Genomic DNA, 113,398 nt, shown 5'->3' with positions numbered 1-113,398 from the left:
GACAAATTGGTTTGACCCACAGGTTGGGGCCTTGGACCCACATCCTACCTTCTATTAGTCGATTTAGACTCTCGCGCGAGCCACGAGACGAGCGGCGCGAGCCGAGCCACGAGACGAGAGTGTAAGCGGTGGGCTCGCAGCTCGTCTCGTGGCTCGCAAGCTCGTCGAGCTAATATAATTTAAACACTAACGGCACGGCATAAGGTTTATAACCGAATGACAAGCCGAACGCGAGTGTAAACGGTGGACTCAGGTCTCGTGGCGCGGCTCGCGCGCGGCTCGTCTCGTGGCTCGCGCGAGAGTCTAAATTGGCTATAAGTTCTAGAGCCATTTTTAACTATTTCTTAACTAAAAGCATGTTCGAAACTACTCACAAGAAACATGCTTGAGTTTATTTTTAAAGTGTATAACGCCTTATCAATTACACCGCTTCGTACTACGCAGACAACATTTTATAAATTTGGAACTTCAAAAATAAATAATAGACTTATTAGCTCAACAGAGAAATAAATAAAAATGATTTAAATTTAATAATAATCATTGATTATTAGACTCGCTCTACCAATTACAAAACCTCGAAAAGTTTATAGAATAAGAATGATTTTTTTTGTTTATTTAGTCGTTTAAGGTATAACGAAACATAAAATGGATGGATTGGGGAAATGGAAGAAAGAAGATTGCCATTCTTTTACTAACCAAATTCTTACAAATTGTACCAAATAAACAGCTAAATACGTTTTAAAATATTATTATTTAGTTAAATAACTGGTTAGTACTTTCAAAGTTTTTGTCGACATTTTATTATAACCAATTTTCAAGTATTGATACGTTCTTTGATTGCGTCATGTAAACGTATAGTTATATGTTATAGCTTCGATTATCTCGAAATTCATTGCGATTCGTGATTTAGAAGCTTTGTTCAACCAAATATTGGTAAAAATCGGTAAGAAAATCAATGTTTATTAACCTATTCGTTTGACAAGGATAACCTAAGCGTTTTACGTCTATAACTGTTGACACTATTTTTGCTCAGCTTTTCTGTTTGATTATGCCATGTTTCGCTAGCGAAGTGACTTTTCCTTTATAAGAATTTTCCATCTTTAGTTTGTCGTCCACTAGATAGATCGTAGTCAGGGAAAATAATATGTTTTTAAATAAGGTTATGTTGATGTTTTGGTTTAGGAATTATATAGGGTGTATAGAATATTGTTGACAAGATCCCTCCCTTGTTGGCCCGCTCCCGTACTTGTTGGTTACTGTGCCTGTTGTAGTTAATTTATGGGTCTAATTGTACTCATTATTTTATTTGTTTATTTTAGTTATGGATGGTACATAACAGAAAACCAAAATGGATGGTGAAGCTGAAGATTTCAATCTCCACTGGGAGGAGGATGAGGTGGAGTCAAAGGTACATAATCGTCTTTTATGTATTACATTAATTAAACTTTTCTGATTCTTTCTACATACATTCACAACAAACGAATGCTGATATATTTCTATTTACATTAAAAATGTATATTATACTTTTAGCACATCCCTGGTGTAGTGGCTTCTGAGGTCATCTGTGGCTTAGATAATGTGCAAGCTGGTTCTTACTCCAATATGGTAAATATAATTTTAATTTAACCCGTGGAGCGCCCTAACAAGACACGTGTGCTAGTAACTAGTATAGGAGTTCCATACTACGGTAATTCTGGGGCGCTCCAGGGGTTAATATTGTTACCTACATGAACATTTACAATGTAATTTAAGTCTTTTTTTAGGAAATTAATGAATCTTACATAATGAGATATTAATATTCATGTAGATAAGTTCAACATAGACAGTTGCAAAAAAGTCCTTTCGCATGTAATATTAAATTTTAATAATCACAGTTTAAGTTGAGAATGTAGTGTAGAACAAATTATTTTCTTTGATTGGAGACTGTATTAAATTAACTAAAACTCCCTAAAATCAATGATTTTTATATAAAAATATTTTCCTTGCTTGAACACTGTAGATATGACTTACGAATCTCTTAACATAATTAGACTAAATTATGTTATAAAAATACAATTCATTTACAACATATACATCAGCTGCAGAGATAGTTGACCCACACTGCAAACAAATTTTTATGCAGGGGGGTCAGTTATCTCTGGAGCTGACTGTACGTAGAATAAACCATACAATAAATTGCCAAATCAAAAATGCATGTAAGTAAAACTAAAATAAAAATGCACAGCACATTTTGTCACTGGATTATTATTATTAAACATCACATTTGCATTTATATTTCACATTTGCAGAGCTCAGAAGTAATAATACAAGACACAGATCAGATAGCAGCAGAGAATCTGATGTTCTTGTCACAGGATGTAGTCAGTTACACGGATGCTGCAGAGTTGGCCGTGGACCCCAGTGTGGAGTGTGTTACGGAGGAGGTGATCACGGATGACTGGACTGAGGGGCAGGACAGGTCAGTTGCTTGTTTTTATTGTTAGAGATATACTAATTATAACAACAAATCTTAAAATAATGTTAAGAAAAAAATGTGACTCAGGCATTAACCCAATAAAGTATAACATTCTGTTTATATTAATGTTATATTATGGGATAACCATGTCTCTTGTTTTTAATGTTAAGTGGAATATAGTGGGCATTATGTGTACATAACAGTGGCACTCATTTGGTGGCTATGAAATGTGCCCCATTTAATATAATTTTATTGACCAATTGTACTCTATTGCAAGTTTTTTCATTTTAGTATATGCACATATTGTCAGCAAAATTAAAATAATCAAAAATCAACCTTGTTTTTTTTTTTTTTTTTTTTTTTATTTATTTATTGGTTCACCAACAATAGTTTACACTATATAAAGTACAACAACAAACGTTTTGAGTAATTATGCTAAGCGTAACAATTACTTATAGGTAAACACCACTTGCATTGACTAAGGTACTAAAATTACATATACTTAACATACCGTTTACAATAATAATGTAGGCATTAAACTAATAAAGGGGGCAAACATTATTACATTGAGTGGATATCACTAACTTATACTATTATTTTTGCTAAGCAGGCCCGAACAGATTTTTTAAAGTGATACGCAGAGTCAAAGTGTATATCCATTATATGGCTACAGCTATTTACTACCTTGCATAATCTAGGGACAGGTGAGTTGCTGCCGTGGACCGTCCTACGGAGCGGGGGGCACAGGGGTGTTATCGGGTTTCGAGGTATTCTCTTTGGAGCACGGAAGTGCAGAAGGCCAAGGAGTTGCGGACAGTCTATGTCATTATTCAATAATTTATACAAGAACATTGCATCCGCGATGCCTCTGCGTAGCGATAACGACTCAAATTTGAACAGTTTTAATCTTTGGGCATACGAAACGGCTGTTTTGGCTTTGCCCTCTGCAAAAGTCAGGTGCCGCAGGAACCGCTTTTGAACCCGCTCCAGTCTTAAAGAGTGAGTAGCGTAGTGTGGACGCCACACTACACTACAATATTCTAATATACTCCTCACAAGGCTGTTGAAAAGCAAAATCTTTGTATTACTGCGTCGAAACATCTTAACATTCCTTATAACAAACCCTAACATTTTGTAAGATTTCTTAGATATGTGTTCCACTTGAGGGATGAAAGTAAGTTTTTTATCAAAGACTACTCCTAAATCGCGTATTGTGTCAACTTCCTGAAGGGTATTGCCGCAAATACTATATTCTGACCGAATGATATTTTGTTTCCTCGTAAATTTGACATGAACACATTTTCCAGCATTTAAGATCATTTGCTTATTATTACACCAGTGGACTAGCCTGCCCAAGTCACTTCGTAGCAAATCAACATCGTCAGCTGAGTTTATAGTGCGTGCAAACTTTAGGTCGTCAGCATACATAAAAATTTTCGAGTGTCTAAAACAGTCGGGTATATCATTGATAAAGATATTGAACAGGATTGGCCCCAAATGAGACCCCTGCGGCACCCCTGATGTAATACTATGCGAAGGAGACTTAAAGCCGTTTACGACTACAAAGAACGATCTATTTTCTAAATAGGATTTAAACCAAGGCAGCAACGAATGGAAACCATATGCCGATAACTTTGTTAGCAGAATTTTGTGGCAGACTTTGTCGAAGGCCTTACTAAAATCTGTGTATATTACGTCTGTCTGCTTGCCGGAGTCCATCGCATCAGACAGAAACTCTGTAAATGATATTAAATTAGAAGTAGTAGACCTACCGCTGACAAATCCATGTTGGAAATCGCTTATGTACATTCTGAAATGATTTTGAACATGTGGGCAGACAAGGGACTCAAAAATCTTCGCAAACGAACTAAGTATGGAGATAGGTCTATAGTTCGTTTTATTACTAGTATGGTTCATTATGGCTTTCAATCTAAGGTACTAATTACTGAATTTAGGTTGTCACCTAACAATATGTAAAAAATAAATATTATACTTTATGATGGTAAAGTACAATGCAAACATATTTTATTTAGCTATCTCTAGCCATAAAGTTTAAATGAAAATAGACAAACATAAACCTAGATGGAGATGAATACAGGCTGCATGCATTTACACAATAAATGCAATGTTCCTGCAGGACCTACCAAGACAAATTATAATTACCTACTGTATCTATTGCAAATTGTAATTAATATTTGATTGTTAGTTTGTATAATTTCAGAGTGGAGGTTCCATTGGAGCATTTTACAAACCCGGTGTTGGACATAAAAGAGGAAAATGACATTGATGTCCCGCTTCCAACAGATCAGGTAAGTGCTTAGAACAATTTGTAATATTTGTATTAACATTTTCTGTATGTTTTTAATTTATTCAACAGTTTTGCTAACAGTTTGTTTACATCCATTCCATTTTAATGTCAAATTTAATACATGGTTATGTCTCTGACATCATTTAATGATTCGGTCAAGTTATGTTCTAATCTAATGTATGAGGAAGACAAACAAATTATAGCCAGCCTTTTATGAATGTAGTATGATACCTTTGAGTATGGTGCTTTACGCACTAGCGTCCCAACCCCTACCACTGCCGCAACCCCCCCTTTTAGTATGAAATATATCCTGGTTGACAGTTTTTTTTTTCGGGGAAAGTATATAATATATGTAAAAAGTGTCAATGAAAGAAATAATTCTTATTAAATTTTTGACAAAAAAGGTTATAATCTATCTCACATAATAAAATAACAGCGTTGCATGATAATACATTTTAATACATAGATTGGTAAATGCTAAGTAAATTTTTTGGATTTTTTTTCCTATTGCTCTTGTGGAAACTATTGTTCAATGTCATGTAAGCTGACAAGAAATAAAGTTATAAAGGCACCTGCATTAGCGACTAACATGTACCAAATGGATTATGTTAAACATTATGGGTAAGACAAGTTTCTTATAATTTCAACACATAATTTTTTATGCATATATTAGATATTACACAGACACACCAATTTGCAACGTTATGCAGGAATATAAATATACTTATATATACAAGAAAATTATGTCTTTAATTAAAAAAAAAAAAAATTCATACTCTGTCCTTTCTGCACACCTAGCTTGCACTATTATGTTGCGCGCCAAGCGGTTTGCGACCAAATGAATTTAACCTTTTGGACGCCAATGACCGATATATCCGCAGCGTAGGTTCAACACCAAAGGCCGATTAATCGGTCACAGACCACAGAGCAACATCGACCTACGTGCATATACATAAAGTTCAACTTCAGTTTTGACACTTCAATGATGTGGCGTCTGAGTGACAGCTTTTGGGTTTGACACGGCGTGGAAAAGGTTAACGCACACTTGCGAACTGAGGTTCGCAATACTGAGGTATTCTGTGCCTTTGAGGATATAAAAGCACTTTTAAGACAACCAGTCAGACCGAGTCGGTAGTGAGTGTAGTGACCCTGCCTAAGAAGCTGATGGTCCTGGGTTCGAATCCCAGTAATGGCATTTATTTGTGTGATGAGTTCAGATATATTTATATATGTTCCTGACTTGTGGGTGTGTTCTAGATATTTAAGTATTTGTATACCTATTATATATGTCGTTCTCAGAGTCGTCGCTCTCACAACATAATCCTTCTTGAGCTTACTGTGGGGGCTTAGTCAATTTGTGAAAGAATGTCCTATAAATATTTATCTTTCCAGGACCAGTACACAGCAATGCGACCATGGCCGTGTGACTTCTGCTCGCGGCGGTTCCGCAAGAAGGCCGCCCTGATGAACCACATGGTGGCCCACCAGAACGACCGCCCCCACGCCTGCAACCTGTGCGGCGTGCGGTACGTGCGCAAGTGCGACCTGATGAACCACCTCAAGGTGCACGCCATGGTGCCCGACAACGCGGACCCGGTCGACTACGGTTAGTGTTATACGTGTACCATCCACAGTTAACTGACAGTGAACCACATGGTGGCCCACCAGAACGACCGGCCCCACGCCTGCAACCTGTGCGGCGTGCGGTACGTGCGCAAGTGCGACCTGATGAACCACCTCAAGGTGCACGCCATGGTGCCCGACAACGCGGACCCGGTCGACTACGGTTAGTGTTATACGTGTACCATCCACAGTTAACTGACAGTGAACCACATGGTGGCCCACCAGAACGACCGGCCCCACGCCTGCAACCTGTGCGGCGTGCGGTACGTGCGCAAGTGCGACCTGATGAACCACCTCAAGGTGCACGCCATGGTGCCCGACAACGCGGACCCGGTCGACTACGGTTAGTACTTTTATAAGCTTCTACTAGCGTCAATTCTGCTAGATAGGGAATCTCTGATACCACCGTTACCTTGCCATTTAAATATAGAAGGTTCAACTTACATTAAGGAACTGAACGTGCTTAGCGTGCGTAAATGCGATCTGGGTCCGTCTAAATGGCGCTGTTTGATAGTTTATAAACCTTATTGTGAGATGACATAAAAAAATGACATAAGGTTCACCACTGGTCAATTAAGAGTGTAGCCGTGATACCATGCCCTGATGGTTTCAGAAGACCATGCTACTATATTTATGTACTTACTTACTTGGCTGGCGCGATGACCCAAATGAGTCTTGGCCTCCAACACAAGAGCGCGCCCCTTTGCTCGGTCCAGAGCGGTATCACTCCAGCTTTCGCCGACCCCGAGCTCACGGAGATCTGCCTCCACTCTGTCCGCTCAACGATATTTAGGATGACCAACAGGACGGCGTTTGTGTACAACTATTGTATTATATACAACTGACTTGTTGGTTCTCTCAGCAATAGAATTTAGGCAAACTCGTTTAATCACCACCACCATACCATTACCATTAACTCCTTTGCTTTGTCTTTTGATATATATTTTTTACCTGCGTTTATTGCACATTTTTGTTACAGAGGACGTGTTAGATAACAGTCAAGCGATAAAACCAAAGAAAAAGCGAGGGAGGCGAAAAAAGATTCCCGAGCCAGAGCCTGAAGAAGTAAGTCAATTAAATGACAATGATACATATTGTTTATTAGTTGAGCAAAATTGCATTTTGCTCACTGAGTGAGACAAAATGAGCAAAATGCGATTTTGCTCACTGTTTTTAAGTAGCAAAGTACACTTGTTCGAGCTGCTGAGGTGAAAACTTAATTGTTGGTATATCTTAAGAAAACATGAGTGAATAGGTAAGTGATGAAGAAGTAATACATTTTTCGGGTTCTCTAATATGTTCTCACTGCTGAGGTGAAAAGTTATGTGAACTACACGAGATCAAAGTTATTTACATCACGTGCGCTTTTGAGTCCCTTACTACGCTCAAGATTCTAAATTAGATTCACTCGCTACGCTCGTGAATCTAGTATAGAATCTTTCGCTTGCACGGGACTCAAAATAAGCACTCGAAGAAATATCAAACTTTGATCTCTTGTTGTACAAATAACTATTGTACAAAAAAAAAAAATGTATTCCTTCTTCATCACTTAAGCTTTGGATTCCTCCGAAAACGGTGCCGTCATATTACGGCCGCTATATAGCGTTGACTGACGTCACTAGAACGTTGTCTATGTAAACAAGATGGCGCGGTTTCCTAGACGGCGTTACGTTACGTTGGTTGTCAACGTAACGTAAGATGACGGCCGTCATGACCTTGTCGATAGTTTCGTGAACGTTTTATTAGATAGCGGTGACGCCATTTTGGAATAAATGACACGAGATTTGAATAAATGATTCCGTACTACGATTATTTTCCTCTTCTAATGATATTTCATCCTCCAAGTAAATTATAGATGATCAAGCAAATCTTGTCAGTAGGAAAAGGCGCGAAATTCAAATTTTCTATGGGACGTTATCCCATCGCGCCTACATTTTTCAAATTTGCCGCTTTGACCTTGGTGGATGACGGTGTGTTATGACGCCGTGGTACTTTCCACATGTCGCCACCGTAAAGACGGCCGTCTTTTGCTGCCGCTATATGACGGCCGTCATATGACGGCACCGTTTTCGGAGGAATCCAAAGCTTTACCTATTCACTCATGTTTTCTTAAGATATACCAACAATTAAGTTTTCACCTCAGCAGCTCGAACAACGGTACTTTGCTACTTAAAAACAGTGAGCAACATCGCATTTTGCTCACTGAGTGAGCAAAATCGCATTTTGCTCATTTTGTCTCACTCAGTGAGCAAAATGCGATTTTGCTCACTGCTTTTAAGTAGCAAAGTACCCTTGTTCGAGCTGCTGAGGTGAAAAAACTATTTACTCAATGTATCTCGTTTTGTAGAACGGAGACGTATGGGAGAACATGACGTCAGCGCGCACCATGCAGTGGTCGCGCCGCGGGCGCTCGCCGGCGCGACCGCCGCCGCCGCTGCCCGCGCCCTCGCCGCCCTCCGAGCCCGAGCCCTGCCCGCCGCCGGCCGACCCCAGCCGACCCTTCGTCTGCAGGCATTGCGGGGTCGGCTTCGCGAGGGAGAAGGCGCTACAGTCACACGCGAGGGTGAGTCCACAAAATAGATACAGTACAGAAGTCAATCACATGTATGTAATTTTAATAACAAAACTTCCGTGAGACAAAGACATAGTAAATATATTAAAAACGGGTCACTCACGTATTTTAAGTCGAAAAACGCTCGACATGTTTCACTTCGTACCGAGAAGTGTCATCAGGAGCTTGCGTTTACGGTGACGGACCGGCGTAGACTGCGGGCCGCAGCTCTCCGCGCCCGATGACTCGGCGCAGGCGCCGGTGGCGGCAGGGGAGGCGAGAAACTACCCTCATTTATGGCATTATTGTCAAACGATGGGTTGCACACAACACTCACTACGTCACTCGCTACGAAGTGAAACATGTCGAGCGTTTTTCGACTTAAAATACGTGAGTGACCCGTTTTTAGTATGTACTTCACTTTTCATACCTACGCTCGGCGGTCGCTCTAGGGTTGTCAACTATGATTTATGCACAAAAAACTATCGTGGTAGTGGCACTCGTATCTGGTAGTGGCCGGGGCGGGGTGCTTACCTACCTACCTAACTGTTCTGTTTAACGTTATAACGAACCATTGAAATACAAGCAGATACCTACTTACCTCTCTGAAACCACTGGTAGCTTAAAAAACGACAATTCACCGTTTAATGTTGAATTTAAACAACCGTCCACTGAATAGTCATAATAACTTTTTTTTGTTTCTCCATAATTGCACAAAAAAGTTTACAGACGCGTGTCTCAAGCGGTTGACACTCGCGCTCGCACTGGTCCCAACCGGTCCGAGATATCGTGTCTGTGAGCAGTGTCTATGTGTGCGTTGCTCGAGCGCACTTTGTATGTAGATTGATTTCTGTACTGTATCTGTTTTGTGGTGAGTCGTTGCAGCGAGATTTCCATCGCCGCCTCCTATATTCCCTACAGGCTTTGAACCAGGGATGTTACAGAGCTCCGTTTCCGTTAAGTCGGAACTTCCGTTTGGTATTACACATCCGTTTCTGTTCCGGTTCCGTTACTTTTGAAACGGAAGTTATATCGGATGTCAATGCTTAGCGCGGCAGCGGGACATGAGCGGTGTACATCAAAAACAAACAGGTTTATACCAGTCATTCGCTCATAGCCCCGCTTGCCACGTGCTGCAGTAATTAGATGTTCTGGTATATCCGTGTTTTTGAATTTAAAGTACCTATTCGTATATTTTGTGTTGTGTAATGTATACCTACTGATAGTACTGACTCAGGCTCCGGTTCTGGTTCCGGTTCCGATTCCGTTTCTGGTTCCGATAAACTAAATTTAAAACATCTGGTTCCGCTTTCGGTTCGGATAAAACCACATCCGTTACATCCCTGCTTTGAACTATATTGCTAAGCTGATAATGTCCATTTTGTTTTGGCAGATACACGGGGGAGATTCGCCGATAGAGTGCGGCACGTGCGGCGAGCTGTGCTGGTCGCGCGAGGCGCTGGCCACGCACTCGCGCCAGCGGCACCCGCACCAGCCGCCGCAGCAGCCGACCAGGGAGCCCTATGACTCCAACTCGGGTCAGTGCTGCGATGGAGACGCCCGGTTTATGCCGTCGGATTGTCAATGGTTTTTCGTGTACTTTAAGATCTAAAACACTTCGTTGAAAGTTAACAGCAGTGTAACTAGAGTCCACCCGACCGAGACACCAAATTCACTGTCGATTTAAAGACCGGATGGTTGGTGAATGGCATACATATCTTGTACCTTTTACACGAGCAATTCTTGTATATTTATATATTTTGGGGATCTCGGAAACGGCTGTAGCGATTTCGATAACATTTTTCTATATGGGGTTTTCGGTGGCGAAAAATCGATCTAGTTATGTCTTATCTCTGAAATCTATTATCTTTTCCGAGTAGAGGTCTTCGGTCTCCCAGATATTATGTTTTTAACAGCTAAAAAGATTTTGAATCATACATCATATTTCAATAGTAATAATTCAAAAAACTTGTAATACTTACTGAGTCACCCGGGCATATAATTAAACTATGGGTACATCGCAGGTGACGACGACATGGAATACCAGCTGTCGCCGCTAGCCGACAGCGGGAGCGAGCGAGCCGTGTACGACACGCAGCGAGGCCCCGAACTGTTCTGTCAGGATTGCGGCGTCGCCTTCCAGCGGGCCGACCTGCTGCGTCGGCATCAGACCGCTGCACACAGGTAAGATGAAACAAGGAGTATATCCCGGGGAAGGAGTAAATACCAGCTGTCGCCGCTAGCCGACAGAGGGAGCGAGCGAGCCGTGTACGACACGCAGCGAGGCCCCGAACTGTTCTGTCAGGATTGCGGCGTCGCCTTCCAGCGGGCCGACCTGCTGCGTCGGCATCAGACCGCTGCACACAGGTAAGATGAAACAAGGAGTATATCCCGGGGAAGGAGTAAATACCAGCTGTCGCCGCTAGCCGACAGAGGGAGCGAGCGAGCCGTGTACGACACGCAGCGAGGCCCCGAACTGTTCTGTCAGGATTGCGGCGTCGCCTTCCAGCGGGCCGACCTGCTGCGTCGGCATCAGACCGCTGCACACAGGTAAGATGAAACAAGGAGTATATCCCGGGGAAGGAGTAAATACCAGCTGTCGCCGCTAGCCGACAGAGGGAGCGAGCGAGCCGTGTACGACACGCAGCGAGGCCCCGAACTGTTCTGTCAGGATTGCGGCGTCGCCTTCCAGCGGGCCGACCTGCTGCGTCGGCATCAGACCGCTGCACACAGGTAAGATGAAACAAGGAGTATATCCCGGGGAAGGAGTAAATACCAGCTGTTGCCGCTAGCCGACAGAGGGAGCGAGCGAGCCGTGTACGACACGCAGCGAGGCCCCGAACTGTTCTGTCAGGATTGCGGCGTCGCCTTCCAGCGGGCCGACCTGCTGCGTCGGCATCAGACCGCTGCACACAGGTAAGATGAAACAAGGAGTATATCCCGGGGAAGATATCATGGAATGGAGTACCAGCTGTCGCCGCTAGCCGACAGAGGGAGCGAGCGAGCCGTGTACGACACGCAGCGAGGCCCCGAACTGTTCTGTCAGGATTGCGGCGTCGCCTTCCAGCGGGCCGACCTGCTGCGTCGGCATCAGACCGCTGCACACAGGTAAGATGAAACAAGGAGTATATCCCGGGGAAGGAGTAAATACCAGCTGTTGCCGCTAGCCGACAGAGGGAGCGAGCGAGCCGTGTACGACACGCAGCGAGGCCCCGAACTGTTCTGTCAGGATTGCGGCGTCGCCTTCCAGCGGGCCGACCTGCTGCGTCGGCATCAGACCGCTGCACACAGGTAAGATGAAACAAGGAGTATATCCCGGGGAAGATATCATGGAATGGAGTACCAGCTGTCGCCGCTAGCCGACAGAGGGAGCGAGCGAGCCGTGTACGACACGCAGCGAGGCCCCGAACTGTTCTGTCAGGATTGCGGCGTCGCCTTCCAGCGGGCCGACCTGCTGCGTCGGCATCAGACCGCTGCACACAGGTAAGATGAAACAAGGAGTATATCCCGGGGAAGATATCATGGAATGGAGTACCAGCTGTCGCCGCTAGCCGACAGAGGGAGCGAGCGAGCCGTGTACGACACGCAGCGAGGCCCCGAACTGTTCTGTCAGGATTGCGGCGTCGCCTTCCAGCGGGCCGACCTGCTGCGTCGGCATCAGACCGCTGCACACAGGTAAGATGAAACAAGGAGTATATACCGGGGAAGATATCATGGAATGGAGTACCAGCTGTCGCCGCTAGCCGACAGAGGGAGCGAGCGAGCCGTGTACGACACGCAGCGAGGCCCCGAACTGTTCTGTCAGGATTGCGGCGTCGCCTTCCAGCGGGCCAACCTGCTGCGTCGGCATCAGACCGCTGCACACAGGTAAGATGAAACAAGGAGTATATCCCGGGGAAGATATCATGGAATGGAGTACCAGCTGTCGCCGCTAGCCGACAGAGGGAGCGAGCGAGCCGTGTACGACACGCAGCGAGGCCCCGAACTGTTCTGTCAGGATTGCGGCGTCGCCTTCCAGCGGGCCGACCTGCTGCGTCGGCATCAGACCGCTGCACACAGGTAAGATGAAACAAGGAGTATATCCCGGGGAAGATATCATGGAATGGAGTACCAGCTGTCGCCGCTAGCCGACAGAGGGAGCGAGCGAGCCGTGTACGACACGCAGCGAGGCCCCGAACTGTTCTGTCAGGATTGCGGCGTCGCCTTCCAGCGGGCCGACCTGCTGCGTCGGCATCAGACCGCTGCACACAGGTAAGATGAAACAAGGAGTATATCCCGGGGAAGATATCATGGAATGGAGTACCAGCTGTCGCCGCTAGCCGACAGAGGGAGCGAGCGAGCCGTGTACGACACGCAGCGAGGCCCCGAACTGTTCTGTCAGGATTGCGGCGTCGCCTTCCAGCGGGCCGACCTGCTGCGTCGGCATCAGACCGCTGCACACAGGTAAGATGAAACAAGGAGTATATCCCGGGGAAGATATCATGGAATGGAGTACCAGCTGTCGCCGCTAGCCGACAGAGGGAGCGAGCGAGCCGTGTACGACACGCAGCGAGGCCCCGAACTGTTCTGTCAGGATTGCGGCGTCGCCTTCCAGCGGGCCGACCTGCTGCGTCGGCATCAGACCGCTGCACACAGGTAAGATGAAACAAGGAGTATATCCCGGGGAAGGAGTAAATACCAGCTGTCGCCGCTAGCCGACAGAGGGAGCGAGCGAGCCGTGTACGACACGCAGCGAGGCCCCGAACTGTTCTGTCAGGTTTGCGGCGTCGCCTTCCAGCGGGCCGACCTGCTGCGTCGGCATCAGACCGCTGCACACAGGTAAGATGAAACAAGGAGTATATCCCGGGGAAGGAGTAAATACCAGCTGTCGCCGCTAGCCGACAGAGGGAGCGAGCGAGCCGTGTACGACACGCAGCGAGGCCCCGAACTGTTCTGTCAGGATTGCGGCGTCGCCTTCCAGCGGGCCGACCTGCTGCGTCGGCATCAGACCGCTGCACACAGGTAGGATGAAACAAGGAGTATATCCCGGGGAAGGAGTAAATACCAGCTGTCGCCGCTAGCCGACAGAGGGAGCGAGCGAGCCGTGTACGACACCAAGACCTGGTAACGAGACGTACTTTCGTAAAACTTCAGTATGATAAAGCGGGATTAACATTACGAAACTAGTGGCGTGAAATTAATTTCGTGACATTAGTTTTACCTACAGTTTCACGTGTAATTTAATAGTTTCGTAATGCATGCAATAATTTCACGAAAGCAAATCAATTTCGTGTCCTGCGTGATTTTTTGGTGAAACTAGTGTCATGCAACTAATTTGGTAGTGTAAATGCGACGTGAAAAACTAGTGTCGGGAAAGTGCCTGCAATGTGCGGACGTGTAGCTTCGATGCTGATGTGGCCATGGTCACTGCGTGCGATACTGTGAATTTCCCGACACTAATAATTTCACGACATTACTTTCGCATATATCGAAACTACTTTCGTGAAACTGATTTCAACATCCATGAGACTAATTTCATAATGTAAATCCCGCTTAAAGTAGCAACAATGATACGGTGTCTTGTCCCCTTGTGGCATCTTGCACAACAGAAAGAACCAATATTTTTAGTCCTTGCTTTTTTGATGCAGATGCCAAGATTAATTGCGATTCTACCTATATTTATTTTCACGCTATTGCTTTTTTTAATTAGTCTCCGGTTTTTGACATTGACAATTCTAAATAACGCACGACGTTATTGTCGACAGTCACAAACGGCACGACAGCTCGTCGTCGACTTGGGCGGAGCACTCGTGCGACGTGTGCGGCGAGACGTGCGCGGACGCGCTGCAGCTGCTCGCGCACGCGGAGCGCCACGCCGACCGGCCCGCGCCCAACAGGTACTGCACCTTAAGGGCTTATTTACACTTTACACGGTGCGAGAACTCGCATGCGAGTTTCATTACATTGCGTTATTTGATCAGTCGGTTGAATTGGACGTAACACCAGTCCGCAATGTAACTAAAATCGCATGCGAGTTCGCGCGCCGTCTATTTCAACCCTTACATACAAGATACAGCTATCGTAGCTGGCGCAAGTCTTCAGCAGGGATGTTGCGAATATCCGCATCCGCAACCGCGGAACTTCCGCATTATTTTCAACATCCGCATCCGCATAAAATCGATGCGGATTTAATGCGGATGCGGATGTGGAACAGTTCGGTACAGGAACGTCTTAGCATCGGCGTAAGTGCTAGACTGCTAGGTAATTTAGTCATTAGCCAAAAAAACCTATTAGAAATTAGCAGTCAAGTGTGAGTGGGACTTAATGTACGGAACCCTTGGAACGCGAGTCCGACTCGCACTTGGCCGGTTTTTTGAAATAAAAATGACTAAAATGTAATATTTGACGTTTTTTATGTCCCTATCTTGACATCCGCATCCGCGGATGTGAGCCTTTAAAAATGTCAAAAAATCGGCATCCGCAACATCCCTGGTCTTAAGCCTCGACCACGGAACGCACGCTAGGAGGAGCGTACACGCTTGCCGACCGTGTGACGTCAGCGTCGAGCGTGCACGTGCGTTGCGTTTCGTGACCCTCTGGTCAGGCCACTACGAGTCGGGCTAAACATCCGCATACACAGTGTCGGGCACCTATGGGCACCTATCCTGTCAGTACTACACTCGTCATTAACACCTCTGTCATTTTCTCGCCCATTGCATCCGACCCAAAGCCGAACCAATTAAAACGACTCATTAGTTAAGGATACAAAATTATCCAGCTAATTATCAGATATTTTTTGATAATTATGTTCTTAATCTTACCGTGGGGCTTAGTCAATTTATGTAAAAATGTCCTTTAATATTTCTTTATTAATTATTTTATTATGTTATATTTCAGATTCAAGAAGATGTCACGGGGAAGAAATAACACGTCTTCAAGTGGTTCGCGGCAATTCCCCTGCAGAGAGTGCGGTACGATATGCTTTTTACGATAGTCTTAATAGTGCTCCCTAACCAAGCTAATTTAAGAAAAGGCTCATGCATGTGCGCTTTATAAGTACCTAAGAATAAGAACTCTTTGACCGCCCCGCAGTTGACGAATGCCGTAAACGAATACAGTTGAAAATGAACCTTCAATATGTTCCATTAAAGTTTACTTTTGCGCGTTACATTACATAAATTGTCATGGCGGTCAGAAACTCAAATTCTGTTTGGGAAATTGATGAATCAAAATAGATCGTCTATACAATCTAAATATGTATTTACGTTTTCACGTGCATCTAACAGGCAAAGTATTCGGGTCGCGCAGCTCCCAACAAATCCACATCCGAATACACACGGGCGAGCGGCCCTACGCCTGCCGGTTCTGCTGGAAGGCCTTCGCGGACGGCGGCACGCTGAGGAAACACGAGCGTATACACACGGGTAAGGATTCTGTACCTTATGTAGACGGGGTAAGGTCCACATCCCATCGACGAGCCACCATACGCCACGCCGGCCGGCGGTATGTAAAGAAATCACGGCAATTGGACAAAGCGTTCTGTACTTTATGTGTAGGGGATAAGGTTCTATTGGACCATCTCTTCATTTATACCTACGATCGTTTTTTCTATAGAGTAGGTGTTATAAATACTGTGCCTACTGACACAGGGCGGACACGCCATACATCAATCAAAACCGGCCAAGTGCGAGTCGGACTCGCGCACGGAGGGTTCCGCACCATCAACAAAAAATAGAGCAAAACAAGGAAAAACGGTCACCCATCCAAGTACTGACCCCGCCCGATGTTGCTTAACTTCGGTCAAAAATCACGTTTGTTGTATGGGAGCCCCACTTAAATCTTTATTTTATTCTGTTTTTAGTATTTGTTGTTATAGCGGCAACAGAAATACATCATCTGTGAAAATTTCAACTATCTAGCTATCACGGTTCGTGAGATACAGCCTGGTGACAGACGGACGGACGGACGGACAGCGGAGTCTTAGTAATAGGGTCCCGTTTTTACCCTTTGGGTACGGAACCCTAAAAATGATTTGTGTTTATATGTGTGCGCGGCACGTCTGTACACGCGTCATTGAGTTTCTGACGGAATCCTGACATGTTCTCAGTAGAGCGACTTACGCACACATTCATATCGCGGCCTGTCGCGGGCGAGGTAATCCGAATCGGGGCGGGGCGGTGCGGGTCCGTTCTGTATGATAATACTATTACTTATTCTGTGCTACTGATTCTATCCTTAGCTTGTGGATATCGGCTGCACGTTGAGGTAAAACATATGCAGCTGATGAGCTATCCCATTATGTACCTTATTTGAAACGTAATTGGGTTCAATTTTGCAGGTGAGAAGCCGTACGCGTGCGCGGTGTGCCCCCGCGCGTTCAACCAGCGCGTGGTGCTGCGCGAGCACGTGCGCTCGCACCACTCCGCGCCCGACCGCCGCGCGAACGGTACGTTACTACGTATCACTTCCTTTTCCGGCTTAGGGCCAGTTGCACCGCACTTGACCGACTGATTAACGTCAGCCGGCGCGCCCCGGTGCTTTACTATTAAACTTTTCATACAATAAAATTTAGCGAACTCTTTAACGATGACTAAACCCGACTATTTATCTATATTATACCTAGGATTCATTTAATGTTACTGTAGTAGATATGTACATTCTAATACAGATTCGTGCTTCGAATTTGCCAGCTAATGGCGTTGTACTTCTCCGTGCATTATGAGATTTATGAGATAACTCTCTGGTTGTCAAAAATTGCCGTGTGATCGATTGCGGCTACGCCAGCGATGGTTCTTAGACAGGTTTTAACTAGAAATGCCCCAATTTTCTTTTGGATTTTTTTTTCGGGTGGTAGCAAATCCATTTTTGCTCATTTATGACGAATTATAATACAATACGGGCAGTTTTGAAGTTATTCAAGGGATTCAGGGTCTACGGTCCACCAGCAATGTTTCAATCACTAATCTAGTATGTTTGTTTAGGGGGCCCTTCGTTTTGCTGTGTGGTTTGCGGTCGGACGCTACACTCCAGTGCCGAGCTGGTGCAGCACCTTATTCAACACTGCGACGCCAACACCGCGCTCAAGAGACAGCCACAGGTAATATTGATTGTTGCAAAAAAATATCAGTTTTATTTCAATGATATTATATAACCATAGATAGGTTATACTCATACTTGAGGAGCACAAAAAATACTTCCATATTTATTTCTGTGCCTACGAAGAAATCTGTTATTTTTGATTAGTTTTCTCATTACATCCATCTTTGTCACACTCGTTGTTAAACATAAGGTCGTCTCTTTCTCTTTCGGTGTGCGGGAGCTCGTTAGCACGTGCACATTTCTCGCTTGTCCAGCCGCGTCTAAAGGAAACTTGTCCAATTTCTCACAAGTTAAGCGCTTCAATTTTGGAACGCCTATAACCTATCTTGAGTTATAAATCATTGTTTTATTTAAAATTTTGTGCACGAAAATCGAATAAAACATATCAGTCTCAAGAATTTTCTACTGATGTGCTAAAGGACAAACCAATCATAATCATCCTTCCCAACAGACCGGTCCCCGAAAATACAAGCGGCGGCGGAAAATCAAGTCGGAGCTGTCACCGCGACACTCCTGGGAGCGCGGCTCCCCCTCCCCCCCGCGCTCGGCCTCCCCCTCCCCCTCCCGCGCCGCGTCCCCCGCGCCCGCGCCGCCGCCGCGCCGCCGCCGCCGCGCGCCCGCCGCGCGACCCAAGATGATACACACCGAGGTGCGCCGCGCCAAACCCAAGCAGGTATACTATCTTTAAAAAACCGGCCAAGTGCGAGTCGGACTCGCGCACGGAGGGTTCCGCACCATCAACAAAAAATAGAGCAAAACAAGCAAAAAAACGGTCACCCATCCAAGTACTGACCCCGCCCGACGTCGCTTAACTTCGGTCAAAAATCACGTTTGTTGTATGGGAGCCCCACTTAGATCTTTATTTTATTCTGTTTTTAGTATTTGTTGTTATAGCGGCAACAGAAATACATCATCTGTGAAAATTTCAACTGTCTAGCTATCACGGTTCGTGAGATACAGCCTGGTGACAGACGGACGGACGGACGGACGGACAGCGGAGTAGTAGTGGGACTAGTGGGGCTAGGTTGATCTGTGTAAGATGTCCCCCAATATTTATTTATTTATTACTAAGACTCCGCTGTCCGTCCGTCCGTCTGTCACCAGGCTGTATCTCACGAACCGTGATAGCTAGACAGTTGAAATTTTCACAGAAGCTTGTACTATGGCACAGTACACTAAGAACAGTAGTGAATCTAAGGCCGCTCGGCAAGTTATTTACCTACTCTTGCGTTGGCGCTTAGGGTTGTCACTTTTATTTTTAGTTAAATATTATTTGCGTATTATGAGTAGCACTAGGTTTCTATTTATATAATATAATGAAATGTTCTATCAATTCATAAATGAGGTATAAATTAAGGCCGGTAAGAGCAGGCAAATGCGAGCGTACTTGAATGCGCGCGATCACAGTCGCGGTACGGCCCACACTGCCGCCACCGTATTCCCCCGTATATTATGCTAATGTGTGCGTGGCAGCGCGTGCGTACACGGCGCCCGGCGCGCACCCACACATTCAAGCCGGCAGCGGCACATTTCTATGAAGATTCACTACTGTTCTTGTACTGTGACTATGGGTACTAGGCGCCGATATACATACTTATATAGATAAATACATCGACGATCTAATATTTAAAGTAAAGTAACAAAACGTTTATTTAACGTAAATAGTACAAACTTAATACTTAAGTACCTTATACAATAAAATAACTAAAACTAAACCTAATAAAAATAAAAATAAAACCCTAAAACCTACCTTCTAACCCTAGGCCCCTCGGCAAGGTGCCCATCACGCAGGCAGCATTCCCGCGCTGTATAGCGATGGCAATCCTTTGCGCGAGAAAGCTGCCTGCGCGAGAGTCCCCTGTTGCCTCCCTTAACCGCTTACCAAGCTCCTTAAGGAGCCCACGCGCTCCTCTACCCCACGGTCCGAGTGTCTCGACGCCAAAAGCTACGAACTCGTAGTTGGCGCCGAGACAGCTGTATTTATGGGCCTTAGCTCGCTCTCGGGCGTCCGCCGCTGCTCCGGCATTTCTGCTGGTTGCTTGAATGTAGGACGCTGCCAACGTGTCGGCGCAGGTAGCGTCCCACACCAGCGCGCGGCCCATTCTCCATGGGATTAACGACATCCCGTCCGGGCGCTTGCCATCGTCCCGCGCGATCCGGGGCTCCAGAGCTGCGAGGACGCCGGCACTGACAAGAGCCCTTCTAAGGATATCGTTGAGGGCAGCGTGGCGAGACAGGCGGCCGGAGCCCGAGGAGCAGGAAAGGCCGTGGTGGCCAAGCCTGTCCACTTGGGCCCCACAAGAAGCACAAGTGTGGTCTGTGCATATCTCGATTCCGAGCCGGAGACCAACGGCAATGCGTAAGGTACCAGGGTCAATTAAAGTACCCGCGTTGGGCGAGGGATAGGCGTGAAGCCAGTGACCTGATTCCGGTTTCTGATAAATACATACTTATATACATAGAAAACATCCATGACTCCGGAACAAATATTAGTCTTTATCACACAAATAAATGCCCTTACCGGGATTCGAACCCAGGACCATCGGCTTAGCAGGCAGGGTCACTACCCACTAGGCCAGACCGGTCGTCACTCCCTCCCTCCCTCGGTCTCGGTTTTTACCCTTTGGGTACGGAACCCTAAAAAAATAGTAACTAGAATCCAACACGACGTCTGTATGCTCACTTGCTCAATAAACCAAATTTTTCACCAATACAGGTTCGAGGACGGCGACCACCGCGGCACCCGGCCGACGACCTGCGCGCCATCGCCCCGCCCTCCCCCTCCCCGGCCCCGCCCACACCCTCCCCGCCCCTCAAACGATCCCCGCCCACCTCCCCTCAGGCGGGCGGCCCGTTCAAGTGCGAAATGTGCGCCGAAGAATTCCCCCGCCGCGATGCGTTACTCCTGCACGTGCCGGTGCATATATGACGCAGTCGACCGAAGCGGCAGAGGCCGCGACTATCGCGCGAGAAAAGTGCCTGAACACGAGTGAGCGAGCCGACAGCTGTGAGTCCCTGAAATGTGTAAATTTTAGTTTAGCATACATCTGTGATGGCTGCGCGATGGAGAAGTAAAGTTATCTTTCAGATATCAATAGATTCAAATAGCCTCGTCTTTGTTGGCTGATTAAACTGTGGTCAGTTTCCGTAACGACCTTATGAGTCGTGTGATTCTGTAAGATAAGAAGATTCAAACTTGATTCGACGAAAATCCGGATGTGACTATGACTAGTTTGTTAAAGGGTCTTAAAATTGGACCATGTGTTCACCGAGTTAGATTTGCCATTACTTGGTAATCCTCTTTCCATCCTTTAACACAAGTAGTCGAAGACTGATATACCTTCGCAATAATTTAGCGGTTTATCATAGATATGTGTTTGTGATTAAATTGCCATCTGGACGCGCGCGACAATGATAGTCTGATGTCACTTAACGTGAAATAGCCTTAGAACCTCTTGGCAATCCAGTCGTGACTATTCTAGTAAAAAACAGGTGTATTTCATGTGAAAAAGGACCCTTTGTGTAGAAAGCATATTGACGTAAGCGCCTGTCGCACAAGACTTCCTTTTTTCTGAGATAGACCCAAATAGCCATCTATGTATAATTTATATACCTAAAGTAATATTAGACCCTATTAAATCTATGTTTCAGCCGCGATCGGTTACAGTAATTAAGGGTTATATAAAAATAGTTGAATATTAGTTATATATATGATGCACGAATATTCTGAATAAGTAGTTGAAAACGTGATGTGAACGTATATTTTCTATCTCTCTTGCATTTTCAAGTTTGCCTAAATTACTGTCAGTCTTATGGAAAAATAGTAATTACATTATAATATAAGTCACTGTCAATTCATAAAATAATATGTAAATAAATAGCTGAAATAAAGTAAAGTGCTTTATTTCCAAAATGAATGTAATAGTGACAGAAATGTGGCCGTCTTATACAAATTGTAAGGTATTTGATTAAAGCTGGGCTTACTGTTAACATATCTATTTAAGCAACTTAATACAGAAAAGATTCATATTGGACCACATTAGAATATTGTTAATCCTGGTGTCATGTTTATTATTATTATTTGTTCAGGGATAATATAAAGCCGGTGCATTGTTACGCGGTTTTTTTTACATCTAAAGCTTTGGATTCCTCCGAAAACGGTGGCGTCATATGACGGCCGTCATATAGCGGCCGCAAAAGACGGCCGTCTTTACGGTGGCGACATGTGGAAAGTACCACGGCGTCATAACACACCGTTATCCACCAAGGTCAAAGCGGCAAATTTGAAAAATGTAGGCGCGATGGGATAACGTCCCATAGAAAATTTGAATTTCGCGCCTTTTCCTACTGACAAGATTTGCTTGATCATCTATACTTTACTTGGAGGATGAAATATCATCAGAAGAGGAAAATAATCGTAGTACGGAATCATTTATTCAAATCTCGTGTCATTTATTCAAAATGGCGTCACCGCTATCTAATAAAACGTTCACGAAACTATCGACACCGTCATGACGGCCGTCATCTTACGTTACGTTGACAATCAACGTAACGTAACGCCGTCTAGGAAACCGCGCCATCTTGTTTACATAGGCAACGTTCTAGTGACGTCAGTCAACGCTATATAGCGGCCGTAATATGACGGCACCGTTTTCGGAGGAATCCAAAGCTTAAGAGGTATTAAGGCCCTTGGTCAGCCAAACCTGTACTCTACGGTTAAAAACGGAGGATTTTGTTTTATCTCTTGTGGTAATAAAAAATCATGTCGTACTGTACAGTAAAACGCTACTACGGCCTACTAATAAAATGTCCAAACATTAACTATGATAAACAAATGTGTGGAAACTGCACCCTAACGGGAAACTACCGTATAATTGAATAAGTTTTTGGCAAAAATTTCATTTTTGGTACAAGCTTTTATCGCTGACTGTACTTTTCTTACGACATACAACTAATACTCATCGAGACAATTCTAAAAACCCCTAACACAAATTGCAAGTTAAATAAAAGCTTGTAACAATAAAAGGCTAATTGGTGGCTACATCGCTTATCATTATCACAATTTCTTTACCAGCGGTAAATGGTATTGGTTGGATAGGAAACGAGTTAATGTTAAAGACTGCCAAATTCCATGTAAAATCGTGTGTTTGAGGGGCACTAACAGTCTTAATCATTGACGTATATCTCAGGACGGGCGGGCACTAAAAATGAGTTCAGCGGTGTCACTCACGAATTCGAGCCAAACGTGCAGTCTAACGCAACTAGTTGCGACCAATCGCGCGCGTGATGCGAACTCATCAACCAATTGCGTTGTAGCGATGTCACACCGCTGTACTGGCCCCATTTTTATTGCCCGTAAGGCGAGCCCTGAGATATACGTCAATGGTGTTAATAATTTAGTTGTACATATATGATTGGATGTAAGTGCCTACTATCGCCTTGTGGTATTGGGATTGAGTTGTCCCAATGTTCGAGACTCCCGGGAGCTGTTTTATAAATGCCTATAATACAATCGAAAGTCATTTTCTAACAAAAAATACTTCTTATAGTACGGGTATTTATGAATCCCATACTGTCTTTATGATATTAGATTGTATGAGTGTTTGTGAATCTGTTGATCGTTGTAGTGCGTGATTCTAGCCTTTTCTACCTATCTAATTGTAAGGTATGAAATATGAATCAATACAATACACAGTTGTTTCCCATTATTGGCGTTAGTTGGTAGAATGTGACATGACTCAGCCAAAATACGATTAATAAGTCTTATTAGAACTCTCCTTTACACCCCTTAAACGTGTTGTGCCCAACCAAAAGGATCGTTTGTAAATGCAGATGCCATTGAAGTATTTGTTGACACCTGTCAATGTTCCTTTCGCTTGGGAATGACACAAATAGGAAATGTATATAATAAACTGTCAATTGTTGTAAATATTAAATATTTTTAGTTCAGAAACAGTGAGGAGAGCTCGAGGCTAAACTTTAGAACTAATAGTTCTGGGACATTTACTTATCGTGACATTGAATGATTATGTTTGTCTGTTTGTAACACTGTTGCCTATATTACTAAGACTCCATATTATGTTGTCGTATTGATTGTATTGTTGTATTTTATTAATGGACTGATTTATAGATTAGACGAAACTGTACAGAAGTGTATAGTTAGTTTGCAATATTCTACTTTGTTTAGTACAAAATGGTGTATGTTTTGGGGTTCTTTAACAGTTTATATTTGATTTTTTTGTGATATAGCCAATAATAGCCATAAATAACTGGTGGTTTATGTATGTGCCATAAGAGGTTGGCGTCAGACACCTAAAATATTATAACATTATCAAGAATCAATAAGTAATGGTGCAATACATTCCCCAAAAAATGTTTAGCAACCAATGTGTTAGCAATGTTTTAATTTTTTAATTCACAAAATAAGTTTATTCATATTTTCTTCAAAATTTTATGAACCTGTTTCAATCATGTTTTTAATGGTAAATATTTTAATATTACAAATGATATTTAATAAATAAAACCGTTGCAATTTTTCTTAGCTTTTTAAAATGTTTTTTATATAAGTTTCACCCATTTATTTCAACATTTATAGTAATTTAATGTTATTATGCATACATCACTGAGCGTCATGAACTCATGATCATGAGCATAACCAAATGTAACTATTGACTTAATGTTGTATACCTAAGCAAAATAAAACAGTCCACACTATTTGTTTCTCTATATTTTCAGAATTTTCTTCCTCTTGTTTAGAGTTCCGTAGTTATCGCTAGGAGAATAGACCAGCCAGGGTGACGGTGCGTAAATATATTCGCCCACTCCGTTAAAAGGTTCCCGTAGTCAAAGAGGACTTTAGAGGACCCCTTAAAGTCTCGCTATGTCCGTCTGTCCGCGCGTGTCTCACTTGTCCTAGTGATCATTGGTTCTATTGGATCTTTACGCAGTTATATTACAGATGCAAATCCGGTGTAAAATACGTGTGAGCGAATATAGAGAGCCCTATAAGATATCTCTTTATTCTCTTTCTCACTCTTGTGGGTGCAGCGCACCATGGTCCGGTGTGGTGCGGTAGTCTGTTACGGCTTTTAATCTCATTTGTCATTATTTCATTTGATTTCTGAACGAACGCTTAATATCATTTAGCGTTCAGTTATTTTGGATTTGGTCTAAAGAGCCTTTTGTGTTTGAAATTTTTACACCTGAAAAGTTAAAATTGTAATTGAAACTGTGTTCTTACATCAAACTGAACTACTATTTAGAAAACGAATAAAAACCATTCAATAAAATCTGCTGCAGTTGGTAGGTATTACTTTTTATCCTAAAGGTAACAAAACGCAATGATGATTTGTCAAGAAATTGTCAAATTCTCTAGTTGTTGCCTAAAAAATATTGTTGTTGGATCACAATCACATAGTATCTAAAGGTTTAATTCTCTACACAGAGAATGCTACATAGTTAATTATTGATCAGGAAGTCATTCAACTCCATACCAGTATCAGTGACGTTCTTCGGCACTCAACGGAAGAGTACACTCGTAATCTAATTCGACTTTGTATTGAAGAAAACAATCCAGCAAGACGGCGGGCCGTAGCAGTATGAGACGCGCTAGAGACGGGTACGCGTACCAGCCTATTCCCAAGGTGGCTACAGAAGATGCAGTCGCTCACGAGAACGATCAAATGGCAGAGGAGCTCAGCGGAAAGATCAGCACTCTCAAGCATATGTCGATAGAAATAGGCAACGAAGTCCGATATCAAGACAAGATCTTACGTGGACTTGATGACGATGTCGACAGAAGCTCTGGTTTTCTTGGGAAAACCATGGGCCGAGTATTGAGACTGGGCAAAGGCAATCATAATTACTACGTATTTTATTTGTTTTTATTCGCGATTTTTGTCTTCTTTCTACTTTATATTGTTTTGAAATTTAGGTGATCTGGTGAAACAATTACATGACTGAATTCCAAATTGTACCTTGTTCTTGTTCATATGTATTTATTTATTAAGTAACAAAAACAGTTGTAATAAAATATTATGTAAATAAATAGTTTTCAAAACACAGTCTTAGTATTTATGTTTTTAACCAATATAAATTGAAGTAGAATACATTCTCTAAATAAACTACTAAATGTTGGAACATTTTTCTCAACCATTCTATCTAGCTTTGTTCAGTTCTGTTTTGTGGTCTGTAAGCTAGTAAACCTGAAGGTGACAACCAGTACTGTATTGAAGGGATGCCATGTAGGGACGGGAGTTGGAGACAAGTGAAAACAACAAAGTCATTGATGAACCCGCTTTATTTGGAGGTTAGCCTCATATACTATTTAGAGAATACACCCCATAGCCATACACACATATAAACATTAGTACTTATGTGCTATACTTACACCTCTACATGGTTGACATTAAAAGTTTATTATGATTAGAAAAGAAACCTATAACAAAACAAACCCTAGCAGTAAATCACAGTAAACATGGTGATGTTGATTTAACCACAGATTTCCAACCTTTTGTATGTAAATTTAATATCAATATTGTTTTATGGTAAAAAAACATTTTTTTTTTCTTATGGTAAAAACTGAGAAAGTCTTGTCTTTTTCTCAAGGGCTCAGTAATAATGGACAAAAACAGAATCATTTAAAGGTATGAAGTGACAGGTTTAGTATGAAAATGAAAAAACTTTGTAATATAGTTTACTTTTTAAGTCTTAAAAATATAAATCATTCAAAGTATTGCAGTATTCATCCCCAACAGAGTCCTTTGTCACTGATATTAGCAATCTGCATTTCTGCTTTAGAAACATTTCACAACTGCGAATAGTGTCTTTGAGAAATGCAACTATACCACAAGCATTTTGAATCTTATCAGTCCCACAATAAAGGCTTAAATCATCCAGGATTATGGTAGCAGGTACATTTTGCCAATTAGGCAAAGATGAAATGCTCTCAATCAAAGATTCTAAGCTTTTTGCATATAAAAAACTGATCATTTTCATATAGTGCCGATCTACAGAGCCCAAATCTTGAGACAATTCTGGTAGCTCCTCCAATTCTTCCTTCATAATGTAAAGCACTCTTCCTGATCTTGAAAACAATATTGCTTCTTCAAAAAGTTTTTTACGGTTGGTCATACGGTCTTCAGTAAGGAATAGGCAGTCAATTTTACCATTCATATTTAGTGTTATTATTCTCAGTACATATTTATTATTGAAATGCATTTGGTGTTATTAAAAGTCCTGATTCCTTGGAACTCAAATAATACAGCGTGTTATAGAAAGGCAAAATACTAATAACATTTAATTCATTACAACTTAGTTCAGTTCCAACTTTTTCAAAACAAAGATGTCATTGACATTATTTCACGTGTTAATGACAGTGACATCATCCGGGTACGTTCAGATATAAGAAGATTATGTTCCCAAAATGATTTTTCTTTTAAAGGCCAATTCAGACGGGTCAATTTTTCTTGGTTGCATTTTAAAGTCACTACACACTGCACCAAGTCACGGTGCAGTAGTGTGTTACGGCATATACTTACTTTACTCTTTGGTTACGGCTTTTATAAAAGGCTGGACTTGAGCGATTACAAGCCTTCTATATAAAGGCCCCAGTACACAATGGGCCATCGCCGGCCACTCCAAGGAACGCATAGGGAGCAGGTGATATTGCTATCTCATTCTACCGCATGGCTGCGTCCCTTGGAGTGGCCGGCGATGTAGTGATGGGTAGGACATCAATTTAAAATGAGTTTGTATGAGTACCTCATTTTCTAAAATGAGGTGTTACAATGTCTTACTTCAGATGAGGTGAGGTACTAGCATATTTTCAGCGTCAACTATTCCATTAATTCCAACAGCGACAATTTTTTTAAGATGTATGAAAGCTTGCAGCGCTTACGCTTGTTGTCTTTCGTGTTTAATTGTTAACGAATTTTCGGTGGTGACGCGAAGCGATATTGAAGTACGTCGCGTGTCGGTCTCACTCCCTATTTGGGTATTTCTAATTCATTTTTTCATTTTGAAAGGATTTTTGAGGGGTTCATGTCACAGAGAGGCGGTTAGTGGATCTTTTGTCGTTGCAATAAGGTTTGTAGTTCGGCAGTTGACAGTGTGGATCATTACTCGTTTCTCCATTTGAGACATTTGAGTTTTGAGTGTCGGCGAGCAGGCGAGCACCTAGCGCCTCGCGCGATCCAGGGACTCTGTTGGGAGTTGTGAGGAGTGTATGAGTTTTGAGGGTCGCGAGACTCGCGAGTGAATTTGAACGGATAAGAGTTTTTTGAAATTTGAAGTGTGTGAATGATTTGTGTGGCAAGAGGTGTTTGTGATGCGTGCGAGTAAATGAGTAAAATGAATAGAGGAGTGAAGTAAGACATTTTTGCGGTACGAAGTACTGCGACAAATTAACAAAATGAGTGGTACAAATGAGGTGCCTCACGAGTGAGCGACTCAACACTACGGCGATGGCCCATTGTGTACTGGGGCCTTAACGCGATGCTTCGGGTTATTCCCACTAGTTACCACCAAGTTGTTATCAGTGGTAACTACTGGGAATTTTTTTCCCACTGGTAACTGGGAAAAATGATTCCCAGTAGTTACCACCAACTCGGTTTGGTGGTAACTACTGGGAATTTTTATTCCCAATAGTTACCACCTAAATTTTGTTAGAGTTAAATACTAATAAAAACAGTATAAAATAGTATAGTATAAATATAGAGTGATTTTGAATTACCGAATAAAATCACTTGAAAAATAATCTATATGGATTATTAAATTCATCCTTTCATATATTATAGTTTTTGTACTAGTACCGGTTAAACTGATTCCATATTTTTTCGTCACTTTTAAGGCAGTTTACTAAAACACTATTCGACTTAATAATGATTTATTCAATCACTCTATATTTATTTTTTTATACTGTTTTATTAGTATTTAACTCTAACAAAATTTAGGTGGTAACTACTGGGAATATTTTTTCCCAGTAGTTACCAGTGGTAAAAGGTGGGAAAAAAATTCCCAGTAGTTACCACTGGTAAGAACTTGGTGGTAACTAGTGGGAATAACCCGATGCTTCTTCTACTCTTCCTAGTGCCGTCCCATTTTTGCCGCGGCTTCATTGGGGCGTCTGGAGTCCGCTCGTTAACCTAATCTCAATAACTAGTGCCACAAGCACTATATAACTTTTACGAAAGCCATTACGCTCAGATCGAGCGTTAAATCCAGAGGGGAAACTTTGGATAAGTTGTTTTCTCACAATGTATTCCATCATAATTATATTTCGTGGGTAAAAAAGTCAAAGGTACGAGCCCTCTAACTGTAGCATTATTGTAATGACTAATTAAAACACGTTTGTGGCAAATAATGTTTATTTAAAATAGTTACAGATATATAAAAACCAAAAATACTTTACATACTATAATATACATCTAATATGATCAAATATTATTGACCCATTTAGAAACTTTAAACTAAAAAAAATATGGGGAGCCTAATCTTCAAATTAACTAATATAATTTTGGCTCAGATCAGAAATGTCATTTTATACAATGCATGAAGAGAGATGTGGAGTACTACAAATTAAGGCGCTAAATTATTTAAAGAACTAGCAGTCAATATTAACTTTGAATCTATACTTTCTATAATTAATGCTTCTTGCCCAATATTTGGTATTCATAAAAGAAACTACATTAGTCTGAAATCGTAAAATACTTCACCAGGTGCTCATTTCATAAATATTAATTCAGTGTGTAGCCATAGCATCCGTACATATGCTATTCGTTGATACTTTCTATTATACTTTATATCCAATTCATTTAGACGAACGCTTTCATATAGGTAAGTAGATGTTACTATAATAAAGGCAGCTTTAAATTTACAAAACCAATTAAGCCGTAACAGACTACCGCACCGCGAACTTGGTGCGGTCAAAATATCTTTCTCGCTCTAACTTATAGCTGCGTCCTTAACGCACGAACGGCGACCGCCTTACACACTATCGATACGTGCGCCGCACCGCACGCACCAAGGTCACGGTGCGGTAGTCTGTTACGGCTTTTAGGTAGGTGTTCGACCGGCGTTGATCAGAGTTTTTTCCCCGCGGGCGAGTTTGATTGGCCAGGCAGATTGGACAGCTAGCGACCAACGGCTAATATATGCATTGCGTGACAAACAGCCTGCCGCCAATCGTACAACGGGCTTAGAAAAACAGTTAAAAAAGCAAATTTCAATGTTAAAAGTAAATTTATTAATATGTTTTATTACTGCTCTCTTATGACGTAGTAGTGTTTTTAATTGCTGTATTTCGCCGTGTTGATAATTTAATTTTACCTACTAAGCATATATACGGATTTATTACATTGCTGCAGATTATCTTTATGTAAGTCTATTGGCAAAAAGAAAGATATTTTATTAAATAAAATAAGGCATAATTAATTCACTGCCTTAAATAAATTTCGTGGTCAAATAAATTATACCTAAACATTAACTAAATGAGCTTACACATCCAACCATGTACCACCTGTACAAATAACCGATCATACTCTATTTACATATTTCTCTTCAGTTCACTTAAGATCGCATCTTTATACAACTAAGAATGCGCTACTGAGTTTTGTCTTACATCAGCTACGGACAAATAAAAGTAGTGAATATTTTAGTTTAGTCAGCAGCAGAAGTTGCTAAGCGGGCGAGGTGTTCAAAATCAACTTGACGCGCTCTTATTCTCTTAACAATAAAGTCGCGTCAAGATCATTTTGAACACCTCGCCCGCTTAGCAACTATTGCTGCCGACTGTGCCTTGCAATGTTATGATTAATGTAAGCGCGGATTAAACCGTAATGAGTTGCTTTTAGGTACTGTTTATTTGAAAATTCATACTTCGTTTTTTTTAGCATTATAAAAGGGTTAACAAAAAAGAAAAAACGCGGGTGGCCTAGCGGTAAGAGCGTGCGACTTGCAATAATCTGGAGGTCGCGGGTTCGAACCCCGGCTCGTACCAATGAGTTTTTCGGAACTTATGTACGAAATATCATTTGATATTTACCAGTCGCTTTTCGGTGAAGGAAAACATCGTGAGGAAACCGGACTAATCCCAATACGGGCCTAGTTTACCCTCTGGGTTGGAAGGTCAGATGGCAGTCGCTTTCGTAAAAACTAGTGCCCACGCCAATTACTGGGATTAGTTGCCAAGCGGACCCCAGGCTCCTATGAGCCGTGGCAAAATGCCGGGACAACGCGAGGAAGATGAGATGAGAAAAGGGTTAACAATCTTGGCATGTTATTTTAATTGAAAATACTTTTGAAAAATAAGTCAGAGCAAATATGTAACAATTATAATATGTGCCGTTATCTATGAAAAGGGACCTTAATGGCGATGGCGCTTCCGCCATTATTAACGATACTCCGGTACAGATACAACGACGCGCGACACAGTATGGCGTAAGCGCCATCGACAATAAGGTCCCTTGTCATAGACAAAGCCACGTATAGTATTTACATACTTTCGGTTTCACTCGGGTTTTTCAATAAACAGAACCGTCAAGATTGATAACCCTTTTTCTAATGCTAAAAAAAAGGAAGTATAATATAGGAAATAAGATTTCAACACGTCGAAATACATAATGCTAAAAACATGTAACATTGAGTTTTGGGCATTGTGTTTCGTTGGATTGAAATTACCACATTCCAGTATTCATAAACCCACATAACATACTGTGTTTTGATGAGGTGGCAAGCACAGCATGGCGCCAATGCGAATCTTGCCATATTCTTTAAGGTAGAACTTGCCTTTAATATATTTACTAGGTTAGCACATTCTTTTGACAAGTTTATATCGATGTTTGACAAGTAACCTTTATATCGCCATCATTATGAGAACAAAACACGTCACCCAGAAGTTTCCAAGTAAAGCTCAGCTTCACTTTCTAATGGAAAAGTTTTTAGTTGGTCGTTTGAAAACGCCGATAGAACCTTAAACACAGGGCGGACACGCCATACATCAAAAATGATTTGCGTTTATATGTGTGCGCGGCACGTCTGTACACGCGTCATTGAGTTTCTGACGGAATCCTGACATGCTCTCAGTAGAGCGACTTACGCACACATTCATGTCGCGGCCTGTCGCGGGCGAGGTAATCCGAGTCGGGGCGGGGCGATGCGTGTCCGTTCTGTATGATAATACTATTACTTATTCTGTGCCTTAAGTGTGAATGATGCGTTGTATGTCACAGTCTGAGGCCGCTGGAGGCCGATGGGGCTCACTCCTGCGCTTTGCCGGCCTCCGTGATGGACTCGTACTGTTCCTTGTCCAGCTCCGTCATCGTGAAGCTTCCGTCCGGCAGTAGCAGGACTACGCGCCGCGTGCCGCCTGACAATCAAGAAAATAAACATTGATTAAGTTGTCTAAGTATAATTATTAATGTGTGTGAATGGATGACAAATAATTTAATAGTAAGTTTGAGAACCAAATTTTGTATGTACACATTTTTTACAAATAAAAAAACAAAACTTAATAAACAGTGAAGCACTTTCAACAACTTCAATATGATCAAATGAAGGCATTAGGGGTCGTCATTTTCTGGTCTAAGGCCCTATCCGATGAACGTCCAAGTAAGGTTTTCAAGTTTCTGGCAAAGCCTAAACACTTTTTGTATCTGAATACGAGGCATTAAATCTGATTTCAAACCGCTTGCCCAACATCAGCGCAGATGATGGGAACCTTAGCCATAGAGAAATATAGTAAAACAAGAGTGCTCACTCCATACATCAGTTCAGACTATTAATTTCAGTGTCTACATCTAGTATCGAGTAGCGGAACTATCAGTACTGCTACTTGACAATAGATGTAGCACCGACTGGAAAGTCTTATCTCAACAGCATAAGACTTTCCGGTCGGTGCTACATCTATTGTCAAGTAGCAGTACTGATAGTTCCGCTACTCGATACTAGATGCTAATAGTCTTTTTGGTACTAAAGCTGATGTATGGAGTGAACACTATGTATATTTTTCTCTATGCCTTAGCCAAGGTATCCAACCCACCTGGCGAGGGCAGGTCCGCCTGCACTAGCTGCGCGATGACCTGCGTGGCGTCCTCGCCAGGTTCGCCCTCGACCTGCACGGCCACCTGCTGCAGCGCCGGCGCCTCGCCGCCCGGCATCAGTTCTTGTTGATGGTGCGGAACCCTCCGTGCGAGTCCGACTCGCACTTGGCCGGTTTTTTCATTAATCGAAGGTGTTTCAAGGCCACGCCGCCGCCGCCGACCAATTTTGACCGGCGCGCCGCCGACCAATTTTGACCGGCGCGCCGCCGCCGGCTATATGCCTATCGGCGCTCATATCTAATCTGAATACGGGTCATTAAATCTGATTTTCACAACGTTTGCCCAACATAAGCAACGCAGATGATGGGGGCCTTAGCCAAGGTATCCAACCCACCTGGCGAGGGCAGGTCGGCCTGCACTAGCTGCGCGATGACCTGCGTGGCGTCCTCGCCAGGTTCGCCCTCGACCTGCACGGCCACCTGCTGCAGCGCCGGCGCCTCGCCGCCCGGCATCAGTTCTTGTTGATGGTGCGGAACCCTCCGTGCGCGAGTCCGACTCGCACTTGGCCGGTTTCTTCATTAATCGAAGGTGTTTCAAGGCCACGCCGCCGCCGCCGACCAATTTTGACCGGCGCGCCGCCGCCGGCTATATGCCTATCGGCGCTCATATCTAATCTGAATACGGGTCATTAAATCTGATTTTCACAACGTTTGCCCAACATAAGCAACGCAGATGATGGGAGCCTTAGCTAAGGTATCCAACGCACCTGGCGAGGGTAGGTCGGCCTGCACTAGCTGCGCGATGACCTGCGTGGCGTCCTCGCCAGGCTCGCCCTCGACCTGCACGGCCACCTGCTGCAGCGCCGGCGCCTCGCCGCCCGGCATCAGCTGCGCCAGCTGCGAGGGGTCGATCGCCAGCACGTCCTGCGAGATTACATAACAAGTTTAGATAGATAGATATAGCTTTTCCGTACTACGACTATTTTCCTCTTCTGATGATATTTCATCCTCCAAGTAAATTATAGATGATCAAGCAAATCTTGTCAGTAAAAAAGGCGCGAAATTCAAATTTTCTATGGGACGATATCCCTTCGCGCCTACATTTTTCAAATTTGCCGCCTTTTTCTACTGTCAAGATCTGGTTGACCAAGTATAGATAAACACTTTATTCATTTCCACAACATACATGGTAATTACAAAGTTATTAAATATTGGCATGCAGCTTAAATTAAAAGAAAAACTTATATAATTACACGGTATGACCAAAAAAACAAAACATAGAAGGACATAAAGCTTTGGTTTCCTCCGATAGCGGTGCCGTCATATAGCGGCCGTCTCCATACAAATACTACGACATCCATATTTAGCCGTATTATTTAGTATGGAGACGGCCGCTATATGACGGCACCGCTATCCTAGGAAAACCGATCTTAACCATGTGTCGTGGCAGAGAATTGGCGCTGGCTCAGCATGATGATGCGGCAAGCCACATCGCTGATATTCCGCTGAGTTTCAATATCAATCAAGTCATAGTAGTAGTAAAACACTTTATTGTAGAAAAATCTGAACAAAACAGGAAGAATAACATTCGTCATTAGTACAAAGGCGAATTTATCCCTTTAAGGGATCTCTTCCAGTTAACCTTTGAGCAATTGAGGGAGAATTGGAGACGGTAGACATCCGTACTGTAACAACGGCGCAAAAAAAAAAGAAAAATAATAATAATAAAAAAACTAAAAGTTTCTACTTTCTAAAAGTTTTCATAGTGACATAGGACCGGTTGCACCGACCACAAATGATGGCCGGATCAACGTCACTCAGCAGTTAACTATGCGACTTCTTCTTCTTCAATAAAAATTAGAGAATTGCTCTCGGCGGCCACCACTAATGTCTGCCCAGCTTGTTCTCCCGCCACCTGTGTCAGGTATAATGTGACTGACCTGTCCGTCCTCCCGCGTGACGTACATGACGCCGTCGCCGTCGGCGCCGCCCTCGACCCCCTCCACGGCGCCCTCCATGCCCTCGGCGGCCACCAGTAGTGTCTGCCCAGCTTGTTCTCCCGCCACCTGTGTCAGGTATAATGTGACTGACCTGTCCGTCCTCCCGCGTGACGTACATGACGCCGTCGCCGTCGGCGCCGCCCTCGACCCCCTCCACGGCGCCCTCCATGCCCTCGGCGGCCACCAGTAGTGTCTGCCCAGCTTGTTCTCCCGCCACCTGTGTCAGGTATAATGTGACTGACCTGTCCGTCCTCCCGCGTGACGTACATGACGCCGTCGCCGTCGGCGCCGCCCTCGACCCCCTCCACGGCGCCCTCCATGCCCTCGGCGGCCACCAGTAGTGTCTGCCCAGCTTGTTCTCCCGCCACCTGTGTCAGGTATAATGTGACTGACCTGTCCGTCCTCCCGCGTGACGTACATGACGCCGTCGCCGTCGGCGCCGCCCTCGACCCCCTCCACGGCGCCCTCCATGCCCTCGGCGGCCACCAGTAGTGTCTGCCCAGCTTGTTCTCCCGCCACCTGTGTCAGGTATAATGTGACTGACCTGTCCGTCCTCCCGCGTGACGTACATGACGCCGTCGCCGTCGGCGCCGCCCTCGACCCCCTCCACGGCGCCCTCCATGCCCTCGGCGGCCACCAGTAGTGTCTGCCCAGCTTGTTCTCCCGCCACCTGTGTCAGGTATAATGTGACTGACCTGTCCGTCCTCCCGCGTGACGTACATGACGCCGTCGCCGTCGGCGCCGCCCTCGACCCCCTCCACGGCGCCCTCCATGCCCTCGGCGGCCACCAGTAGCGTCTGTCCAGCTTCGTTCTCGCCCGCCACCTGTCAAAATCAAGCTAATGTAATCCAAGTCTTCTAAAGCCCCGTCTCCATATCGCGCGGCAAGCTATCGAACATTGGCTCGCGAGGCAGCCAATGTTCGCTAGCTTGCCGCGCGATATGGAGACGGGGCTTAACACGTAGTATACTCGGTGTACTACCAGCTTTAAATTACTAATCAATAATAAATTTGAATAGGCACTCATACCCATATGATTACAAACAAGACCATCCGATTCCATTTGGATTATTCCGTGGTTGCTTCACTAAAGAAAGGCTGGACTTCTGGTAGGGTCTGGTCTGGTAATGACCAACCAAGCTCTTCATTCATTAATTTTCCAGCTCTGCTCACACTCACAGACACCATTGTGGCATGTAAGTCTATTACACTTAAAAAGTTCAGTTAAGATCAAACTGCCTTGGACTCTTCACTTGATTGACGCTTAAGCCACAAAACGCACGCTCGAAGCTGACGCTTGAGGCTCTACCGCGAAAAACTAAATTCGAAATTTCTTTATCTGTCCATTTATCGAACGAAAACCACAAGAGCGATAGAGCGATATAGCTCTGTTTCGTGGTTCAGAGCAGGGATGTAACGGATGTGGTTTTATCGGAACCGAAAGCGGAACCAGATGTTTTAAATTTAGTTTATCGGAACCAGAAACGGAATCGGAACCGAAAACGGAACCGGAACCAGAACCGGAGCCCGAGTCAGTACTATCAGTAGGTATACATTACACAACACAACACATACGAATAGGTACTTTAAATTCGAAAACACGGATAAACCAGAACATCTAATTACTGCAGCACGTGGCAAGCGGGGCTATGAGCGAATGACTGGTATAAACCTGTTTGTTTTTAATGTACACCGCTCATGTCCCGCTGCCGCGCTAAGCATTGACATCCGATATAACTTCCGTTTCAAAAGTAACGGAACCGGAACAGAAACGGATGTGTAATATCAAACGGAAGTTCCGACTTAACGGAAACGGAGCTCTGTAACATCCCTGGTTCAGAGTGTGGGACTGACCTGGTAGAGCACGCCGTCTTCGCCGCGGATCATGATGGGCGGGTGGCCGGCTTGCAGCAGACCCACCTCCTCCTCGCCGTCTCCGCCGTCCTCTAGTAGAAAACCGCAAGAGCGCTAGAGAGGCAGATAACGATGTTGGTGGGTCAGAGTGTGGGACTGACCTGGTAGAGCACGCCGTCTTCGCCGCGGATCATGATGGGCGGGTGGCCGGCTTGCAGCAGCCCCACCTCCTCCTCGCCGTCTCCGCCGTCCTCTAATAGAAAACCGCAAGAGCGACAGAGAGGCAGATAACGATGTTGGTGGGTCAGAGTGTGGGACTGACCTGGTAGAGCACGCCGTCTTCGCCGCGGATCATGATGGGCGGGTGGCCGGCTTGCAGCAGACCCACCTCCTCCTCGCCGTCTCCGCCGTCCTCTAACAGTTGCTTCACCGCATGCGCTTCCATTTTCACCTCCGTCTGTTTGATACATCATTTAGGCGGATTAGATAGATAATATTTATTTCTCATTGAAAATGTACATGTCATTTTTCATAAAATAGCAGAAATTCACAAAAAGATCGTCAATTGTATACAGAAAATAAAATAAAAATATAGTAATAATGGTTGCAACACAAAAATATAAATAGTCTTAAAATATAACAATGTTTAAATCAGTAATGTCAATCAGAGAATAAAATAAAAAGCAAATTAAAATGTCATAAAAACTTAACTAAAATCTATTGTATATAATACTAGGGCTTCCCTAGGTAATGTACAATGTCAAGTTCCATATAATAATGTCAGAAAAATCAATACAAAAAAGGTAAAATAATATAAACAAATTTTCAATTAAATGTCAAGTACAGTATTAATATTTGTATTGATCACTGTACTCTTTAATAGAGTCGTACAACAACAGTTTATTTAGTCGGTGATCAAACATGTCGTCCGAGGTCCCAATGGTTATTAGATTTTCATTATACCCACAAAAAAACAGCTTTATTTTCTCAGATAATTAATTTAAAGTTTATTAGGTAATTGTCAAAACCTGTTACATATTACTTTGAGATAAAGTATTTGTCAGAAAACGTGCAACACTTACGCCGTCGTCGTCTGTCAATACTGGCAAAGATTGCTGCGTTCCATCGCCTTGCACTAACATGCCGGTCGTGCCTCCTGGGGACATCTCCACCTGTATGACACACACATATGCATCAGTTAAACCACAATTCGATGAATTGGCGTTATGTATCATTCAATAAAAATACGGAACCCTAAAAAATCTGTACAAGACAAACAAAAAAAGTTTCCATAACTTTCGTGAAAGTTTTCATCATTTGGGACGGAACGCTAAAAGTTAGAAAACAATCTAATAAGTATAACACGTGTTGTCACGATCCTCGGTATTGAGGGACCGACTGAAGAAGAATAATCGGCAAACATAGCATCGACTTAGCATAGAGTAAACGTGTAACATGTAGTAGACACTTAATTTACCTAGTCATAACTTGTGGCAACCCAAAGGATCGGCGAAATATTTCCTCGATTGTTTTGTTCCAAGGGTTGGGGGGCCAAAGAAGTTTGAAATAACTACATGCTAGCCCTCGCGAAGGTGTCGTCGTCAAAATCGCTAGGAGTTATAAAATAGTATACCTTCATGAGCATCTGCTGGGGTATGGTCTGCGGCGTGGGCGTGGGCGGCGTGGGCGGCGGGCTGGGCGTGGGCGGCGGCGTGGGCTCGCCCTCGGCGCGCGCCAGGCGGCGGCCGCTGAGCGGGCACAGCGTCAGGTCGCGCTCCGGCGACGGCGGCGGCAGCGGGCCCGGGTCCCGAGGGAACGGGTCCGTGATGCCGTCCGACGTGTCCGACGACGCGTCCGACTGTCACAACAATAGAGTCCATTTTAGTCGCCGATTTATTTGACTGAAGCGTTAGCGAAAGCCTTCGTTTCAGCTTTCGTATGTCCGGATGTTCTACAGGTCGCAATTCTCAACCGATTCTCGTGGATTTTTGTGAGCATCAGGTTCAATGATTGAATACATTTTTTTTGTAAATTCCGTTTTTGGAAAATTTTCAAAATGGCTGAGCCATGGGGGTTTGCGAGGTCTACTGCTCACAGAGCGCCTAATTTATATTCAATCCGATCCCGTTTTGTCATTCCTACACCTTTGCCCTTAGGGGTGATATACGTAATAACAAATACACGTTCTGTGTCAAAGAACAAAGCAGCCCTAAGTGTGCCAAGTCATGAAGTAACTGGAAATCGGTGCAACCAGCGGGACATACGACGTGGCGTCCAAAATGCAACATGTGTATAGAATAGAGAGTGCTGCCGGTATTGGTTTTCTATACATACAAATACAGTACCGGAACCGGGAATTCCCAGTTCTCGCCATACAAACTCAGTAGCGGGAGCATTCCCTACTATAAAAATTTAAACCGTCCGTTAAAACAAGACCAAAGATTCATGGATGCAGATTATAGTTATGTGGTTGTAAAGGCATGTACAATACCTGGTCGAAGTCGAAGGGCAGCACTTGCGACTTGTCGCGGATGCGCACGATGTTGCCGGCCGCCGTGGCCACCTGCATGCCGCCGCGGCCGCGCCCGCGCCCCGCGCCGCGCCGCAGCAGGCTGTCGCCCTGGAACACACACACGGTCAACTTCACTGTCACACCCAGGCCACGAAACGTACACTCCACACTGTCGCTATACAATGGCTAAGAGGCTAAGGCTAACTTGCACCATCCCACTAACCCGGGGTTACCCGGTTAAATCTGGAGTTACCATGGTTACCAGTACAATTTGAAACTATTTTAACGGTTTAACCGCTTAACCCCGGGTTAGTGGGATGGTGCAAGTGGGCCTAAGGCTTAGAACGCACTGCGATTAATTTCTTGCGGTTTCAGAACTACTCTAAGCCTAAAGCCAGAAAATTAGAAGGGAACAAAAGATATAGCGCGCCGCGCAATACTTGCGACGGAAGATATGGCCATCGCGCGGATTTGTGACGTTTTACCTCATTAATTCTGGAAATATACTTTTCTGTTTAAAATTTCGCTAGTCACATCTCTCAGCTATGTCTACTGCTATCTATAAATAAATGTGACGTTATCTATGAAAAGGGACCTTATTGTCGATGGCGCTTACGCCATTATTAACGATGCTCCGATATAAATACAATGCCGCGCGACGCTGTGCGGCGTAAGCGCCATCGACAATAAGGTCCCTTTTCATAGATAATGCCCCAAATATCAACGAACCTGTGCAAGTTTCTTGTTGAGTATGGTGACCGGAGACTTGCCCTCGGGCGACTGTCCGACGGGCCGGTGTATCGTGCGCTGGATAATCTTCTGTCCGGAAGGTGTGATGATCGTTTTCTCTGTCACCTGCTGGCCTCCGGAGCCGATTGTCTTCTTTACCTGTATTATATTATTAAATTTATGCATTAGATGTGTTGCCCTATTCGAGAAACTTAAACTTAGAAGGGCTGAATAAAAAATGCAGTTACAAATTAATTACAACAACGAAAATAGTGGAATGTTTACAAGTTATAGTGGCAAGTCTCTAATGATTACTTTAAAGATAATGCCTTATTAGCAAATTATTTTTTAACACAAAATTAAACAAATTATATGAATAACCAACTTTGAACAAAAACCAGCTATTTTTTTAGGACCCCGTTAGAATATTTACAGAATTATATATAAAAGTATTACCTGTGTGGGTGTCGCCTTCTTTTCTTCTTGTTTTTTCTGCAAAATAAAATATTATTTATCATTATCACCCCATCATTCAGACCATGTTAAACAAAATTAAATGAAGTCTTTTTTTAATTATTACCTGTTTGGCAGCTAAGATTTGTTTCCTAATAACATCTTGGTCTATATTCAGACCCGGGCCTAGCTTGCCGGGCGAGTCAATCTTCATTATCCCTGAGCTCTTAGACATAATGTAGACACCTGCAGGCAACAAAGTTCATGTTACATTCATGCAAAAATAGGATATCAAGGGCGCCAAGCTAGGGAAAGAAAATTTGGGGAATAGGTCAGGGGATCAAGCTACAAGCGTGTCACAAACAAAATCACAAGCATTTTTACTATTGCAAATTACAAGTTAAGGTTAAGTAATTTTTCTAAGGAAAAGGGAGAGGTTTCTATTTTACGTGAATATGTTAAGACTTGTGCCTAGAAATACATTATGCGAGTGCTGTAGAATTATATTACAGGATTTTTCTTTTTACAAGCCAAAGATCTTTAAATTATAAAAAACTTGCATATCGAAAGGTTCTTCAGCAGCAATTGAGAGACGTATTAAGTTTTTTTATACAAATATTGCCATTGGATTATTTAGGTCTTTAGGAAACTAGCATATTTCAAACAACTAGTCATTGACTACAAATCTACTGCAATCATACTAAAATAAGTTTTGTAAATACAATAGCAAAGCTTGTGACACAGATCCCAAAGCGATGCACAGTGGAACGAAGGCATACTTGCGGTGGGACATGAGAATTTTTTATTCTTTGGCAATAAGTTTTTATTGTGCTAACTATAAAAGTAGTGTTGTGAATAACGCTTATTTTTAGGCTTAAAGACTCGAGCCCTCAAGACTCGTAACTCTTGAAGACTCGACTATATTTAAGAATTGTATTAATTTATTTTACGCGTATATGGATGTAAGAAATCGTCTTTGCCGCCTTTGAGTAGTTAAGCCTCGAGAGTCTTAAGGTTTCGAGTCTTTAAGCCTCGAAATGAGCGTTATTCACAACACTAATTCCTTGTCAACACCATAAAAAGTTATTCTAGAAAAAACAGAAAATTGTCATGTCCAACCCCAAGTATATTTCGTCCCCCACAGTGCGATGGGCTAAAGCTACAACTTACCAGTGGTAAGATTAGGCATGTGCTTGGGATCGACTTTGATGACGCCCTTGATATTCGGCATGCCCTTGCCGCCGAGCCCCAGCGACTTGACCAGCTCCGGGTCCACGTTACCTTTTGGAGACGACTGTCCGTTTAGTATCCGAGCGTCAACTGAAAGTTTTATTACCCTCAGTTATGCGGTAATAAAAGTGTTTTTTTTTTAATGTGATTGACGCTCACGCTCACGCTTAACCTGCCTACATATACACAACATATTGATGCTAAACAATTTGACCCATATTGATCTGTAGTAACATACGTCTGATACTGAGATTACTGAGTAGCTACGCCCCAAATTGTGTTAGTATCACACATGTGATACTATGGCGCTCCACGTGTTAATTGTGTAATGTTGAACTCGATAGTCTTAGACGTTTAACCCTTTGACCGCTAAAGACGTCTACTGACGCGCGCGGCTACAGCCCAATATCAACCTTCGTGCATTCCGACAAGGTTGATGACGCGCCACACACGATAGGCGTGGCGTTCTAAGGTTTCAAACAGAACTGTTTTCAAACACGCAATTTTATACTTTATCAAATTATCACAATTCATGTAGGGCAGCGGTTCTCAATCTTTTTTTTTTGACGGAACCCTTTTGGAAAGCGAAATACTTGATGGAACCCTACAATAAAACAATAGTTTTTAGAAGTGTATTTTTTTATTAATAAGCATAATAATTATGCTTATTTTATTATTCTAAATTATTCTAAATTCTTGCGGATCCCCTGCAGGGGTGTCGCGGAACCCTAGGGTTGTCGCGGAACACACTTTGAGAATGGCTGATGTAGGGTATTTTTACGGTAGGAGCGCATTGTCATGTTAGCCGTTGGGTTTATATAATGTTTATAGGTATTTTACCTGTCTTATACTTACTGGTATTTTGTGCTTCTAATAAGATAGCGTGTAAAAGGGATTATTTTGATTGAAACTATATTGAATTCCCAAGTTTTTCCAGTAAAGTAAGCTGTGTCAGTCAGTCCCTACAGCTCTATAATAAATTGACAAAACGAAATAATAGGTAAATCGTTCTAACTATACCTTGGTATCTGTCTGTCTGTCTCTAGCACGTATTTTAAGTGAATATGATCTACCTTTAGCTTCCCCATCGGAGTAGTCTTCGTCCTCGCTGGAGGCCTCTTTCTTGACGCGCTTGGCGGCTGGCTCGTCTTCGGCGCCGCACCACGCTTTCACTTGGTCGAGAGCGCGCACTTTAGAAGACCGCTGTAGGCGTCTGTACCGCAGATAATATGGAAATTATTATTACGTGACATATAACAGAGTGAGGTAATAAGGCCCTGGTCTCCTATTTTATGCTGTACGCGGCGTCTGGCGTCAGCGTCAACGTTTTTGAACAAAAAAGACGCTGACGTCGACGTCTAAAACAGACCACAACAGTACATCTGTATAGTAAGCATCGTGACGCAGACGCTGTAAGCGGCCGATGGCGTTTATAGGAGACCAGGGCCTTAAGGTTGACGAAATATAAAGTGAGCCGATCTCTTGAACAAGTTATACGTGATTTATACACTTTATATTTCGTCAACTTTACATTCCATGATTAAGTGGCGGTGCGCGGCATTTGACATTGGCAGTCTTACTTGGTTTGATATTAAAAGGACTACTTTTATTTGACGCTCGCGCCTAAATGCGTGTTTACTGTGTACAGATAGCAAAACTGTTAGCATAGCACCCCTGCATGCAAATACGTATGCATAGGTAAATGCATATTAATTAGGTAGTTTTGCTGACTGTAAATGTGTCACAATCAGTAAGGTCGCCTTACGGTTACGACCCATTAGCCAAGGTTTGCCGTAACAAAGTTCAAGTCAAAAAGTTTACTTACCCAGTAGGAGTCAAAGCGGGGCTTTCCGTTTTCTTAACCATTTGTTTCACTATTTGTGGAAGTGGTGTGCTGATTTGTTTCACCTGTAACAAAAAAATATTCAAATTCAATGCTTTCTATTTTTTTATTCCATTTCAGCATTAGACTTACAATGAAATGTGAGCGTTTTCCAAAAAAAGTGTACATTTCATTCATGTCTTCAAAATATTGACTTCTTGGGCTCATTTTACTCAGAATCGTTTGTACATTCACGCCTCATACATAAAAAAATGTGTCCAAAAATTTCCTTTCCTGATCGTCACATTCTTGTATGAAATTTTTTTTATTTGTATGAACGTGACGCACTGGAAAATTTTTTTTTCATACAAAATTTTGGGACACATTTTTTCATGTATGAGGCGTGAATGTACAAATGATTCTGAGTAAAATGAGCCCAAGAAGTCAATATTTTGAAGACATGAATGACATGTACACTTTTTTTGGAAAACGCTCATGTGCATATGGGAGGTATTTATGAACTTAACATGCTCTTTAAACTATTTAGTACAAGTCAAAGTTCTATTCTTCTTCATTTTTCCATTTAACATTAGACTTGCTGAGGGCCTGCGGACGCGATATTGAGTCGGCTTACCTAACCCATTGTACGCCACGCCTGGGCATTTTCATTTAACTGTGCACCTTTAACGGCCGGTTAGCAATCGTTACAAAACTGACGGTCAATGTCAGATCCCATACATTTTGTCAGGAATGTAACGGTTAGACGTTACTGAAACACGACTTAAGTCGCGCTTTAAGGTGCACAGTAAGTGAAACTGCTCGCCTACCATGTCGCGTCATCGTAAACCTTGTCACCATGGTCGAAGGTTGATCTGGGCGCGCACGTTAGTTGACGTCTTTTGCAGTCAAAAAGTTAAGTCCTATGAACTCGATATCGCACACGTGACTTCATATAAGATGTATGAAAAGTCAAAAACTCTGGTGTTTAGTGGTCTTCGACATTTATAATTATATTCGGTGTTCTGACCTGCACAGGATGCTGTTGCTGCTGCTGCGCGCGCATGGCCTTGAGCTCCTTCTGCCGCGCCAGCTGCTTCTCGAATGCTTCTAGAAGATGCTTGCAGGTCTCCATGTTCTCTATCGGCTCCCATGTGTTTTGTTCACTATAAAAATATACACATTTAAGATTTGTTCAGAATGGTGTTGTTATTGTATTGTAATACGGGCAGGATCGGCAACTCGACGACTAGCGTCTATTTTGCGTTAGGCATTGTTGTTTATTAAACTTAATATTGATTTTGCAGAAAATAGTGTACAACATATCTTTCTGTGAATATCCCTCCTACTGTCGGACTGTTTCCGCCTGGGGCTGAACTGGCGAGGATCTCCGTAAAATACTCGCATACATTGGCGGGGTCGCCCTGTAACGTACTATAAAATCAATGTAGAAAATATCTTACTGGGGATATCCCTCCCACTTGAGCAGGTACTCGTACTGTTTCCACCTGGGGCTGAACTGGCGAGGATCATCTCCGTAAAATACTCGCATGGATTGGCAGGGTCGCCCTGTAACGTACTATAAAATCAATGTAGAAAATATCTTACTGCGGATATCCCTCCCACTTGAGCAGGTACTCGTACTGTTTCCTCCTGGGGTTGAACCTCTTGGCGAGGATCTTCTCGACGACGTATTCGCCGGCGTCGGCGGGGTCGCCCTCGCGCTCGGTGCGGCGCGCAATGCGCTCCTCCGGCGGCACGCGCTCTTGGGCGTTACGGACGGACTCCTTGTCCGCTAATTCCTGTCAATCAATGAGTAGATGAATATTTAGGCACGATTCAAACTTGCCTTATTTCACTGTATTCAGAAACCGCCATGTTTCACTGTACTAAGAATATTTTAAGGCAATTCAGATTATTTCTATAGTGTATGATTTTCGTTGTAGAATAATTATTAGGCATAAAAATACTTAGATACATAAAAACTTCTGAGATTCAGAAAGAAATATTTGTGCATACAACACTAAAACCTTCCTCGTAGGCAGGCTCGATATCGCCGAATAACGTTCTAACCAATTACCAATTATTATTTTTAAACGGGCGTGGGTAAATAAAGTGCAGGCATTCCACAAAAAAAACAAACATCATAGTTAACGCTAGCTCTTTCAGCACGCACGGGACAAACACTATATAAAGAATAAGTTTCCGTAAATGTGAAAGCGGGAGTACGTAATATGCTGTATCTAGACGATATGATATCTAAACGAATAACTAGTCCTTTAATAATGCTGAAGGCAAACTGGAAGCAAAGCCAGGCACATAATTAACTACTAGAAGCAGCATAATGTCATTACATTTGGTACATTCATAGCATGCTTTCTATAAAAAATGCGATCTTGATTGCTAACGTTATTTTTAACGTAACATTCAGGCCGCCCTTTGAATACATAGATACATACAAAGTTTAAAGTGTACCTTGGCTTTTATCGCACTAAGTGGCGTTTTGTTGAAAACATTCTTCTGGGCAGGACTAGCTCTAACCATACCATCGCTTTCTTCACCCGAGGGCTGAGTCTCGGAATCCTCCTACGAGCAACAAGTTATGGGAATGTAGAATCGCCCTCAATGTGACGCAGCATTCATGCCACAAATTATAATATTTCATACAAAATTCCAAATTTTAAGATAAAATAAGTAGTATGTATTCTTTGCCTGCATCCCCTAGTTTAGACTTCTAAGGCGCTGTACCAAGCTTAGGTGTTAGAATTAAATGGACGTAGTTTAGTGAAAATTATCCATGCACAAAATATTGCCATGAATGATTTTTCTTGTGTTATTTATATATTTTTGCGGGTTGGATCCTTTTAAGTAATGTTCAAATGTAAATGAGAAAATTGGTTGATTTTTCATAATCAATCATTATATCTTTTTTTCAAGATTATATGTAACTTGAGTTTCAAAGATGAGCTGAATAGTATACCTGTGTGTGTGTACTGACCTTGAGGACCTTTCTTGGTCGTCCGCGTTTCTTGACCTCTGTTACTTGTGTTACGGCTTGTACAGGCACCAGCTGGTCGTCAGTCTTCAATTCCATCTGGGAAAAGTGCCAATTAGAAATCCAGGTATCAGTGTTCTTATGATATAGGCATAGAGTATTCTCTATGGAATAGAGAATCAGAGTGAGAGCCTGCTAATTGTAATAGAGAAACAAGTTTTTGGCTGGCGGCGAAGTCATGAGTGTAGAAGCTGAACTACGGTAGAATTTCAATGAATAGTAAAAGTTGCGGACTTGTGACAATGTATGGAGTTACATTGTGGGATTAAGTGGAGATTGAAATGCTTGTCAATCCTAATAAATAGTGACTTTATTTTATTACTAAACCTAGGCTCCTTACCGTGACATCTCCTGCATTCTAATGATGATGAATTGATGATGTCCTCCCAGATGTATCCGTCGACGGCGAATAATAAAGTATTATTATACTCACAACTTTAGCATGAGCAAATTTGGATAAAGCTTGCACATCGGAGCCAGCTGTGATCCAGGCAGTCCTCTGAGACTCCGGCATGCGGCACCACTGCTGGTATAGCTTCCAACTGTTGTCGGAGCTGATGTTGGTCCCGTCCCGCGCTGATGAACACTTCCATAGGAGGAATGCCCATACTTGGGCTTTGCTTTCATTCTAAAAACATATTTCATGTTAATGCCAATGTTCGATAGCTTGCCGCGCGATATGGAGACAGGGCTTAATACAGATCATTAAATTTTATTTGAATAAATTGATTACAAAATGTCTATTTCATGGTTCCTTTGCTTTAGGAATGATCCATCCTATAGAATATAGATAACCAAAATACAATTTCTTGTCTACATGTGGTGTGTGTATATTATACCTATGTGTGTGAATATTCCAGTGTTTATGTCAATTTACAGCCTTGATAGTGGAATATCTATCTTCTTAACAAAGGCAACCCAAGCAGGTTTGGTAAACAGTATCTGGTCATACAAAACATGTTATTTTTAATGTTATTATTGCAAGAACAGATCAAAATAACTTTTATCACACCAATTGGTTGATCCTATTTGAAGTTTTATATTCAAAGTGAGGTTAAATCAACTGAGTGACCCATAATACTCATCAGTCTTCATGCTTGTTTCATTTTTTATTTTTTTCTATTTTACCATAGCACACTAATTACCACAGCTAAGAATAACTGAGAAGAAAACTGATACCTATTTGTATTTTAAACTTTAATTAAAATCGGACACTATACAGTACTTTTGATTTGGTTATGATATAAAGGAAGAATTTTATTTTTTATTTTTATTTTATTTATAAAGGAAGAATTAGATGAAATGGAGACTCGGAATACTTACACTATCTCTTACTGGAGACTTGGAAGTACAACTATTGGCTGCCTTGTGGTCATTGAACTCTTCAATAAAGTGGAATGCAGAATGGCACTGGCCACACACAAGCACATCTAAGGTTGCCATCTGCTCATGGGCCTCTGCAAAAGACAAATATTGACATTAACATTAGTTATTTATAGGGCAAAGGTCTCAAAACAGACCACCTGTAACATCATCTTTTTGTTTTTTTTTCTTGTACCTACAGAATTTTATGGATTATAGACTTTGATGAGGCTTGAATTGAGGATTTTTTTCAGTCTTGCCCGTTAAAGGATTTATAAGTTTCTACTCTACTTCACTTCCCTTTATTAACAGTTCTATGGAACAAAACATGATGATAATACTAGACTGTATATTTATCAAAACAAATTATTAAAGGTTTACCTTTCAATGCACTAGGGTTTTTGGCTAATTCATCCGGGTTTCCCGCTGGTACGTCCTCAGACGCGTGCGTCTCTCCATCCTCTATGGAAGTCATCGTGCTTAGAGGATCTGGGGATAAATTTAATCACTTACACGCAGGAACGCACCTAAAGAAAAGTTATCGAAATATGTTATGATTTATAACCTTCCAAAATCTAGGCCGGCGGCTTCCCGCCAACTCACTGTGTGACTTAAAATATAGTGTCAACAAACATAAATGTTATGAAAAAATCTAGAAATATAAATTTAAAATTTTACTTTCCTTTACAATGTTTAATAACAAATATAATTTCTTAAAATTAAGAAATGCACTAAAATGTAAAGGCCACACGACACGATAGTATAACGACGCTCTTTGGCGCTGCGCTCATTGCGTTGAGATAAAATTAGAATGTCCACGATGCTTAAAAAGACTATACATTTAAATTAAATCATAAACACTTTTAAATTATCAACACTTACCAAAACAATGTCAAATTAATTATTTTTTTCTAAAATGAAACCTTTCACACTATTCACGGCACTCACGCAAAACGGAACAAATTACGGCAAGAATCAAATATTTTATGAGGAAAAAAAACAGCGTCGGCCGACGCCTCAGTGCGCCCCCTTGCGATGGCCGACAGTATATGTTTTCTATGCTTACCTAAACGATTCGGGCCAATAGCATTCGAGATGTGACACAAGGTTGACCAATCACAAATATACAAAAAAAACCGCAAGCTATAACAAACCTACCGTCACTTTGTCGGCGTAAGCTTTTGCCGACATTTTATTTCGCCGTCACTTTTTACCGAAATCATTCAGCCTAGGATAGGACGGATAACATTTTTACTAAATTAGGAATATTTTTACCATATTTCAACAGCTAGTTCAGGATTTGAAGGAATGAAATAGATATCTTTAAACACTATATTTAATTACTTTCTTTTCTTAAAGAACTTAAAGGCATGATTTAATGGATTTATAACATTTACCGTCAATTTACCATGTGTTTTTATGATTTTAAATTAACATGTATGTACGAACACAATCAAAACACAATGTAGTTTATGTTAAATGATATCAAGACAAGACTATGTTATAAACGATATTGAATTGTATAAAAAACACGTGAAAACATGGTGTACCGTTAATTTGCACTTTTTTTTCAATATAATGGTTGGGAAAGATAACTGTCGTTTGATGATGTCCTTTGCACAAATTTTCAATTATTTAAATAACATCTATTTCTTACTTTCTAAATCCATTATAAATATTATTTCTTGATAATATCTATAAAACACATCACTATCTGTTCTTTGCCCATCACTAGAGACGGTAGTCATTTGTTCGTTCTCTATGTTTTTTCTGCAATTTCTGCATCATGTTTTGTTAAGTTCATGGCGATTGGTTAAGTCGTCAAGTGGTAGTAAAATTTAACCAATGACTGGAGCGTAGTTTGCTTGTTATTGGTGGATTCTATATTTTACGTACGTGAACAAATAAAAAAATAATTAATTGTCTGCTTGACGCATCGTGGGACGCTTTTATTCGCGCCGTGCAATTTTTATTTAATTTAAAATTATAAAGTGAGTACATCGGCATCGTTATTAATGTATTGATAATCATATTTTATTGTTCATAAGGTATAAAATGTTAACGTTCTATTAGTATATATTCCAGATGTCGGGAATAGCCAGTGCACGTTTAGCTGAGGAGAGAAAAGCTTGGCGCAGAGACCATCCTTTCGTACGTATGATTTGGATTACCGTTTTTTTGCAAACAACAATTGTTTGGTGTTTTAACGGGTCCGTCTTATTTTTTTCAGGGATTTGTAGCCAGACCTATGAAGAACCCCGATGGATCACTCAATTTGATGACATGGGAGTGTGCGATTCCCGGAAAGAAGGGGGTTAGTAGTTCTAGATTTTTCAGTTATTAATCTTTTCACCTTTTGTAGGATATTCAGCATTAGCAGCAGAAGATATTTTGCTGATTATATGAAACTATTTGACGAAATATTGTACCATTATTACCTGTTACCTAAGAATTCAAAACAATGCACATTGTGTAAATTTCATTGTTTGACTCCATCATAACATTCGTTTATTTATTTCAGACACCATGGGAGGGAGGCTTATACAAACTGCGAATGATCTTCAAAGATGACTACCCATCAAGCCCCCCGAAATGCAAATTCGAGCCTCCACTATTCCATCCCAACGTGTACCCGTCTGGAACAGTGTGCCTGTCTCTGCTGGACGAGGAGAAAGACTGGCGTCCCGCCATCACAATCAAACAGATCCTACTCGGCATCCAAGATCTACTGAATGAGCCTAATGTGAAGGACCCTGCACAAGCTGAAGCTTACACAATTTACTGGTTAGTAATAGGCTTAAACCTTTAACGGTCTAAAATAAAAAATACACCATTCAAGCATCATTTTGCCTGTTTAATGTCCTAAAAATTCTGCACAAGATGATGTTATAGGATGGTAATTTTTGCTGTATAATATCTAAGCATGCCCTATAATATACCCTGTATACCTACATCTAAACAAATGGTTCTTGGGAGCACCTGGAATGGTTCAGGAATTTATAAAGAAAAAAGTGGTTACTGAAACACTGAATTAACCTATAACATGACTTGATAGTGGTAAAGACAGTGTAGAATTTTACATGCAGGGTCATGTTTTATAAAGGCTTGTAACCTATAGCTTGTTTCTTTTATAAGAAAGAGATGCACATAAGAATTACAGGTTAGTCTTTTGTTTTACTTAGAAAAAAAATTTGTTCCTGCAAGTTTCTAATAACTACCCTCTAAATTTACTTATTTCAATTAGTGGTGCAATAGGTAGTTTTACACAGTATTATGGTCCTTTACCATTCATTGAATGTAATTTCATCATAGTTAATTAAAAAAAATCTTTTATTACAGCCAAAACCGACTAGAGTATGACAAGCGAGTACGCGCGCAGGCACGCGCCATGGCCGCCACCGAGTGAACACACAACATCCTGGAATGTTCCTAAAGCTCAACTACCGCCATCTCAAAGTATAGCTGCAACTGTAACATGTCACAGATAAAACGGGCATTTGATTATATTGAAAATCAGTTCAGTTGCAGTACAACAGACATGTTTTACAGTTGCATCTATGTTATCTTGTCTGTTGCAGCCAAATGCATTCCACAAAAGAATCTGTAAAGAACATCGATTGGTATTGTATACTTTGTTGATTCCAGGGCTACCCCACAAGTCTCTGAAACTGGCTAATAGATGGCTGTTTCATTAGGGTAAGGTATAATCTTGTCTAAGCTCTATCTCAAGTATTATTTTGTTAATATATTACTCAAGATTGTACCTAAGGTTGCATCAACACAAAGAACATGTAAAAAATATATGATGTTACATTAAATATATACAGCTGACAAACATTCAAATTTCAATGTGTAAAGCTCTTTACATAGAAATGTCCTTAGTATTGATGTAACTTTATGACCAAATTAATTCAAATATTTTGTAATTAACTAGGTTTGTATTTTAGATAGTTTTCAGATCAGTGGGGTTCTTTCTCATCTTACATTTATGACTAGATATAATTGAAATCAGCTGGTGTATTTTAGTGTAGGGCTGCAGAAGTTAGCCCTTAAGTAGTATGTAAATCAAGTAACATTGTAAAATAACACTCCATAATAGACCTGGCAATTATTGTTTACACTAGAATATTGTTAACTATTAAGGACCTAATTTATTGGTAAATGACAGCATTACGGAGGCAGTATTGGTCCCAAACATTTGTGCTATTAATCTGGTCTTATTTCTACAGCTTTGTTTTTGTCGCGGCACCTTGACATGCAAAAAGATGTCTGCGAAAATAAGACTACATACTGTCGAGATGTTCAAAATGTTAGTTGCTTTAAGAATCTGCGTCATTATTTTAACTATTTTTGTATCTTATGTCCGTCTTATCGAACAATAAAAATTAGTAAAAATTATGGCAGTATTCTTCCCTACTCTTCCCTACCTTTCCCATAAATCCTGTTTTTAGAATAAAGATACATATTTTTATAACGCCATTGCAGTTGGGTCCTGTAGGTAGTGTAGGTAAAAACATTGGCGTAAGTGGATAGATATATGTTAAACGGTTTGCGAAGGAAGTCTGAGAACATTCGACATGTTATAAGTCGCTGCCTTAAAACAATCTCATGTGATTTTTGATACCACCTACCTCCACCACCACCTACTTAGCCAGGGGCGTATTTTGAAATTAGGCGCCCCGGGCCAATACGTTTCGCCACCCCAGAAGTCAAGGAAGAAAAACAAAATGCAATCCGCTAGGGGCGGCATAATGCCGCCCCATGCCGCCCCTGAGGGTTGGCGCCCCGGGCCATGGCCCGGAAGGCCCTAGGGTAAATACGCCCCTGTACTTAGCTGGCGATGTATTTAAAATCGCATGCGACTTGTAAGGTGAGAGGAGGCCTTGAACGGAATCGATTATAATTTCCTCCTTATATAATTAGCTCAATAGTTTCGAGCTGCATAATAAGTTTACCTACCCTGCTAAAACCATTATACTTCATTTCAGCTTTGTCGTAATTGGGTAAAATCATGGTAAATGGCTTTTAACACTACTACACCGCACCAAGGTCGCGGTGCGGTGCGGTAGTGTGTTAGAGCTTTAACATAAGGCTGTTTACATTATTGCTTTAGCCTTATACAGTATGGAAGTAATAAAAAAAGCTGCTTGTCAAAATCGTAGTGATTATATTCTCTTTGGTCAAAATGACATATCTCTGACAGTTCTAAATGTTCTAAAATCCCTTATTGGGGAGTTTTTAGTGTTTTATGTTGTGTATTTCAATTAAATTATATTGAAGTATCTAAAAGACAACTAAACTGTTTCATTTGAACGTTTTGATACATGTCAGATTCCTATTCAGTGTTGTTATAAATTCCGATAACCTAATTCATTGTTGTTAAACACTTGCATAAATCTTATCAAACAACTCAGACGATAACAATGGCAGACGACGAAGTGGATCCGAAAGAGTATCGCTGGGAAACCGGCTACGAGAAAACCTGGTAAGTAATTTTTTACTTTCTATAATCATATGTTTATGATAGTTCTGCTGAATTGAGGTTATGTTTTGTATTCTGTGAGCATACTATTATTTGTTTCTTATTATCTTTTAATACAGGGAGGCAATAAAAGAAGATGAGGATGGTTTGGTGGAAGGCCTGGTGGCGGAGTTCGCTCAAAAGGCGGCTCGGAAGGCAGCGGCGCCGCGCAGAGGGCCCGTGAGGCTGGGCATGATGCGGCATCTCCTGGTAGCCGTGGACTGCTCCGAGGCGATGAGCTGCCAGGATATAAAGCCTACTAGATTCCTTTGCACACTAAAGGTATGTCAACCCATTTTCTATTTTCCTCTTACTCAAACACACTTTCTTTTGTACACTTGGCAGCGTAACTGGCATTATCAATTTTGAATTTTACTCATAAGTCATAAACCATAGTACATTCATGTGAACTACCTATACATATGAGTCATATAATATTTATAAATTTTTTGACAGATTTCTTACATTTTATTTTCATTTATTGAATGTGATATTAATATTCTGTGCCTTTTTCAGTTGTTAGAGAGATTTATAGAAGAATTCTTTGATCAAAACCCCTTGAGTCAACTGGGTGTGGTGCTCATGAAGAACAAGAGAGCAGAGAGGCTGACTGAAATGTCCGGAAATGTCAGAAAACACATAAAGGCTGTACAAGGGTAAGATATACTTATTTAAACCCTTTCGACTACCTTTAACCCTTCTACTAGTTTCCTGTTAACACTTTTGCTGCGGCAAATTTGTTATAACACAGGGCAACTGGCTAAATCAATCCGGTGCAGCAAGAACATGTTAACAGAACACCCCGGTCTGACTAGGCTATTACCCATTTGGTATTAAGAGTGCCATATTTGACATAGCACTTGGTATGCAAACATAAATAGCATAGACATATTCTAGGTTAAGAAGTGTTATGCAATTATTACAACTCTAAAAGTCTCTTATAATAACACTGATTTAAACTTTTACAATTTTTACACATTATTAAATTGTAAAATCTTAAAACTTAGATACACAATTAAGTCCTGTTGTACAATTTAATAATCTCTTATAATAGGTTCAAAACTTGTAAAAGTTACACACCACTGTATAATATCAGATATTCTTAGTACCTTTAGGTTAATAATGTATAAAATATGTGGTTTATGTCATTTATTCTCAATAAAATCTCTCTCCTTTTTTATACAATCTTTAAAAATGCAAAAATAACCATATTTCTGATATTTTTACACTTCCAATAACACATTCTTTTCCTCAGCTTGTCAAATATAGCCCTGGCTGGCGAGCCATCACTGCAGAACACATTGGAGTTTGCAAGTCGAGTCCTCAAGCCCCTTCCCGGGCATGCTTCAAGAGAACTTCTAGTGTTATTTGCCTCACTCACTACTTGTGACCCGGGGGACATAACTACAACTATACAGGTATGTTGGGACTATATGTATTGTTAATAAGGTGTTTTCTTTTATTATTCTTATTCTTATATGTCCAGGTTTTAGTGTTAAGTGCTAGGTTTTACAACTGTTACAGGTAGGTAATAGACAAGAAAGATAATACCACACAATCAGAAACTGGGTGACCTTTTCTTCTGAAACAAGTCAACATATATTTAACACATTCAGTGCCAGCGCTAGTTACGCGCTACGAGCGTAGCCGATAACACGGGAAAAACCGTATGTAGCGAAATGCGCCTACAAATAGTGAACTCCCTTAGCGAGTCGCTGGCAGTTAATGTGTTAAAGACTACATTTTTGTTCCTCATCATTCAGCATTGCTGTCCCAGTGGCAGCTGGTTTTTGGGGTACACTTTGATTATTAGTCACATTCCATATCTATTATTTTACTACAAGAACACTCGGAAGCTCTAATCAAAGGGTTCAACAGCAAAACTGCTAAGGAGCTTCTAGGGCTCAAAAGACACAAAATTTGCGCGGTGACTAGAATTTTGACTGGACACTGCAAGTTGAACAAACACATGTTCCGAATAGGGAAAAAACAAGATGCGACATGCAGGTTCTGTCAGGAGTCAGAGGAGACTGCTATGCACATTCTCTGTTCCTGCGGACCACTAATGTCCAAAAGAAGTACCTACCTAGGGCGACACATACTGGAACCCTATGAGGTACAGAGCATTACGGCCCAAAGAATCTGGAGCTTCCTGGATTCAACGGGCATCAGTAGTGAACTTTAAAGGGCTGTCACAATAGATCATAGCTTGGTCGAAGCGACACTCAAAGGCCCACAAAACCCCAATAATAATAATAATAAATCTATTATTTTATGTACTTATACCTAGATCTGGTACTAAATTCTAAAAATAATAAGTATTTATTTCTCTTAGGTAAATTATATTTTGTTAAATGTTTGGTTATTACAGAGCCTCAAGACCGACGGTATCAGGTGTAGTGTAATAGGATTGGCAGCTGAAGTCAGGATCTGTAAGAAGTTATGCCAAGATACTGGTGGCGAATATGGGGTAAGTAAAAATAGGATTTCAAGCTAACATGGTCAATTTGTCTATTATATTGTAACATTTTAGAACTGTTGGTTTTGGGGGCTCCTTAAATTTCGGTATAGCTGAACTTGCCACCAACTTAGAGTTGTGCTGGGAGTGTTAAGAGTCACACGAACCTGCTGGCAAAAAGCGGTGACTAAGTTCGTGTGAGTCTTAATTGTGGATTGTGGTCTACCTACACACCATAGCAATTTACCTTCCTTCGGATTCGCTTGTCACATTCTCACTTGCAAATTGCAACTGTGCCGAAATATTCGACACTCTCAAAAACAAATATTTACGGAAAAATTCCCTGGCTTCCTTCCTCAAAAGGCCCAAAGCCCTCTTGTGAGAGATGGCATGTGCCCAACAATAGGATATTTGACTGTATTTGAAATAAATTATTTCACACCATGCCTGAAATAAAGCACCATATAATTATTATAAAAACATAGATAGCAATTATTTTTAAGCACAAGTCCTATTTAATAAATCGGATAGAAATATAAAGAGTAGGAGAGTAGACCGTGACGTCACTGTGTAATGTTTCATATAAATTCCATATTAGCAAATCGTATTGACAGTTCTAAAAATGAAACTGATTTGAGTAGTCGGAAAATACCCTATGGGACATAGGCTAATTAAATAATGCTTGGTATTCAGGTGGTACTAGACGACGTCCACTACCGCAGCCTGCTGCTGGAGTGCACGGCGCCGCCGGCGCGCGCGCGCAGCCTGGACGCGGGGCTCGTGAAGATGGGCTTCCCGCACGCGCCGCCCTGCGACCAGGACAACAGCGCGCCCCCGCCCGTCACGCAGTGCATGTGGTCAGTATTCAGGTGACACTAGACGACGTCCACTACCGCAGCCTGCTGCTGGAGTGCACGGCGCCGCCGGCGCGCGCGCGCAGCCTGGACGCGGGGCTCGTGAAGATGGGCTTCCCGCACGCGCCGCCCTGCGACCAGGACAACAGCGCGCCCCCGCCCGTCACGCAGTGCATGTGGTCAGTATTCAGGTGACACTAGACGACGTCCACTACCGCAGCCTGCTGCTGGAGTGCACGGCGCCGCCGGCGCGCGCGCGCAGCCTGGACGCGGGGCTCGTGAAGATGGGCTTCCCGCACGCGCCGCCCTGCGACCAGGACAACAGCGCGCCCCCGCCCGTCACGCAGTGCATGTGGTCAGTATTCAGGTGACACTAGACGACGTCCACTACCGCAGCCTGCTGCTGGAGTGCACGGCGCCGCCGGCGCGCGCGCGCAGCCTGGACGCGGGGCTCGTGAAGATGGGCTTCCCGCACGCGCCGCCCTGCGACCAGGACAACAGCGCGCCCCCGCCCGTCACGCAGTGCATGTGGTCAGTATTCAGGTGACACTAGACGACGTCCACTACCGCAGCCTGCTGCTGGAGTGCACGGCGCCGCCGGCGCGCGCGCGCAGCCTGGACGCGGGGCTCGTGAAGATGGGCTTCCCGCACGCGCCGCCCTGCGACCAGGACAACAGCGCGCCCCCGCCCGTCACGCAGTGCATGTGGTCAGTATTCAGGTGACACTAGACGACGTCCACTACCGCAGCCTGCTGCTGGAGTGCACGGCGCCGCCGGCGCGCGCGCGCAGCCTGGACGCGGGGCTCGTGAAGATGGGCTTCCCGCACGCGCCGCCCTGCGACCAGGACAACAGCGCGCCCCCGCCCGTCACGCAGTGCATGTGGTCAGTACCGCCACCTGCTTTATTACACAAGTCGCAAAGATTAGGAGTCTAAGGGCCACTTACACCATTCACTAACCCGGGGTTAACCGCTTAAACCTGGAGTTACCATGGTTGCCGGTACAATTTGACCCTAATTTAACGGTTTAACCGGTTAAACGGTATTAGATTTTACGTTGTTTCATTAATTGTGTTTTTTCCAGTCATTTGGAAGAGGGCGAAGGCGTAGGTACGGAAGGCCACCTCTGCCCGCAATGTCGCAGCAAATACTGCTCCTTGCCCGCGCAGTGCCGAACGTGTGGTCTGACGTTGGCGTCAGCGCCACATCTAGCCAGGTAACACCTTATCTAGAAGAGGCCGATTCTATATACCTAAAGTAAAAAAGCAACAACTGGGAAAAAAGATACTGCTTGTTCTCTGTTTGACCCGAGGGTTAACTGGTAGAGAATGCCTTCTGGCAATAAGTTTGACTTTTGTACAATTTTTACTGTGCAATAGAGTTTTAAATAAATAAATAAATATTTATTGCAGATCTTACCATCACCTGTTCCCTGTGGAGCCGTATGAAGAAATACCAAACGAAGGCCAGGCTCAGTACTGTTTTGGGTGTTTAAGGCCTTTTGTGGAACTAGATAAAGAAGTAACTAAACGAAGGACGTTCAAATTAAAACTAGTTAACACTGGTATTAGTTTGTATACCTACTATCTTGAGACTGACTGTATTTGGGTTATTCCGATAGATTCTTGAGCGAATTAAGAGATCTTTTTAAGTTTAACTGACGCTACACTCTATAAAAATACTGTTTTGTGTTTGAAAATACAACTGCGTTTTTCTATAAACGTGGTCATACATATACCAAGTTGGTCACTAAGTTCTGTTACTGTAAAAATATTTATCTTATATGAAATATACAATTGAAAGTAATAAACTATAAGTATAATACAAGAATGACAATCAGACATCTATAATAGTTATTTTCGATATAAGTGCGAAAAAGAGGAAATTCGAAACGAGTAGCGATAAATTAAAACAAAACACGACCGAAGGGAGTGTTTTAAATCGACACGATTTGCGAATTACCTATTCGCACGTGTATCGAACAACGTTTTACAGTACATATGATATGGCACTTTAAAGTTTCGACATACGCACGAAAAGTGCTATTTTACGCACTAGTGCGGAAAAGTAGCCTCATATGTACTGTAAATAATTATTTAAAATGACCGTACTCTGGCACGAACACAGTGAGATAAAGAGAAATCGCGTACTGGAGAAAATACAATATCAGGTTATATAATATAATATAACAACACAGGTAATAAATTACAATAGGCGACACGTGTATCGGTGGAAACATTCAGTAACTTCAATAACACGTGCTCATTACGTTTCCATTATTGACAAAAAAACTATTAATATTATAATAGAAATAGTAGAATCCGGAAGTTCCAACATCACCTGCGCACACAGGTTGTTCAGCGTGGAATAACACGCCCTATCTGCATTATAAGAATATTAATTAATTTACATACCTACGAGAAATGACACGTGGAAAGGTATAGAATAGATAGTATAGATAGATCGATGTAATATTCGTTATTGCGCACCGTAATCGATGAAATTTGTTATATGGGGGTTTTCGGGTGCCTAAAATCGATCTAGCTATGTCTTATCTCTGGGAAAACGCTAAGTTTTGAGTTTGTATATGTTTTCCGAGCAAACCTCGATCTCCTAGATATTAATAAAACGACAGAAAGTACAATTCATTAAAGATACTTTTTCGAATAGCTCTAGCAAATTGACAATCGTGTATAGATATAGAAAACGCCTATCTGTGTGATGACATGACATGTCTCACGTGATTTCCTTGATTTTGTCATCCCGCCCGATACCTCGTTATTACTTCGATCCCAGTCACTTTTATTTTCCTATTCAGACCAGCTATCATGGTCGCATTTTTATCACCTGTCATGCTATGCGTCACTTTCGCACTTACGTATTTGTTAGAACGTGACAGCCATGGTGACAAATGATAAAGAGCCGGCCATCTTAGCCCTACAGTTCATCTATTTCAGTTTATATTCAGTAATTACTTCTCTTGTTTGTACAGTTGCACCGCTGCCCGCGTTGCCGCGAGCATTACTGCTGGGAGTGCGCAAGTGCGGTCGCGGCGACTCTGCATGTGTGTCCGGCTTGCGCGTCGCGTCCACACCTGTACCAGCGGCTGCCAGACCACGAGTGAAGCGAGGTCATGTTAGTAGTGTAGTATATAGCTTCCAGCAGTTATTTAGGATGTGAAAATCCACAAGAGAGACTTTTCAAGCGTGTGCCCGCGCGGCGTCTAAACCTGTACCAGCGGCTGCCGGGCCACGAGTGAAGTGAGGACACGTGTGTCACTTGTTCGTGAGCTTATATCGCCGAATGCTGGCAATAATTGAGGCTGTTAAGTGTTACACTCCACGGATAGTATAATAATAGTTTATCGGACTACTAGTGGGATTGCTACCAGCTGCTGGCAGACCGTAAGTGAAGTGAAGACATAAGTTAGTGTGTATATATTTACGAACACTGGTTCGGACGCTCGATACAGTTTGAATACATTTCACGGCTACGACTATACTGAGAAGACACTGTTATTGAGGTAGTAACACGAACGCAAACAGACGAAATATTTGAATGTTTCATTTCTTACGCATCACCGCGGTCGTGGACGCCTAAGATGACGCACGAATTTGACAAATTTAGACAGCTGAAACTACTATGCCTAGATCAAAAAATAAAGTAATTATGCCTAGATGTCTAACTGTGGAACAGCATTGTCAGTGATCTTCAGTTGTCAAACATTGTACTGTTGTATATTATGTGCTGCTACTAATAAATCCATACATCAATTGGAAAGTGACATTTGAATATCAGTCTTATTGGTACATGATAAAGTTTAAAGTAAGTTTATGTTCATAATCGACCGATGTACGGAGACTGCTGTATAGAAGAATAATAAACCAAACTGATGAGGATAACGTGCCCATAATACAAACTAAATATTTAACATTGAAATAAAAAAGCGGTATATTTTTTATAAAGTGTTTATTTATATCACAATTCGCCCTTCCACTGAATATGTTGTTTATAAGATTTTCGCCAAACGTACATCAATACTCTATACTAATACTCAACCGTTATGCATATTTCGGTTTAAATTTTAAATTTACAATTATATATATCACAATGATTATACCGACATAAACATGTTAGTCAGACCATGGTATGGTAGTCGATGTTTTAGTTTTTTTTGTCGATCAAAATAACTGGGACTACCGTAGACTTTTTTAACCTTGTGCACCCCAAGGACGGATAATAATTATAACCGCGCCCGACAACGTCTATGAGCGCAGACTTATCGACAATATAACTATTATTCCTTGCAAGTTTTATTCAATTTTTATTTAACGTGGAGTATAAAAGATCAAATGCATTCACAATCAACAAATATAGAATATATAAATATACATACAACATTAAACAGTTAAGCGACAATAGAGCAGCCTATATCATTAAATTGTTTAACAAACAACAATTCAGTTTAAATCACAGATAAAAAATCTCGCAATGAGGAAACGTAGTGCAGCACTGCACACGGCCTTCGGCGTCTCACTTTAAATTAAAAAAAAAACTAACGCTAAACATACATCGATGCTGGTATGTATAATTAATCGCACTGATTTCCTATACTATAGATGTTTGTGTGTAGGTATGTAGGGTCAGAAATCAGTGCAGCTGACTTTACATATGTACATCGTACAAGCTATACTTCCCTGATGAATTAATTTAGTTATTAACATTATACAGCTATTGAGAATATATTGTTGCGATAAACTCCCTTTGAATAGTTTGAATTACATAAGTACCGATGCAAATTAACCTTTTCGACGCCGTGTCAAACACAAGCTGTCATTCAGACGCAACGTCACCGAAGTGTCAAAACTGAAATTGAACTTTATGCATATGCACCTAGGTCTATGTTGCTCTGTGGTCTATGACCGATTAATACGTCTTTGGCGTTGAACCTGCGGTGCGTATATATTGGTCATTGGCGTCCAAAAGGTTAAGATTGCTTAGGGTGGTATCCCATCTGTCTAATTTCTTTGTCCAATGTGTATTACGTCACACATTTTGATTAATGAAAGAGTGAGACGCAATCACATTGGACAAATAAATTGTACCGGTGGAATACCACCCTTAGTGTCCCTTAGGTTCACTTAAAATGTTACCATTGTTTAAAATGGAATACATGTCAAAACAGTCCAATAAGTAACAAATATCATAAGCTTGAAATTTGAGACGTACCATAAAATTAACTACGTTATATCACAAAGCAGCGCATAATTTATTATTCGAGTTTTATTTACCTACATATTATAATATAAAAGGCAATATATCTCCCTTACGACCCGAGAGTCGTATTATATAAGATACCAATTAAAGTGGCTGCCATACTTTGTATATAAAACTAACAAGTGTTTGATAATATGATTATCAAAATATTTCTGTTTCATATAATATAAAAGTTAAAATGCATAATATTATACGAGGGCTGTTTGATAAGTACCCGTTTTCCAAATGTATTAATATCACGGGCCGAAAATATGTATACAATCATTTTAAGCCATTTTTCAGAGGTGGGAAAATTTAAAAAAAAAACAGCATTCTTTTGTTTTTTTCTCATTTGACAGCGATTCAGTGAAAGCGTGAACTTAAAATTGTGAAAATGGAGAAAGACCAGTATCGGTCTGTAATTAGATTCTTGTTTTTGGAAGGAAAAACATGTGATGAAATAAAAGTAAGAATGCAAGCGGTTTACCATGAATGTGCTCCTTCTATGACAACCGTCAGATACTGGTTTAACGAGTTTAAGCGGGGGAGAACAACCGTCTTTGATGAGGATCGCCCAGGCCGCCCAATTGAGGTGACTACAGACGATATGGTTAAGAAAATTGAAAATATCGTTTTAGCCGACCGCCGAATTGAACTTCGAGAAATCGTTGATGCTGTAAATGTTCCAATCGAGCGGGTACAAAACATATTAGAAGAAAAATTGGGTATGAAGACAGTATCGGCGAGGTGGGTGCCGCGTTTACTCACGGAGGAGCAAAAACGGAACCGACTGACTACTTCGGAGCAGTGTTTGGCCGTGTTCAAACGTAACCCGAAGGAGTTTCTGCGTCGTTTCGTGACCGTAGACGAAACGTGGGTCACCACTACCCCCCGGAAATGAAAGGGCAGTCGAAGCAGTGGATTTTACCGGGTGAACCTGCGCGAAAGATAGCAAAAATCGTTCCATCGGCTGGAAAGGTCATGGCGACCGTTTTTTGGGATTCGCAGGGTATTATACATATTGAGTTCTTAGAAAAGGGGAAAACGATAACAGGGCAGTACTATGCCAATTTATTGGATGAATTTGACGCTGGGTTGAAGGACAAACGACCCCATTTAAAAAATAAAAAAGTACTGTCTCATCACGACAACGCACCAGCTCATTCGTCTAGAGTTGTGATGGCTAAATTAACACAATTACGCTACGCCCTATTGCCTTACCCCCCGTATTCTCCAGATTTGACCCCATGCGATTTATTTTTGTTTCCCAACCTGCAAAAATGGCTCGGTGGTAAGCGATTTGGATCAAATGACGAAGTCATTGCCGCCACAGAGGCCTATTTTAATGACTTTCCGAAATCATACTTTTTGGATGGTTTATTGAAGCTTGAATATAGGTGGAACAAGTGTATAGAGTTAAAAGGAGACTATGAAGAAAAATAAATGCATATAAACAAAAACAACTGATTATTTTTTTTATAAACGGGTACTGATAAGTGAACAGCCCTCGTACCTACAAGTATCAGGAAGCCTATCTACTAATGTATGAACATACTATGCGGTAGACATTGTATGATGATATTTTAAAACCAGCATTCAGAGATCATCTTATAAGTAATAAAGTTTAGGACTTCATTAAATATATATTCAGTTACTTACTAATATCAAAATAAATATTAGGTGCCTTTGATACATATGTTTACATAATACATATGTTTGTGTGTCAATAAAAAATCGTGCTCCCAGTATACCTAGTTAAAATGCTTGTATAATAAATAAGTTATACATATTTTCATTGTCAGTGGTCCAAAGTTTCACTTAAGTACATTTCACACTACAATTATTCTACTGCAATTCAAACCTCTTGGTTATTCGCAGCTTTTTTCCTCGTCACCCACAAAAAGTTAGGTTTCTGATAATACTGTTCAATCTGCAACAGAGACTTGCCCTTCGTCTCTGGCAGTAAAAGGAATAGGGCTACAGTAGCGAGTGAGGATGACGCGCCGAAAAGCCCGAAGACACCCGTCATGCCAATCTTGTCTTTCATGACCGGGTAAAGTTTAGTGAATCCGAATAGGACTGCGTTGAAGAGACAGAATATGTAGCCGCCGCACAGGCCGCGTACTTTGGTAGGGAGGAGTTCGCCTATCATTAGGCCGGGGAGGAGGAAAAAGCCTAAGGTGTTGAAACCTACGTAGGACAGTATGAGGATCGGTGCGGCGTAGCCGTCGGTTCCCTGGGACAACACGTAGGTGAGGGAAAGGGTACATACGGCGGTGCCGATGCCCGAGATCATGACAAGCACGCGCCGGGTCAGGCGCATGAGCAGCGCGCACGCGACCACGGTGACGCAGAGGCGGACCAAGGCGCTCGCGTTGGCGGTCACCTGCGGAAAATAATTGGTTAAGGGGTTAAATTCCGGAGTCGGATAATCCCGAAAATAGTTTAAAAGCACTCAGATTCCGTTGTAATAAGAGAACTTTTTCGGAACCATCCGCCATTTTTTTTGGCTTTCGGAATTACCCTAATACACCTTAAGTAAAACATAATATCAAGTTTTGATCGGCAGTTCGAGATCGACAGGTGTGTACGGTGTAGCGGTTGAGACACCTGTAATAATATCTTATACGGACCAGCACTAGTAATGGTAATGTGGCGTTTTTTTTTGTTGTCCCAAACACTTTTTTTTTCAAATTTGGGATTTTTTATGTTATTTCTACTCAGAATCACGAGCTCTTTCTATCCTAATAGGAGAAAAAAAGTGTCCTAAGGTTTTTTTTCCATTCCGTCACCATTTTTCATAGACTTTGTATGGCGGTCGCGTAATGGAAAGATCGAAAAATGTATGGAAATTTTGGGACACTTTTTTCTCCTATTAGGATAGAAAGAGCTCGTGATTCTTAGTAGAAATAACATAACAATAATGAAGTTAGTTTAATATTTTGCTTTACACGCTGAAGCGAAGTGCGTCTAATTTTTGTTTTGCTCTTGTAACTTAAGATATTATTACTTGTACAGCTATAGAATAGATTTCGTGCCAATAATGGGGAACGCAAAACTGTTTATTTGACTATTTCTCTTTGACATTGCTGAAATTCCTAGCAATAAAAATATGTCGCAATATTTAAAATATTTTGCACTTCTTTATGCGTCAATCGCCGAGATTAACTTTTGATTAAATGATGAAAACATGTGCTAGACACGTTTGTGCTAGCTTACAACATCGATATCAGTTGATGTCTGCGTGACGCAAAACGTGAGAGTGACTTGATAATTTTAAAGGTCGCGATATGCCTCGATAAAGTATGATAACGGAACGTTTAGCTGACCCAAACATCTTTGGAATGCCATTGACATTGATACTACATGCAATTGCAGTAGCAGGGTATTTTATTTATATTTACTGGACAAGGCGTTGGTCCACGTCGGACGTAGTTCTTTATATTAAAAAAAGCGACGAATTAAGGAGGAAGGTACAACATTGCGCACTCTGCTCGCTTCGGCGTTTTTGACAAGGCCACAGAATAAATAATAGTACTAAGTAAAGAAGATTCCCTCTCTAACAAAACGCGTCTGTTACGATCACGACAGATATGACCGCTAGGTGGCTGAAGAGCCACATGCAGGCTTATGGCTAGCCACCAAAATTGGTGTGGGACGGATGTACATATGACCTTGTAGGTATTTGTTGCGACGCGACGAAATCGCGGAGTGAGCCACGCCTGACAAGGCCTTGTCTTTGTAATTTTCAACGTGCACCTATTAGTTCCACATTCCCGTGTTCAGTCAGTACTTAGTTCCATTAATAAAAACTATTTATGCGCGCGACGATAGTGTTTAATGTTGGCCGGAGCCCAGATTGTAAAAAACGCCATTTGCCAAATCAAAATGAAAGTCATCTAGTCTTGAATAATTCTACGGTTTAGACTCACTTGTTCAATGTTAGTATGTCTCACAACAGTTTAAATTCGATCATCTAGTCTTATTCACCTGAGGATCGAGCGCACCGCCCGAGTCCCTGACCATGTCCACCGCGTAGAATATGACCACATAGCTGCCGGACAGAATTTGCAGCATGTTGAACAAGTTGATCAGCAGCAATGGTTTCAGCACCGGCGCGCGGGTCACAGTCGCGAAGAATCGGATGCTGTGCTCTCCCCTCGCTTTTTCCTTCTCCCGAGCTGATATCAGCTCGTGGAGTTCGCGCTGAGCCTGAAAAAAAAAATGTTGTTAATTTACAGACTTAACCATGTTTAATTGGAACATAGTATTTGTTACAATTTATCCGATTTTAAAACAAAATAATAAAACTATTGTTTTGGACTTCACTGGCTTTTTAGGGTTCCGTAGTCAACACTAGGAACCCTTATAGTTTCGCCATGTGCGTCTGTCTGTCTGTCTGTCACAGTCTACACGTAAAGTGGGGGTGTATTATTGTGGTTTAACGTGGATTAACATCTGGTTCCGCTTTCGGTTCCGATAAAACCACATCCGTTACATCCCTGCTTTCTATACATCCCGTTTGCACTAATATGCGAGTGCGAGCGAGATGTATAGAAAGTAAATTACGTTCTCGACGGCGTTTATGTCAGTGACAAACTGATGGTTACCGTACAAGAGTTCGGTATAGCAACGCCAAACGCTAATCTAAATAAATACCTACCTACTTAAAAAGTACCTATTGCAATATTTTTCACCAAATTTTTAGTTAATATCATTTGACGAAAATCATAGCTGAAAAAACATGATTGAAATTCAATTTATCTTCTAGTTGTTACTGTTGATAGATTACCTATACTTATTACTTAACCATAACAGATTAGACTAATGCGTGGGTTGTTGTTTTGTAGGGGTTGCCATGGCAATTCGTTAATATCGTCTCTGAAAACCTAGAGTAGCAGGTGAACTAGGCAGGAATTAGGTAATAAAAAAAATCGAGTCTAAACATTCGCGCGCATGTAAACAGTAAATAGATAAGTGGAGTTTGATTAATAGACATGTTTTGAAACTGATCATATGAGCTAAATTGACTTTGATTCTACGATATAAATTACGAATAAATACCTTATATAAACAAGAAGTTAATAGGCATATTTATGTACAAGTTCTCAAAGATAGGGAACAACAGAGATCTCTGTGAATCATAAGCACTAGTGATTAAAACACAAGTGCGTTTCAGTTTACGTTCGAGAAACGAAACATCAATTGTGATTGTCGTGTTGTTGAGCTCATTACAACCATTTGTACCGGTTGATGGAATCACATGACAAACAATGGAATATTATGAACGTGCCTGATGAATTATGCAAGGTATTTTTACACGTGCCCGGAACGCCCGTCTTTCTAATGTGATATTTCACATTTGTTTGTGGAGAAAATGAGATCGGTAGTTCTTTTTCGGGGGATAAAATGAGGTTAATAATGATTCGTAAAATCAGTATGAATTGGGCGCCGGGGGCTCTAATCTTTAAATCCATCGTCGCTCGGCTACCAGCGCTGCTCTGGGTGCCTAGCCAACGTACCGATCGTTTATCTTCCGTAGCGTTATAGCAACCCCAAACACAATAAGGTTGCTTTGTTTTATAACAGACTTCCTATGGCCACCTATCTCCATCATCAGATCAGCTCGATGGTAGCATAAAATTACATTGTCACCCGGCTTACATAATATGTAGGTATGCAAATTTTCAGCTTCATCGGAAACCGGGAAGTGAGTCAAATTTAGCTTAAAAAAATAATTTGACTACAGACCCACAAACAGACAACGGGACAGGTGAAACTAAACTAGTAGTTCGCCTCGAACTGAGAACTCGCGGTTTGCCAAAAAGTTAGATCAATTGAATCTAGTCAGCAAAGGATCGAAAACCGCTTGCGATTTATTGCAAGGTCTGTGGAGCCCTTAACTGATAAATTTAAGTCACCATAGATTTTAAAATAGACGGTATCTGTGGTAGGTAAGCCGTAATCTTTCTTGTCAAATGTCAAATGCCTACCCATATGATATTTATTTTATTTTGTTCTTATAAATCTTGCCAATTATTTGAATATCGTAAATTAAAAAATCTATTCAAATAAGTTGACTAGAATAGCAAGACCCCCCACAAATAGCTTTTTGGCCTTCTAGGCCCTTCTAGCTCCATAACCCCTTGATCGAGCCTGCTCAAAATTTAATGACTAAAATATAATGCCTTCATCTACACGTTTGCCGAATTTCATTTAAATTAGACCAAATTTGCTTAAGTTATTGTGTATCAAACTATCCTCTGATAGTTCATCTTAAAAACATTGAAATGCCGGGACGTGCCACTAGCCTGCCGTGTGTTCCAAGTTGAATGTAAGAACTTCACTTCGCTTCGCTCGCTCGTTCGATAAAAGCTTGTAATAAATCTCACGCTAAATATAGAAATGAATTGACCTTAGCCATAAGGTAAATAAGTAAATATGTAGCTCGGTAGGTACCCGCTAAATAAGGATAACTGTTCAAATAAATTTAAATGCAAATTACATAAGTCACCTACATCATGTTGCTAAATCGTTATTGTAGATTTCAAACCTACCAACGGTAGAACCATTGTCTCGGGCCGTTACTTCTACAAATGCACGGGTACATTCGATTCGAAGTTAAAGGTCATTCTTTACATAGACCACATCGGTAGCGAATCCACATGAATATGTTAGTGCTAACGAGTATTTTATGTTGTAGTTGTATTAGCGATGTGACGAGTCCACTTTTTTTCAATTCGAATCATTCGAATTGATTCGGCCGCTGATTCGAATTCAAAATCGAGTTGACTCGACTCGACGATTCGCGTGGTTCGCGACAAGGTCACAGGCACAAGCGCGGAGCGAGTTGAGACGGCGAGTTACGCGGCAGTTGTTGTAAAAAGAACCTTCAGGGCACGGAATTAAGGTTTATTTTTGAATGGCCATACTAGCAGTGAACTCGAGTTGGGATACTTGGAATGGCGAATCAAGCGGCAGTTGTTGTAAAATGAACCTTCGGGTCACGGAATTAAGGTTTATTTTTGAATGGTCATAGTACCAACTCGAGTTGAGACGGCGAATCGAGCGGCAGTTGTTGTAAAAAGAGCCTTCGGGCTACAGTATTAAGGTTTATTTTTGAATGGCCTTAGTAGCAGTGTGATAGCGTTGACTCGGCTCGGCGAGTTGTTCGCCGAGTTAGCTAGTGGTCGAGTTGATTCGAATTGCCCATAGTCTTGATTCGAATTAACTCATCTGTAGGCTGATTCGAATTATTCGAATCAGATAACTCGACTCGCCCATCGCTGAGTTGTATTAGGTTCTTTCATAGAAGTTTATCATTGTAAAGTTTTTACGTCCTTGTAGATGTAGATTGTCAGTAAACACCTTTTGTACCCTAGATAACTTAATTTAAAGGGTTATTTTTGTAATGGTTTTCTTTGGTGATGCAATAAAGAAAATTGAAGTGCTTACTTTCACTAAGGGAGTATTATACCTAATTGTCTGAACTCCATTTGCCTTATTGACTACCTCTACAAAATAAAATATTATACCTTTTATAGAAAGGAACAATTTGTAGGTACAATGTGAGGAAGTTAGATCAATAGGTACTTACAATGTCAAAGCGATAAAGTGTGGTTGAAAGGATATTAACTAACAAGTAACACAACACTACACATAACGATGCAACTATTGTTAGTATTGCAGTTAAATCATTCCTTTAGAACCTTTTTAAAAGGATAAACAAAGCATTAGTATAATGTAGTGGTCGCTTTATTTGAAACCGCAATACCATAAACAAGTTAGCTGCGCATATTTTTAAGTTACGAGCCAACATAAAGCAGATTAATATTTTAGTTCGGAAAAATCACTCAATCGGAACCTACTTCTTTTGTTTTGTCTAATTTCTACTTTTAAGAACAATTGGCACGTTTTCGTAGATTGAAATTACTGAATACTAGGTGATCTCTTGTGTTGGACGCTAAGATGTTTTGAATAAGTATTGAAACAACAATTAAGTAAATAAGTGAGCTTTTAGTTAGTTGTTAGTTGAGTTTCAGAATGAAATGTTTCCAAAAAGGACTTACAATATCAGGATCACCGCGCAGGCGAGCCATCGCAGCCATGGCATCGTGGAACCGGCCCTGCCTGGCCAGCCACGTAGGGCTCTCGGGTGAAAAGCAGAGCGCCACAACCGCTAACCCTGGGAGCACTATTGACAGCAGAGCGACGGACCGCCATGGCAGTACCCCGCCCAGGGCATAAACGTAGAGAACGCCCAAGGAATACGCCACGAACGGCGCTCCGATCAGCAGGCCTCGCAGCCGCGGTTCGGCTATTTCGCCCAAGTAAACCTGAGGACAATGAAGGCAATGTATAAGTTTCTTTTCGCTGTTGAGTTGTCATAAATTTGACGTGGGCTCCGTAAGAGAAGAGCTACCTAAAACTGTTTCTAAACAAGGACATAGAGAAATATAATAAGACAAGAGTGCTCACTCCATACATCAGTTAGACTATTAATTTCAGTGTCTACATCTAGCATCGAGTAGCGGAACTATCAGTACTGCTACTTGACAATAGATGTAGCACCGACCGGAACGTCTTATGCTATTGAGATAAGACTTTCCGGTCGGTGCTACCTCTATTGTCAAGTAGCAGTACTGATAGTTCCGCTACTCGATGCTAGATGCTAATAGTCTTTTTGGTACTAAAACTGATGTATGGAGTGAGCAATCTATGTATTTTTTTTCTCTATGACAAGGATAAGCATTTAATGTATCTATTTTTAATAACCTATTCTGTTAACCCCAAACTCGAAATCAAAGAACATCCTGTTGAAAACCTGCATGCCGTTGCGAATGGACCGTATGCGGGTAGATTTCTGAAGCGTTAGCTTACGACTCGTAAGCTACTATAAAATGCATCTTACCTGTGAAGCCGCCACTGACACCAACAGCGAAGCCACAGAGTACTCTGCCGAACAGCAGCATGCCGTTGTATATGGACATGCCTATGATGATAGTAGAGCCTGTAACGTTACGGCGTATGAACCTATAATAAAGGAAATCTTACCTGTGAAGGCGCTGCCATGACTCCAACAGCGAAACCACAGAGAACTCTGCCGAACAGCAGCATGCCGTTGTATATGGACATGCCTATGATGATAGTAGAGCCTGTAACGTTACGGCGTATGAACCTATAATAAAGGAAATCTTACCTGTGAAGGCGCTGCCATGACTCCAACAGCGAAACCACAGAGAACTCTGCCGAACAGCAGCATGCCGTTGTGTATGGACGTGCCTATGATGATCCACCCTATGATGAGGGGTAGCGTGCAGCTTTGTAGCGTGCGCTTCCGGCCGATGAACTCCATTATGGGGCCGGAGACCATTGAACCAAGGGGCGTGGCGGCTGAGTGAATGCTGGCTGCAAAAAAAATATGTTTAGAGAATAAAGGCTTTCACTTGGAATTTTAAACAAAACCTGTGACAATACCTACTGCAAACATATTATTTAAGCGAGTTAAGAGTTCGTTTAGCGGCGCGGTATTAGTGCAGTTATTACAATCACGTCACGACAACGGCGCCGACTTCAACTTCTCTATGTAAGGATAGCCTTTTGCTTACGAAAGCTTTTAAGTACCTCTTTTTACCCGCTTATTATGATTTTAGCGGTTTATTCTGTAAGCATATGTTTGTGTCTTGTGTTTCACCGTGGCTTCAAAACAATCAAAACTATAGAGCCGATTTGGCGATCTAAAACTCGGGGGTGACGATGATGATGAGAAATGATAATTAAGTTCTTTGGTTTCCGTAGTCATTAGGTATTACTGTTTACTATTAAAGTCAATTTTTTTATTCGGTAGACTAAAATGACATTTCATAGTATGAAATGACATTTTATGTTCATACTATGAAATGTCATTTTAGTCTACCGAATAAAAAAATTGACTTTAGTATTACCTAAGATTACTGATAATCAGTTTTAGGACTGATTCACCGTACGAGTGTCGCTTATGTACCTAATACCTACTTATTCTATGCTACCAATTTATTTCAAATTCGGTGTACCTATAGGTACAAAATGGTCGGGAGCTGGACGATGATGTAGTTTGCCATTGTAGGCAAAGAACGCCATCCTTTTACCTTTGTCAACTAATGCACGGCCATATCCGGAGCGGTAAATGGTGGAATCCATCCGTACAAATGAGAACGCGGTCTAGGTACATCATAGGTAAATGCTAACTAATCACGAGACGACTCGTGTAGCCATAACTTAAATGACACAATTATCATGTCAAAGAATAATTTTAATTTAATCGTTTAATTATGCGAGGAGTAAATGGTTTCAGCTTCTTTTAAATGTCACCATTAATCATTTAATAGGTTTTTTCTATAAAATAGACTCTGAGCTAATGTCGTAATATGGTGTAATTTACACGCGTTCTATCTCTAGAGGAACAAACATACATTCGTATAGTGATAAAAACTTTTTCCTTCTTTGCGTAGCGTTGTCGGGTAATAAATATGCATTATGCCTATTTAATATCTATCTGATTCAAAGTTTAAGTTCACTCCATCCATGGCATAAGTTGGTCTCTAATGATTTCGGTTTTCAGGAACTCATAATTTTGTTACTAAGCGTTGTTATATTACAAATATTATTATAGTATTGGCGCGAGCGAGACGCACGAGCGACTGACATCATTTAGATATCATTTTGATGTCACAATGTAAGTTTGAATTGGCCCCTAGAATGCATAACCTATTGTTATACAAGCTTTAAAATTTAATTCCTAACTGACTGCTTCGAACAGGCGTGCGAATTTATGCTACCCATAGTAAGTGATTCGGTATTTCATCTCTCTTATGTCATCGAAAAAAGGTGAATACGTGTATTCTGGACCAGAATACCAAAGTTTCTGGTACCTATTAACTATGACTGTAAAAGTATACACAGATATAAATAGCAGACCAGTATAAAAACGAGATGATTCGGGAATAAGTAGGTACTTGTTGTTTGCCAATTTTTTAGGGTTCTGTACCCAAAGGGTAAAATCGGGACCCTATTACTAAGACTCCGCTGTCCGTCCGTCCGTCCGTCCGTCTGTCACCAGGCTGTATCTCACGAACCGTGATAGCTAGACAGTTGAAATTTTCACAGATGATGTATTTCTGTTGCCGCTATAACAACAAATACTAAAAACAGAATAAAATAAAGATTTAAGTGGGGCTCCCATACAACAAACGTGATTTTTGACCGAAGTTAAGGGCCTACTGCAGCCGCGTCTGGCGCTTCGTAAACCACGCCCGCTAGTTCTTCCCTCCCCGCTAACACGCACACATGGAAACGCTTCGCGCCGCACGTGAAGTTTGTGTGACCTTTTAGCACCATCTAACGTTACAGAAGTTAACTACCATTATACGTGGTCGCTGCGGTCGGCCAGAAACTTAAATTCGGAAAAAATTGAAACAGATGGCGTTGTTACTTGTTCATAATAGCAAACAATAAAATAATTAATTCATAAACCTGCATATTTATTGTTGTTTTGGAAGATGTTAACATCATAGAAGCAGCAGCGTATATAGCATATAAGTTAAGAGTATTGATAATAAGAAAATAGCACAAGAACAGAAAAGAGATTATTTTTGATAAAATATGATGAAAACAGATTTACTTGATTACGCTCACCTGACTTTGCGGTCACTAAATGCAAATTTCAACCTTATTGTTATGGGGTTACAATAACCCTGGGGTTGCAGGCGTCCATGGTCGTTATTATTATAAATGCTTTGGTTGAAATGCTTTTTATTAACCCTCGAATTTTTCATAGGTACAGTCACCTGCAATAATATGTTACTCTTCGACGGCCGCAAAAATATGTGACACGCTCTTATGGCTCTACAAATAAGATCTAACATGATCTACCGCAAAACGGCCTTCGGTGTGTAACATATTATTGCAGCTGCCTGTACTCGTATTCATTGTTGTATAGGTAGGTATTAATATCTTTTATCCGATCGATTTGCATTTATTTGAAATAAATCACAGTGTTTAGTAATTATATGTTTTATTGAATAAGAGATTATTTAGGTATGTAAGGAATACAGGGTGCCTTTTTGAAACACTCATTTTTAGGGTTCCGTAGCCAAATGGCAAAAAACGGAACCCTTATAGATTCGTCATGTCTGTCTGTCTGTCTGTCCGTCTGTCCGTCCGTATGTCACAGTCACTTTTTTCCGAAACTATAAGAACTATACTGTTGAAACTTGGTAAGTAGATGTATTCTGTGAACCGCATTATATTTTCACACAAAAATAGAAAAAAAAATGGGGTATCTATGGATAGGTCTTCAAAAATGATATTGAGGTTTCTAACATAATTTTTTTCTAAACTGAATAGTTTGCGCGAGAGACACTTCCAAAGTGGTAAAATGTGTGTGTCCCCCCCCCCTGTAACTTCTAAAATAAGAGAATGATAAAACTAAAAAAAATATATGATGTACATTACCATGCAAACTTCCACCGAAAATTGGTTTGAACAAGATCTAGTAAGTAGTTTTTTTTTAATACGTCATAAATCCCCTAAATACGGAACCCTTCATGGGCGAGTCCGACTCGCACTTGGCCGCTTTTTCTGGATAATTTTGAATTTCAATTGTCAGGGGTGCCTACATTATTTTTTAATACATTTTACAACGACAACAAACAAAAGTTCAAATTCGCCGTATTTTTATTACCCGGGTCGATCGCAACAAAATAGAAAATCATGTTTTTCAAATCTAAGCGTTATTGTAATTTATCTCAAATAACCAAAAAGTCAATCTGACTAGAACTTAAAAACGAACTGAATTATTTTAATATGTCGATTTTTCTTGGTGACCCAGGAGAATTTTTTTTTATCCCATACAAAAAGAGCGTATCCCAATCGCGTATCGGTTTTGGTTTTTACTTATAAGTGTGAAAAATATATTCTACCATATACGAAGGATGTGTGTTTTATCATGTTTTATATGTCTTTTTGTACAATAAAGTGTTTTACTGCTACTAATATATCATATTAACGATTAACTAAAAAGGTATTTACATCTAATTTAACTGGTAAATTATTACAGTCCGCTAAAATTAATATATATTCAAAAAAATATTTGTTAATATGTCCCAAAATCATGGCTCATTTTTTAAGTCTCCTGACTTACCAAACATATCGCAACGAAGGCAAGGGTACAACGCGGCATCGTGAACCTAATAACGTAACGTTTCAGTTACTTTTTTAGTCGCCGACCATTTTATCCGGGGTACGAAAAGAGGTATTAGATCTATCCTGGGTCTAATATGTTATAAAAACATAGTTTTTTGAAAAATGTTCGTAGGTAGTACACAAAATTTACATTTTCTTTTAAATGTGATTTGGGTCATCGTTCTCCCTGGTGACTTTTCTGGTGACCCAAGAGACATCAATTTTATTATGACTCAGGAGACTTTTTTTCTATGCACTTTGATTTTTTTGATGCGCTAATTTTGTAATCTAAAATAACTTTAAACTGCTGATATACTTATATCACTTTGCTGATGAGTGGAAGTGGAATTTAAACTTAATTTATTGTTCTCTCCCTTGACATTTTGGCATACATTTGACATGCTGCAGTGCACTCCTAACGTTAATAAAGACATAATTTTTAGAAAAAGCTTTAGGAAAACTCACTCTTGAGCTTAAAACGATTAAGTCCTTATCATATTATGTTAGATTTTTAGTACAGACCCCAAATCAGTGAAAATGTGTCTTAGCCAACTAAATTTGTCTCTGGGAAAAGTACGATATCCCTAAAAATTGTACGTACATTTCGCATTTTTCTGAAGGAACGGAATTCATAAATTGGGTTATTATTATTTTTTCAGATTATTTGATTGCATTGACATATCACCAAGATAGATAGAACATTTAAGTTACCAGAAGAAAAGCATTTGTGTTCTTTAATAGTGTGGAAAAAGTAGGTTCGATTCCCGGGCGCGATTAAGCGAATTTAAAAAAAAACAACGTGTTGCATTCCGGGAGTGCCGACAGAAGTGAAAACTCAATGACTAGTCCAAAATGTCTGCAGCACTATGTATAATTGACCCATCCTCCTTTCTATTGAAAACTTTTGGTTCCGAAATTGCTGGTCAGTGAGCTTGTTTAAAATTCGAAAATCAAATTTATTAATTATAATAATTTATTTATTTGGTCATGATATTTTGAGTTTTATTCACCAGTACTAGAGTTCACTTTTATTAGCGATTTCATCAAGATGTAGCTTTATTGAATTATATTTGAGTGATATAAAGTTATAATACTGTGAGATCCTCGTATTTCAGCCCGTACAAGATTATAACCTTTTTCATGTAATGTCATTGAGTTTTTCTTTATTGATTTAAATGCCATCTAAACCTTACGGTCACATGATCGCCTTACGCTGTCTCGAGTTTATCATTTTTTCCCCACCTCATAAAGTGCCTAGCGCCGCTAAAGAAGTTTTCACTTCAAAAATCTTTGAATGCAGTTGTTTCTTTAAAAAACAATAATGTTTCATTTAAGTAAAATGAGCAAACTTAAGGTTTTAAGGCACTTTCCCTCCAGGGCCCATAATTTTTTTCCACCCGGTAGTAGACAACTATTTTTTTCGACTAAATGAAGTTTTATTAGATAAATCGTTGATCACATGGTTCGTTTCACACATCACATCAAATCGTTTGTCATCACAATCAAAATTTGTCAAAAGTAATGAAATTTATGCCAAAAAAACATAAATAAAACATATAAATTCAACACATTTTTTTAATAAAAATCTTTCTCGATGATATAAAAAAGAACATCGACAAATTATGTTCAAAGAATTAATATCAAAACAGATGTCATAATTAGGATTGGCTACTTTAAGAAAGGGACAGAGAGATTTAATCCTCTCGCTCTGCACGTTTTTCTCATTCCTCCTTGTCAAGCCAAAATAAACTATAAAATGATAGTAACACAGTACATTGTAATATTCACTTTTTCCACGGTATCATGTCATTGTAAATTACTTATGTGAAATTGTAGTGGCGTGCGACTTTCAAACCGGAGGTCACGGGTTCGAACCCCGGCCCGTGCAAGTGAGTTTTTGTAAGTAGAGACCTTTTTTAGTGGTACTTAAATATAATAACTTTTCGTATTATTGAAATAAAATATTTTATTCAAACAAACTTAATAATATAATAATTAAAACGAGTAATATCAATTAGTTTTTAATATTTATTCAATTATTTTAAATTATTTGAGCATGAAACATACTAGATTTATTTTTATCATTACAATAGAAAAAAAGCAAAAAATATATTCTTATAGATATTTTATTTTCAAACAAAAATAAAGCAAAAAGTTACGGTTAGATTCTGATGGCTAAATACCAAACAGCTACCGATACATTTCAATATCTGTCGAAATTTCCTAACCCGTTGTAACTGACAAAGAGTATAGATTTCGACGTAGCATGACGTAGCTAAGCAAACACGCACACATGCGTAACGTATAGGCCTGTAAGAAGGCACCATCATAGGTTTACCTCCGATTCCGTTACTACTCAATGGAGTTACGACTCAACGTTTATTGGATATTAAAATTTTACGTAATTCGGAGCGCTGCGCGAAGTGACATAGGTCTTACCTCTTTGAGGCACGACGGCCATCTAACATTACTGGCATAAAGGATGCATTTATGACTTTGACGCATGACAGAAAGAGAAACGGAACTGCGTAAAATGGGCGTTTGCTGTTGAATTCATAAAATCAAAAATCGATAATAAATCCATCGGTAAAGGATAATAAGTTAATATTTAGTTCTTTGAAAGTTAAGACGAGATGAAAACCTTTGCTGTAAGGTGGGTTGTGCTGGATATGGATGTGTTTTCTAGTTGCACGAAGCTAAAACCGAAAAATGAACACGTAAGTTTGGATTTATTTTCTATCGAGAAAATTTTAAGCATTCGTGTTTCGACTACTACGAAATGTCTTATCATATAGTCAAGAAACATATATCCGAAAATCACTACTGTTTGTTTCCGGGGCTAGCCACTGCCACCTTTCTAAGATCCTGTTATTTTTCGATGCACGGCCTTAAGCAACGTCGGGCGGGGTCAGTACTTGGATGGGTGACCGTTTTTTTGCTTGTTTTGCTCTATTTTTTGTTGATGGTGCGGAACCCTCCATGCGCGAGTCCGACTCGCACTTGGCCGGTTTTTTCTAAACACTGACGTAATCCGTTAGGTAGACATTTTACGATTTTTTGCAGTGTCATCGTGCGATGGCGCGACGGAGTTCTTTAACCACAGCACAGTTGTTAATAGCACAGATGATATATTAGGTAGGTAGGTATACTTAAATACGAAACTGTCATACCAACTCATTTAATTTATAAATATCTGGGTGACCGAGCTTCGCTCGGAAAACATATAAAAACTCGAAAATGCGCGTTTTTCCAGAGATAAGACCTAGCTAGATCGATTTTTCGCCCCCGAAAACCCCCGCATAGCAAATTTCATCGAAATCGTTAGAGCCGTTTCCGAGATTCCCGAAATATATATATAAATAAACAAGAATTGCTCGTTTAAAGGTATTAGATTGGGTTAGTTTAGCGTATCGCAAGTGTTTAATTTTTTAGGGTTCCGTACCCAAAGGGTATAAAAAACGGGACCCTATTTCTAAGACTTCGCTGTCCGTCCGTCCGTCTGTCACCAGGCTGTATCTCATGAACCGCGATAGCTAGACAGTTGAAATTTTCACTAATGATGTCTCTGTTGCCGCTATAACAACAAATACTAAAAATAAAATAAATATTTAAGGGGGGCTCCCATACAACAAACACGATTTTTGGCTCCATTTTTTTTGTTGATGGTGCGGAGCCCTCCGTGCGCGAGTCCGACTCGCACTTGGCCGGTTTTTTAACATACAGGACAATTCGAACTTGGACTGCTATCAGACTGATCGTGCATTTCGCTCGTACTTATGTAAGATGTATTTCCTGTGAAATTTAAATGTTTCTAATAAACCTGCTAATATCTATTCATCATCTTCATCTTCCTCGCGTTGTCCCGGCATTTTGCCATAGCTCATGGGGGCCTGGGGTCCGCTTGGCAACTAATCCCAGGAATTGGCGTAGGCACATTGGTGTTAAGAAAGCGACGCCATCTGAGCTTCCTACCCAGAGGCTGAACTAGGCCTTATTGGGATTAGTCCGGTTTCCTCACGATGTTTCCTTCGCCGAAAAGCGATTGGTAAATGTCAAATGATATTTCGTACATAAGTTCCGAAAAACTCGTCTATTGCATCCCAAAAACTTCCAAAATGCGAAAATAAATGTGGTGGACGCGTGAAACCCGAGTAATAACGGCTCAGCCCATCTAAAAAACGCGCTGCCTGTGGTGACTGACTATACTGAGAGATAAATCTTCGTACTATTTTCTCATAATTAATCTTATCAAATATTAGTAGACAAAATCACACAGATAAATCAGATCACCGATAAGATTATCAGCTTATTGCTTAATCCTGTTACCGCAACTGTAATGCGCTAGAATAATCTGATGTTATTACGTAATACAAGTAGATATTCTAATCACGTACCTATAGATCGCCTATAACACGGGATTAAATTAGTTTGTTGAGAAAGATACGAGTATGTATAACAGCTTCAACTAACTGCTAATTCAGCGGTGTCACTCACGAATTCGAGAGTACTGTACTGCCCCCATTCTAATTGCCCGTAAGGCCCGTCTTTAGATATATGTCAATGAGTTTGGCCCCTTTTGGACGCAGATCGAGAATGACGCTTACGCTTATTATTGTAGATTGTAGGTCTGTGGGTTTGGAACAACTATACAAATACATAACTATGATACGGCTATTATCCGCGGTCGGTAATCTGCGGTCACAGCGGCCGCCAGTGTTTACATATTTATCTATCTTATATACATTTTAGATGAGTAGTCGTTCACATTGCCGAACATAAAGCCTGTCTATAAGGTACAAGGTCGTACCGTCCAGAGCCATGTAAGAACCAGTTAGCAGCAGTAGGTAGTCGAGAAGCGGGTAAATAAATAGGGTAAAATATAAATCAAAATTATCAACGCGATCTCATTCCCTTAACAATACAGTTGTGCTCATATTATTTTCAACATCTCGCCCATCTAACAAATTCTGCTTTCGACTGCAACATCTGTATTCATGCTTACCGATCCACGATCCCATATCTTCGTCTATCCTCATGTTGGAAGTCTCGTTCCTGAGCTGCGGGAGCGCGACGGCGGAGAAGCCGATGGGATGTCCCGCCCCCGCGGCCAGAATTAAAACGGCGCACGTCACGAGGCACTGCAACAAACAAACACGTTTAACCCAACGAAAGACTTAGTAACACACGTGTGATATTAACTGAATTTGGCTTGTAGCGACTCAGTATCACATGTGTGTTAGAGCAATATGCGTCAAATTGCATCACTTTGTTGTATGTTCGGTCAACAGTGGCTCTGTGAGCTGTAGATATCGCGAATCGGAATCGCGAACCCACAAGGCTCCACCGTTTTTAAAATAATCCCAAAACCAAATCGACAAAAAATGCATATTATTATAGCGAGGGCAGGGACGCGACACGAAAGTTTTTATCGGGAACGAAATTTTCTATTTTCAACGTATGTGATTGCTTGTTAAATTTTCCGGGAACTTATCCAACTTTTTGGAAACTTTATTAGAAAAGTAGAAACATAGATTTTTAAAACTACATTACTACAGGCGGATTGCACATAATAAAAAACAGATAACGAATATCCTTAAAATTACGTAAGGTACCTGTACCTAAAATAAATGTCGCTTTCTCCTTGATAAAGTTGCTTAGCTGGTTTAGTGGTTACTAAAAGTTGTCACGATCCATGATTGATTGATTGAATAAATTACGACATGTTTTGCAATATGGCAATATGTATGTACCCTCCAATTGAGGGGGGATTTAAATCTTCTCGGGGCAGAGGTGTAGGGTTGGAGCCGGTCTACCTAGCTTTATTTGACGTTCATAAGCGCATTGTAATTATGCCTACTTGAATAAACTATCTTTTATCTTTATCTTATCTTTATCTTTACACCTATACTTGAGCTGGCAAAATATTTGACGAAAAGTAGGTACCTAAATTAGATCATGAACTTACTTCGTGGTTTGTACATTTGTAGCAAGCGCGGAGAGACACAACTAGCGAAAAGGTATGACCATAATATCTTTTTTAAAAAAAGGGAACCGCCTTCAAAAAACCAACCCACTGAAAAGTACAAAATAATTTTTATATGGCACCCCTTTACGTGTCCAGTCCCTATCCCACGGCGTAAAGCAATTTTTTGCCAAAAAGTAATTAATACCTAATAATAAGAAAATTAATAATCATCCGGGTAATTACTTACTTTTTGAAGTCGGTGCCAAACCAAAATTTTTGAGAACCGATATTTTATACAACGAAGAACGCTGCACTTACTTGCATTATAAATACATACTTAGTTTACTCATTAATTTAGTTCTTGTAGGTTAAGTACTACGTACTCGTATTGTTTTTCTGATTGGTAGTAAAGACTGTTTTTGTTGGTTTGGCACCGCCTTCAAAAACTAAGTAATTACCCGGATGATTATTAATTTTCTTATTATTAGGTATTAATTACTTTTTGGCAAAAAATTGCTTTACGCCGTGGGATAGGGACTGGACACGTAAAGGGGTGCCATATAAAAATTATTTTGTACTTTTCAGTGGGTTGGTTTTTTGAAGGCGGTTCCCTTTTTTTAAAAAAGATATTATATTAAGTTATTTTATTTTGGTTTTATTTTTGTTTATTTTTAATTTTTTAATTATTTTTTATTTATTTTATTTTATTTATTACTTTTTAGTGATAGGTAGGTACTTCATTTATTTTAGGTTTTGGGCTAAAATACTAGTTTGTTAGGCTCTCTATTTAGTCTACTAATGTTGGTGATGGCCTAGCATGGCCACCTACCGGGTCCAATGGGTTTTCAAACCATCCATGTACTGTACACTAAAACCTTCTCCAGAATGTAACAAACACTTTTCTGAAAACCGCATCCAAATCGGTTCAGCCAAACGCGAGATAATCACGAACAAACATACACACATACATACGTACATACATACGGGTCAAACTGAGAACGTCCTTTTTTTAAAGGCAGTTAGAAAAAAGTTCATCGACCCACCTAGTGGACCTCTGCATCATAGGCAAACGACGACAAGTCGGTTAACCAAAACAAAGTGTGCCTATGTTGCACCAAACCTAAGTTCCACAAGGTACAGCAAGGGTTTAGCATCAGCTCTATCTTGGGTACTGCTCTCCCAAGTGCTCATCAAGATGTGACAGATTACCAAAATAGCGTGGGCCTATGTTGCACCAAACCTGAGTTCCACTAGGTACAGCAAGGGTTCAGCATCAGCTCCATCTTGGGTACTGCTCTCCCAAGTGCTCATCAAGATGTGATGGATGGCCAAAATAGCGTTGGCCTATGTTGCACCAAACCTGAGTTCCACTAAGTACAGCAAGGGTTCAGCATCAGTTCTATCTTGGGTACTGCTCCCCCAAGTGCTCATCAAGATGTGACGGATGACCAAAATAGCGTGGGCCTATGTTGCACCAAACTTGAGTTCCACTAGGTACAGCCAGGGTGAACCCTGCCAGCCAGGGTGGTTTTGTGCATCAGCTCTATCTTGGGTACTGCTCTCCCAAGTGCTCATCAAAATGTGACGGATAGCCAAAATAGTGTTGGCCTATGTTGCACCAAACCTGAGTTCCACTAGGTACAGCCAGGGTTCAGCATCAGCTCTATCTTGGATACTGCTCTCCCAAGTGCTCATCAAGATGAGACGGATGACCAAAACAGCGTGGGCCTATGTTGCACCAAACCTGAGTTCCACTAGGTACATCCCGAGTTCCACTAGGTACATCCAGGGTTCAGCATCAGCCCTATCTTGGGTACTGCTCTTCCAAGTGCTCATCAAGGCGTGTCGGATGACCAAAACAGCGTGAGCCTATGTTGCACCAAACCTGAGTTCCACTAGGTACAGCCAGGGTTCAGCATCAGCTCAGATCTATGTATACTAAAACCTTCTCCAGAATGTAAGAAACACTTTTCTGAAAACCGCATCAAAATCGGTTCAGCCAAACGCGAGATAATCGCGAACAAATATACATACATACATACATACATACATACATACATACATACATACATACATACATACATACATACATACGGGTCAAACTGAGAACCTCCTTTTTTTTTGAAGGCGGTTAAAAATTTAAGTGAATAAGGCTTATTTCTTAGATACTAAAAACCGGCTTGATAACTAATTTTACATAACAATAAAATTGCACTGTTACTAAATCGTGGGCAAATGTATTGCAGACTAAAGAACAACTTTTAGATATCTATATTAAGTATAGCTGTAATTAGACTCGGCTGCATGTACTGTACCTTACTCGTTGTAAGTCTTTGTTAGTCAGACACGAGGAAGCAATCTAGTTAATTGGGATCAAATGGTGTTTGCCAACTGTTTGCCTTGTGTGCTTAGCCATGCCTTTAACACGGGCACACACGGGTTAAGACAGGGGAAACGTTTAACACTAATGATTTGATGAAAGAAGTGTGAAGATGAAGATACACAATCAAAGAGCGTCTTGAACCTAACATGGCTGTACATGGCTGTACCTACTTTACAATCTCACCGTACTGTACTTATGTCATGTCATGTGACTTAATGCTGACATGCTCGTATTCGTCTTTATTTTGGACGTGAGCTGCAATAATGAGTTTCGGGTCTAGTGCAGGGTTTTAAGTGGGTGGCAAACCGCCATTTGCAATCTTATTTGTGTTTGTGGTTCTTCTAGTTTCCCAAAAATGAACGCGGCCTGAGAGGATAATCAAAAAGTGTAAAATTTAAATATGACGTAGAAGAGGTAGGTACTAAATATTGGTACCTATATTTGCTGCTAAATTCGTCATTAACCTTACTAATGTTTAATTAGTAGTAAGTACATTGTTTGTAAACAATAACAACAATTTGATTAATCAGAAATTGTTATAATTAACGGCCAACTAGAATTAAAATGGAATTTTTTTAAGAGACAATAAACGGCAAGACGATCGAAGGTCAGTGTCAGGTGGCAGAAGGACGCTTTCGTAAAACCTAGTGTCTTAAGTTTCTTGCTAATTTCTGGGATTGGTTGCTAAGCGGACTCTAGGCTACCATGAGCCGTAGTACAAAAAGCCGCGACAACGCCAGGAAGATGAGGAAACGGTTTCATATCAAATTCTGCCCATAGAGAAATTTTCGGTGACAAGTTTATTTTCAAAAATGCGTGTGGTTTTTACCTTTATGTAAATAACCTTAGAATATGTAGTTTAAAGAAGTAGGTATTTTCCTCGTGGTGTGATTTGTTCTATCGATGAAACATAAATTGACCCGGACCTATCTAATATTTTTATGAGTTTAAATGTATATTGATTTCTGATTGAAGAAGGTGCAAGTAGGCACTTAGTTATGGTTGTTTGTTACAATTGAGATGATTGGTACAAGTAGCTGGAACGAAGTGAAACGTAGATTTTAATGATTTATTCCATCTCAAATAATACTCGTAAGCCTGGGCCTAGTTAATGTGACACATCACACATGTACGAGTAAGTCATATACAGGCTATGATTGCTGTATAAATAAATTGTAGATTATTGAAAAGCTACTAGTTAAACTTAAATAAATTGCCACGAACTCGTAACGGCGGGGGGATAATGTTAATATTATTTTTAAATTTAAATCTGAAATAAATTATTTGAATTTGAATAAGAGGTAGACACACAATTGCGCGGTTGATCCGTTTTATTCACTTCGGAGAGTATTTTAAGGCTATGGGTTGAAAAAACACCATGTGTTTTTAAAGTACACTGAGAAAAAGTTATATCCTATTAATGTAATAATTTTTAATAGCTCTGCGAGAAAATGGCCGCGGACCATTGTTTGATTATGCGAGCAATAAAAACGTGACGGAAGTTTATAGGTTTTTTAATGGCTTAGCTTTGCTTTTTTCCTCTTGTCATATTTTTTTATTTAGCATAGGATAAACAGGTTTGAAATGATGTTAGGGCAGATTAAACTAGAAGCATTAAAAATGGCAAGATTTTCCCTTTGAAAGCTTTTCCGACCTTCGATCAGTTTTAGGTTTTATTTTATGCCAAATTTTCTGACTTTGGAGCACTTTTGATTCAGTTCACGGAGAAAAGAACCTGCTGTATGAAATGTTAAGAGCCAACAGGAGTGGTCATTTCTCCATACAAACGTACTCGACTGTTTCCTCCGTAGGTTTTAAAGCTAGAGCAATGATTTTTTCAACACAGATTAATATTGTCAATATCTGTGTCGGACCGTTTTGCTTTTTTTGATATTTTTGTTTTTTAAGGCGCTAGAGCCCTTCAAAAATGGCCTAATTGACTATGCCGCAATGAGAGGCGTGCTATTCAAAACTGACATCAATTAGTCAAAAAAGCAAAACGGTCCGACACAGATAATGTCATAATCATTTAGATTTCCAAACTTGGTTGCGATTGGTTAAGTTTTGGTGGAGGAAACAGTCGAGTACGAAACCTCGATTTTTGATATTTTTACGCAGGATTTTTCGCCTTGTCCTTATCGCACTAGTTTTAGGAGCCGCTTCCGTTAGGGAGACGGGTATATTTACCTAAAATATTTAAATCTTAGCTCCTGTTGGCTCTTAAGAATGTGTATATAACGAGAGCAGAGCATAACAATCCCATTCACTTAAGGCAATGTCGCCGAGCCGATGTAGGGATTAACTGAAATGGACTGGGTATTAGGTTAGGTTGGGGTTTATATTAATAAAATAAAATAAATAAAAAATAATTAAAAAATTAAAAATAAACAAAAATAAAACCAAAATAAAATAACTTAATATAATATCTTTTTTAAAAAAAGGGAACCGCCTTCAAAAAACCAACCCACTGAAAAGTACAAAATAATTTTTATATGGCACCCCTTTACGTGTCCAGTCCCTATCCCACGGCGTAAAGCAATTTTTTGCCAAAAAGTAATTAATACCTAATAATAAGAAAATTAATAATCATCCGGGTAATTACTTACTTTTTGAAGTCGGTGCCAAACCAAAATTTTTGAGAACCGATATTTTATACAACGAAGAACGCTGCACTTACTTGCATTATAAATACATACTTAGTTTACTCATTAATTTAGTTCTTGTAGGTTAAGTACTACGTACTCGTATTGTTTTTCTGATTGGTAGTAAAGACTGTTTTTGTTGGTTTGGCACCGCCTTCAAAAACTAAGTAATTACCCGGATGATTATTAATTTTCTTATTATTAGGTATTAATTACTTTTTGGCAAAAAATTGCTTTACGCCGTGGGATAGGGACTGGACACGTAAAGGGGTGCCATATAAAAATTATTTTGTACTTTTCAGTGGGTTGGTTTTTTGAAGGCGGTTCCCTTTTTTTAAAAAAGATATTATATTAAGTTATTTTATTTTGGTTTTATTTTTGTTTATTTTTAATTTTTTAATTATTTTTTATTTATTTTATTTTATTTATTACTTTTTAGTGATAGGTAGGTACTTCATTTATTTTAGGTTTTGGGCTAAAATACTAGTTTGTTAGGCTCTCTATTTAGTCTACTAATGTTGGTGATGGCCTAGCATGGCCACCTACCGGGTCCAATGGGTTTTCAAACCATCCATGTACTGTACACTAAAACCTTCTCCAGAATGTAACAAACACTTTTCTGAAAACCGCATCCAAATCGGTTCAGCCAAACGCGAGATAATCACGAACAAACATACACACATACATACGTACATACATACGGGTCAAACTGAGAACGTCCTTTTTTTAAAGGCAGTTAGAAAAAAGTTCATCGACCCACCTAGTGGACCTCTGCAACATAGGCAAACGACGACAAGTCGGTTAACCAAAACAAAGTGTGCCTATGTTGCACCAAACCTAAGTTCCACAAGGTACAGCAAGGGTTTAGCATCAGCTCTATCTTGGGTACTGCTCTCCCAAGTGCTCATCAAGATGTGACAGATTACCAAAATAGCGTGGGCCTATGTTGCACCAAACCTGAGTTCCACTAGGTACAGCAAGGGTTCAGCATCAGCTCCATCTTGGGTACTGCTCTCCCAAGTGCTCATCAAGATGTGATGGATGGCCAAAATAGCGTTGGCCTATGTTGCACCAAACCTGAGTTCCACTAAGTACAGCAAGGGTTCAGCATCAGTTCTATCTTGGGTACTGCTCCCCCAAGTGCTCATCAAGATGTGACGGATGACCAAAATAGCGTGGGCCTATGTTGCACCAAACTTGAGTTCCACTAGGTACAGCCAGGGTGAACCCTGCCAGCCAGGGTGGTTTTGTGCATCAGCTCTATCTTGGGTACTGCTCTCCCAAGTGCTCATCAAAATGTGACGGATAGCCAAAATAGTGTTGGCCTATGTTGCACCAAACCTGAGTTCCACTAGGTACAGCCAGGGTTCAGCATCAGCTCTATCTTGGATACTGCTCTCCCAAGTGCTCATCAAGATGAGACGGATGACCAAAACAGCGTGGGCCTATGTTGCACCAAACCTGAGTTCCACTAGGTACATCCCGAGTTCCACTAGGTACATCCAGGGTTCAGCATCAGCCCTATCTTGGGTACTGCTCTTCCAAGTGCTCATCAAGGCGTGTCGGATGACCAAAACAGCGTGAGCCTATGTTGCACCAAACCTGAGTTCCACTAGGTACAGCCAGGGTTCAGCATCAGCTCAGATCTATGTATACTAAAACCTTCTCCAGAATGTAAGAAACACTTTTCTGAAAACCGCATCAAAATCGGTTCAGCCAAACGCGAGATAATCGCGAACAAATATACATACATACATACATACATACATACATACGGGTCAAACTGAGAACCTCCTTTTTTTTTGAAGGCGGTTAAAAAGAACCAAATCAACCCTCACCTGGTTAAAGACTCCTCGATACGAAGAGAACGTTTCCCCCTTAACATATGGCGGGAGGGTGGCGGTGGAGCTGATGCTGCGCAAGAAGCTCTGCAGAGCCTCGTACTCTTCAGATTTCTCCGCCTCCTGGGTTTCTTTGGTCTTTGTGATTTTTGGCTTCTTAGCGGCGCCGAGCATGGCCTCATGAGCGCCATCGCTGTAAAAATATATAATTAACTAGAGTAGAGGTAGGTACATTTTATTCGCACTCAAGAACTTAATCATTATCATTACATAGTATAGTATATAACAAAGTCGCTTCCCGCTGTCTGTCTGTCTGTATGTATGCTTAGATCTTTAAAACTACGCAACGGATTTTGATTGACGGTTTTTTTAAATAGATAGAGTGATTCAAGAGGAAGGTTTATGTACAATTTGTTAACCCGTGCGAAGACGGGGCGGGTCGCTAGTAGGAAGAATAAAGAATAGTTATATCCAACAAATCTTATTAAAAAAACAAATTCGCAAAAGTACCGAAAAACGTTTCGTAGTTCGTGACGCCATTACATTTTTAATTATGTTGTACGCCTTTGGGACTAGTTATCGCCACGCATATTCATGTCTGAAAATGGTCGTCGCATTATGAACGAAATTGGCGAATAAACACAAAGAGTAGAGAAAAGAAACGTCAGTGCATTTACATAAAGTATCTATATACTTGGAAGAGTAAGGAGTAAGGTGTTTGCCATGTGTTTACCTACTGTGCACTTTTATATAACAAGGTAAGTATTATAGGATTTATAGGTAATTATGCAAAAAACAAGGTAGCCTACATATTTCAGAACACTCAGTTCATTTTTTGAGCAACCCGTATAATTTCAATATTATTAAAATGTGTGCAGGGGTGCTAAGCTGATAGTATTGCTGACTGTACATAAATATTGAACAACCGTGGCTGCTGGAGTGAAATTACATAATACACTGATACGCAAATGACATCACTGCGAACGCCCGTCTATTTGGAATGTCCATGAAAAAGTGATCTGACTGACATATATATGGATCAGTATTGTATATCCATCCAATAGGTACATTTAAATCTATAGAAATACGTAGAATACTTAGCTCAGCTCAGATTAGATAGCTCGATCTGTAATTAGTTATCTCAGTGACTAATTTTCATTTGCCACTACCACATGCTCGTATTCAGGTAGTAATAGTTATAATCGTATTTACTGGTTATTACTAGTTACCCCTGTCTGTGATTTATTATAGCGGAATTAATGTTAAGTAAATAAGTTTTTGAAGTGAAAACTTCTTTAGCGGCGCTGGGCACTTTTTGAGGTGGGGAAAAAATGATAAACTCGAGACAGCGTAAGGAGATCACGTGACCGTAAGGTAGGGTTGCCATAAGTGTGGGGACTCAGACCGGGACATTTAAAGAAAACCGGCTAACTGCGAGTCGGACTCGCGTTGCAAGGGTTCCGTACATTACACAATTTTTTAACAATGTATTTTTTCATGTGAAACGTGAGTGAAATGTCTATAATTAAGTCCGACTCACGCTTGACTGCACATTTCTAATAGGTTTTCTTGTCATCGATAGGTAAACAACTATTTTGTTTTTTTTTTTCAAAATTTCAGCACAGTAGTTTCGGAAATAAATTTTCCATGTGTTTAAATGATTAGTCAAGCTATCGTGTAGATTCAGGGGATTCAGGGTCAACCAGCAAAAAACGCGAGCGCAGCGAGCGCGAAATTTTTTGTGACAAAATTGTGAAAGCGTTAAAAAGGCCGGGCCGGGCCCAAAAATCCGAAGTTCCCCAGTAAGGCGAGCTTTCATGCGAGGTCGAAGCCGTGCTTCAGGATAAGCTCAGCTAGAGCATAGACTCCAACCAATGTCCATTGTATTAAAAAGCGAAACCGCAGGCCGAGCTTGGCGCAGCGAGGTCAAAGGCTAAGCTTAGGGTTTGCACGATGGATCCGAAATGTATGGGAAGATCCGCGGATCCGGATCCAGATCCGGATAATGTCATACATTTCGGATCCGGATTGCAAACCCTAGCTAAGCTGAAGAAGAGGAGACTTGGAAGACAAACCAAAAATTTAGGTAAAAAGTGAGGCTGAAGGTCGAGCTCAGAAATCTCCACATTACTTAATAAGCCCGAAGCGTACTTATAACCAGCGCGGTGAGCTTTCATGCGAGACAAATGCCAAGCTTCTGAAACAAATTATTATATTTGTTAAAAATTAAGCGACGCTGAAGGTCGAGCTGTAAGAAAGCAGCGCTCTAACACGAACCAATCGTCAAATGTTACTCAACAATAATGTGTCATATGTATATTGTACAAGAGTTACTCGGAGGGCCGAAGTTCCATTGATGAGGTTTTAAGCCCTTGGGAGCCTGAAGTTCGAGCTCTACATTACAGACCTTAAAAGCTATAAAATAACATAATTTACATAATCATCTAATGATTGTGTGTCTGAGAAACTGATATTGGACATTAGGTAAAAGTAGGTACCATAAATCATTTTCTTTTTTTAATTTTGGCCATATGAAACATAGAAATGTAGGTATATTATTATTTACCAAATCCAGTCTCCTACTAAATAAGTAAGTATGATTTTTAAACCGGGACAATTTTCTTATCGGCCGGGACGCCGGGACACCGTGCTTCAAACCGGGACATGTCCCGGCGTACCGGGACGTATGGCAACCCTACCGTAAGGCGATCACGTGGTCGTAAGGTTTAGATGGCCACTCATTTAGATGGCATTTAAATCAATAAAGAAATACTCAATGACATAATTCAATAGAGCTACATCTTGATTAAATCGATAATAAAAGTGAACTCTAGTACTGGTGAATAAAACTCAAAATATCATGAATATATTTAGATGCGAGGTCTGCAAGGTAACTTTACAATTTCTATTCGAATTTTAAACAATTAACGCTACAAATTTGAATTTCGAATTTTAAACAAGCTCACCAGCAACCAGCGACCAGCAATTTCGGAACTAATGTTTTTCATTAGAAAGAAGGATGGATCAATTATACATAAAGTCTGTTTTTTATTCGGTAGACTAAAATTACATTTCATAGTATGAAATGACACATGATGTTCATAGTATGAAATGTCATTTTAGTCTACCGAATAAAAAAATAGACTTTAGTGCTGCAGACATTTTGGACTAGTCATTGAGTTTTCACTTCTGTCGGCACTCCCGGAGTGCAACCCGTTGTTTTTTTTATTCAAAGCAAGCTGTGAGCAGTGCAAAGCTTTTCCCTTGTGTCTGGAGCAGTGTGAGTGCGGAGCAGACAGTGCGGTGTGTAGCTGAAGTGTGTAGATGATGCTTTCTTGTTTCACAAACAACTACTTACGTAGGTAGGTACTTACCTACGTAAAATTTATTTTGACGTAGAGTAGTTTGGCAGATTTCACCACATTTCAATTTGGCATACATAGACTAATAAATATCTACGTGTCTTGGCAGTTGGTAACGTTTTATAGTCTAAATATACCGAACGCATTATTTTATTGTTTAGTTTAGAAAGTAAATGCTTTCTTAGTCATGTTCGATTGATTGTATCTAATACATTGCGCTTTTTTGGTAATCATGTCTTACATGTCTACGGTAGGCGTATGTAAGAAAACATACATGCCGAGAACAATACTAGGTTGTTATAAATAGTTTAAATGAAAAAACACGGTTGACGTTCATACATTGGCATATGTATATTAGTTAGGGAGGCGAGGTAGCTAAATGGCGTAATTCAACGGCGCCGTCGAGACCTATCAATATCGAAAGATAAAATAATTTCGAAAAGAAAAGCTCGTATGGCAAAAACCATTTTAGCGGTGGGTTTGGCGTGTACGGTTTTTCAAAAATGTTAAAAAAAAACAGTTACTTGGGCATTCTCGAGCGCGTCAGATATTCATACTACGTATGCCCCGAGTGCCTCTGATAACAACGGTATACTAATCTGCCGGTTTGCGTGGTGGGGGTAGGCATATAAAGTAGTCAAAAATGCAAAAAAAAAAAATTTACTCGAGCGCGTCAGATTTTCGGAAGGGGTGTTAAGTAGGCCCCAAGGAAGCTTCCTTTAAAAAAACTGACGATTTCGGCGTGACGATAAGTTACGATGAATTTTTGAAAATGCAAAAAAAAAAAGTTTTTTTGAAATACTCGAGCGCGTCAGATTTTCATAGGGGAGGTTTATCTCGGTATCCTGAAAGCATATTTTTTTTAATCTGACAAAAATGTTGGTGGGTTCTCTTAATCTGACCGAAAAAGGTTTTTTGGTTCAAAAAATTCCGTGGCCGCGCTTTTTATTTGGACAAAAATGTAAAGAGACCTTTTTTTGTGTAAAATAAAATTACCTTTTTTGTTTATTTAAACTTTTTTTTTGTAAAATGTATCGTTCGCGACTTATATGCCGCAACGCGTTCTTAGGAAGACGAAATGGCTCCTCCACACTTCCGGTCATGCGGAAACCGGCAGATTTTGTATTTTTAGCAAGTTTTAGATTATATTTTTCAAAATAAAAAATAAAAAAATCGCGCTCGAGAATGCCGGATTAAAGTTTTTTTTTTACAAGTTCGCGACCCTATAACTCGGCGGCGTCAAGGACTTATCGTCAGATTAGTTAAATTTAGTCTTTAAACACTAAAATCAACCCCCAATATCTTAATCTGACGCGCTCGAGTATTTCAGACTATCCATTTTTAGGGTTCCGTAGCCAAATGGCAAAAAACGGAACCCTTATAGATTCGTCATGTCTGTCTGTCTGTCTGTCCGTCTGTCCGTCTGTCTGTCCGTCCGTATGTCACAGCCACTTTTCTCCGAAACTATAAGAACTATACTGTTGAAACTTGGTAAGTAGATGTATTCTGTGAACCGCATTAAGATTTTCACACAAAAATAGAAAAAAAACAATAAATTTTTGGGGTTCCCCATACTTTGAACTGAAACTCAAAAATTTTTTTTTCATCAAACCCATACGTGTGGGATATCTATGGATAGGTCTTCAAAAATGATATTGAGATTTCTAATATCATTTTTTTCTAAACTGAATAGTTTACGCGAGAGACACTTCCAAAGTGGTAAAATGTGTGTCCCCCCCCCTGTAACTTCTAAAATAAGAGAATGATAAAACTAAAAAAAATATATGATGTACATTACCATGTAAACTTCCACCGAAAATTAGTTTGAACGAGATCTAGTAAGTAGTTTTTTTTATACGTCATAAATCGCCTAAATACGGAACCCTTCATGGGCGAGTCCGACTCGCACTTGGCCGCTTTTTTTTACTAATCTGATCGTCTATCCTAGGCGCGCGTCACTACATATAGAGCTAAATACTTTACAAGGTTGTTCTATTAGGTCTAAGGTATCTCTCATATCTTAAACTGCCACGCTCGAGTATTGCCGAAAATTCCCCTATTCGCCTCCCTAACTATATGTAGTAAGTATATAATGTTACCGGGGTTAGGCCGTTTTCTCATAATCAAAGTTCAGACAAAAAGTTCAACCTTTTCAATAAACCTTTTTTCCTTAACCATTCGACAAGTAACGAGGTTCGTGACAGAAATAAATTAAAAGTGGAAAAATTCACTGTCTTGGGTGGGACTTGAAATTTTCGCTGTAATGGGTACGGTCTTGGTAGCTCAGATGGCAGAGCATCCCATCCGAAACACTGCATTTTTCCTCTTATAATTTATTTCTAAGCTTAATAGCATCCTTCGCAGACGTTTCTGCCTGATACAAAATTAATTTCGTGACAGGAATAGAATACCTAAGCCAGCTGAATTGCGAATTTACATTTTTTGGTGGCCGGATAAAAACAGGCCACCGATGTCAACTTGAATCTCGACCGTGAGTTAGCTGACCTCCAGGTTACGCAAAGTTGTGCAATGCCGCGATAAAAAATCTTCTAAGTTATTTTATTAGTAGTTTGTCAAAATAAGTTAAAACTGTATGGGTGTACACCCTATACTCACGCAAAATCGTTAAAAACTGCCCATTTTTAGACAGAAAACGTTGGATGCTGACGGTGAATGTTTACAGCTTTTCGTGTTTCGTCTTTTAATAATTTTAATTGATTATCGTAGGTAACTTTCAACGAAATAATGTTAAGTTTTATAAATGACGATGTGGGTAAGCTGGGTGGGTGGGTCTCTACTCGTATACTTCATATAATTTTTGTGGTACGAGTAGTTTTGAAGGCATGAGGCATGAGGGAATGAATGTAAATTATAATAAATAATGTACTTATTTTTGGCTATTTTATAACTTATTGTCATATTATATTTGTGACAGAACTCTTAAGCAGTGTTGGGCGTAATTAATTACTTGTGTAATTTAATTACTAATTGAATTACATGTTATTCAATTTTTTGTAATTTAATTACATGGAAATTTGATTACATGTAATTCAGTTTGCTGTGTAATCTGTAATTGCGATTACATTAATTTGTAATTTAATTATTCGATTACTTTTCGTTAACCTTTTTATTCATTTGCAAAGATGAACAAATTTACTTGGAGTAATTATAAAGAAAAACTTTTTGAAATCCACTCCTACCTGGATATTTGTTGTGCACAAATTACGCGAGGTATTTTCGGCTACTTTGAGACTTTGTTATTTTTCTATTTTCGTTAAATAGACTTACTATTTTAAAGTGCGGAGTGAAGGTTTACTTATGCTTAACGAAACCAAAAAAAGTATCTACTCATGTGGTAGGTAGGTGTTTTTTCTTAGTTTCGTTCACTGTTAGAAAAATACACGTTAGGTCTCTTTATAAAAAAATGCTTGGATTTCTCATTACATTATTTTCCCTTGTACAAATTCTTTCATGAATACTCATTTGCATTTTTTTAAATATAAAAACATTGTCAATAATGCACTATTGACAAATTTAAAGTCATCTGATTTTGGAAATAAAGATGATTGAAAATTTGCATTCAATAAAAGTAAGTAATTGTAATTGAGAAAAGTAATTAATTTAAAATTTTAATTAATAATTACATTTTGTAATTGTAATCGTTAATCGAATGCGCGATTACTTTCTACATGTAATGGAAATTATTTGTTGAAATTACAATTTGTAATTGCAATTGTTAATTTATAATTTGATTACTTTTTACCCAACACTGCTCTTAAGTCTAAGCCCGCAGTTACATAAGTGTGAGAGTGGCGAGACGACAAATCCGTTTTTTTTGCGTTCACACATTGCGATCGCTATTTTCCTCGTTAGCCTGCTCACGATTCGCAGAACGGTGTAAAAAATTGGAAACGTAACTGGTTTTAGTCTAGCCTAGGCTTTTAGCTTTGCCCGACTACCGGAGGCTTACAGAATAAAGGGAAAATAAATTCATAATATAATTTTTGCATTTAGCATGTATGTATTGTCAATATATGTAGGTATGTTTATGTGGCGTGTTCCACCGGACTTCACCGGAGCGTCAATACTACCTACTGATTATATTTTTGGTTATATACCTAAACTTTTTTAATCGACATTGAATGAGGATTTTTGAGTCAATATCCCGTAGTCGGGAAAGTTTTTCAATCGTTTCTCTTGTTGTTATATAAAGTTGATAACAAGTTAAACTCAAGAGAGTGCACATTATCACAGGAGATAAGTTACAGTTGTTATACGTGACGTGACCCTTTTACTTACCTCTGATGCCTAACAATCTTAAGCCGGCTCCGAAAGTATACAGAGAAACCACAACACGATAAAACCATTATTCACAATATTTGATTAAATTAAAGGCGTATATTGAAAAGATTATTCACAATATTATATTAAAGGCGTATATTTAAAGGGTCCTAGCACAATACAATATCCTGGCACTCCCTCGTATTGACTGCATGTTGGTGCGAGTCAGTTGACCTCACGGCCCTGCTCTGATTGTTTTCTTTGATTAGGGACTTGACACTAAATTTGATAATTATGCAACTGTGTATGTGTAATTGTAATTATGTAGACGCAATACCGCATGTTACCTATACAATAACATATACATACATAGGGCAAACTAAAATTCATAGAAAAGACCACTTAGAGATCAAATAATAAAAAAACATATCCTAGTAACTGCTAGCTTTTTGAAACTTGACCTTGCGATCTTATCGATATTATAGTATTTTATGCAATCGTTGTTTAAGAGAGGTCAAAAAAGGCGAGTGGCGTGAGTAACAATTTGAGGCGACGCCGAAAATTGTTAATAAAGACACCACGAGTATTTTTTGACTCAGTTAAACAACGTTGCATACAATACTTTTTCTACGACGAAGCACTTACTTTGAAATAAAATTGTAAAAACAAATATTTTTCATTCAAGTTGTAGCAAAGAATGGAGGGTACGGGCGGGAAAAGAATGAATGAAATAAAAAACATGTATATGGTTCACTCATCTGTCAGAGATGACAGTTAAAATTAAGAATAAGAATAAGAATAAGAAATGTTTATTAGCACAAATAATAATTAATAACACAAGATAAAATAACACAAAACTAAGATTCAATTACATAAATATTTGTGCCAAAAGGTCCCCACTCAGCTTTTTGTCACGTTGTGTATCCTAGGACACAACGTGACACAATTAGGTTGGCAACAATGTATTTTATACAATATTTTTTAAGTGGTGATTACACGAACAATAAATTTGCACATAATAATATTAATATTATATAACTAATAAAAATGTACTCGTCAAGATAATTAACTCTTACTTCTTAGTATAAGTAATGTTAACTCATGTAAGTGAATTGTAATATTCTTATGAGTAATAAAAATTCTTTAAACCTAAGTATCGTAAAAGTGCCAAAAAGATACTGCGTGTATGCACAAATACTTTTTTGGGGAATAGACTAAAGACTTGTCTTGATAACTATAAGATAGGGGTTTAAAGGTGTGTGCACGACCCTTTCAATGACAAATAAAAGTACGGGAGTAGAAAAATAATCTAATGTCTGCTTTGTTTTCTGCATGGGACACAGTTTATGAAACGGTTAAAGCATCATCATCATCTTCCTCGCGTTGTCCCGGCATTTTGCCACGGCTCATGGGAGCTTTTCGAAATTGGTTTATTAGGGTTAGATATGAGGATATTAGGTATAATTTAAGGCATATTTTACAAAAAAATGTTGAAATGTATTGTATCTGGAGAAGCCCAAACTTGGTACCTATGTTTTGAAAATTATTTTTATTATTATAAAAAAAAATATACTGAAATGTAATGATGTGATATATTTTTAGAATCTGCTCAGAAAGCCCTTTCGTTTAATACTACACACGATAGGAAACATTTATATTTATTCCATACAAAAAAAAGACGTCTTTTTTTTTTGGTGCTTCGAGTCAAATTGATTCAAATGGCCTAAAGATCAATCGTACCGATTTTCATACCTTTACCACCATTTGCAGCATTTTACTGCATTCCGCGGTGTTATGTACCTACCGCTATCACTAATACCAGGCCTATGGAACTCTCCGCGCGAGCTCGGATTTATTTTATACCTACGATTCTGTTCCCGTTCACGGTAGAAAAGCAAGCCAGTTGGTTGCCACACGCGCTCACGCACGCACGTTACCGCGCGCCGCACTGACAATTTTTACGATAGTTACAAGCTACGTAGGTACTATTGAATTACTTTAATTAAACATGTAGTGTTTATTACGACAAATGTACCTATAATACGCTTCAACATATTATAGTTAGATATCTATTTGAAATAGGTAGCTAACTTGGTAAATGATCATTTTATCGACAGTATGATCTTAATTTTACACCGGAAAATAGGTTCTCATTTATGCTCTGGTTTCTTATAATGAATTACCTGTAATCATGGGTTCTCTATTACTTTTCTTTAATGTGTATCATTAATCTATATCTGGTTTTAAATTACACGAAGTTTTAAAACGAATTCTTGCTGGGTTCATTGCGTGGTTTATAAAACGGCGTAAACACTGCGGTCACTGCAGGGACATATGACCTTTTAAAATGAATATTTCGCAAACACTAACCTAACCTAACGCATAAACGGAATATTTTAAATTATTGCAACTTAACTTGCTTAAATGTAGTTATTTAACGCTATGCTGTTATATACTTTATGGCAAGTTCTAATGTTAGTTTGATCAATCGAATTAGAGACTGGTCTTCACACGTATTAAAATTTCTAAGTGTCGCGTCGGCAACCCTAGGGTTCTGCCGGTGCGCGCGTTGCGGGGAGCGGCGGGCTGAAGGTCACTCCATTGTATATTTTTGTGTAGGTATTAAAACGGTAGGTATTTGCGTTTTCTTTGAGAGATAAGTATCTGTTCGTAAGAACTATTATATAATCTGTGCTAATACTTAACAGATCAAGTGGGGCATCATTTGAAAGAGCTCAAATTGAACGTTCCAAGTCAATTTTTTATTTATTCTTCATAGAAAAAAAATGATTTATGAAGGAAAATGTGACAAAAATACCATCCCCCTCCCCCCCCCCCCTATCTCCAAAATTTACCAACATAAAATGATTACCTAACATTAACAATATCATACATATAATAAAAAAATATAATCACACCTCTGTCTTGATAACTTTAAATTTAAATTAAATTAAATTAAATTTATTTAAGACCAACAAAGGATCAATTTCGTTAGTGACACATTTAATCTTACAACTAATGTTAGTAGATACACACACACAAACTTATTAACTAACTACATTAATCATTATATTTACATATTTATCTAAACTTTATTGCACAATAAATAAATACACAAAAATAATGTACAAATGGCGGACTTAATGCCTAATGGCATTCTCCACAGTCAACCATCGGGCCAAACAGAGACATGTAAAATTGGTGCAAGGAGAAAAAAGGAATTAACTTATTTACTTTTTTTTATTATCAAAAAACATTTTCCAATTATGAGACCTGTGTGTTACTTTTTTGTTTAATTATGTCTTTATTCAAATTCTTAAGTCTTAATAACAAAACACACTTTAAGTTGCCAGTAACTTGCGCTAACACAACTTGTTTGTTACACAAGTAATTCGTCTTAATTCGTGGTTTTTAATTAGGTACATTTTTCCAATTTAATTTGAAATTTAACCTCCTGTGCGGGTGTTTATTATACTTGAAATTTCTATGATATACACCTACTTTCAAATAAAATATTTTTTTTATTGGTTCACATGGTAAAAAAATATAATTAAAAATCAACATAACATACAGTATACAGGTCGCGCAAATTAGTTAGCCAATTTAGGCTAGGATATAATTCAGGCGAAGAGGCTGTCAAATCAAAAATAAGATATGTGTTTTCGTTTCATTGGTTAAACCAGTGTACATATTATGTAATGCAAGCACTGCTAGTGCTTGGTATGCCTATTGTGAAAGTACCTATTAAAATTTAACAATCGTTTTGTTATTTATTTCGTTTGTTAAATAACCATGTTCCAAATAAATATATAGCTATTAAAATTCATGTTTAGCTTAATTTGTATTATAGTGTAATCTCCGATATTTCGTTTATCTAATACCTTTAAACGAGCAATTCTTGTTTATATATATATATATTATACCAATTAGGTGGCAAACAAGCATACGGGCCGCCTGATGGTAAGCAGTCACCGTAACCTATGGACGCCTGCAACTCCAGAGGTGTTACATGCGCGTTGCCGACCTTTTTTTAAAAACCTGTACACTCCTTTTTTGAAGAACCCCATACCGTAGACCCTCGGGAAAACCTCGGGATATTTCGGGGATCTCGGAAACGGCTCTAACGATTTCGATGAAATTTACTATATGGGGGTTTTCGGGGGCGAGAAATCGATCTAGCTAGGTCTTATCTCTGGGAAAACGCGCATTTTCGAGTTTCTATATGTTTTCCGAGCGAAGCTCGGTCACCCAGATATTATTTTCTAATTGTAGGTTTTGTAGGGTTTGTACTAAAAAAAACATCTGCAACATGCTCGTTAGGTTACTTGTGAATTAGCAAATTGTTTACCAAATAAGAAACATCTGACTGGCTTTGACATTGTGTGTAGTGTAGGTGAGGGTGGGGAGGGTCGATCCCTAGGGGACAATTGGTAAACTTCATTTTTAATCAAACCAAACGAGATACATTTTTTTGCACTGGTAACACTCATTCATTCGTTCCTAACTTCACGTTCTGTCATGGCACTGTATCGGAAAAGTCAGTGGTTCAAAAATGGCGGACGGTGAAAGATTTTCTGCGTACTATATTAAACTTTCGGTAAGCTTTAACTGGATTTATTTTATAATATGAGATGGAAATGATGTTAGTGAGTGTGCTTATTTTATTTGTTGTTTATTGAAGTGATGATTAACTTGGATTACATTGATATACGCGAACACACGTTTCGAGAACGGCACGTTTTATAATCTTACTATGTATGGGGAGACTTTGTCTTTTTCTTCAGGGGAGATATGATTCCGGGATCATGTCACCCCCAAAGCGATCAAGTATATACATTGTAATAAAGGGTATAGCCGGGTAAGCATGGCCAAACTGCCCTTAGCGAAAAAAACAATTTCCTTTTACTGGATTATTAACCTATGTATATGTAGTGCTTTCACCAAATATTAAGCCTCAAATGCTTCAGATTAAAAAAAAAAATGCAAAAAAAGAAAAATCATTTTTATTTTATTACAGCCAAAGTACTAATCCGATTTCTTTGTAATTTGGGTATGTTGTATATACAATTAAGGTCGCTTTCTGAAAAAAATAATATTGAATTATCTCTTAAAATAATAGTAAAAAATTTAGATGAAAATTTTCAGAAAAATAAAAAAAATACATGCGAGATAGCGACAGTTATCAAATTTACATATTTCATGTAGAATTTAATAATGTTTAACATATATTTTTTTCAAAAATTAAAATCGGGATTAACAGTGTTAAAAACTCGAATTTGTAACATCCCATAATACCTTCTCTTCATACAAAATAACTTGTACGTTATACTAGAAAGTTATATTCCCAACGCAATTTGAATTTAGAACGCGACTTATTTCGCTGAGCGCGGACCTTAAACTCCGTGGCTGTATGCGGCTAGGGCGAACGGCATTCAGAGATTTAAAAAGCGGCCAAGTGCGAGTCGGACTCGCCCATGAAGGATTCCGTATTTAGGCGATTTATGACGTATAAAAAAAACTACTTACTAGATCTCGTTCAAACCAATTTTCGGTGGAAGTTTACATGGTAATGTACATCATATATTTTTTTTAGTTTTATCATTCTCTTATTTTAGAAGTTACAGGGGGGGGGGGACACATTTTACCACTTTGGAAGTGTCTCTCGCGCAAACTATTCAGTTTAGAAAAAATGATATTAGAAACCTCAATATCATTTTTGAAGACCTATCCATAGATACCCCACACGTATGGGTTTGATGAAAAAAACATTTTTGAGTTTCAGTTCGAAGTATGGGGAACCCCAAAAATTTATTGTTTTTTTTTTTCTATTTTTGTGTGAAAATCTTAATGCGGTTCACAGAATACATCTACTTACCAAGTTTCAACAGTATAGTTCTTATAGTTTCGGAGAAAAGTGGCTGTGACATACGGACGGACAGACAGACGGACAGACAGACAGACATGACGAATCTATAAGGGTTCCGTTTTTTGCCATTTGGCTACGGAACCCTAAAAAAAGCGCGGGAACAGGAAAATAGGCACGAATTTTATACAGAGCGTTAATGATTGAAAAATGTCTGTTCCTTTGATGAATAAAATACGTCACATTCTAAATTCAAATTCGTAAAGACTGCGTTCACAATATACTTCATTCGTTTATGACTACTTAGCTTTGCTTGTATGAAGAGAGAGTATTATGGGATGTTACAAATTCGAGTTTTTCACACTGTTAATCCCGATTTTAATTTTTGAAAAAAATATATGTTAAATATTATTAAATTCTACATAAAATATGTAAATTTGGTAACTGTCGCTATCTCGCATGTATTTTTTTTATTTTTCTGAAAATTTTCATCTCAATTTTTTACTATTATTTTAAGAGATAATTCAATATTATTTTTTTCAGAAAGCGACCTTAATTGTATATACAACATACCCAAATTACAAAGAAATAGGATTAGTACTTTGGCTGTAATAAAATAAAAATGATTTTTCTTTTTTTGCATTTTTTTTTAAACCTGAAGCATTTCAGGCTTAATTAATTTGGTGAAAGCACTACATATACATAGGTTAATAATCCAGTAAAAGGAAATTGTTTTTTTCGCTAAGGGCAGTTTGGCCATGCTTACCCGGCTATACCCTTTACTTACAAAATGATTCATAGAGCTATCATAAATATTTTCTTTAGTAAATCATGCCGCAAAAGTACGACCAGAGAAACACTGATTTAAACTTTCAAGGTTTTTGACTGAATATTGTTTATTAAAACGGGATTTAATGGCGTATAATTCAGTTTTTAATTATACAACCTACTCCGAACTCCGAAAACGGAATTATCCCTGTGGCCTTTGAAAAGACTAACTAAAGTTGACATCAACATTTTACGAACTACCCGCACTTGGTCTTGTTTATCAAGTTAAACGTTTTACACACAGGGGATGTTACTCGGTCGACAAACAACACTTATAACGATATTTGGTTTTCAACCGGCGATATTTGTTTTTATGGATGAAATGCTATTTCAATGGCTTTCCGACCTTATGTACTATAGAACCGACGGTCCATAGAAAGGATTTTAGGATTATGCAGCTCAAACACCGTCCTCGAAACGTGAACAGTAAATTTCTAAAATTATTTATTATAGTAAACAATAACGACCAGAGATAGGTAAAAAAATTAAAATTGCTGTAGGTATCTGACGCTAAAAAATACCTTCATAATAACTTTAAAAAATTTAGCTTGTTACAAGAAATGTTATGTTAATAACTTAGATTTTTGTTTTTTTTTTTAACTTATTTTTGGTTCAAAAATTGATTCCCTATTTTATGTTGTTTTATGGATAATACGATTACATTGTTTTTTAAAAGTATAAGATTATGGATTAATATGTGTTAGATATCTTCATATATTAATTTTCTGTAGATAAAGTGAATAAATTAATGTAGATACTACCCTCGAAATATGACATTGCCGCTTAAAATCTTTTTACCAAGTGTCCCCAAATCTGGAAGACTTGATCCCTTCGGCTTAGACATCTGATTACCGGAAATACAACTTCAAAGCATGGAAGATGCAATTTAAATATGTTTGCTGTGTATTTTACAAATTATAGATGCATTGCTAATAGTGATCCTAGTTATATAATCAATGAGAATCTGGTATGGGGAGACATGGTAAAAATCTGTTTACCATGTGTCCAAAGAACCAGGGTCACTTGATCCCCCTAGGATCAAGGCTCCCGACCAGGCGTAAACAAGTCTCCCTTACATAGGGGACACATGGTAAAAGTCAACAGTATGGGTTTTCATTAAATAATGGTCTAATTTATTGCACAAATCTGTTCTAATTCAAACTATTAATGAAGAGATAAATTCTGAATCGTATGGTCTATAAAGTTTTTCAATACTACAAATAGTTAAGAAAATGTATGCTAAAAACAAAAGGGGTGATCAACCCTCCCCAGTTTCCCCTACCTACCCACGTGTGTGCTGACAGATGATGATCTTTGATCAGTATGAAGTTGGTTAAACAAACTGCCAATCGAACGCAATTTAGTGTGTCAAGTTCAACAGTATGTACAGATTTTTATTCTATTCATAAATATACTTAATACCGAGTGACCACGACCTAGGCCAAATTTTTTATTTATAAGTTTTTATTTTTTAAGTGTTATTAAGTTTTTCAATATAAAATTAAATAAATATAACTTAATGCGAATGTATTTCTTTACTGTCACAATTCTTCAGGAAAAGATAATGTCTTTTATAATTTTCCCAATTCAAATCAACTTACCGGAGCTTTTTATCCTTCATTTCGGCGTTCTAATACGGAATGTAAAAAAGGGCATCAACTTTGACAAGCGTTCCAAAAACTGTTTACCAACTTTCACTAGCCGCTTTTCATTTTTAAGTGTAAACCATGCGTATTGCCAGTGACGAAAACAATATTATCGCGATTTACACAGAGATTGGTGACTGGACGCGATCGATATGACGGGTAGGTCGCGGCGCGTCCGTCGCGGCTACTATGGAGCGCTTACTGGCATACTGGCTGTAGTGGCTGTCGATGCGATGCGATACCACACTTGGGGTGTTACTCCCATCGTCAGCTAAGCGTAGGCGATCAAATGCTTCGACATCCAGTATAATACGCTTACCCAATTACGCATAGCTGTTACGGCTTTCGGGGTCACAGATAAATTGACTTCCCTGAATATTCAATTCACTTGAGGTTGGCAAGCAACGAATAACTCAGGCACCACGGCTGATGTGTTGTGACGTCACCCGACGGCCATTGCTAATCAATGGGCCCGCGAAATACGCTGACCTTGAACTGTCAAGATAAAATTATAAACTTAGATCAACAGTTATACAGTATATTTTAAATTTACACTTTGTACGATGTACAAAGTGCAAATGTAGTATGTACGTACTTATGCAAATGGTCTCCAATCGCGGTGCGACAGTTATTGTAGGAAGGTATTTTTATTAGAAAAAAAAAAACAACGGGAATACATTCCTAAAGCCATAATATACCTACTTCTACATTTATATTTATTTTACACTAGGTAGGTACACTATTTTCGAGTAGGTATAACTATAGGATAGGTATTCATTGCATAATTTAAATTTATTGACTCATCTGGTTAAAACCAGCATAACATAATTCGTGTGCAAAATTAACATGATTCCTTCTTGTGCAATATATTATTATCATTACCTGTATATTATATAAATCTTATGCTGTATACATATTATGCAAGGTCAATGTGGCTAATTCCGTCATAGTGCCTATTCCGTCTACTATAGCGTTTTTCTCGAACAACGAACAAAAATGAAAAATTCATCGACAAAGCAGCGATTGCTTTTAGTTTCAGCAATCAAAAGCAGATGGTTTTTAGGGTTCCGTACCAAAAAGGTACAAAAGGAACCCTTATGGTGCCCTGTCCGTCCGTCTATCTGTCTGTCACATTGCTAAATATCTCAAGGAGCTATCGATTTGAAATTTGGAACAGTTATGAACAACGCTAACCCAAACACATTGGAAGTGTATTTTTTTCATTTTATTTTTATTAATTATGCAAAATGCCCAATATAAGGAGGGGGCAACATTTCTGAGTCGAGTGGGATATTATTTGAAAGAGCGCAAATTGCACATTATATAACATTTTTTTTTTCATAGTGATAAATAAATTGACTTATGAAGGAGAATGTAAAAAAAATCCATTACCCGTTCCCGTTTCTCCGAAGTTTACTGACAAAAAATTATGTTTTTTACATAATAATAAAGTTATTATTATGTATGATAAAGTATTATAAATATTAACAGGAAACATATAATCACACCTCTTTGAAATCATCTCCTCTTCTTGATATTTTTAATTGTCAATAAACATTGTTTTATTTAATTTGCAATACAAAGCCCCCTTTGCGGGTGTTTATTATAATTCAAAAATCTTTATCTATATAATTACAGATTACCTACACTAAAAACACCTTTCAAATAAAACATTTTTTTTTAATTGGTTCACATGATAAAGAATTATCCCTGAAAAACCAACGTACATACAGGTCGCTAAAATTAGTTAGCCAATTGTTGCCGATAGATGGCGTTGTACACAATTACGCTTAGTATACTTCTGGTCAAGTCTTTTGTGATTATGATTAAGTATAGTTACCACGAGAAAATGAAAAGTTTGTACGGAACCCTCGGTGCGCGAGTTAAACGAACTCGCACTTGACCGGTTAATCTTACAATTGAAAATCAAAGAAATATAATACATATATGCTCGTGGACGGAATATTTAGACCATATGACGGAATTAGCCACATTGACCTTGTGTTATACTCGCTTGATATTTTTCAGTGAACTGTAGGTAGGGTTAAAATGTAACAATAAATAAAAAAATAAAATACTTTTATAAATATATCGATTTTTATCATTATTATGCGCTAGTAGAGGGCTAAAAATATTTATAGAATTTTTAACAAACCCTAAAAAAAGTCACACACTTTAAGCGTTATTTCATTGCAATATTTACAATTTTAAGAATTCGGTCCATCCTAATATTCCTAGACTAGACTTAATGCATACTTTTATCAAGAAAGCTTCATGAGTAGTGTCTGATGGACCTTGTAAACTTAACCACCCTGAGCATAATCATTGTAAATGACCACGATTAGATTTCCATGTCTAGAAGGTGTCAGGAACTAGGAAATGACTCTTAGTTACTATTAGCACTTACCTACATACATACATAGACATATTAAATTAAGCATATAATTACTAAGGTGTAGGTGTTTATTCCTGCGTTTTTAATATAGGTACCTAGGTTGCGTTGATATACATATTATAATAATACTGGCTCTTTGAGATATTTGAAATTAGAAGCAATCAGCGAACGTTCTAGATAGGTTGCGCATTAAACGAAATAAGTTTTTGGCAAAAATTTATGTTTTGGTACAAGCTTTTATCGCTGACTGTACTTTTCTTACGACAGACAACTAATACTCATCGAGACAATTCTAAAAACCCCTAACACAATTAGGTTGCGTTGTTTCATCACAGAGTTCCTATGGCCATCTCCAATCTCCATCATCAGATCAGTTCGACAGTACCATAATTGTATTGTCATCAGAACTACATACAGCTGCCAATTTTCATGACGCTACGATCCTTGGAAGATGGTTAAATTAGTTACCTTAGATTCCATTACATGTTCACCATGTTCCATACATAGGTACCTTATACCTATAGGTACAGGCTTTTGCTAATAATAACTGGAGGTAACAAAAACTTTCCGCCATGCTATTTGATTGCATGATGACACTACAAAAAAGCAAAGCCAAGAGCGTCTCAGACCACGCATAAAGCAGTGTTCTGTACCTTTATATACCTATACCCCGCACTTAATTAAGCAGCGACGAAATTCACCTACTTTCCAAACATTTAAAGGTATTTCTGAAGATAGTGTATCTGTAACTCCTTTTAAGTTATTTCGCTTTTACTGAACTTATGTATTTATTTTAGTTAGTTATGTTAAAGGGCAAAGTTTTATACTTTTACGGTATACATGGTAACTCTGACTCTGGCTGTGACATACGGATGGACAAAATGAATGTTCCGTTTTTGTTAAGAAGCCCGAAAAGGGGCGATCAAGTTTGTCTGATGGTCTACTGTCGAACGCAGTAACAAGCTTGAGACTGAATTGAGGGTGAAAGAAAGGTTGTTAAAGATTAAACTAGGTATTTCTAAATATCCCCTATCCATCTCATAACACGTTTTTGCATGATAACTATGATACTTAAGTCTAGCTTATCTAAGGTACGTGATTGTCAGATTACGTTGATCTCTTTGCAGCTGATATGTTAGGTATTACGTGTAGGGAGGTAGGTATCCTAAAAAAAGTTTTTATTTTACCAATTGATTTATATGACCCATGCCAATTTGTAGCTTTTTAGCACTAATGATCACGGAGAAAAGCCTCGGGTGGACAGACAGACAGACGGACATGGCGAAACTATATAATATGCGTTCCTAGTTGACTACGGAACCCTAAAAAGGATGTTTTAAAGAAACGAGCGTTATTATTATTAGATCGTCATTTGTTGTGCTGACAGTTATAAATAGTTTTTGCCGAGTCTTTCAATAGGTAGGTAGGTACCTACTCGTACATATTGCATTGGCTCTTCAAAAACATACTAAGAGGGAGGGGGGCATGACGGGCACTTAATGTTTCAAGTCCAATAAAACTGAAATACTATTATTTTTATCTTTGGTAATCAGACTTTCATACTTGAGTGTTACATACTTGCATTTAGTGATGTTCCGTTCCCGGGAAATTTCACATATGAAGGGAAAATAGGGGAATTTTGAAATAGTGCATATGCATGTGCATGTGCATATACGACTATAACTATGTATCTGAGTATGTTTGACATATCTTTGTCGATGACAGTATATGACTGTTTTATAAATATCCCTATACCTACATTTCAAGCTCGGTAAACAAACCAAGATTAATTAACACCTATTCAGAGAAGTCCAGCTATGTTTCAGAGGTTTATTGCTGTTTGTAGCTAAATATTGACATTGAGAAACTGAAATGAATCATCTTTATCGGAGCCTTGACACTGGAAACATGTGAGGCATCGCCTTTGGGCTTAATGCATAGTCCGGGCTTGGTACTCTAATTGGATTAACACAACAACATAGTAAACTGCTGGGTAAATCCGACCCTTCGAAATCCGTGCGTCGAGCACCCAACAATGTCGTTTTTGCTAATATTGTCATTGGTAACATTGATTATGGTTATGAGTATCTGTGTAGATACTGTGTAGGCTTAGAGGTACTACCAAACCCAATACTAAAGGTGTAATTTTTTACACAACTGCACTTGGTCGGTTCCTTATCATTTTTATATTTCCATTTATTCGATAGTTTTACAGCCGTGACTACGTAGTCAGTGGCGGATTTGCAGTCTTTGCCGCCCTAGGCTCAGACCCTGTAGCCGCCCCTTTCTCAGTATCAGCACCCATCATACTGACTGCATTTAGGTCAGGCAACGAAAAGGTATAGAGGGAAATGCTTGGACACATTTTTTACTAAGTAACTTTGTTTGGACTCGTTAGGAGGTGAAAATATCAAAAGTCGCCGGCCGTAGCCCTTGAGCGGGGGTGGGGGGTTTGATTTAAAGGTCCCATTTTTCGGTTTTTCGCTTATAATATCTTAGAAACTATGCGTCCGTGTGACATGATCATTATACAAAATGAAAGCTGATTAAATTTGCTACAAGTTTTATACAGTCGAGTTTTTCGATCGGTATCTTGTTTAGTTTTTGAGAAAGCCGCTCTTGAATGTCTATAATTTTGCATTAAATTTCCATCAATAATATTCACAGTGCTCACGAGGAAAGGAACCCGAAAGATTTTAACAGTGTAGCCAGGGCCGGATTAACCCTAAGTCAGAGTAGGCAACTGCCTATGGGCCCCGCCCCGGCTAGGGGGCCCCGCCTCGGCTAGGGGGCCCCGGCGGCCCCACGAGCGCCAAAAACAATATTTGTTTCATAGCCAAAATTCATAAATATTGTTTTTATTGTACCTAAATATTTATACCTAATACCTACTTAATGTCCAATATCAGTTTCTCAGATACACAATCATTAGATGATTATGTAAATTATGTTATTTTATAGATTTAAAGTCTGTAATATCGAGCTCGATTTTCAGGCTCCCGAGGGCCTAATACCTCATCTCCGAGTAACTCTTACACATATTATTGTCGAGTAACATTTGACGATTGGTTCGTGTCAGAGCGCTGCTTTCTTACAGTTCGACCTTCGGCGTCGTTTTTTAACAGATATAAACATCGATTTAAGAAGCTTGGCCTTTTGGCTCGCATGAAAGCTCACCTCGCTAGTTATAAGTACGCTTCGGGCTTGTTAAGTAACGTGGAGATTGCTGAGGTCGACCTTCAGCCTCACTTTTTACCTCCATTTTTGGTTTGTCTTCCAAATCTCCTCTTCTTCAGCTTAGCCTTTGACCTCGCTGCGCCAAGCTCGGCCTGCGGTCTCGCTTTTTAATACAATGGACATTGGTTGGCGTCTGTGCTCTAGCTGAGCTTATCCTGAAGCACGGCTTTGACCTCGCATGAAAGCTCGGCTCACTGTGGAACTTCGGATTTTTAGGCCCGGCCCGGCCTTTTTAACACGCTTTCGCAATTTTTTAACAAAAAATTTCGCGCTCGATGCGCTCGCGTTTTTTTGCTGCTTTTCTGCTTGACCCTGTACCTACATGCTAACTTGACTGGTGAATGAATAGTAATTTAAACCTAAGGAATATCTTTATTATTACGTTAATTTTAATCATGTGGCTCGGCGTATGGTATTATGGTCGGACAATCGCTGTTCAGCCTCGCACAATATTTAATTACCAATTGAGAAAAAAAGGTCTCTCCCCACACTTGACGCAAAAAGGAATCGGCAAAACTGATAGAAAAAAGCTTTATGTCCACGCAATAAGAGCGAAAAATACATCGCTTGGCATGTTCGGATCGGCTCAACCGACACCTGAAGGTTGAAATTAAAACCACAAACTTACTTCCCTGAACTGAAAAATGAACATTATGTATGCAGAATTGACTGTAAGGGCCTAAGGGGGCCCCGACCATTGCACTGCCTAGGGGCCCCGACATGCTTAATCCGGCCCTGAGTGTAGCAGATCTGCGAAATTGACTCCACACTCGCGTTCGCGGCTTCGTGCACGAGTGTGGAGGGCCCTATACAAGCCCCCCTTCAGACTATTGCGCGTGAATCGCGGCTCGACTTCGCGGAGCGAATATATCGCGACGTTGACGTATGACTCCACATTCGCAAAGTTCTCGGTGATTTCGCAGTTTAGTTCGCGCCAAGATGGCTGAAAAGCATCAGCTGATCGACTTAACTGTAATTTATCTACGGCAATGATTGCTGATGCTTATGATATCGAAAAACTGTACTAAATAAACCTTGTAGCAAATTTAATCAGCTTTCATTTTGTACAATGATCAGTCGTTAGAACGCATAGTTTCCGAGATAAGTATAAGCGAAAAACCGAAAAATGGGACCTTCAAATCTCCCTCTTTCCCCGGCTCATTAGCTACGGCCGGGGACTTTTGATATGTTCACCTCCTAAGTAGTTCAAACAAAGTTACGAAGTCAAAAATTGTGTTACAAGCATTTCTCTCTATACCTTTTTTTGAGAATTCGTTGCCTATATATGAATAATTTTGTGTTATTTCTTGTTATCATCAGCGATTTTTTGCCACAATTTGCCGCCCCTAATATCTCGCCGCCCTAGGCTCGAGCCTACTGTGCCTTATGGGAAATCCGCCACTGTACGTAGTTCACGATAAAAGTACATCGGTATATGCGCTCGTAAAATATTGATCGAAACGCATATGGGGTAGCCAACAATATGTGTATGTTCATAATTCATAATGTATTTTCCAACGTAAAAGCATGCCTGTATTTTGCCGTAGTAGTGAGTTACATAATAATATTTCGGACATAACATTGTATGGGATCACGCTACATATTTAGCTTTAGACATGATGTAAATCTTATATTTTTTAATGTGATCAAGATGCGTCGTAATTGGCGAAAATTGAATTCGGTGTGCTTAATTTTGATACTAGTGGTATTGTTCTTTTTACTTTCGAACAAAAGAAAAAATAATAATATTAGAAACGATGTTGATGTTCTACCAGTCTTGGTGATGGCATGCAATAGACCCACGTACTTTAAGCGATGCCTGGAGAGCCTGATCAGATATAGGCCAGACAGTAACACTTATCCTATAATTGTGAGTCAAGACTGCCGCCACGAAAAAACGCGCCGAATAATTAAATCTTTTGCAGACTTTGATCCTACTATCACGTTCGTCGAGCAGCCAGATCATTCGGATATTCCGGGACATAATGTCTCAGGTCACTTAAAGGGTTATTACAAGATCGCTCGACATTACAGGTTTGCGCTTAACCACGTCTTCAGAACGCTACAGCACAAGGCTGTCATAATTCTAGAAGATGACTTGGACATTTCACTCGACTTCTACGAGTATTTCCGCGCCACTTATCCACTATTGTATCAAGATCCCACGATCTGGTGCGTATCAGCATGGAACGATAATTGCAAGAAGGATCTGGTGGATATTAGTGAAACGGAGCTGCTACATCGAACGGACTTCTTTCCAGGCTTGGGCTGGATGTTGTTATCGAAGACATGGGAAGAGCTAGAACCGAATTGGCCGGAAACTTACTTCGACGACTGGCTACGCGATCCAGCAATCTCCCGTGGTCGCGTTTGCATCAGACCAGAAATATCTAGAACTTTTAATTTCGGAAGGTATGGAGTTAGCAATACGTACTCCTTTGACCGACATCTTCGCCACATGATTGTCAACAAATATTTCATACCTTTCACTAAGTACGACCTCTCTTATTTGCTGAATGAAAATGAGGACATGTTTTTTTCGTTCGTGTATTCGCTACCAGAATTCACAGATGAAGAAGTAATTGCAGGCACTCTTAACAGCAGTTTAAAATTTGTCCGGGTGTCTTATACGGACGTTGGTGATTTTAAGAAATCGGCGGTGAAGTTTGGTTTGATGGATGATCTGAGACACGGTGTACCACGTACGGGGCTACGCGGGATTGTGCAGTGCTTTATCAAAGGCCGTCGCGTGTTCCTCGTTCCTAAAATAAAAAGTATAGTAATAGAGTAGCGTTGCGTCGGTAGTAAAATTACCGTTACCAGGAATTTCCCATTTGGGAAATTTACCAATATTTTCCATTTTTACAAGTACCCAAAAACCGGTAAATACAATTGGGATGGAATGTGTGTGTGTTACTATTGTATGGGATTACTTTTATTACATTCGAGCAGACTAAATCGTTATCTTTACTTCGCTTATTATTAAGTAGCTATTAGTATATAGTTGTACCTATTAATATAATTTTGAGAAAAATATGTTATGAATTACTTATGATAAAGCCATTAGGGCTCTGTGAGTTGTAAACCTCGCTATAAGTTTCATAAGGTTAAACAATGTAGAATAGTTTTACAAGGGGGCAAAGTTGTTGTTTAACCGCTCTTGCTAATATTGATACCCGAGCAAGCGAAAGATTCCAAAATTGAGTTAAACAAATTTTGCCCCCGAGTGAAACACAAAATTTTTCACCACACCAACCCGAAGCAAATATTAAATGTAAAATATCAAACTAAAACCAAATCAAATTCAAATGAATGTTATTAAATATTTATCATCCAAAATCATCATTTAAAAGTCAATTCTACCAGCAAACATAAGACAACAACTCAAAATTTGCATTTGATTACTTTGCCTCACATGTGAATTACTGATAGCAAAGTGCAACTTTTCTATCCGTTTTTGAAGTGCAAAGTAAGCCATTCAGAGCTGGTGTGGTGAAAGATTATTTACATTTTACTTCGTTAAGCCATTGCCATTACAAGCGAACTCACGATGCTCTTAAGTGACATAGACCCTACTGGC

The 113,398-nt window shown here is 39.9% G+C and overlaps 6 protein-coding genes and 2 long non-coding RNA genes across 10 annotated transcripts; 5 read left to right on the top strand and 3 right to left on the bottom strand.

Moving 5' to 3' along the window:
- The first annotated feature begins 1,321 nt into the window (after positions 1–1,321).
- LOC134653001 (zinc finger protein 628-like) lies at positions 1,322–21,084 on the top strand. Its single transcript, XM_063508273.1, is given in 16 exon segments — positions 1,322–1,408; positions 1,531–1,605; positions 2,289–2,458; positions 4,677–4,764; positions 6,156–6,369; positions 7,366–7,451; positions 8,734–8,949; positions 10,331–10,475; positions 10,962–11,121; positions 14,682–14,813; positions 15,814–15,887; positions 16,203–16,340; positions 17,255–17,362; positions 17,898–18,013; positions 18,467–18,688; positions 20,732–21,084. Coding segments are annotated over 16 exon segments (2,244 nt in total). The 3' UTR covers positions 20,945–21,084.
- Positions 21,085–23,848: 2,764 nt separating this feature from the next.
- On the top strand, positions 23,849–24,402 carry LOC134652592 (uncharacterized). Its single transcript, XR_010097200.1, has 2 exons — positions 23,849–23,959; positions 23,999–24,402. It is a non-coding gene; the product is annotated as an uncharacterized LOC134652592 (long non-coding RNA).
- Positions 24,403–25,394: 992 nt separating this feature from the next.
- On the top strand, positions 25,395–26,078 carry LOC134652992 (BET1 homolog). Its single transcript, XM_063508265.1, has one exon. It carries the CDS (start codon positions 25,614–25,616, stop codon positions 25,950–25,952), a length of 339 nt encoding a protein of 112 aa, XP_063364335.1. The 5' UTR covers positions 25,395–25,613; the 3' UTR covers positions 25,953–26,078.
- Positions 26,079–32,218: 6,140 nt separating this feature from the next.
- On the bottom strand, positions 32,219–49,256 carry LOC134652997 (uncharacterized). The gene is made up of 22 exons (XM_063508270.1): positions 48,949–49,256; positions 48,448–48,555; positions 48,028–48,161; positions 47,138–47,332; positions 46,648–46,743; positions 46,125–46,235; positions 45,258–45,451; positions 44,680–44,815; positions 43,656–43,738; positions 42,904–43,043; positions 41,771–41,920; positions 40,728–40,846; positions 40,604–40,639; positions 40,148–40,306; positions 39,398–39,526; positions 38,540–38,764; positions 37,989–38,078; positions 37,229–37,363; positions 35,748–35,876; positions 35,597–35,698; positions 33,820–33,976; positions 32,219–32,380 (listed from the first exon to the last, which is right to left on the bottom strand). Exons 2-22 carry the CDS (start codon positions 48,539–48,541, stop codon positions 32,271–32,273), a joined length of 2,724 nt encoding a protein of 907 aa, XP_063364340.1. The 5' UTR covers positions 48,542–48,555; positions 48,949–49,256; the 3' UTR covers positions 32,219–32,270.
- Positions 49,257–49,958: 702 nt separating this feature from the next.
- On the top strand, positions 49,959–52,464 carry LOC134652910 (SUMO-conjugating enzyme UBC9-A). Of its 2 annotated transcripts, none has more exons than XM_063508144.1 (5): positions 49,959–50,057; positions 50,152–50,217; positions 50,297–50,380; positions 50,588–50,850; positions 51,406–52,464. In XM_063508144.1, the coding sequence occupies exons 2-5, from the start codon at positions 50,152–50,154 to the stop codon at positions 51,470–51,472; spliced, it is 480 nt and encodes a 159-aa protein (XP_063364214.1). In that variant the 5' UTR covers positions 49,959–50,057; the 3' UTR covers positions 51,473–52,464. The 2 variants fall into 2 exon arrangements, with proteins under 2 accessions (XP_063364214.1, XP_063364213.1); XM_063508143.1 differs by having other exon boundaries at positions 50,140–50,217.
- Positions 52,465–53,324: 860 nt separating this feature from the next.
- Positions 53,325–60,034, top strand: LOC134653002 (general transcription factor IIH subunit 2). The gene is made up of 9 exons (XM_063508275.1): positions 53,325–53,551; positions 53,668–53,869; positions 54,104–54,243; positions 54,843–55,005; positions 55,959–56,057; positions 56,739–56,902; positions 57,983–58,114; positions 58,311–58,419; positions 59,891–60,034. Exons 1-9 carry the CDS (start codon positions 53,490–53,492, stop codon positions 60,020–60,022), a joined length of 1,203 nt encoding a protein of 400 aa, XP_063364345.1. The 5' UTR covers positions 53,325–53,489; the 3' UTR covers positions 60,023–60,034.
- Positions 60,035–63,853: 3,819 nt separating this feature from the next.
- Positions 63,854–104,399, bottom strand: LOC134652890 (facilitated trehalose transporter Tret1-like). Of its 2 annotated transcripts, none has more exons than XM_063508082.1 (7): positions 95,868–96,008; positions 88,204–88,399; positions 80,378–80,513; positions 71,354–71,562; positions 70,224–70,490; positions 66,145–66,366; positions 63,854–64,540 (listed from the first exon to the last, which is right to left on the bottom strand). In XM_063508082.1, the coding sequence occupies exons 1-7, from the start codon at positions 95,933–95,935 to the stop codon at positions 64,010–64,012; spliced, it is 1,629 nt and encodes a 542-aa protein (XP_063364152.1). In that variant the 5' UTR covers positions 95,936–96,008; the 3' UTR covers positions 63,854–64,009. The 2 variants fall into 2 exon arrangements, with proteins under 2 accessions (XP_063364152.1, XP_063364153.1); XM_063508083.1 differs by lacking the exon at positions 95,868–96,008 and adding an exon at positions 104,142–104,399 and having other exon boundaries at positions 63,855–64,540.
- On the bottom strand, positions 92,528–93,646 carry LOC134652591 (uncharacterized). Its single transcript, XR_010097199.1, has 2 exons — positions 93,478–93,646; positions 92,528–92,899 (listed from the first exon to the last, which is right to left on the bottom strand). It is a non-coding gene; the product is annotated as an uncharacterized LOC134652591 (long non-coding RNA).
- Positions 104,400–113,398: the final 8,999 nt, after the last annotated feature.

Source organism: Cydia amplana, chromosome 12 (assembly GCF_948474715.1).
Source record: "Cydia amplana chromosome 12, ilCydAmpl1.1, whole genome shotgun sequence".
Classification (NCBI taxonomy): Eukaryota; Metazoa; Arthropoda; class Insecta; order Lepidoptera; family Tortricidae; genus Cydia; species Cydia amplana.
Note: the sequence above shows the minus strand (reverse complement) of the source record. Positions and strands in the feature narration are given on the sequence as shown.

Bases quoted from the DNA above. Each gene is read 5' to 3' on its own strand.
- LOC134652992 (XM_063508265.1), top strand. From the start codon at position 25,614: ATGAGACGCGCTAGAGACGGGTACGCGTACCAGCCTATTCCCAAGGTG.
- LOC134652997 (XM_063508270.1), bottom strand. From the start codon at position 48,541: ATGACTTCCATAGAGGATGGAGAGACGCACGCGTCTGAGGACGTACCA. The intron at 40,307-40,603 runs GTAATACTTTTA...AATATAATACAG, and splicing joins AGAAGGCGACACCCACACAG to GTAAAGAAGACAATCGGCTC. The intron at 33,977-35,596 runs GTCAGTCACATT...GTAATCTCGCAG, and splicing joins TCACGCGGGAGGACGGACAG to GACGTGCTGGCGATCGACCC.
- LOC134652910 (XM_063508144.1), top strand. From the start codon at position 50,152: ATGTCGGGAATAGCCAGTGCACGTTTAGCTGAGGAGAGAAAAGCTTGG. The intron at 50,381-50,587 runs GTTAGTAGTTCT...TATTTATTTCAG, and splicing joins CGATTCCCGGAAAGAAGGGG to ACACCATGGGAGGGAGGCTT. The intron at 50,851-51,405 runs GTTAGTAATAGG...CTTTTATTACAG, and splicing joins GAAGCTTACACAATTTACTG to CCAAAACCGACTAGAGTATG.
- LOC134653002 (XM_063508275.1), top strand. From the start codon at position 53,490: ATGGCAGACGACGAAGTGGATCCGAAAGAGTATCGCTGGGAAACCGGC. The intron at 53,552-53,667 runs GTAAGTAATTTT...CTTTTAATACAG, and splicing joins ACCGGCTACGAGAAAACCTG to GGAGGCAATAAAAGAAGATG. The intron at 58,115-58,310 runs GTAACACCTTAT...TATTTATTGCAG, and splicing joins TCAGCGCCACATCTAGCCAG to ATCTTACCATCACCTGTTCC.
- LOC134652890 (XM_063508082.1), bottom strand. From the start codon at position 95,935: ATGGTTTTATCGTGTTGTGGTTTCTCTGTATACTTTCGGAGCCGGCTT. The intron at 80,514-88,203 runs GTGAGGGTTGAT...TGTTTGTTGCAG, and splicing joins ATCGAGGAGTCTTTAACCAG to TGCCTCGTGACGTGCGCCGT. The intron at 64,541-66,144 runs GTGAATAAGACT...TATTTTCCGCAG, and splicing joins GCGGTGCGCTCGATCCTCAG to GTGACCGCCAACGCGAGCGC.